This window comes from Heteronotia binoei, chromosome 15 (genome assembly GCF_032191835.1).
Source record: "Heteronotia binoei isolate CCM8104 ecotype False Entrance Well chromosome 15, APGP_CSIRO_Hbin_v1, whole genome shotgun sequence".
Classification (NCBI taxonomy): Eukaryota; Metazoa; Chordata; class Lepidosauria; order Squamata; family Gekkonidae; genus Heteronotia; species Heteronotia binoei.
Window position 1 is genome coordinate 37,421,506 of NC_083237.1, and position 144,179 is coordinate 37,565,684.

Consider the following 144,179-nt stretch of genomic DNA (forward strand, 5'->3'; position numbering starts at 1 on the left):
AAAACTGAAGGCTCTCGAGAAAGTGCAATCTAAATTTCTTCGTAACGTTTTGCAGCTTCCGCCAGGTGTGTCAAATGCCCTTTTGCGTTTAGAAACTGGGCAAATGAGAATTGAGGCCAGAATTATGTTATCTTCGGCATATCAATGGCTAAGGATCCATAAAAACAAAAAAGGCCTCTTCCCTTTAATAACTCAAGACCCCTATAGGCCAAGGTGGCTGCAATTGGTCAGAAGCAACTTAGAAAGTATAGGATTCTCACTTGAAAACCTCTTGGCGCAGAGCTATGCCAAAGCAAAAAGTATTATCAAACAAAGAATCTGCGATATAGAGAGACAAAGGGATCTAGAACAGGCCCCCTCTTTTTTAGCATCTACTGAGACCAAATATGTTATGAGGACGGCCAAGTACTTTTTTTATTTGGAGGTACCAGCCCACAGAAGAGCCTTTACATTGGCTCGATGTGCAGCCATGCCCTCAAAGGTGCTAGAAGGGAAATATAGAAAAGTCCCGTATGAAGACCGAGCTGTCCTTGTGCTATGGGAGAGGTGGAGTCGATGACCCATATGTTTTTTCGATGCCCTTTCCACCAAGTACAGAGGGATAGGTTTGTTTCCCCGTTTGTAGTTAAACCAATGGCAGACGCGGATGAGGCATGTTTGGAGAAACTTTTGGTGGATGCAAGTCCAACTATCTCTAGACAGATAGCCAAATTTTGCCATTATCTTGTGAAGTTCCATACTAAGAAACAAGAAACTGCATGTCTTGTATGACCTCTTGAAATTTTAGTTTATAAATGTTTTTATATACTCTGATTTAAAGGATTTATATAAATTGGAACTGACTTGAATTTTAAAATCGGTTAAATTATATTTTAGTTATCTTGGATTGTATAGGTGGGGAATGTTCAAGTATTTTATGTTTTTTAGGAGGGTATTTTATACTATCTTAGGTATTTTAAGAGGGTTTTATATGATGTGTCGTAGTTTTTATATTGGTCTATGACTGCAATAAAGTTCATTCATTCCCAAATCATCTTGGTTGCCCTCCTCTGTACTGAGATGCCTCTAGACACCTCACCTGGGGTTAGCAAACCTGACCATACATTTACAATATTTGTTTTATTTTCATATCTATACACTGAACCCATAGCTGGCAGTTTGTTGCAATCTATACCTGCCTTTTCTTCTCAGCTGGAAAGGGTCACTTTCTAAAGTTCTGATACTGAACATCTTTGAACAATTAACACATATTAAGAAAAATCACTCTGAGTCATGAACAACCCCAACATTGGGGGTGGAACCTACTTTTAACACCCATCCATGAACAACAAGCATCAGTATTGATGTCAGGTTCCTTAAAGTTCATTTCTGTAGAAAAGTATATTGTCTACAATGGCCCCATAAAAGCTCTGAAGACCCAAACAAAACCAGCAAGCCCATGATTCAAAGGGATGTCTGGTATCTTGAGTGGAGTATCTGAGCTTGCTTTTTTAGGGTGGGGGGCATGCTTCAGGTGCTCTGGCAGGAGAAACAGCTTGTGAGAAGAATCTTTTTCTCTCTCTCTCTAGAGATAATTTGATTGCCACAAGGAACTGCATTCTACAAACAGTCTCTTTGCAGTGATGTTTAGGCTACTTCCTTGTCCTTTTATTCTAAGGAAGAGAAAATAAACATATCTTCTTTTGTTGTGAAGGGAAGGAAGGTATTTGTGTAAAGTATTAAAAATGAAGGGGAGGGTGGAATAAGTAGACTTTAGCAGGAACTCATTTGCACATTAGACCACATCCTTTGTTGCCAAGCCAGCCAGAACTGCGTTCTTGTGTGTTTCTGCTCAAAAAAAGCCCTGGACTTCAGATTCCTTGGCTACTGTCAATAACAGCAGCACATGAACCAACCCAGTTACTGATTAAAATTGCCTTAGTGATCACTCACAAACCTACATCAAGTCTAAATCAACTTGATCACTGCTATCAGAAGGTGTTATTATGGGGTAAGTGTGGAGCTGAGAAGGCAGATGGCCATCACAAGAGGTCCCTAGGCATGCCACATCTCTTGCAACATGCATCTTTGACACTTTAAATCATGCTCCACTTTCCTGTGAATTGGGAATTTCTGTATATATGGAATAAAACTCATCACTCTAGATAATTTATCCTTATCCATAAAGGATAAGATATGTCATTGTTCAAGAAGGTACATAATTGTGGTTGGAATTCAGTGTGGATTTTGAAGAAATATTTCAGGGACAGTGTTTCAGAACCGCACACAGTTTGTGACATATAGTACGCCTTTGGTGTGCATTAGGAATTTTACTGATCAAAATGCAACTGAAGCAGATCCATTCATCCGGGTAGCCATGTTGGTCAGAAGCAGTAGAACAACATATGAATTCAGAGGCACCGTTAAAACCAATGAAGTTTTGTTCAAGGTATGAAATTTCATGTATATGTGCACTTCTTCAGATACTGCGAAGCACTATGCATGCACATGAAAGTCCATACCTTGAATAAAACATTCTGAAACAGACCCATTCTTTAAAAGCAGGAATTCCTCAAGTTTGACTAGAACTCAAACTCATACTCAGCTGCCATTTCATACCATCTCATCCAGTTCTCCAGAAGGTCCCAGATTCAATGCCTTGCATCTCCAGTTGAAAGGACCAGGTTATAAGTAATGTCAAAGACCTCTGCTTGAGACCTGGGAGAGACACTACCAGTCTGACATGGGAGACAATACTGACTTTGATGGATCAACAATCTGAGTCAAGCAGTTTCATGTATCATAGCCTTCACCCCAGGTCCTGGACACACAGCTCCCAGGTTCCCCACCATAACCTTTTGGATCCCTTTCCCCTTTCACCAGGAATTCCAACCCCTGAACTGAAAAAAGAAAAAAAGAAAAAACACTTGACCTCGCTGATGTTCTGGAACCTAACCATTTAATTTCACTTTCCCATGGAAATTTTATTATCCTGCTTGGTTTCCTTTGGAGGAGAGAGTGCTGGAAACGTAAGTCATTTTGTAAGATGTTTATTTTCAAAGTATATATACAATACAAATGGAATCAAAGAAGAAGCATTCTTAGGGGGAAGCAGATCTGCTAGTGCACAGTATCCCAAGGTTATCATCCAATTCCCAGTGGAATTTAAGCTAGAAATGTGATGCACACACACACACACACCCTTTGATCACAGTATTCTGGGATCATGTGATCTGCCTGAACAAACAGTATGTTGGATGGGGGACAGAGTAAGAAGGAGAATTGGGTGACATGGAGTGAAAAGGCTGGCTGGATCCATTTCTACAGCTGCCTCCTTGCTTCAACTAGGAAGGGTCAGTGTCACAATTGTTCGAAGTACTGATGGGCATTTGGACATAGCGATCTGGAAACAACTAAAATAATGAGATATCGCGAGTCATTTAAAAAAAATTCTTTTGTTTGTTCTGTTTCCTCCAAGTAGCCTTCCTCTACCCTAAAGAGGACAACTAGTGTAGTGAAGTGGTGCAGAGTAATACGGTGTCATGGATAAGAGCAGTGGACTCTAATCTGGAGAATGTGGTTGTAATCCTCACTCCTTCACAAGGTGCCTGTTGTGAGGAGTGGAAGGGAGCATGATTGTATGCCACTTTGAGACTCCTTAAAGTAGAGAAAAGTGGGATATAAATAACTATTTTTCTTCTAAGGATTCTTTTTCCAGCTCAAGTGACTCTTCCTCAAATAAAATATCTATTTAAATTAGAGGAAGGCTTCTAACTTGAGCCAAAAGGGAAGGTGAAGTATAAATATTTTAACACACTAACTTGCTCCATGGAGTGTTAGGAAGCATCCACCTCACTATGAAGTCTCAACTATAAAGAATCAAATTATCACTGTACATTGGGTACTTACTGCCTATGCAATCTTATGTTAGTTTTATTGGTGGGGAGAACAAAAATACACTTACAGTTTCCAAGTTGGTCATGTATTTCTATAAAAGGACCTAAAACCTAAAACCTTTGACATTGCTTTTTGTATCTCCTTGTTTCTTATACTGTAAATCACTGGATTCAACATAGGTGGAACCAAGGCATAGATCACAGTAAATATCAGCTCCTGCCACAATGGGGTGTTAGAGACAGGCTTCAGGTAGGCAGCACTTCCAGTAAATAAAAATGTGGAGACGACAATGAGGTGGGGGATGCAAGTGGAGAAAGCCTTCTGCCTCCCCTTTGCAGAAGGCAATCTTAACACCGTAGTGAAAATGTGGACATAAGTTACAAGGATATAGACAAAACAGCCCAGACCGAGGACAACTCCAACCCCAATAGTAGTAATTTCAATTAGATTTGGATCAGAACAAGTTAATTTTATAAGCTGTGGGATTTCACAAAAAAAATGATTGATAATGTTAGAGCAGAAATGGGTTGCAAAAGTCCCTCTAGTGTGCATCCCTGCATACAGAAAACTAGCAAACCATACACCAGCCAGCATTTCCATGCAAGCCGGTGAATTAATTACCATATCATAACGTAATGGATTGCAAATGGCAACATACCGGTCATATGCCATGACTGTTAGGATACACAAATCAGATGTCATAAAGAAAATAAATAAGAAGACTTGAGCAACACACCCTGAATATGAAATGTGCCTGGTATTCATGAGGGAATTGATCATGGATTTGGGGATAATGACTGAAACTTGGCCAAGGTCCTGTACAGCCAAGATCATCAGAAAGAAGTACATGGGGGTGTGCAGGTGATGGTCTAAGGCAACTGAAGAGATGATGAGGAGGTTCCCTATGAGAGTTGCCAAGTACACCATCAGAAACACAGTGAAGTGTAGAAACTGCAGTTCCCAAACCTCTGAGAACTCCAGGAGCAGAAAATCAGACATGGTAGTTCTGTTGAACATTTTTCATTACCATGTTGTAGAATCCTTGAAAAAGGAAACACAAGGAAACTATTAAAATTATAGTCTCTTATAACAGTAGTTTTAATTGCTACAACTGAATTGGATGACAGCGACTTCATTTCCAGTCTCCACACTTAATTTCTGTCTTCAGTGTGTGTGTGTGGGGGGGAATTGCAGCTCAGTAACACTGATGTTAAAAGTGGCACCTGCATGCCAGAAATCCTTCTCCAGCTGCTCTTATTTGAACTATAATTGTAAAAGAACTACTTGAGGAATCATCTTTCATTGAATAATAGTCATCCTTTAGCAACTTTCCCCATTTGAAGCAAACATAAGTTCTTTGTAAGAGATTGTGAGGCAAAGAGAAACCGCTAAAAATCAGTTTCTCTTTGCCATGCAAAAACGGCGACACAAGGTGAAGTCCCGGGGCAGATAGTGGGAAATCGGAAGGGCATCACGCTGAAAAGAGGAACGTCAGAGTGACATAGGATGAGTGTGAAATTGGTCTGAGTTCCTTTGGATCATTAGAGTAACAGAGTTACCAACACTGAGCTGGAAAAAAATTCCTGTAGATTTAGGTGTGGAGCCAGGAGAGGGCAAGGATTGGAGAGGGGAGGGACATCAGTTCACCCTCCACAGCAATATTATTTTCCCCTGTGAATTCAAAGATGAATTCTGAAGGTAAGGTGTAAATCTGGGAGATCAGATCCTTCATGGAAGTTGGCAATTCTACTAACAGTACATTTAAATTATTTGTTTTACTTACAAATCTACATAAATCTGGCTGTTTGTTATAGACTAAATCTATCTTTTCACAGGTGAAAGCAGTCTCCTTCTGCAAAACCTAATGCTACAAATTGCCTACAATTAACATCTGTTATATAAGATCAACTGATTTGTCTGGTGAAAAACTGTAACATTTGGGGGAGAAGCTCCTACTTTGAACACCCTATCCCTGGATGTTGATGTCAGTTCTCCTATCTAAAGTTCATTTCTGTAGCAGATTGTCTACAGAGATTTTTTCCCCATATAAGCCACCCCCCCCCCCCGCCACAAGAACCAGCAAATACTTCTAATTCAATTACCTTACTCATCTTTCCAATGGAATGAGGAGGAGTGGAGCAAATGATGTAATTTCAAGAGCAAAGCTGCTTCAGGTGTTCCAACAGAAGATGATACTTGTGATAGGAATCAATTTCTCAAGACATAATATGACTGCAGCAAGAAACTGGAACTTAATTAATAGCCCTAAACTAAAAGATATAAAATTATAAGAAAACACAGCAGAATACAACAACAATGGTGGCAAACCTACAAATAAACCTCTAAAAAAGGGTTACAAATATCTAAAAATATGTCTATGCACAGAAAACCATACGCTCAAATGTTGATAAAGTTGTAAGGTCTTCAGTCCACTGAATTACCAGAGACAGACATTTATCTTTTCTGTGTTAAAATGTAAATCTTTTAGCAACATTAAGGGCATGGGGGTTCCATTTTTGTTGGCCATCAGTTAGTCTCCAAGAGACAGGCAAATAGTTTCAAAGTACATAAACATCCTCAAAGATGTTATACAAAATTGATCCGAATAATTACTTCCTCTCCAAGAAAGACCAAATAACTAGACAGATTCAAAGCATAGGCTTAAGAGATATAGCTTGTGAACTACCGTACCAACAATTGGATACTTAGGTCCTTTTTATAAAGGCTCAGTGTTTGTTTGTTTTTTAAATTAAAAATAAACTTTATTGAGCTTTAATATTCTAGTTACATCCAAAGCTATGAGATGGAAGTTTTAAACCACTTACACCACATAATTTCAGATCCCCTTAAAGGGAAGATCTTTGTCCGCATACATACATGACAAGCTTACTAATAAAAGTAACCAGCATATTCTAAACATAATTTTCACTGAATAAATTACAGCTTAAATTCCTTAGAGACAACAGGTATAACATCTAGGGCCATATCCCATTGCTTAGGCCAAATAAGGCAGTCTAGCTCTGTATTACATTCATTTCTGATACTTTGTGTATCATTTTTTTTTTTACCAACATCAAATATTTCTAGAGAGATATATCAGGTTTCATTTTCTGGATAAATTTAATCTGAGTTTCCAAGAGGAAGGGAGATTCTGAAACTCCCTTTCAGCATACTCTGTGTGTTCTGTAGATCATTAAAATGCCCTTACATCACTGAAACAATTCATTAGGAGTGCTTTTAAAAATGAAAACAGGTTTGCACATCTGCAACAGGCTGTCTGTACAGTGTTATACAGCAGCTGAAAGTATGAAATTGGTTTTAGAAAATTTTGGATTAAATCCTTGGTTAGCTTCAAAGTTCATGATTCTGGTCAACTCATCATGTTCCAGTTTAGATTACCTAACAGGTCTGGTTTATTGGGTAAGATTAACATTTCTTCCCCAACAGGGCACAAACTGACTTAGAACATTTTTGTTTAGATCACTGACCATTGTTCTTTCCTCATCCATTTAATCTTCAGAACAACAACCCTGTAAGGTACCTTGACCTTGAATAGCCCAAGGTCACCCAGTGGACTTCTGTGACAGAGTGGAGATTCAAATGTGAGACTTCTTGATCCTAATACAGCACTATACCATGCTGGTTCCCTTCCTGGATAATTTCAGGGTAAGAGTAGGAAATAATAATATTCCGTCTACAAGTGTGAAATGAACATCGTTCACAGTAGAAACCATGGGAATGGAGGGCAACACACACTTAAATCTTTGAAGTGATTTCCAACCTGGGCATCTACCTTATATTCCCCATTTCCACTTATGAATCTGAGACGCTTTATTGACAAGCCACCAATATGAGATAACTGGATTCATATCAATGTATTTTCACTAATACCATTACAGGAAAGACTGTGTTACTGAGAAACAGTAGTCACAGAGCCAAAGTAAGAATATTAAAAGAATAAAGTGAGTGGGGAACCTGCTCAGGAGATCTTTAGAATAGACCTAAATGCAACTTACCATTTTTCTTCACATCGTCTTTGAATCTTCAGGTACAAGTTTCTTTGTGCTTCTCTGAAGTCACTCGTTTCACCCTGTTCTTTATAAACTAGCCATTAAGATGATGACAGTACAGTGGAAAAAGGTATTCCCAAATTCTGCAGAATTATTCAAGAGGTTTGCTCTCATGAGTATAGGACAACTAAACTGAAATGTTTCTTCCCCTTCAAAAAGTTTACTGTTCTGCTACTGAAAGCTTCTTTTTTCCCCCCAGATTCTCTAAAGAAACTCAAATGGTTATTTGCAAAGTCTGGATCACTGTAGATGCATGAGAACAGGAGTGCACTAGTATCAGATGTGCCTGCAATTGACACTTCCAGCTTATCTTGGTGAGGAATTCCCATAGCCTATTGCATAGGGGAATTAATATTCCTGTGATAGATGGAGATGTGTACACACTGTGTAATACAGTGTCTATACAGTGTAACTATGTGTAGGCTGAATGCATGTAAAGGGGAACAAGAACAAGAGTGCTGGCCCTGGTCTCTCTCATACATATAGTTATAGTGACTACATGCATACAAGGTATATGCATGTTGTTTCCATGCATCTGTTCTCATGCAACCATGTGTAAGTGGGGACAAGGCCAGTGGCTTCTGAACAGGGCTGCAGTCAGCACGCCATGAGGTAGAGCATCGGCCAAAGTCCAGGGCTTCTGGTGAGGCCCACTGTGGTTGACTCCCCTGGCAGATATGGGAGTTGACAGACATGCTCCCATGATTTCCTCTCCTCTTCTCATTCAACACGCTGGACTATTAGGTTGATTCTATTAGGTTGTGATTCTGATATGTGAGTTAAAAATGCCCTGCATATTGGTCCAGAGGTAGCATGAAGAGGAGTGTAAAGTGTAAAGAGGAGGGGGATTCCAACTTCACCTCCAGAACTGTGTTTCTGCTCCTGGAATTCTCAAACATTCAAGAACTACAGATCCTACATTTATTTGAGTTGAATCCACACAGGCGGATCATTAAAATTTTTCTCTTTTTTTAAAAAAATCCCTCTCTCTGTTGTGTGTTTTGTGCGCTTTTCTGCTTCTAAGTTTTGTGGTTTTTTTTAGTTTTGCACATACGTAAGAACAGACAAAGAAACCAAGATAGGGAAAGATGGAAATTGCTACTTTGGCTGTTACAGCTGCAGCAAGAATCTGTCCTTCAATCTCTGCACAGGCTTTCTTGGAAACCTGTTTTGGCAGCTCTGCTGGCTGGACTGGTGCTTCAGTTTGTTCCTCCCCACCCACACTTCTTGTAGCCACACTGGTAGGTGCTAACGCTGCTTGGATTTCTGAGCGCTTAGATTGTCCAAAACTTCTCACCAGAAAAGCTGTAGAATGGAGGTTTTTGCACCTTTGTACGTCTCTCTCTCTCTCTTTTTTTGAATTTATACTGGTTTGTGCTACGCTGAAATATCTATTGTATCAGCAGATAAACTTTTTTGTGTTAAGCATGTGGAGTATAAGCTGGTTACAATACAAGGCACTGGTTTGTATATAAAGAGATTTGTATTTCTACTTTTATTTTTCTTGTTGACCAGACTAATGCTAGCTAATGCAATCTGAGATGAGGGTCTTCTTTCCCCTTTCCTTAAATGTGTACATGAATTATCTTTATTGTTTAATACCAAAAAAGACTGTAACTCCATCAATAATAGATGTGTGGACCATGTAGTAGACTAGTTGCAGTGTGTAGATCTCATGGAGTGAGATATAAACTAGTAAAATTGGAAAAAAAAATAAAATTGCCTTAATGATCACTCACAAACCTACACCAAGACTAAAATCAACTTGATCACTGCTACTCACAAGGTGTTATGGGATGGGTGTGGAGTTGAGAAAGCAGCTGGCCATCACAAGAGGTCAATGGGCATGCCACAACTCTTGCCACATTCATCTTTGGCCCTTTAAATCATGCTCCACTTTCCTGTGAATTAGGCATTTTCATTTCTGTATATATGGAATTAAACCCATCATTGAGTTAGCATAGTACTTGATGGCAGTGAAGGCCAATCTTATCATCATCATGGCAGTATGTTTTGCTTAAAGCATGTCCATCCCCATGTACTTCTTCTTAATGAACATGGCTGTCCTGGATATTGGCTCAGATTCAGTCTTGGGACTGAAAACTGTGGCCAATTCCCTCATGGACGGCAGGACAATTCCTTATTCTGGATGTGTAGCTCAAGTTTTCCTCATGTTTTTCATTGTAGGATCAGATTTGCTGTCCTAACAGTGATGGTGCATGATCAGTATACATCACTATCTGCAATCCATATGAGGGAATTATGCACAAAGGAAGAAGAAGAAATTAGATTTATCCCACCCTATACTCTGATTCTCAGAGCAGTCAGAATCTTCCTCTACCCCATAACAGACACCCTGTGAGGTAGGTGGGGCTGAGAGAGCTCTTACAGCAGCTGCCCATTCAAGGTCAACTCCTTGGTGAGCTATTGCTGACCCAGCAGCTGCAGGTGGAGGAGTGGGGTATAAAACCCGGTTCTCCCAGAAAAGAGTCTGCACACTTAACCACTACACCAGACTGGCAGGAACATGCAATCAGATGGTATCTAGTGCATAGATCAGTGGTGTCCTTAATTCATCATTAAACACTGGAAGGACTTTTGCAATCACCTTTTGCTCCAATGTGGTCAATCAATTCTTCTGTAAAATCCCACAATTACTCAAACTCTCCTGTTCTGATCTGCACTTTGTTCAAACTGGGGTTATTTTGCTAACACATGGCATAGTGCTGTGATGCTTTATCATCATCATTCTAATTTACACGATTTTTGCAAAAGTGCTGAAAATGTGCAAGGTCAGAAAAAAGCCCTCTCCACTTGCATTCCCCACTTCACCGTAGTTTTCTGCTTGTATTCAGTGAAATCTTTGCCTATGAAAGCTCTGCTATTAATGCTTCATCTGATCTAGATATAGTTTTTACATTTTTTTAAAGCTATACTCCCTCCATAGCTCGATCCATTTATCTATACCATGAGAAACAAAGAGATCAAGACTAGTTATTTAAGTTGCTCATTGTGGTGCTATTCAATCCTGCAGAGTTGTTTCTGAAAATGGATTTGTCCTTCAACTGAATTATTTGCTATTACAATTTTGTAAACTTTGGGTTTCTGAAGAATGTAGCACTGATCTCCAAACTGCTGCAGGTGCGGCAAGTTAGTTTCACACAAAGATATACCCCTATTTTTTAAAAATATATATATAGTTATTAAGAGTATTGATAAGCCTCTTCTTTATTCTGACACAATCAGGACCTAAGGTGGGTAACCACAATAAGTACAATCTTCAAAATAGTCATGGACTCCACCAGATCATAAAAAAAACGCACTAAGTCAGACCCCCTTATATAGTTTCATTGGCATACCCTAAGTGTAGGTTTTTTTCTTGACCTCTCTGTAGTACTGTTTTATGGAAAATGACTTAGTATGGGCCATTAAAATGTCATGTCATTAGATTAAGACAATTGTTAAGAAATCCACTGATGAAGGACAATTTTGTCTTCTTTCCCATGCTATATATATTTGATACCTGTGTTAAACCTCTTACTTTGCTCAGACAATACCATACTGGTCTCAATATTTATTACTGTGCAGTGTTGGAATGAAATCCGTATACTGGGCACCTGTTCACGTGAATGAGACTTACTTAGGTTAGGTAATACTCCCATCTTCAAGGAATAAAAGTTACAAAACTAACTATGGTTTAATTTGTCAAAATTATTTATTTGTTTAATTGTTGCAAACCTCAGCAAATAAAATATAACAACTACAATGATGGCATGTCTATCAATAAGTATCTTTAAAAGTTTTCCAAATATCTAAAAATAAGTCCATATGCAATTGTCATACATATGCTATACATTCAAATAATGATAAGGTTGTGTTTTCAATCCTTTTAATTGTGGGTGATGGGCATTTATTTATCCAGTGTTGTAATGTAAGTCTTTTAGCAGTGGAAAGGACAAAGAGGATTCATTTTTGTTGACCATCCTCGATTTTTTTTAAAAAAGCATATAAGCATCCTAAAATACCATTTGACAAAGGGCGTTTTCTCACTGACCTTACTCCGGAGCAACGTCCCTCTTCACTGCGCAGCGTCTGCGCGGATTTCGCACCAATTGCTCCACAGAACCCAGAAGAGCCGCAAAGTCCCGCGGCTTTTGCGTCGCAAATGTAAACTGGTTTTTGGCAGTTTACATTTGTGACACAAAAGCTGCAGGACTTTGCGGCTCTTCTGGGTTCTGCGGAGCAGTTGGTGCGAAACCCGCGCAGACACTGCGCGGTGAAGAGGGACGTCGCTCCGGAGTAAGGTCAGTGCGAAAACGACCAAAGTAATAAGGTTAATAATCAAGTCCAGAAAGAAGACTAGGAGACTGGATATAGTGACATTGAAGAGAGCTTTTATCAAGGAGAATACTCATATCCTCAAGCAGTCAAGACAATATAAAACATACACCAAATATTAGAATACCCATGGTGCAATGCATGTATTTCAAACATTCACACACATTTGTAAACTGTACACTATCTAAAAGGGAAGGATGGAGCTGATGAGGTAGAACAAGATATGAAATCAGAAGCTTTTAGCTAGTTATCAGTGTAAGATTCCACACCCCTATTCTACCTTGTGGGCTACCCACAAGAATAGCAGCACATAATCCACACAGGCAGATCATTAAAATTGCCTTAATGATCACTCACAAACCTACACCAAGACTAAAATCAACTTGATCACTGCTACTCACAAGGTGTTATGGGGTGGGTGTGGAGTTGAGAAAGCAGCTGGCCATCACAAGAGGTCAATGAGCATGCCACAACTCTTGCCACATTCATCTTTGGCCGTTTAAATCATGCTCCACTTTCCTGTGAATTAGGCATTTTCATTTCTGTATATATGGAATTAAACCCATCATTCTAGATACTTTATCCTTATCCATGAAGGGCAAGATATGGGAATCTTCAAGAAAGTACATAACTTGGGTTGGAATTCAGTGTGGATCTTGTAGAAATAGTTCAGGAAGAGGGATTCAGAACTACACATTTCTAATGATAGCGATGCTGTCACAGTTGTCTCCTGTACAGCTTTGGTGTGCATTGGGAACTTTACTGCTTAAGATTGAACTAAAGCAAACCCATCCAGGTGGGTAGCCATGTTAGCTGGAAGCAATAGAACAAAGTATTAATTCAGTGGCACCGTTAAGACCAACAAAGTTTTGTTCAAGGCATGAGCTTTTGTCTGCATGTGCAGACATACTTTGAATAAAACTTTTCTGAAATAAACCCATTCTTTAATAGCAGGAATTCTTCAAGTTTGACCAGAACTCTTAAACACATACTCAGATGCCATTTCATTCCATCTCATCCAGTTCTCCAGAAGATCACAGGTTCAATGCCCAGCATCTCCAGTTAAATGGACTAGGCAGTAAGTAATATGAAAAACCTCTGCCTGAGACCATGGAGAGCCACTGCCAGTCTGACATGGGAGACAATACTGACTTTGATATATCAACAATCTAATTCAGACTGTTTAATGTACTACAATCTCCACCCCATTTGAATTCTGGATTCAACTCTCATATTCCCCGGAATAATCTTTGAACACCTCCCCCTATTTCACCAGCAAGTCCATCCCCTGAACTGAGGGGGAAAAGAACACTTGATCTTGCTGATGTTCTGGAACCAAACCATTTAATTTCAGTTTTCCAGGAAAATTTTTATATTTCTAATTCTGCTTGGTTTCCTTTGGAAGAGAGAGTGCTGGAAACTTAAGACATTTTGTAAAGTTTTATTTTCAAAGTACATATGTGATCCCATTTGACCACCAAAAACAGTATGCGAGGATCATGTGACCTGCCTGGACACACAAAATGTTGGCTGGGGATAGAGTAAGAAGGAGAATTGGGTGACATGGAGTGAAAAAGCTGGCTGGATCCATCTTGTACAGTTGCCTCCTCCCTCCGGCTAGGAAGGGAGCACTGTCACACTTCCTCCAAGCACTGATGGGCATTATGACATAGCCATTTCCTAATCATTCAAACTCATCAAGGAGATACCAACAATAATTTTAAAAACATCACTATTCCTGTTGTTTGCTCTGTTTCCTCCAAGTAGCTTTCTTCAGCTCAAAGAGGACAACAAGGCTGGGTCCAGACTGGCATTTTGCATTGCCACATGGACGGAATGTGAGTGGACCAAAAAAGCACCACCAAATGCGCATGTCTGCCTCCCATCCACTCCTGCTCCTCACCTGTCCAAGGTCTATCCCACTCATGCCACAAAAAGCTACCACTTCAGAAGTGGTAGCTTTCTGTCACACGAGTGGAACAGCCCAGGGATTGGGAGTGGGATGGAACACATTTGGCTGTAATTTTTTGTCTGCCCACATCCCATCCCTGTGTAGATGCAAAATGCTGGTTTGAACCCAGCCCTAGTGTAGTGAAGTGGTTAAGAGTGTCATGGTTAAGGCAGTGCAATGGACTCTAATCTGGAGAACGGGGTTGGAATCCTCACTCCTTCACAAGCTGCCTGTTTGAAGAGAGGAAGGGAACTTGATTGTATGCTACTATGAGACTCCTTAAAGGCAGGGCTCTTTTTCTATCAGGAGCTCCTCTGCATGTTAGGCCATGCCCCCCCTGATGTAGCTAATGCTCCTGGAGTTTACAGTAGGCCCTGTACTAACAGCCCTGTAAGCTCATGGAGGATTGGCTACATCAGGGGGGCATGGCCTAATATGCATAGGAGCTCCTGCTAGAAAAAGAGCCCTGCTTAAAGTCAAACAAAAGTAGGGTATAAATAACAATTCTTCTCCTAAGGATTCTTCCTCCAACTTAAGTGATTCTTCCTCAAAGGAGTATCCACTTAAGTCAGAGGAAGTCTTCTAACTTGAGCCAAAAGGAAAGGTGGAGTATTTAAAAATATTTTAGCAAACAAACTAACTTCAGTCAGTCAGTCAGTCAGTTTATTGCGGCTCTAGGCCAATCGACAGCAACAACACAACTCATCAATAACAGTACAACACAACACCAAGTTGAAATATAACATAACAATATAAAACTTGTACATCCATCAAAGTGGTAATAAAATTAGCTGACGTAGGCAACACTTAACTAAAAGCATCTTCTTTCAAATACAGACAGCATTAAATTTCTTCCTGTCAAGGTCGGTAACATATAGAAACTTAGCAAGATCCAAAGAAAGTTGATCACTCCCATCCCCTAAGAGGAAGTAAATGGTTTGGGCCTGATTTAAAGATTCAGCTAGCATTAGATGGTTCCGCAAAAGTCTGTACCTTGCCTCTGTATGGAAAAGACAGTTCAGAATAAGGTGGGAAACCGTATCGACCTCCTCCAGGCCGCATGGACAGATCCTGTCTTCTAACGGGATCTTGTGGAAACGGCCCCTCAGTACTGCTGTGTCCAGAATGTTCAGGCGTGCCAAGGACAGCATCCGCCTGATCTTAATTGGCTGTATCTTTTCTAGATACCTGGCACATTTAAGGTCACTTGTAAAAAAGGTTGGGATATACATCCTCCCAACTTTGGCCAGAGATTGTTTTAACTCCAATTCCAGTAATCGGTCTCTGATAATTTCTTTTGCCCCGTTCTTGAACATGAGGGCTAGGGAATCAATATTCAGATCACATTCCTCTAATTTGGAATTTAATTTCCTCAACCAATTGCTGACAAATGAGTCGTAGAAGATTTGGTGTACAATGTCATCCGGATTGGCCAGCACTCTTAAAAGGAGACTCAAACCTCTATTCCACATTACTGTGGAGAGGCTTGGAAGCCCCGTTTCCAGCCTGTTTGCAATAGATGAGGCATATTTTGGCACCTGAAGGATACATCGTACAAACTTCGATTGAACCATCTCCAATTTGGTTATTTTGTTATACAGGAAAATCTCAGCTCCGTACATTAATTGGGGTATAACCTTAGCGTTATAAACCTTAATCGCCGCTAAGGCGTTATAAGCGCCCTTGGAGGTGTAAAACTCCTGCAGAGCGAGCGCCGTGCGTTGGGCGTTACAGTGTACGTTTTCAATGTGCCCTTGGTAAGATCCTGTGTGATGAAAAACAACCCCCAGATATTTGTATGTTTTAACTTGTTTCAGTTTTTCATCATTAAAACGCCAATTCATTTCTCTAAATCTTTTAGTGAAGACTATAATTTTAGACTTGTCCCTGTTAACGACTAGATCTGTGTCCAGACAAAAGAGGGAAAGCATCTTAAGCGACCTGCGTAAACCAACTTGGGTTCTTGACAGTAGTAACACGTCGTCTGCATACATCAAGATGGGCACAGCAATCTTCCCGATCTTAGGGGGATGCAGACCGGGGTCAGTAAAATACCCTACAATGCTATTAATATATAAATTAAAAAGTTGCGGGGCTAGTATACAACCTTGTTTGACACCTTTACTTGTTTGAATTGGATGTGTCAGATGACCTTGAGGTGTGCATTTTACCTGCATACTAGAATTTTCGTACAGTTTCATCATGAGGAATAAAAGTCTACGGTCAATTGATGTACTGTACAGTTGGCGCCACAGCTTGTCCCTTGGAACAGAATCAAAGGCTGCTTTAAAATCTATAAACGCTGCATATAAACGAGAACCCTTTACTGCAGCCTGCTTATCGACTAGGAATTTCAGTATTAGCACGTTGTTCAAGTGAGAACGATTACTTCTAAAGGCTGCTTGTACATTTGCCAGGATGTGATTTTCTTCCATCCAAGTTGTTAATTTCTCCCGTAGGTGCAAGGCATATAGTTTTCCCATAATATTTAAAAGGCTGATTGGCCTATAATTTTCAGGCTTCTCTCTCCCGCCTTTCTTATATATAGGAGACACTATGGCCTTGCTCCATTCCTCTGGCAATTTACCTGTTTCGTCTATAAAGGTAAATAGGGAAGCCAGAACAGGCGTCCACCAGTCCTGGTATGATTTTATCAGTTCTATCCGGACACCATCCGACCCTGGGGCTTTCCCGCTTCTAATCTGCTTTATCAGCAGTTCAATTTCTAAACAGGTAACTGGTTCCCACTTAGGGCAGTCTGTTAACTCTAGCTGTAATGGAGGGGAAACTTTGGAGTCTAGCCCGGCATTATATAGCTTACTAAAGTGGATCTCCCACTCTTTAGGGCTAATAAAATTCTTAGGACAATAGGGACCTTTCCGTTGTAACCGGTTTAATTTGTTCCAAAAACAGGACGGATTTTTATTTTTGGCAGCCGTATATAATTTTAGCCAATTTTCTTTGATATAAGCTCTTTTCTTTTGTTTAATCAAGAGCTTGTATTGTCTTTTTACTAGCTTATATTTAGCTCTAACTAGCCAATTATCGGACAATTTTAACTTCAAAAACAAGTCATTGAGGGATTTCCTGAGAGTTCTACAATCCAAGTCATACCATTCGTTTGGGTGGCCTCGGAATCCAGACCCTAGGTGGAATTTTGCTTCTTGAATCAAATTGGGTTTCAAGATTTTAACTAGCTTGTTGTAACCATTCACTTTATCAGAATCTGCCTCTAGTATTTCCTGCTGCAACTCAACCATTTCCTTGGATTCCAAAATATGCTTCATTTTAACACACACTTGCTGTGACCATGGAATACTCCTTCCATTGCTGTCTAAAAGCTCCGATGAACAGGGGCTTATTGTTAGTCGTTTGACAGTGGAACCAAGGTTTAATTCCAGTTTTAGAGGGAGATGGTCACTTTCTGATCTAATGGGGACACTAAAGTCCTTAATTAGCTCGGCCAGTGAGTTTGATACTAAAAAATAATCAATTAAAGAGGGGCTGCGGGATCCCCAGTATGTTAGCTCTGCTGGTTGGTCATTCCAGGCTCCGTTTAAGATGTTTAAATTTAACCTTTGGCATATCTGAGCCAACCTTAGACCTCTAAGGTTCCACTTACTGTCTTTAGATATCCTGTCGCTAAGGGGGTATATGACTGGCCAATCCACTGGAGCCAATCCGGCTGCACTGAACAAATGCTCGTCTGAGAGCCCTAGCCTTGCATTAAAATCCCCTGCAACAATTGTGTAGTCTGCCATATAGGTTTCGTGCAGCACATCCAAATACTAATGAAAACACTTCATTAGGATTTCTACCTCCTGCTTCAGGGAACGTGGGGGTAAATACACGTTTACCAGCAATAATGATTCAGTGTTGGTACTTAGTTTTAAAGTTAATGCATATTCCCCAAAGGAAGCTAACTGTTCTGAGCAGCAGTTAAGGGCGTTTGATATAAGCGTGATTAGGCCCCCCTTCCTACGTCCCATTCTTTTACTTTCTGAAGCCGGCAATGTATAGGAGGCATACCCATCAACAAACGGTTTATAAGCACACCAACTTTCTTGCAGGCAGATAACATCAAAAGAAGAGATAAAGTCCAGGAAATCACTATGTTCCCTCTTTGAGTGCCAGCCTGCAATGTTCCAGCACAGAAGGTTTAAGGGAGAAGGTTGGGGAGCTTCTCCATTGCTGTTAAAGGTCTTTTTCCTCAGTACCCCCCATCACTTCCAAAGTGTTGCCAGATCCATGCGTTGCACATTGGTCATCTTCCTTAGCAGTGAGAGAGGAAACCTCAATACCTGGAGTGGAGGATGGCCCTGCACTGTGGTCAGCATCCACTGGAAACTCTGTAATCACATTTGGCTCTATCTCTCCTGTGAGCACAATCAGCTCTTGGTTGGAAGGCTGTGTAGGGGTTAACAGCGAGGATATCACCGACGGCTCTTCGACATCCATTAGGCACAGCTGATCTGAGTGAGTGACCTTAGAGACGGATGTCTGATTAATTGCCTCACCTTCCAGCACATCAAAGTTCGTGGGAGTTTCTTTCCAGATAGCCAGCGGAAAACTACAGGCAGAGTTGCATTCCAATGACTTTGCTTGGTCCAAGAATGTCTTTTGTTCAGTTTGTTCAAATTGACCCAGGCAGGCTTGCTGTATTATTTTAGAGAAATTGCTAGACAGCAATGAGTCCGATTCTGTAGGGTAAGATGGATCAAGAGCCTGCACCAGAGCACCACCTGAGTTTCCTTGCAGCTTCTCAAAGTCCTTCACTAGCTCCTTTAGATTTGAAATTACAACCCCCTGGTCTGTCAGAGATAAATCCACAAAGGAGTCCCGTAGTTGCAACTCAAATGCCGGGTCTAGAAGCTGCATGTCTGGGCACTCAGGTTTACAGGAAGGGGTTTCAGGTTTACTAGCATGCTTGATCTTCCGAGTTTGAGTAAAGGAGATTATTGGAGGTTCAAAGTAAACTCTCCTGCATCTTATCCCAAAACTTTGCAAGAGAGGGAGAGACTTGAGTAGCATGCCTGGAATCACATCCTCGCGAAAAGATAGCATTATATTTAACCAGCGAGGGGGGGCACTTAGTCTTGTGACTTCCAGAAGGTCCACCGCATGAAAGGAACATCGCAACAAGCTTGACAAAGATGATTGAGCCCAGTATCTACTGTGCCACCTGCCATGATTCAGTCTGTTTTGAAAAATAGAGAGAAAAATCTTGCATGGTTGAATCTTTCTCTCAGTCTTCCTTGTTGTTTCCGTAGTTATACCGGGGGGCCCCTCCCCACTGGGACGCTTGTCTCTAGCTGATAATGACTGCATATGGGCGCACAGAGCTTCCAATTGCCTGGTTGTTTGTTGTTGCCTATTAAACATCATTGTCAAGGTTTTCGAGACCAGCACACATTGCTTACAAAACAAGTCCTTAAGCTCTAGGAAACTGGCCATTTCCAGAGTGTCAGTGCAAGTTGCTACATTTCGCACTGACCTGGCGTTCGCTGCCTCTCCCGAGTCGCTGGGGGAAGATGGCGTCGTATACTTCTCCCCGGGGAGACAAGCTTTAAGGCACCTCTCCTCAACAGCCACAGTCCTTTCAGAAGTTAATTCCGGGGTCTTACTTACTTTTGTTGGCTGGAGTGGACAGGCAGTTAACAGTAGCTGTTTTGAAGCTTTGTGGCTGCGTGTTTTCTTTGGCACCGACTCCCCAGCAGCTGTTGGGCTCGTTTGCTGGTGTTTAGTCCGTTTACTCATGCTTGCGAGGAGATGTTTGTTTCTGGAACCCAGCAAGGACATTACCGGATAAATTCTCAAGGCCAGATAAATTCTCAAACAATTCGTAATTATCTAAACATAAAGGAATAATGAGGTTTCGGACGGAGCTCTCTTAAAGCGTGTGCTGCCACCACTGCAGCCAAGCTCCGCCCCCCAACAAACTAACTTGCTCAGTGGAGTAATAGGATCCACCTCATTATAAATACTCAACTGTAAAGAATAAAATTAGAGCTCTACATTGGATACTCACTTCCTAAGCAATCTAATGTTAGTTTTATTGCACAAACATACACTTGATCATATATTTCTATAAAGGTACCTAAACCCTAAAACCTTTGACATTGCTTTTTTTAATCTCCTTGTTTCTTATACTGTAAATCACTGGATTTAACATAGGTGGAACCAAGGCATAGATCACAGTGAATATTGACTCCAGCCACAATGGGGTTTTAGAAACAGGGTTCAGGTAAACAACAGATCTAGTAAATATAAATGTGGAACAGACTATGAGATGGGGGATGCATGTGGACAAAGCCTTCTGTCTTCCCTTCGCAGAAGGCAATCTTAACACTGTGGTAAAAATGTGCATGTAAGTTACTAGGATATAGGCAAACAGCCCAGCCCAAGAACAATTCCAATTCCAATAGTAGTCATTTCAATTAGATTTAGGTCAAAACAAGTCAGTTTTATTAATTGTGGGGTATCACAAAAAAAATGATTGACAACAATAGAGCAGAAATGAGTTGCAAAAGTCCCAGTGGTGTGCATCCCTGCATACAGAAAACTAGCAATCCATACACCAGCCAGCATTTCGGTGCAGGTCTGTCCATTAATTACCATCTCATAATGTAATGGATTGCAAATGGCCACGTACCAGTCATATGACATGATTGTCAGGATGCATAAATCAGATGTTATAAAGAAAATAAATAAGAAAACTTGAGCAACACACCCTGAATATGAAATGTGTCTAGTATTCAGGAGGGAATTGATCATGGATTTGGGGACAATGACTGAAGCTTGACCAAGGTCCAGCACAGCCAAGTTCATCAGAAAGAAGTACATGGGGGTGTGCAGGTGATGGTCTAAGGCAACTGAAGAGATTATGAGGAAGTTCCCTGTGAGTGTTGCCAAGTATACCATCAGAAATACAGTGACGTGTAGAAACTGCAATTCCCGAACTTTTGAGAATTCCAGGAGCAGAAAATCAGACTTAGCAGTTCTGTTGAACATTTTTCATTACTATGTTGTATAATCCTTGAAAAAGGAAACAAAAGCAAACAGTAAGAATTACAGTGTCTTATATCAGTAGTTTTAATTGCTGCAACTACAATGGATGACAACAACCTCATTTCCAGTCTCCATACATAGCTTCTGTCTTCAATTTGAAAAAAAGAAATCACAACTCAGTAACACTACTCAAAAGTGGCAGCTGCATCCCAGAAATCCCTTTTCTGGTGCTCTTGTTTGTACTATAATTGCAGAAGAATTGCTCGAGGAACCTTCTCTCTTTGGGGAATTAATACTCATCTTATGTACTTTATTGACTTTCTCCATCTGAGTGGTCTGAATGATACAAGTTCTTTGATTGCTGTGGGACATTTTAAAAGATTAAAGTTAGGCTTTGAGACTTTAAGAGACTGAGTTTGTTTGGAGCAATAGAGTAATAAGTTTGCCAGATCTGGGCTGGAAAATTCCTGTAGATTTGGGTGCGGAGCCTAGGGAGGGCAAGGATTGGAGAGGAGAGGGACATCAGTGTGGAACATATAATAGAAGAAGAGTTTGGATTTATACCCCATCTCTTCACTACTTGAAGGAGTCTCAGAGAGGCTTACAATCTCTTTCTCTTCCCCTCCTCACAACAGACACCCTGTGAGGTAGGTGACACTGAGAGAGCTCTGAGAAAAAGTGGTCTTGAGAGGAACAGCTCTGGGAGAACTTGTGACTGATTCAAGGTTACATCAGCAGGTGCATGTGGAGGAGTGGGTTATCAAACCCAGTTCTTCCAGGTAAGAGTCTGTACATTTAACCACTACACCAAGCTTGCTCTCAGTAGAGTGTACCCTCCAGAGCAGCAATGTTTTCCTGTGGAACTAAGCTTTGTCCTTTGAAGGCCAGTGTAAATTTGGGAGATCTTCTGACCCTACATGGAATTTGACAATTCTACTAACAGTACCTTTAGAAGAATAAGTAGACTGCAGTTTTATACCCCGCCCTTCTCTCTGAATCAGAGACTCAGAGCAGCTTACAATCTCCTATATCTTCTCCTCCCATAAAGACACCCTGTGAGGTGGGTGAGGCGGAGAGAGCTCTCACAGCAGCTGCCCTTTCAAGGACAACTCCTGCGATAGCTGTGGCTAACCAAAGGCCATTCCAGCAACTGCAAGTGGAGGAGTGGGGAATCAAACCCGGTTCTCCCAGATAAGTGTCCAGGCACTTAACCACTACATCAAACTGGCTATTTCTCTCCCGAACCTCCATAAGGCTGAAATCCCCTGCCCCCCTGGCTACTGCAGTTCTGAACACCTTACAATCAACTACCAGAAAACCAAGATCTTGGCTTTGGATAAAAAATTAGACAATTGATGATTTAGGGATATTAGCCTGATCAACTCACCAGTTTTAAATATCTAGGTGTAACCCTGCAAGCCTTGGGTTTCAGAACAGTTCACTATAATTTGGTAGCAGATGTAGGGGAGAAAAAAGCTAACAGTATTTTGAAATTCTATATGGCCTGGTACCGGCCTAGCTTCAGGACCACCTCTCACCACATGTGCCCCAGAGAGCATTCCATTTGGGGTCTCAAAATCTCTGTAAGATTCCCAGACCAAAAGAGGCTTGACTGTCCAGCACTAGAGTCAGAGTGTTCTCAGTAATAGCCCCTGCTTTGTGGAACACCCTCCCTGAAGACAACAGAGCCTTGCGGGACCTGCCACAGTTCTGCAGGGCCTGTAAGACCGAATTATTTAAACTTGCTTTTAACAGGTAGCTTTTACTCCACAGTACTGTCAATCCCACTGAATTTTATACTGAAACAAGAACATCAGAGAAATTAGAAATGTACATCTTGGTTTAAGGACTGTAAATTGTATCAATGATTTTATTATGTATCTTGTTTTTAATGTTTATGTGGTTTAATTTGTTGTTAGCCGCCCTGAGCCCATTAGGGGCGGGCAGGATATAAATTTGATAAAATAAAATAAAATACTGGTCATAAGGAGGGCACTACATTCTGGCTGCTCTCAAATTGTTCAAAGCAAAATCTCTGTCCCAGTTATATGCAACATTTCTGGGGCCATCATCTTCTGGATTCTCTTCAATTGAAAGAGTACAGTCTAAATTTCTTAAAGCCATACTACAAGTGCCAAAATGTGTGTCAAATTCATGGGTTAGGCTAGAAACAGGAATGATTTGGGTGGAATTTGTATTCTATTGATTTTCAAATGGTTGATTGTGAACATAAATCCTCAAGGTTTGCTTCCTCTGGTATTTCAAGATCAGTTTCAATCTAGCTGGCAAAAGGAAGCATTGAAAACTATAAAAAAATTTAGGTTTATCTCCCCAGGCCCTTTTAGACCTTGGGTTAGAGCAGGCTAAATCATTAACCGAACAGAGAGTGATAGATAATGAAAGGCAAATGGAAAAGCTACTGATCTCCAGACTATATTTCATCTATAAACAAAAGATATATTGCTGTGTCTGCCAGATACTTATACTTTCTTGAATCTCATAACACCAGAAGGACATTTTACACAAGCTAAAAGTCTGTCCTTACTGTCGTTTGTGTTAGATGGGAAGAATAAAGCAATTCCTTACTCTAGGAGACTCTGTTCATTCCCATTACAAGAAACTGACACATTAGAACATATATTTTTCAGTTGTCCATATTATAGGAGAATGAGAGCAGAAATCATTAATTCCCTGATAGAAAGATTCCCAGGTAGATCAAACAAAACTGTGTTGGAGTGCTCGCTTTCAGATAACAATCATGTGACAACACACCAGGTTGCGAGATTTACTAACAGGTTTATTAACATTAAACACTACAGGTGGTCATTTGAGCAAAGTCTGTTTCTTAGGTAGACAATTTAGGATTTTGTATTTTATATTTTATTCTATTACTATATATAATTTGTTTAGATTTTAATATTGAAGCTAAGATGTTAAATTTTAATGGATTTCCTAATATGACTTGTCCTGTTTGTTTGGATTGTACTGGTTGTTGACTGTAATAATAAAGTAAAATAAAAACAATATCTATTTTACTTGCAAACCTACATAAATACAGCTATTTCTTGCAAACTAAACGTGCCTCTTCTTAGTTAGAAGGGGTCACTCAGTTGGAGCCTGCATGGTGTACTGGTTAAGAGGGGCAGACTCAAATCTGCAGAATTAGGTTTCATTATCCACTCCTCCACATAAAGGCATTTGGGTGATATTGGGTCAGTCACAGTTCTCTCAGAGCTCTCTCAGCTCCACCTACCTCACAGTGTGTCTATTGTGAGGAAAGGAAGGCAATTGTAAGCTGCTCTGAGACTACTTCAGGTAGTGAAAATTGGTGGTATAGGAACAACTATTATTCTTTTACAAGCCTTGATGCTTCAAATTTCCTACAATTAACATCTGTTAAGGAAGATCAACTGATCCCTCTGGTAAACAATTGCAATATGGGGGAGGGGGATAAACTCCTACTTTTAACACCTTACCTCAGAACAAAAGACATCAATCTTGATGTCAGTTCTCCTACAAAATTTCCTTTCTGTACCAAATTGTCTGCAGATATTTTGGCCCCATAAAAGCCCCCAGGTCCCCCAAAGAACCAGCAAATTCTCCTAATTCAATGACATTATTCATTTTACCAACAGGATGAGGAGTAGAGCAGATGAGGCCGTTTCAAAAGCAAAGTTGTTTCTGGTGCTCCAACAGGAGCTGCTGCTTGTGGTAAGAATCAATTTTTCAACAGATAATTGATCACAGCAAAAAAACTCTGGAAATATATATTTTTAAAAAACACAATACAAGAACAGTGGTGGCAAGTCTACAAATAAACATCAATAAAGGGATTACAAATATCTAAAAATATGTCCATGCCCAATATGCCATATAGTCAAATGCTGATAAAGTTGTAAGGTCCTCAATCCGTTGAATTACTGAAGGCAGGCATTTATATTTTCAGTGTTTTAATGTGATTTTTTTTAGCTAAGGTAAGGACATAGGGGTGTTTATTTTTGGTGACCATCAATTAGTCTCCAGGAGACAGGCAAATACTTTTAAAGTACATAAACATCCTCAAAGACCGATGTTTATTGTAATACAAAATTGATATAAGTAATTACTTCCTCTAAAAAAGACCAATTAACTGGACAGACCCAAAGTTAAAGTGCCAACAACTGGACACCCTGTCCCTTAGCTAAAAAGGCTCACTGGTGTCCAGCATGTTCTAAACACAATTTTCATTGAATAAAATGCAGCTTAAGACTCAGAGACAACAGGTGTAAAATTTAGGGCCATATCTCATTGTCTGGCCAAGTAAGACAATCTAGCTGCTTATTACATTCATTTCTGATACTATGCATACCATATTAGAAGAATAAGGGAGGTACATCTCCTCATCAAAGCCGCATTCCAAAGTGACAGGTGCCCCGCCCCCACACCCGCCCCACCTCCACACCCACAAATAAATGCAAGATATTTCCTATGGGAACTGAGGCAAAATGTCATGATAGGGTCTTGACCTCCTGATCGGTAAATGAATGCCATGTGTTTCCTAATGTAGTGGGATTTGTACTTCTTTGGGGGAGGATGAGCTGATCCACTTTAAGAAAAAACTACTTTTGCTACCCCATTCTAATACATTAATTGTAAACATCCAGCATTTTCTTATGCCCTTTTCCACATTAAATCCTAACATTTACTAGCATCTTCAGTGCCTGTTCTCAGAGGATTAAAAAAGCACCCTTTTGTTCTTTGCCAGCACACACAGCAAGATTGCCCAAAGGACTAGTTATTCCAGCATGCAGGTATGGACAATATGAATCAGCTAACAAAGAAAATTTAGATGTGCAGGAAAAGAGCATAGCAAAAAACTCCTTTTTATGCTTAAGATTTCCTTTGCATCCCTCCTCACACACACACCCCTCATCCACTATTTTGCCTTCCCTTCTGAGAAAAAAGGCTTACTTCTCCCTCCAGTGTGCAGGCAGTCACAAATGTAAAACACCTAACACCATTTTAAATGTGTCTATTTCCCTCACACTTCAATGCAAAAAATGTCGTTGTACACTATATTTGAAATGTTTCAGGCAACTCCTGGTTGTCACAAGGCGTGTCCCATGCGACATTTAAATACACCAATGAGTGCAGGTGGTGCTTTCTCACGGAACTCTTTAAAACAGGCGAGACCCCCCCAGCTCCACTCCATGGCCTGTGTTTGTTGCTTTTGGTTTCCTGACTCTGTTGAACCATCATTTTATGAAGAAATGAATGCTGTGGAGGCCTACGGGGTTCCTGCTTTGGAACAGACTGTTCATGAGAATATGAACCCTGGTGAGGAACCTGTTTATGAGGAGATGATGCATCTTTCACCCAAAAGCTATGGCGAGGAGTCTGGACATGATGAGGGAAAAGATGAAGCCGAGGATGAGGAAGAAGAGGAATGGGCGCAGTGTGTTCAGAATTGGGTAGAGGATGTAAGTAGCACAAAGAGAACAGGGATGCTGTTGATAGCGGGGGTGGGGCTGGAAATATTTAGAATTGTGTTTTTCTCTTGCAGATGGAGGATGAAGGATTGTATTGGAGACTGATTGCTCAAATTATGGAATTGGCGCATAGTAGAGTGGGAGCAAGCTGTTGTAAATTCTGTACAACGATAACACATTGTCAAGAGAGTAGTTGTGTGAAAAATGTGACACAAGAAGACGGGACAGGATGAGGAAGAAGAAGATGAAGAAGAAAGTATAGTGTGTGTCGAATATTACCTAGAGATGGTAAGTAGTGGGGGAACATTGGAAAGATCACAACAGTGCGGGGGCAGCATAAACATCGTTTTTTCTCTTGCAGAACGACTATGACGATGTGAGGTGGGAACAGTTTATACAAATTGTGGAAGTTGCGCATGAGAAAGTGAATCCTTCATGCTGTGATTATTGTGGAGAAATAGCGTGGTATCAAGAACGCAGCTGGGTGAGAAAGAAAATGGAACGCCCACAACCTCCCTGCGTGCGAGATTTATATCCGGGTGTAAGTCTTTTTATTTAAGGGGTGGGGGGATGCTGATGTCTAGAAGGGAAATAGAAAGACTTAGCCACTTTTTCCCTGACAAGGTAGGGAAAACTCGAGCATATTCAGAGGTGGCGGATGTCGTCCCTGTGAAGCCAGAACCAAGTTGCTGCTGGGAATGCATGACCGTATATAACATGCAATCTGTAAAGAAGGATCGTGAGGAAGATTCCCTAGCAGATGCCGAGCACGGTACCGCCGGTGATTCCGGACCGGACATGATGGATACCTCTGGAGATTCCGGAGCAGACACGGAGCATGAAGCCATGAAAAAGGTGAGGGAACCCCCGGTTGATGAAGCGCAAACACCTGAACAGCCAACGGATGCTGATCCAGCCAAGGAGGGGGAAGAAGAAGACACCCGCCCCTGTATTGAGGCTTTATTCCCTGATGTAAGTGTAATAAAACTGCACCAGCTGTGTGAATGTAACAAAGCGCTATTTGAACTAAAAATGTGTTTTCTTCTTTGAACACAGGTGTGGGACAGGCCCGTTGATTTCGCACTACTGGCCAGATGCGTTAGCGAGGAGATAAACCCAGGCTGTTGCTACCGCTGCGGACTGGTCACCCTGTTTCAAAAGGAGGGATACGGTGCCCAAGGCGCATCTGTAGATGTTCCAAAGTTTACGGTGTTTGAAGGGGGCAGACCTGTGTAAATTTCTGCAAAGGAAAGCGATGGAGCGTGCTGAGAAACAGAAACAACTTGGAGAAAAAGATGAGAATCAGAACGAGTCAGAGTGAAGATCGCATTTTTTTTTTCTGTATATACGCAGCCTAATAAAAAAAACTTTCATTGTGGCAAAAGTGAGCAAAGTGTCATGACGCGTCATGGGGATGTGTTAAAAGGGATTTATTATAATCCGCGGGAGGTTGGAAGTTTTGGGGGTATCGAGCCGTTATTTCAGGCAGCCTCTAAGAAGGGGTATAAGTTGAGCAGAAATGAGGTGAAAGAGTGGTTGACGATCAGGACGCATACAGCTTGCATAAACCGATCAGGGTGCGCTTCAAAAGGAACAAGGTAATCGTAGGGAATGTCGACGAGCAGTGGCAGGCAGATTTGGTAGATATGCAGCAATATTTGAATTACAATGGGGGCTATAAATATATTCTGACAGTGATAGACATCCTGTCTAAATACGCGTGGGTGGTGCCTCTGAAAAACATGGGTGGTACTGAGGTTGCAACTGCTTTTAAAAGCATTTTCAGAGGATCAGGGAGGGTCCCTCAGAAGCTGCAAACTGACAGGGGCAAGGAGTTTCTCAATAAAAAAGTGGGTGCTCTGTTAAAGCAACACGGAGTTTGCCATTTTGTCACCAACAACGATGTGAAGGCAGCTGTAGTGGAGAGGTTTAATAGAACTTTAAAGACCAGGATGTGGAGATATTTTACACACAATAACACTTTTAAGTATATGGATGTGTTACAAGATCTAGTCAAAAGTTATAATCATAGTCACCACAGAACTATTCAGATGCGCCCTGTAGATGTCAAAGCCTCTAACGTGCTTACAGTGTGGAGGCACGTGTATGGTGCGGTCCTGGGGTCTCCCAAAAAAGAAACACGAGTCCTGTTTAGAAAAGGGGACCGCGTGAGGGTCTCTAGAACAAAGGGGACATTCAAGAAGGGTTATGAACAGAATTTCACAGATGAAATTTTTATTATAGAAGAGGTGGGGAGGAGGGGCGAGAGGCCCCTGTACCACCTGGTAGATTTTGACGGTGAACTGATCCTCGGGGGGTTTTACACGGAGGAGTTGCAGAAAGTGGCTTGTTGGAAAGACAGAACATACAACATAGAGAAAATTATAAAAACCTGGACAAACAAGAAACAGAAGCAGATCTTAGTGAAGTGGAGGGGGTGGCCACCAAAATTTAACAGTTGGGTCCCGGCTGAAGACATCGTTGAACAGGATGGAAGATGACGGTTTTTACATCACGCTGCCCAGCAACGCTTCTAAGAACGTATTTCCTGAAAAAACCAGTTCGGCTTTCACGGTGCGCTTGTTTAAGCCTCTGGATTTGAGGGGGGAGTGGGAAGTGGGGTTGGCGGAAATTCAGTATCCCCGCACATGGTACACGATCAGTAAGCCACAGATGTTCCAAATCTGTACCGAGACTACTAGAAACGAATTCCAGCTGAAGCAGGGGTATTACGAAGACGTCCGCCATATATTAGACGCCATGTAGACGGCGGTACGGAAACACGCCGACACCCCCCCCCCCCCGATGTGCGTTTCCTTTATGACCAAACAACGGGGAAAACTAGATTTGTCGGTTCGAGCATTACGCACTTCATCGTGGGTGAAGAATTAGCGCTGCTCCTGGGGACTCCCGCTAACGTACCGTTCAAAAACATTCAACACGCAACAGATATTACCAAGGGGTTTAATTCTCTGTACCTATATACAGATATCATAGAACACCAGCTGGTAGGGGACACGGCAGCGCCCCTTCTGCGTTGTGTTCTGATAAGAGGGAAAACTCACGATTTTGTCACAGTCATCTATGATGAGCCCCACTCTCTCTCTCTCTCTCGGCTTGACTTCGCGAACGAAGATTTAAGAAGGGTGCAGTAGTCCACGTCTGCTGCAGGCTCGCTGGTGGCTGACAAGACCAATGCAGGACAGGCAGATCCGGCCACAGTGGCTGCAGGGAAAAGTCTGATTTGGGGTTGGTGCTGTAGGAGTGCGATTCTTCCTCAATCTCCTTTTGTCCTCAAGACCAGCTATGCGTGCGTTCTCAAAGGAAGAGACAGCCTGGTGGATGGTGTGCCTCCATGCTTTGCGATCTGAGGCTAGGTCAGACCACTGGTGATGGTTGATGCGACAGGTGCCAAGGGATTTCTTCAAGGAGTCCTTGTACCTCTTCTTTGGTGCCCCTCTATTTCGATGGCCGGTGGAAAGTTCGCCATACAGAGCAATCTTGGGAAGGCGGTGGTTTTCCATCCTAGAAATATGCCCTGCCCAGCGCAGCTGCGTCTTCAACAGCAGTGCTTCGATGCGTGTAACCTCCGCCCGCTTGAGGACTTCAGTGTTGGTCACAAAGTCACTCCAGTGGATGTTGAGGATGGTGCAAAGGCAGCGCTGATGAAAGCGCTCAAGGAGTCGCAGGTGATGACGGTATAAAACCCACGATTCGGAGCCGTAGATGAGGGTTGTCATCACAACCGCTTTGTAAACATTGATCTTTGTGCCTTTTTTCAGATGCTTGTTGCTCCACACTCTTTTGTGCAGTCGGCCAAATGCACGGTTTGCCTTTGCCAGCCTGTTGTCAATCTCCTTGTCGATCTTGGCATCTGAGGAGATGATGCACCCCAGGTAGCTGAACTGCTGGACTGTCTTCAGAACTGATTCACCCACACTACGTCCCCGTCAACAAACAACACATCGAAGCGATCCGCATATAAATAAAGACGGATCAGAATCAACACGTGTCATTCCTCTACGGCAAGGTCATCATAAGGTTGTACTTACGACCGCGGAAAAAATGGTGATTGTGAAAGATTATGGGGACCCCGCAATGTTTAGGGGCTATTACCGTTCACAGGCCGGTTACGCTCTCCCTGGATTTCACGGTGCGCCCGTTATGTATGGGTCAGGAGTTGGAGGGATTCTTCAGAGGCTTTTCCGAATGGCCGTACTGCTTTTTAAAAAAAGGGGCGGCTATCGTCAAGCCGCACTTGAAAACTGCGGCTCACAATATTGCTCAAGCCGCCCTGAGCCACCTAGTGGGAAGGGCGGGATATAAATCTCAGATAAATAAATAAATTAAAAAGTGAGCCACGTGACACGTTGAGTTATGAATAAACTTGACCCCCACTTGACCACGTCGGGCTGTTTCAGAGGTTCTAAATAACACAGACTGTGGAAATCTTCATCATCATCCAACTTCCCACCGCATTGTCTACAGACCCTCCCACGACACTCTTCAAACAGGTGCGTAACATCCTTGTAAGAACCGCATTTTGTACACCAAGCCCTGGAAGGACATGCTGTTTCATCTTGGAAAGACAGCTCTCCATGCCTCTTAAAACAAAAGTCGCTGCTACAATACATGCAGCAGTTGGGACATTTCTTAGGCATCCCTAGGATCGTTTTACATTCTGCGGTGCAACACATTCTACAAAATTGAGAACAATTATGGTGATGGAAGTGGGACATCTGTTTTGCCCACCAAAAAAGGCTACACTTGAGGATCAAGGGACCTTCAAAGGCAAAAGCTATATGTGATGTGGAGCTGTAGTAAGCAAGGCCCTTTGGTGAAAATGAACAAAAACCTTTCTGGATCCAGTCTTGAATATCCATTTCAGCACCATAGTATAAGGTTGGGTTTTTGTTTTTTTTTTAAAAAAATTGATGCATGGTGACTGCTAAACTTACAAGTGTATTAAAAACTTACTCTTTTTTTCTTTATAGATATTTGGATCTTCTGGTGTATTTTCTTCTACAGCCACTGCCTAGAAGTATGTACTCCTCCAATCAATGGAACTGTGTCTAGTCTAGATACAGTTTTTGCATTTTTATGCTATATACCTCCATTGTTCAGTCCTTATATCTGTACCTTGAGAAACAAAGAGATCAAGACCAACTTATTGAAGTTGTTGTGGGTCTGGAGCTAAGAAAGCAGCTAGCCATCACAAGAGATTGATGGGTGTGCCACATACACCTTTGGCCATTTAAATTATGCTCAACTTTCCTGTGAATTGGGCATTTCTGTATGTGTGTGTGTTTTAAACCCATCATTCTATGTATTTTATCCTTCTCCAAGGAGGATATGTTATCCTTCAAGAATGTACATGCTTTTGGTTGGAATTCAGTGTGCATTTGCAGAAATATTTCAGGGAGAGTGTTTCAGAACTGCACACTTCCATTGATAGTGATGCTGTACACAGTTGTCTCCTGTACACCTGTACACCTTTACTGATCAATATGCAACTGAAGCAGACCAATCCAGATGGATAGCCATGTTCATTTGAAGCCGCAGAATAAAGATTGAATTTAGGGGAAGCTTTAAGACCAACAAAATTTTACTCAAAGTATGAACCTTTGTGTGCACACAGACTTTAGATACTCTGAAGAAGTGTGCATGCACAGGAAAGCTCATACCTTGAATAAAAGTTTTCTGAAGCAGACCTGTTCTTTAATATCAAAAATCCTTTGACCAGTATTCTTAAACTCATATTGTTGGATTCACCTGCCATTTCACTCCACCTCACCCAGTTCTCCAGATGATCCCAGGTTCAATGCCTGGCATCTATACTCAGGGGGTAGCCCATCCACTAGGCAGCCCTAGGTTGCTGCCTGGGGCACAGCCCCAGGAAGGGCACCAGTTAAGGCCCTCCCACCCACACTTGCCTTTGTGGTGAGAGAAGCAGCTGGGCTCAGCCGTGGCACTGTAGGGTGTCTGCACCTCAGAGTGTGCTGCCAGGCTGCTATCACTCTACCTTGTGTGTCAGACATGGGAGGCGGAGCTATAGCAGCCTGGTGGTGTGCACTCTAAGGCACATTCATTGTGCCATGCCACCACTGTGCTCATGCTTGCTGGGGACGGGGGCAGGGCAGGGTGCCTTGCCTAGGGTGCCAACCATGCATTGGCACTCTAGAGCTGCTGCTGTCTCCAGTAGAAAGGACCTCCGCTTGAAACCTTGGAGAGTCTCTGGCAGTGTGACATGGAAGTCAATACTGACTTTGACGCATCAATGATCTGATTCAGGCAGTTTCATGTACTACAGTCACCACCCCACATGGGTTCTGGACGCACATCTCTCAGATTTCCCAGCATAACATTTTGGACATCTCTCCTTTTTTCACCAGCAGGTCCAACCCCTGAACTTACAAAAACACTTGATCTAACTGAAGTTCTGAAATCTAGCCATTTAATTTCAGTTTCCCAGGTAAATCTTATTGTCATTATCCAGCTTGGTTTCCTTTGGAAGAGAGAGTACTGGAAATTTAAGACATTTTGTAAAGTTTTGTTTATTTTCAAAGTTCATATGAAATACAAATGGAAGCAAAGAAAAGTATGCCTATAGGGAAGCAGATCTGCTACTGTACATCAGAGAAAGTAATCCAAGGTATTATCCAATATCTGCTTTTCTATATCTCTCTGCCAGAATCTAAAACCAGTATGTTAGAATCATGTATCATGCTGGGACAAACAATAGTCTGCTTCTGTGGAATGGGCAGGATATAAATCCCAAAAATAAAATAAAAATAATAAAATAATAGAAAGGTTGTATTGGGGATAGAGTAAGAAGAACTGGGTGACATGGAGTGAAAAGGCTACTGGGATTCAAACAATACAGCTGTCTTCTCCCTTCAGCTAGGAAAGGTGCTGTTACACTTCCTGTAAGAACTGATGGGCATTTGGACATAGCCATTTCTTATCAACACTCATACAAACAAAATTATTCCTTTTGTCTGCTCTGTTTCCTCCAAGTAGCCTTCCTCCACCCTAAAGAGAACAATTAGCGTAGTGAGGTGGTGCAGAGTAGTGTGGTGTCATGAATAAGAGCAGCTGATTCTAATCTGGAGAATGGGGTTGGTGTCAGACGTTGGAGGTTCAAAGTAAACGGACTTCCATTTGTTGCAAAAGTTAAGACGTTTATTTGATATCTCAAGGTTCTGAACAGGCAAGTATTGGAACTGATAGCATTTAGTGAAAGAGGCACTGTTTTAAACACTCACATCAAAGGGTTTCTAAACAATACTACATTCTCATACTTCTGAGTTACAAGTAACACTCTCCCTACTTCTTATCGCTTGTGGTTCTTCTTCTCACGGATGAGCCCTGCTGGCTCTCCTTGAGGCCTGCTATCTTTAAAGGGCTGTTGCTTTTGTTAATACTATGCAGAGGAATTCACAGTGGGAATTAGTAATATCTCTAGAGCCGTTTGATATGCAAGGCTTTTGTCTCATGGTTAGTATCTAGTGCTCAAAATGGGGTTAGTCATGTCAAGAGGCAGGTTACAGGTAATATTCAATATAGTATCACATTCAGCATAATATCATATTAATATTCTCCAATGTCTGACAGTTGGATTCCTCACTTCTTCACAAGGTGTCTGTTATGAGGAGTGGAAGGGAACATGTTTATAAGACAGACTGAGACTCATTAAAGGTAGAGAAAAGTGGGGTATAAATACAGTAACTATTCTTCTCTAAGGTTTTTTCCTACATATTAAGTGACGCTTCCTCAGATGGAATATCCACTTAAGTCAGAAGAAGGCTTCCAACTTGAGCCAAAAGCAAAGGTGGAGTATAAATATTGTGGCAAACTAACTTGCTCAGTGGAGTAGTAGGATCCACCTCACCATGAAGTCTCAATGATAAAGAATCAAATTATTGTGGTACATCGTGTCAAGTCTGATGTTTCAATAACGAGACCTTCTTGATAAAAAAGTTTCTAGTTTATTGTAACATGTTGCAAGACTGTAGAAGCAGATTGAGAGACTGGCGAGCATGCACAAAGGGCAAACATTTAAGGTACACATGAAAGGAATTCCTAAGGGTGGGGGCACTCTATGCAGGGCACATTCACACATTGTTACTGTTTTATCGTTCTCAAGCATTGGCTGGCCTTGGGCGCTTTCTTAGCACCGGCTATCTCTGAGAAGGCACCACAATCTTGTTCCCATATTCCCATTTCCAAGCATTGCTACATAACAAAGGAGGGGAGGGGGGGAAGGAGAGTTCAGGCTAGCAGCATCTGAATACAGAGTGGTTTTACCCAGGATCCTTTTCCTGAACCAGAGTTTGTGACTAAACTATCTAGGCATTACAGCAGACTTGACACATCGGCTATTCATTGCCCATGCAATTTTATGTTAGTTTACTGGGAAAACAGAAAAAATGAACAAACATACACTTACACTATCAAACCTGGTGAAGTATTTCTAGGAAAGTCTACACCCTAAAACCTTTGACATGGATTTTTTTATCTCCTTGTTTCTTATACTGTAAATCACTGGATTCAACATAGGTGCAACCAAGGAATAGACCACAGTAAATATTGACTCCAGCCACAATGGGGTGTTAGAGGCAGGCTTCAGGTAAACAGCACATCCTGTAAATAGAAATGTGGAGCAGACAATGAGGTGGGGGATGCAAGTAGAAAAGGCCTTCTGCCTCCCCTTTGCAGAAGGCAATCTTAACACTGTGGTGAAAATGTGAACATAAGTTACAAGGATATAGAGAAAACAGCCCAACCCAAGGACAACTCCAATCCCAATAGTAGTCATTTCAATTAGATTTAGGTCAGAACAAGTCAATTTCATTAGCTGTGGGATGTCACAAAAAAACTGATTGACAATGTTAGAGCAGAAATGGGTTGCAAAAGTCCCAGTGGTGTGCATCCCTGAATATAGAAAACCAGCCATCCATACACCAGCCAGCATTTCAGTGCAGGCCTGCTGATTAATTACCATCTCATAACATAATGGATTGCAAATGGCCACATATCGGTCATATGCCATGACTGTCAGGATGCAGAAATCAGATGTTATAAAGAAGATAAAGAAGAAGACTTGAGCAACACACCCAGAATATGAAATGTGCCTAGTATTCAGAAGGGAATTGAACATGGATTTGGGGACAATGACTGAAACCTGACCAAGGTCCTACACGGCCAAGTTCATCAGAAAGAAGTACATGGGGGTGTGCAGGTGATGGTCTAAGGCAACTGAAGAGATGATGAGAAGGTTCCCTGTGACAGTTGCCAAATATATCATCAGAAATACTGTGAAGTGTAAAAACTGTAATTCCCGAATTTCTGAGAATTCTAGGAGCAGAAAATCAGACACAGCAGTTCTGTTGGACATTTTTCATTGCCGTATTGTATAATCCTTGAAAAAGAAAACACAAACAAACAGTAAGAATTACAAGCTGTTATAGTAGTAGTTTTAACTGCTACAATTGAATCACATGATAATGACAGCATTTCCAGTCTCTACACTTAGTTCCTGCCTTCAGTGTGTGTGTGTGAGGGGGGGGGGGGATGCAGCTCAGTCACACTGAAATCAGAAGTGGCACCTGCATGCCAGAAATCCCTCTCCAGGTGGTCTTGTTTGAATTATAATTGCAGAAGAATTACTTGAAGAATCTTCTCTCTTTGGGGAATTAATAGCCATATTATGTACTTTACCGGCTCTCCCCATTTAAGTGGTCTGAATGAACCATGCAGAAGTTCTTTGATTGCTGTAAGAGATACGATTTTTAAAAAGTATTTATTTATTTAATTTGCAGATTTCTAAACCTGAATGCAGGGCTCAGGGCAGCTCTGAGGTTTAAGAAGATTAGTTCTTTTGAACCATTACATTAACAGGATTGCCAACTCTAGTCTAGAAAATTCCTGTAATCCTGTATATTCGGATGTGAAGCCTGGACAAGGGGCAAGGACTGGAGAGAGGAGGAACATCAGTGTGGTATAATATAAGGGTGCGGTCAGACGAGCACTTTGATCCATTGCTGTTGCTTCTGCCCAACCTATTTAAAGTGCTCATCCAGACATCCACATCTGTCCCCCATTCCCCTCTCATCACTCACCCAGTTCCACCTCCGACTTTCCCTACATGGAAGTTGGCAACTCTACTACCAGAATATTTATTTTACTTGCAGACCTAAACAAATATGGCTTTTTGTTGCTAACTAAAAATGTCTCTTCTCAGTTGGAAGGGGTCACTTAGTTGGAACCAGTTAAGAATAGCAGACTCTAATCTGCAAAATTAGGTTTCATTACCCACTCCTCCACCTGAAGCCAATCGGGTGCCCTTGGATCAATCACAGTTCTCTCAGAGCTCTCTCAGTCCCACCTACCTCACTGGGTATCTGTTGTGGGAAGAGGAAGGGAAGGCAATTGTAAGCTGCTCTGAGACTCCTTCAAGTAGTAAAGAATGGGGTATAAAAACAACTATCCTTCTTTTGCAAGCTCTCAAATCTCCTACAAGTTACATCTGTTAATGAAGATCAACTGATCCAACTGGTGAACAACTGCAACATTTGTGAGGAGAAGCTTCTACTTTTAACACCCTATCCATGAACAAAAAACATCAATCTTGGCATCAGTTTTCCTAACTAAAGTTAAATCTCTGCAGCAGATTGTCTACAGAGATTTTGGCCCAATAAAAGCTCCCCAAAGAACCAGCAAATTCTCCTAATTCAGTGACATTACTTATCTTACCAATAGGATGAGGAGGAATGGAGTAGATGAGGTACTTTCAAAAGCAAAGCTGCTTCAGATGCTCCAACAGGAGATGCTGCTTGTGGTCGGAATCAATTTCTCAAGACATAATTTGATTGCAGCAAAAAAAAAAAAACAACCTGAATTTTTTCAAAGTATTATTAAAAATTGTTTAAAAAATTAATTACCCTAAATAAGAAGAGAATATATATATATATATATATATATATATATATATATATATATATATATATATATATATATATATATATATATATATATATATATATATATATATACTAATAAATATCTATAGAAGGTTTACGAATATCTAAAAATATGCCATATATTTAAATGCTGATAAATTTGTAAGATCCTCAATCCACAGAATTACTAAAAAGGTAAAGGTAGTCCCCTGTGCAAGTACCAGTCATTTTCGATTCTGGGGTGATGTTACTTTCACAATGTTTTCACGGCAGTCTTTTTTACGGGGTGGTTTGCCATTGCCTTCCCCAGTCATCTACACTTTCCGTCCAGCAAGCTGGGTACTCATTTTACCAACCTCGGAAGGATGGAAGGCTGAGTCAGCCTGGAGCCGGCTACCTGAACCAGCTTCCGGTGAGATCAAACTCAGGTCATGAACAGAGGGCTCCGACTGCAGTACTGTGGCTTTACCACTCTGCACCACAGGGCTTGTACAGAATTACTAGAGGCAGACATTTATCTTTTCAGTGCTGCAATGCAAATCTTTTTGCTAAGGTAAGGACATGTGGTGGATCTATTTTTGGTGACCATCAGTTAGTCCCCAAGAGACAAGCAAATAATTTCAAAGTACATAAGCATCTTCAAAGACCAATGTTTACTTGTAATACAAAATTGAAAAGAATAATTTACTTCCTGTCAAAAAGACCAAATAACGGGACAAGCCCAAAGCATAGCCTTAAGAGATAAATCTTGTGCGTTATAGTGCCAATAATTGGATACTTACAGTGCAATCCTAATGACACTTTCCTGGGAGCAAGACCCATTGAATAAACTGTAGTAGAATTCAGAGTAGATCCGCTTAGGATTGCTCTCTCAGTGCCTTAGTAAAAAGGCTCAGTGGTGTCCAGCATATTCTAAGCACAATTTTCACTGAATAAATTGCGGCTTAAGTTATTAGAAAAAACAGATATAAAATTTAGGGCCATATCCCGTTGCTTTTACCTAATAAGGCAATCTAGCACTTTATTACATGCATTTCTGATACTTTGCATATCATATTTATTGACCAACATTTATAGAAAGGTTAGCTAGAAACCTTTTCTTCTCTATAGCATTTAACTACCTTTAATCCAGTTATAATAATTCTAAGTGTATGTATATACACTTTTGTATATATATATATACAGACACACACAAATATATATTGTTTGTTTTAGGAAGGGTGTTTTGTTTTTTGAATTGGTTTTGTAATCATAGCAGTGGGAATAAGGCCGTTGTGGGGGGGGAATACAATGGGGTCTAGAAAGAGGCTCTGAGTGACTGCCTGTCAGAACTTGGACGAACTTCAGACGAGTCCAATACTTGTTACAAGTTAGGATCTTTATTGAAGAACTACAGTACTAGAGCGACTAAATAACAGTAATGCCAATTCCTGGCAGTTGGTTACATTTTATGCCATCAGTAAAGCACAATAAAGCAATCATTCACACGGTTTCAAACAAGCATTTCTTCTTCCCAGACTCCGTTATCAGAAGGGAGGATGCTCCCCTGTTGTGAAGGCCAAACGGCCTGTCTTCAAAGGGCACCTGGGGATGTTAAGCAGAGACTATCTGTCGCCTGCCCTACTGCCCTAAATATCTGGCATAGCACAGGGGCCAGGGTTAATTGCAGTGGTCAGGCACTCTAGGTTATTACTAAGGTACAGCATGGAGTCGGTTTGGCTAAGGCAAATAAAGCAAAAGTTACAAGTTCTGACATACTGCCCCCCCTAAGCTCTTCAGCTTGGGCTTGTGTGGGTACAGTAGGTGAAACCTTTTCAGTAGTTGCGGGGCAGACACATCGCTAGCTTTCACCCATTCATCACAGCTCGGGGGGAAGTATTTCCACCTGATAAGGTAGTACAGCACACCCCGTTGGACTTTGGAGTCCAGAATTTCCTGCACTTCATGGTGACTCTGACCCTTCACTAGTGTCGGAGGCGGCTCCGGGGGGCAAGGATGGAATGACGTAGCCCCAGGATCTTTGCGAAGAAGGCTGCAATGAAAAACAGGGTGGATCTTACTCAAGGATTTGGGTAGCTCTAACTCCACAGTCACTTTGTTGATAACCTTTTTTATTTTGAATGGACCCAGGTACTTCAGAGCGAGTTTGCGACACCCCTGCGGGAGGGGCAGGTTCTTTGTGGACAAGAACACTGTCTCTCCCTCTTTCAATTCCCATTGGGGGGCATGCTTTTTGTCAAAGTGCCTTTTGTACTCCTTTTTTGCCTCCTCCAGGTTTTCTTGAATCACCCTCCACCCTTCCCGTATTCCTTCCCACCATTGTTGGCATGAAGTGGGCTCCGGGGATCCGGATGGCAGAGGGAGATTAGGGAACGGTTTTCCTTCATAGCCATTGACTATTTGGAAGGGGGAGGTTTTGGTGGAACTATGAAGGCTGTTATTGTACCCGTATTCTGCAAAGGGGAGTAGTTCCACCCAATTCGTTTGTTGGTAGTTGATATAGCATCGCAGGTACTGTTTGAGAAGCCCGTTCACTCTCTCCGTCTGTCCGTCCGTCTGCGGATGGTACGCGGAGCTAAGTCCCTGCTCAATTCCTGCTAATTTGCAAAACTCCCGCCAGAAGTTGGCAACGAACTGTGGCCCACGGTCGCTAATGACCTTCTCTGGGAATGAATGTAGGCGGACCACGTGATTAAAAAAAAGCTGGGCCAATTTCTTGGCTGTGGGGAGTTTCTTGCAGGGGATAAAGTGGGCTTGTTTAGAGAACGTATCCACTACTACCAGTATCACTGTCTTCCCTTGCGAAGGAGGGAGCTCCACTATAAAGTCCATTGACACTACGGCCCATGGGCGGCTCACTGTGGGGAGTGGAACTAAGTGGCCCGGTGGTTTCCCCCCCCTCCGTTTAGACATGATGCAAGTGGGGCAGGCGAGCACGAATTCAGAGACGTCCCTTTTTAGCTTGGGCCACCAGAATTGTCGGGTGATTAAATTGAGGGTCTTAACATACCCAAAGTGGCCGGCTAGGCGGCTAGAGTGGCTTCGCTCCAAGACCTTTTTTCTTAAGGATTTAAGCACGTAGATTTTCCCTTTGTGAAACCAAAGCCCTCCTTCCCCCTTTTCGAGCCCCTCTGGTCGTTCTGTCCCCTCTAATTCGGCTTCCGTGGCGAAGCGGTCCTTTTGTGGTAGGTCAGGGGCCCCGGTCTGCTTTCCTGAACGGGTGGTGACCCCCCCCCCCACGATGGCGGAGGGAGGGACGAGTGAATCGATCACTTCCTCCCTCTGACTCTCGTGCTGAGGCATGCGCGATAGCGCGTCAGCCAAAAAGTTTTTTGTGCTGGGGATGTGCTTCAGCACGAAGTCGAATTTAGCAAAGAATCCCGCCCACCAGATTTGTTTTGCAGTCAGTTTGCAGCGGCCGGTGAGGGCCTCCAGGTTTTTATGATCGGTCCAAATTTCGAAAGCGACTCGGGCTCCTTCCAACCAGGATCTCCATGTTTTGAGAGCAAACATTACTGCAAAAGCTTCCTTGTCCCAGACCGACCAGTTCCTCTGTTCGTTTGAGAATTTGTGTGAGATATAGGCACAGGGACGGAGTTCCCCCTCCTCGTTCCTCTGCATCAATATGGCTCCCACGGCGACGTCGGAGGCGTCGCATTGCACCACGAAGGGTTTTAATTCGTTGGGGTGAGCCAATATTGGTTCAGAGGTGAAGAGTTGTTTGAGCTCTTTGAAAGCTCGGTGGCACTCCGGCGTCCATGTTAGGCGCGCACCGGGTTTTTTCGCCTCATCCCCCTTTCCCTTTGTTTTGAGGAGTTCCGTGAGGGGGAGCATTACCCGGGCGAACCCCTTAATGAATCCGCGGTAAAAATTTGCGAACCCGAGAAATGATTGTAGCTGCCGTCGGGTTCGAGGGGGTTCCCAGTCTAGAACCGCTTGAATTTTGGCGGGATCCATTGCTAGTCCCTCCCCAGACACTCGAAACCCCAGGTAGTCTAGTTCTGTCTTATGGAACTCACACTTAGACAGTTTAGCATACAGTTTGTTTTTGCACAAGGTGGTCAACACTTTTCTCACCAGGGGCACATGCGATTCAAGATCATTAGAATAGATAATGATGTCATCAAGGTACACCACCACCTCCTTGTACAGAAATTCTCTCAGTACTTCGTTAATGAAATTCATGAAAACCCCCGGCGCCCCCTGAAGCCTGAAAGGCATCACTAGATACTCGAATTGTCCCAGGGGCATGTTGAATGCCGTTTTCCACTCGTCTCCTTCTTTAATCCGCACGCGAAAGTACGCGTCTCGGAGATCGAGTTTGGTGAATATTTTACCCTCGGCCACAGTGTTCAGTAGATCTTTTATCAGTGGGATCGGATAAGCATTAGACATGGAAATCCCGTTTATCCCGTGAAAATCTGTGCAAAGTCTAAGCCCCCCATCCTTTTTCTTGCGGAATAGGACCGGAGCGGCGTGGGGGGCTGTGGCCGGTCGGATGAAACCCCGCTTCAAATTCTTATCAATGAATTTTCTCAGTTCGGCCTTTTCCGCCCACCCCATGGAATACAGCTTTGCTTTGGGTAGCGCCTGCCCAGGGATCAGTTCGATGGCACAGTCTGTAGGGCGGTGTGGAGGGAGCTCATCTGCTTCCCTCTCACTGAAGGCTTTCCTCAAGTCCCTGTACTCTTTGGGGATCGACCCTATTTCCTCAAGGGTGAGGCAGAGTCTCTCGTTCTGGGGAGGTGCCTTCGGGCCCCATTCAGTTCTCCAGTGGTGGTGTTCGCACTGCCAGTCCGGGAATCGTACAATTTGCTCGGCCCATCGAATGTCCGGTTGGTGCCTGGCCAGCCACCCTGCCCCCACCACCACGTCAAAGGAGGAAGACGGGGCTATGACGAAGGTTTCTATTCCCCAGTGCTCCTCCGTCCCTACGGGGGTAGCTTGGGTTTCTAAGGTACAGGGTTCCCCCCTCATAGTTGACCCGTCCATCTGTTCAAATTGGATGGGGTGGGGAAGGGGGGATGTGGCCAGCCCCAGCGCTTCCACTAGGCACGGGGTGATAATGTCTCGGGTACACCCAGAGTCAATCAGGGCGCGGGCGTGCATAAATCTCTTGAGGTTGGGGTTCAGGAGGGTGACTGCCATGAACAATAACCCCCCGGTAACTCTCACCATTAGTAGTGCCGGCGTTTCGTGGACCTGCTTTGCGGCACCGATTAAAGCAGGTCACTGTCGTTTCCCGCCGACTCCTGGTCCCAGGACTCCTCGCTGGACTCCTCAATGGTGGTAATATCCTCGTCAATCGCCAAGGAAGTGGCGACGGCGCCCCGACTGGGCTCCTTCGAGCGACCGCCTTTTTTCTTCTGTGCGGTGGGCGCCGGCTTGGGTTGAGTCGGGGTCGGCGTTGACCTCACCGGGCAGTTGGCAGCTAGATGATTCGGGTCCCCACATCTGAAGCACTTCCGCGCCGTGGCCGTGGGGGTCGAGGTTGCGGGGGCCCGCTTCCCTTCCGTTTTGCCGGGAGAGGGACTCGGCTTCCCCCCTTTCTTGCCTTGTTGTTGGCGCCGCATCCCGACATGCTGGAGGTCGGTCTCCACTTCCCCCGCCAGTTGGATCCATTCCACCAAGGTGTCCGGTCTTCCTTGGTGGTAACACCGATCTAGGATGTTCGCGTTCAGGCCGTTCTTGAACGCAGTGTACTTCATCACCTCATTCCAACCTCTGGCTGCTGTGCAATGGCCCATGAATTCAGTAGCGTACTCGCGGGTAGTGCGGTTCCCTTGTTCGATCCTTTGAAGGGCCTCGATGGCCTTCTCCTCCCGCAGGGGATCTCCGTACTGTCGGAGCATCGCCTGCAAGAAGTCGGCCACCGTGGCTAGCTCGGGCTTCCTCCCGGTGTAAAGCCCCACATACCACTTCCGCGCTGGCCCTCACAGCTTGGAGGCGATGTGGTCGACCCGACTCGCTTCTGTAGGGTACCCTGCTCCCCAGTGTGTGAAGAATGTGTTGCACTGGATTGTGAAGTACTCCACCTCGTCCCCGTCTCCGTCGAACGTAATCTTTAGTTCTCTGGTCCCCCCTCCGTCTCCCCCGGCCGGGGCGACAGGGGCCGCCGGCGCCGGTACTACCGGGGCGGCCGGCCCTCCGGGTGGCGGTGCCGGAGGACCTACCGGCGGACCGGCCGGGCCTCCCCCCCAGCAGGCCGGCCGGGGGACCTGCTGGCGGCCCGGTCGGGGGACCTGCTGGCTGGCCGGCCGGAGGACCGGCCGGAGGGCCTACCGGAGGGCCCGCCGGGGGGTCCTGCCGGACCGCCGGCCCTGGGGATCTGGCCCGCGGGCGCGGCGCCCTGGAGCGCGCGTATTTGATCGCGGATCGCTCCCAGGTTCTGTTGCATCTCCTCTGCCATCAGGGTTCTGGAGGCATGGACCTCATCGTGGATTTCCTTCACCCAATCGAACAACTCGTTGCGCAGGGTTCGGATCGGGTCCCCTCTGCCATAGGTGCCGAGCCCCTCGTCCCTGGCTGCTTCTCCTTCCTCTCCTTCCCCGCCGCCCGTGGCGAGGATTCGGTATCGTTGCTCCGCGGCCTCCATAGCTGCTGTAGATTTTCTCGGGCTCCAGGTCCGCGGAGCGAAGGCGTTGACCGAGAAGGGTGCGGGGACTTTAAGCTTCCTCCTCGCCCCGGTTACCTTCGGGTCGAGGGGTTCCTCGTCGGGTGGGATGTTGGGCTCTCCGTCGTCTGGAGCCTTTGCCGCCATCGGGCCAGGTTGCCAGTACAGATAAGTCCAAAATAAAGATTACTGTTATAATGTCAGAACTTGGACGAACTTCAGACGAGTCCAATACTTGTTACAAGTTAGGATCTTTATTGAAGAACTACAGTACTAGAGTGACTAAATAACAGTAATGCCAATTCCTGGCAGTTGGTTACATTTTATGCCATCAGTAAAGCACAATAAAGCAATCATTCACTCGGTTTCAAACAAGCATTTCTTCTTCCCAGACTCCGTTATCAGAAGGGAGGATGCTCCCCTGTTGTGAAGGCCAAACGGCCTGTCTTCAAAGGGCACCTGGGGATGTTAAGCAGAGACTATCTGTCGCCTGCCCTACTGCCCTAAATATCTGGCATAGCACAGGGGCCAGGGTTAATTGCAGTGGTCAGGCACTCTAGGTTATTACTAAGGTACAGCATGGAGTCGGTTTGGCTAAGGCAAATAAAGCAAAAGTTACAAGTTCTGACACTGCCCCCCACCCTTGCTGTCTTCTCACCCACTCACCCAAATTAAGGCATTCACTCCCCCCAACCTTGTGACTTCCCACCCACTAAAGGCAGCCATTTTCTGCAGACGAACTGCTCTGGTTGCAGCTTACCATTTCTTCCTCACTCTCTGCAGCATATACCTAGGAAAGTACATTTTTTCTCCACAGTGTAGACCAAACCAGCTTACATCATTCTCCTCCCATTTTTGATCAGCACAACAACTGTATGAGGTAGGTTAGGTTGTAAGTCTGTGACAGGTCTGAAATCACAGTGTGGACTAAAGCAGGAGGGAAGCGACCTCAACAAGGTATAATGACAGAGAGTCCACCCTGCAAAGCAGCCATTAGGAAAACAGTTGTAATTCTGAGTGATCTCCAGCCCTCACCTGGAGAGTGGCAATACTAAGAACATAAGAGAAGCCATGTTGGATCAGGCCAACGGTCCATCCAGTCCAACACTCTGTGTCACACAGTGGCAAAAAATTTTATATATACACACACACTGTGGCTAATAGCCACTGATGGACCTGTGCTCCTTATTTTTATCTAAACCCCTCTTGAAGGTGGCTATACTTGTGGCTGCCACCACCTCCTGTGGCAGTGAATTCCACATGTTAATCACCCTTTGGGTGAAGAAGTACTTCCTTTTATCCGTTTTAACCTGTCTGCTCAGCAATTTCATCGAATGCCCACGAGTTCTTGTATTTTGAGAAATGGAGAAAAGTACTTCTTTCTCTACTTTCTCCATCCCACGCATTATCTTGTAAACCTCTATCATGTCACCCCGCAGTCGACGTTTCTCCAAGCTAGAGTCCCAAGCGTTTCAACCTTTCTTCATAGGGAAAGTGCTCCAACCCTTTAATCATTCTAGTTCCCCTTCTCTGGACTTTCTCCGATGCTATAATATCCTTTTTGAGGTGCGGCGACCAGAACTGCACACAGTACTCCAAATGAGACCGCACCATCGATTTATACAGGGGCATTATGATACTGGCTGATTTGTTTTCAATTCCCTTCCTAATAATTCCCAGCATGGTGTTGGCCTTTTTTATTACAAATGCACACTGTCTTGACATTTTCAGTGAGTTATCTACCAAGACCCCAAGATCTCTCTCTTGGTCAGTTTCTGCCAGTTCACACCCCATCAACTTGTATTTGTAGCTGGGATTCTTGGCCCCAATGTGCATTACTTTGCACTTGGCCACATTGAACCGCATCTGCCACGTTGACGCCCACTCACCCAGCCTCAACAGATCCCTTTGGAGTTCCTCACAATCCTCTCTGGTTCTCACCACCCTGAACAATTTAGTGTCATCCGCAAACTTGGCCACTTCACTGCTCACTCCCAACTCTAAATCATTTATGAACAAGTTAAAGAGCATGGGACCCAGTACCGAGCCCTGCGGCACCCCACTGCTTACCGTCCTCCACTGCGAAGACTGCCCATTTATACTCACTCTCTGCTTCCTATTACTCACCCAGTTTTTGATCCACAAGAGGACCTGGCCTTTTACTCCATGACTCTCAAGCTTTCTAAGGAGCCTTTGATGAGGAACTTTATCAAAAGCTTTCTGGAAGTCAAGGTAAACAACATCTATTGGGTCTCCTTTGTCCACATGTTTGTTCACCTCCTCAAAGAAATGAACAGGTTAGTGAGGCAAGATCTTCCCTTACAGAACCCATGCTGAGTCTTCCTCAATAACCCGTGTTCATCAATGTGCCTACTCATTCTGTCCTTGATAATGGTTTCTACCGACTTTCCCGGTATTGAAGTCAGACTGACTGGCCTGTAATTTCCCGGATCTCCTCAGGAACCATTTTTAAAGATGGGGGTGACATTTGCTACCTTCCAGTCCTCAGGAATGGAGGCAGATTTCAATGAAAGATTACAGATTTTTGTTAGAAGATCCACAAGTTCAACTTTGAGTTCTTTCAGAACTCTCGGATGTATGCCAACCAGACCTGGTGACTTATTAGTTTTTAATTTGTCTATCAGTTGTAGGACCTCCTCTTTTGTCACCTCACTCTGACTCAGGTCTTTCAACACCCCTTCCAAAATTAGTGGTTCTGGGGCGGGCAAAAAGTTCTCATCTTCCACAGTGAAGACGGAGGCAAAAAATTCATTTAGCTTCTCAGCCATTTCCCTATCCTCCTTCAGTAATCCTTTGACCCCATGGTCATCCAAGGGCCCCACTGCCTCCCTGGCTGGTTTTCTACTTCTAATATATTTGAAGAAAGTTTTATTATTGGTCTTTATGTTTTTTGCAATATGCTCCTCATAGTCCCTTTTTGCCTGCCTGATCACAGTTTTGCATTTGATTTGCCACAGCCTGTGTTCCCTTTTACTAATCTCACTTGGACTGGTTTTCCACCGCTTAAAGGAGTCCTTCTTACCTTTTACAGCTTCCATTACTTTGTTTGTTAACAAGGCAGGCCTTTTCTTATGCCTGTTTGTTCCTTTCCTAACTTGTGGTATGTATTTTATCTGAGCTTCTAGGATTATAGTTTTAAATAGCGTCCAAGCTTCCCCAAGGGTTTTGACCGTATGTACCTTTCCTTTCAGTTTCCTCCTCACATGCCTCCTCATCTCAGTGCATTTACCCCTTTTAAAGTTAAACGTGGTTGTGGTGGTCTTTTTGGACAACTCCCTATTTATACAAACGGTGAAATCAATAACATTATGGTCACTGCTCCCAAGTGGCGCAATCACTTTTACATCTCTCACCAAGTCTTGGGCATTACTTAGGACCAAATCCAGGATCGCCCCACCCCTGGTAGGTTCTGAGACCATCTGCTCCATAGCACAGTCATTGAGAGCATCTAGAAACTCAATCTCTTTCTCTCGACCAGAACACATATTGACCCAATCAATCTGCGGGTAGTTAAAATCACCTATTACGACACAGTTTTTACGTTTAGCCGCTATCTTTAAGCCTTCCATCATATTATAATCGTCCTCTCTCTTTCTCTTTACTGTTCCACAGAAGGAAGTGGCTGGTTTGGAGGGTGGAGTCTATGACATTGTACCTGTCTGAGATCCTACCCCTCCTCAAAGCTCACCTTCTGCATGCTCCACACCTGAAATCTTCAGGGATTTCCCAACCTGGAGTTGACAACCCTATCTCCTTCCCTTTATCTGGCCTTCTGACTTCAGTTTTCCATTGCCTCCCCCCCCCTCCCTGCAGCCTCTATGTAGATTTAAAAGATGGAGCCTGGCGAGAGTGGTATTTGAGAAGTAATGGGACCTCAGACAGTTATAATGCCATAGACTGCCTCTCCAAACAAGTAATTTGCAATTAGAGTACTTCTGTTGCCAAGCCCTAGATATGGGCTGGAAATCTCTCAGAATTACAACTGTTCTGTAGGTGGCAGAGATCAGTTCCCCTTGAGGTGAGGAGGAAGTGAATGCCTCCACTTGGGTGGGTAGGATGACAATAAGGGTTGGGAGGCACTCACCCAGAGCCTATGGAAGGTGCAATCCTAATAATTAGTACAATCTAACAAATATGCCTGATGATATAAAATAAGATTAGGAAATCAAATCCTTCTTCATTAAATGGTGGTTTCATCCTCTTGAAAGAAATCCAGAAGCAGTAAAGAAACCCAGTTAAATTTCCAAAATAAAGTAATTCTATAAATATATCTCTGAGGTATATGAAAAGGAATTGAATGTCAAACAGGTATAATTCAAAATACAATGATCATTTTGAGTGTATTTACCTCATAAAGAAATGTCAAGACTGCCTATCTGTCCAAATCCAAGTATATATCAGCAAACAATTTGTTAAAATTCAACATAATCATACAATTTAGTATCATTAGGAATCACTACTTCAAGAGAAGTAAAGATATCTGGGCACCATTGAAAGTGCCCATCAACAAATACACTTAGTGATATATTGTTTCCTAATGGCATGCAGATTTTGTACAGTTATTCAGATGGCCAGACAAAGCACCAAACAATATTAATCATATTCATTAATATAGGAGTGGAAGACAGAGGTTTTGTAATAAACAATAAAAGATCATCTGCATAAAGAATAATTTTAGACCGTTATGAACAAATCCATGAATAGTATTATTTTGCTTGTTTCTGTTACCAAACAGAAATCAAAATTAAGAAGAGAAATAAGAGGGGGAAAGTACCTTATCTGGTACCCCTCCCAAAAGGGAATGGTGCAGGAAACTTCCTAGTAATCACCCTTCTATATCTGGGACACAAATAAAGAATTCTAATCCGGTTCAAAATTTTCTGAGGAGAAAGAAATTTAGTCACTGTAACAAAGATAATCTTCCAATATGTCAAAGCATCAAGAGAAAGGATGGTAACTCGATCAGAATCTGAGAAAACAACATTTAATGTCCCACTGCTGAACAATAGATATCAATCTCGAATACTGATGTCAGTTCTCCTGAAGGTCATTTCTGCGGCAAATTATGTTGTCTACAGTGATTTTGGCCCCATAAAAACCCTGAAGGCTCAAAGAGAACCAGCAAACTCCCAGAATTCAAAGGGATGTCTGGATATAGAATGGAGCAAATGAAGTAGTTTCAAAAGAAATTTGGTTCAGATGCATTGGCAGGAGGAATCTGGTTGTGGGAGGAATCTGTTTTTCAGGAGATAATTTCATTGCAGCAAGAAACTGGGTCCTTCTGCCAGGAGAAGAAGAAGAAGAAGAAGAAGAAGAAGAAGAAGAAGAAGAAGAAGAAGAAGAAGAAGAAGAAGAAGAAGAAGAAGAAGAAGAAGAAGAAGAAGAAGAAGAATCTTCAGATGTTATTCTGTTTGTGTTCTTAATTCTGCATCTCCTTCTTCCTTCCTGGTTCAGTTCAATTTTATTAGTGTCAGCAGCCAGATCCAACTGACAAGAACATTACCAGATATGCAGGTATTAAACTCCAGTTAAAATAGAAATAGAAAATTTAACAGAAATCTAGATAAAACTACATAGTAGAAAGAAATTAAAATATAAAATAACATCACTGATCTGAATATAATAACCAGGGGTCGTTTTGTAGAAAAATAGGTGTTGCAGCTCATTCAGGAATTGTTATGCAGTTGCACCTACTATTCAATGGACAAGGTGGGGAGGAGGGGGGAACCCTCAGAAAGGTTCAGGAGCTCCTGCTGTATCCAAGATCTGATAATAACATTGCTGCTGGTTTGGGGAAACATTGAAGAAGGATCCAGCAGAGCAGATATGAATGATTAAGGAGAAGTAGCTTAAATGGGGGAAAGCATCCCTTTTTGGAACAAAGAAACAAAAACACCACATTTTTGAAGGTTAACATCTCCATTAAGCTTTCTTTAACAAAGATAAATACAGAGGAATTGTAGTCTACAGTGCTGGACTAGACCAGGGGTTGGGAACAGTGGCTCTCCAGATGTTTTTGCCAACAACTCCCATCAGCCTCAGCCATTGGCCATGCTGGCTGGGGCTGATGGAAGTTGTAGGCAAAAACATCTGAAGAGTCATTGTTCCCCACCCCTGGACTAGACCTCCAGTCTTCAATCACTGTCAAGCTCCCTGTGTCAGGGTGACTCTGGGCCAGTCATTATCTTTTGACCTTGCCTTTCTCACAGAGTTGTTGTTGTGAGAATAAAATGCAGAGGGGGGAGGGAGCCTTGTATGTAACTCTAGAACATTTCTTTTTGGGGTGGAAAAGGGATTAAAATGAAGGTCTGGCAAGTGGAAGACTGTTTTGGGGGTGTTTCTCTTTGTGGTTTGGAGGAAGAGAATTGACTATTTTTTAATTTGTTTTGCATACAGAAAACTGAGCTCAAGAGAAATTTGAATTCCCTCCTCCATTAGAAGCAACCTAGAAAACTTCATGATTGAAAAGAAAACCTACTGATGCTCATTACAAAAATTCTGACTCACACAGGAGAATTTAAACAGGGGTGCTAATTTAAAATAACCTACATTGTGCTTCTCTTGCTAAGAGGCTAAGGCCGTATTTCTAAGCACTTTTATATTTACTCAGCAATAAGTACCGCTGTGCTCAATAGGTCTTATAACCTCCATAGAAAACATGTTTAAGAGTCAAGTCTTAACTGAACATTAGTCTGAAATTATTGTGGTATTAAGTTATTATTATTATCCTTTAGAAACAAATATGGATTACATCAAGTGAATTTTCTTTCAGCATAGTTTCTGCTTTCTATAGATCATTAGAATGCCCCTACATAATTGAAATAGTTTTACTGTTCTGAAAAATTTTACTGTTCTTCTAGAGTAACTTCTTTTTCAGATTCTCTAAAGAAACTCAAACAGGTCATTTGCAAAGTCTTGTTCTCTGTCCATGCACAAGAAACAGGAGTCATTTTACAAATGAAATGCAGGCTTACAGCCCTGCAATAGGCTGTCCATACAGTGATGTACAGTAGAAGAAAATGTGGAATCGGGTAAAGCTCTTTTTGCTTATGTGACATGATTCTGATCCAGAGCAGAAACTATGTACATAAAAAGTGAGGACAACTAACAAGACAATTTGACTTGGAAAGTGGTTCCCAACATGTGAGCTCTGTCTCATCTACCCTAACATTCCCCATTTCCATTTTTGAATTTGTGAGGCTTTATTGATGAGCCACCAATATGAGATAACTGGATTTATGGCAGTGCATTTTTGCTAATTCCATTATGGGGAAGAGTGCATAACTGAGAAACAGTAGTCTGAAAGGCAAAATAAGAATACTAAAATAATAAAGTGGGAGGGAGGAGCATTGCTCAGGAGATCTGTAGAGTAGATCTAAATGTAACTTACCATTTTTCTTTAGGTTGCCTTGAATCTTCAGGTGCAGGTTGCTTAGTGCTTCTCTAAAGCCACCCATTTCTCCCTGTTCTTTATAAACTAGCCACTAAGATGCTGACAGCACTGTGGAAAAAGATATTCCCAAGCTCTGCAGGTTAGTCCAATAGATTTGTTCTCAGGAGTATAGCACAACTAAACTGAAGGAGTATCCCTCCCCCCTGAAAAATTTTACTGTTCTTCTAGAGTAACTTCTTTTTCAGATTCTCTAAAGAAACTCAAACAGGACATTTGCAAAGTCTTGATCTCTGTACATGCACAAGAACAGGAGTGCACCTGAAGTCAGATATGCCTGCAATTGCCACTTCCAGCATATGCTGGTGAGGAATTCCCATAGCCTACTGAATATGGGAATTAATATGCCTGTGATAGATGGGGATATGTACATACTGTAAAATGCCCTTGCCATGTAATAACCTTTGCAATGAATTAGTGTTTTGTTATGCTTGCTTGCTGTAGTTCACTGTCTACTCTGTAACAGAAACAAGAATGCTGCATCCCACACTCTGAGGCAGCACAGACTGTCTCTCAAGGTCATCACTATCTTGCTTACCACTTGTACCTAAGTTTTCTGTGAGAGCTGTATTTGCCAAGGAATGTTTTTAGAGGCTGAATTTAGGCAGGACACTGTAACGGACCCAGATAAGGTATATAACCTGTGACATTTACTGAGACCCTAAGTTCTGACAATTTCTTGGGAAGTGTCTGTTTCTGTCTATCAATAAAGGAACTTATCCAGATAACCTGGAGAATATCTTTAATTGAAGAGATCCATAGAGCTGACACATACAGTGTAATGCAATGTACATACAGTACAACTTAACTATGTACAGGGGAACAAGAGCAAGAATGATGGCCCTGGTCTCTTTTATACATATGGTAACAGTGACTGCATGCATACAAGGTATATTCATGTTGTTTCCATGGGCCCATGGCCTCCATGCAGTCAGCATACCCAGAGGTAGAGCAGGTGTCAAAGCCAGGGCTTCTGGTGAGGCCCACTGTGGCTGACTATCCTTCCTATATGCCCTTCCCTGCCATCTCTTCTTGTGATGTGAAAGGAAGGTATTGGTGTGAATAATTAAAGGAGAAGGGGAGGAGGAAAGAAGTAGACCTCATTCTCATTCTGCCTCCTGGGCTACCCCCCATAACAGCATCCCACAATCCAACCCAGTTACTGATTAAAATGATCACTCACAAACCTACACCAAAATTAGAATGAACTGATCACCGTTACTCAAAATGTGTTATGGAATGGGTGTAGAACTATGAAAGCAGTTAGCCATCAAAATAGGTCAATGGTCATGCTGTGGCAGCAAGCCAAGAAGCAGATATTAGGATGCGCCTGGGAGGCTATATCTATATCAAAATAAAGGGCTAATAAAAAGCAGGATCAATAAGGCAGGAGAAAGAAAAGCTTTTTGCATTTTACAGCTGAAGAAAAGAGGAACTAAGTAAGAAAGGCTTGCAACACTATTGTAACTAAGGCAAAACAGACCGATGGACAGGAAGCCATGTACTGGTAAAATAATGCACACAGTAGGGAGAGCGGCACCATGTAGGCTTCAGTAGCTGAATTTATAAAGCTTCAGCAGCAAACCTAGTGGCTTGCGGTTGGGAAAGCACCCAGATTTACTAATAGGAAACTGAAAAGGCTTCAGCCTGAAATACTAACAGTATGGGTGTAGCTTGTAAAACCCACGGGATGTTTTCCTGTGCCGAACTAAAAGGCCCCGCGTTGAATGCAATGGACAAAACCAGATTAAACCAGAAAACACTGATATAGCAGTAGGGCCTTACCACATAGGCACCCATAGCAAACACACCGGCTCTCGAAAGCGAACTGGTGGTTTGTGGCCAATTAAGCAATAAGGAACTGTGTATTCAATGTGTGCAGTTTGTGTAAGTTTTCTGTGCTTAACTGGAAAGCTCCATGCAAAGTAATGTACGGGATCTGGAACTAACCGGAATTAATGTGTTTGTAACCAGTAAAAGTCATGAGTAAAACAAGTTCATAACCTATACATTACCTAAAGTGTACTGATGGCTGGAAATGATATAAAAGGCTTGTGTTTTGCCGTGTTCATTGCTCAGACTCCCACCTTTGTGGCAGATGCCAAGGGGTCTGGCCCATATGTATCTGGCCTATACGTACATATATTAATAAAGAAAGCTGTTTTCCTGACTTCGCCTCAAGCCTCTTCTGTCATTGAACCCGCTTTAACTGGCAAAGCGGGGTTTTCCTGCAACAATGCCACATCACTTGCTACATGCATCTTTGGCCCTTTAAATCATGTTCCACTTTCCTATCAATTAGGCATTTCTGTATATATGGAATCAAAGCCATCACTCTAGATACTTTATCCTTATCCAAGAAGGATAAGATACGTCATTGTTCAAGAAAGTACATGACTTTGTTTGGAATTCAGTGTAGATCTTGCAGAAATACTTTAGGGGAGAGGGTGTCAGACACTGGAAAGCTTTCATGATATGATATGATGCTGTGTTCAAACTGCAATGTATTGCTTGACCTAACCGACTCCATTTTCTAACATTCTGTAACATTTGTTACTAAACCCAAATAGAAGCCTTGCACATCAATGTAGAAGTAAAGCTATTACTAACCCTACTGTAAATTCCTGTCCTTGATACTAACAAAGGCAACAACCCTTTGAAGATAAAATGCCTCAGGGAAAGCCAGCAGAGCTGTTCCTGTGAGAATGGGAACCACAATGAGATAAGAGTGAGTAAACGTGTGAAATGTATCACTCTATTGTGGGAATGTAGATTTGTTTAGAAAACCTTTGATGTGCATTTAGTTAAAGCATCTATGCTCCGTTCCAAGGGCATCAGTTCCAATGTATCCATGCTCAGAAACTATGAACTATCAAATAAAGTCTTAACATTGTAACAAATAGAAGGCTGCTTACTTTGAAATTCCATTGTCTGACAGAGTGTTTCAAAACTGCACACTTCTAATGCTAGAGATGCTGAGCCTGTCACTATTGTCTACACCATGGTGCTCATGAGGAACTTTACTGATCAAGGTGTAACTGAAAAGACCCATTCTTTAGAATCAGGAATTATTCAAGTTTGACCAGAACTCTTAAACGCAAACTGATGGACTCAGCTGGCATTTCACTCCATCTCGGTTTAAAACAATTTTATTTAGTAACATATGGTAACAATATCTATTTCTTGCATCGTTAATAATTTCTTTTTATCTATCCCATATATTACTTTCTTACCACCCATCCCCCCATTACTTGACCCCCGCCGGTGTTATTTATTTAAAATACTAACATTTAAGGGTACCCTTAACTAATAAAAACAAAGATTAATATTCTTCTTCCTTCTAAGACTTAATCATTATCAAAAGTTGTCCAATGTCCTTTTATTTTCCACTCTTTTTCTACATATCTTCTAAACTTTTTCCACTCCATCTTAAACACTTCTAAGTCATAGTCTCTTAAAATTCTTGTTAATTTGTCCATTTCACTCCATGTCATAACTTTTACAATCCAATCCCATTTTTCTGGTATTTTTTCTTGCTTCCACAACTGCGCATACAGTGTCCTAGCATCTGAAAGCAAGTACCAGATTATAGTTTTATCTTCTTTTGGAAATTTTTCCATTTGTAATCCCAACAGAAAAGTCTCTGCAACTTTCTTAAATTTGTATCCCAAGATCCTAGAAATTTCTTGTTGAATCATCTGCCAATACTTTTTTGCTCTTTCACAAGTCCACCACATATGGTAGAAAGAACGTTCATGTTTTTTATGTTTCCAACATCTATCTGGCATCTTATTGTTCATCATTTCACTCCATCTCATCCAGTTCAATGCCTGGCATCTCAAGCTGAAAGGAGTAGATGGTAATTGATGTGAAAGACATCTGCCTGAGACCTTGTAGCACCACTGCCATTAGACAATAGTGACTTTGATGTGACTTTGATCTCATTCAGGAAATTTCATGTACTACAGTCTCTGTTCCATACTGGTTCTGGACACACAGCTCCTATGATCCTCAGCATAAGCTTTTGAACCCCTTTCTCCTTTTCACCAGCAAGTCCAACAGAACTGACTAAAATACTTGATCTAGCTGATGTTCTGGAACTTAACCATTTAATTTCATTTTCCCAGTTAAATCCTGTTACCAGCTTGGTTTATTTTGGAGCATAGAGCACTGAAAACTTAAGACTTTTTGCAATATTTTGTTTATTTTCAAAGTTCATGTACAATAAAGTGGAAGCAAAGAAGAAGCATTCCTACAGTGAACCAGATCTACTACCACACATCAGAGAAAATGACCCTGTATCCCAGTGTATCACCCAATTCCCAATGAAGTCTGTCTCTTTTCTATTTCTCTCTTCCAGAATCTAAAATGGAAAAATGTGACTCCATTTGACCACCAAAACCAGTATGCTGGGATCATGTGACCTGTCTGGACAAACAATATGTTGGATGGGGGATAGAGTAAGAAGGAGAATTGGGTAACATGGAATGAAAAGACTGGCTGGATCCAACTCATACAGCTGCCTCCTCACTTCTGCTAGGAAGGGTGTTGTCACACTTCCAAGTACTGATGGTCATTTAGACATGGCCATATTTCCTAAGAAATTAAAACTAATCACAGGGATATAAACTGTAATTAATAAACATCACTATTCCTTTTGTTATTGGCTCTGTATCCTCCAGGTAGGCTTCATCCAGCCAAAAGAGGAGAACCAGTGTAGTGTAGTGATTCAAAAATCATGTGGCATCATAGTTAAGAGAGGTGGACTCTAATATGGAGAACTGGATTTGAATCCCCACTTCTCCACATGAAGCCTGCTGGGTGACCTTTGACCAATCACAGTTATCTCAGAACACTCTCAGCCCCACATACCACAGAAGGTACCTGTTGTGAGTAGAGGAAGGGAACATGATTGTAAGCCACTTTGAGACTCTTTAAAGTAGATAAAAGTGGGGTATAAATACTTCTTCATTCTCCTCTTCCTCCAACTTAAGTGACTCTTCCTCAAATGGAATATCCACTTAAGTCAGAGGAAGGTTTCTAACTTGAGCCAAAAGAAAAGGTGGACTATAAATGTTTCACCAAACAAATTAACTTGCTCAGTGGAGTAGTAGGATCCACCTCATATGAAAATTCAGCTATAAAGAATAAAATTAGCACTGTACACATTGCATATTTACTGGCTATGCAATTTAAATTTAGTTTTATTGGGAAAACAAACAAATGAACATATCTTTACAGTAGCTAACATGATCATGCATTTCTCGAATAATACCTTAACCCTAAAACCTTTGATATCGATTTTTTTATCTCCTTCTTTGTTATACTGTAAATCACTGGATTCAACATAGGTGGAACCGAGGCATGGATCACAGTGCATATTAACTCCAGCAATGATGGGGTGTTAGAGACAGGCTTCACGTAGGCAATACTTCCAGTAAATACAAATGTGGAGCAGGCAATGAGGTGGAGGAGGCAAGTGGAGAAAGCCTCCTGTCTCCCCTTTGCAGAAGGGAATCTTAATGCTGTGGTGAAGATGTGCACATAAGTTACAAAGATATAGACAAAACAGCCCGGTGCAAGAATAGATCCAATCCCAATAGCAGCCATTTCTATTAGATTTAGGTCAGAACAAGTTAATTTTATTAGCTGTGGGATTTCACAAAAAAAAAACCTGATTGACAATGTTAGAGCAGAACTGGATTCCAAACATCCCAGTGGTGTGCATCCCTGCATACAGAAAACCAGCAATCCATACACCAGCCAGCATTTCAGTGCAGGCCTGTGAATTAATTATCATCTCATAACGTAATGGATTGCAAATGGCCACATATCGGTCATATGCCATAACTGTCAGGATGCAGAAATCAGATGTTACGAAGAAGATAAAGAAGACTTGAGCAACACACCCATAATATGAAATGTGTCTGGTATTCAGGAGGGAATTGATCATGGATTTGGGAACAATTACTGAAACTTGACCAAGGTCCAGCACAGCCAAGTTCATCAGAAAGAAGTACATGGGGGTGTGCAGGTGATGGTCTAAGGCAACTGAAGAAATGATGAAAAGGTTCTCTGTGGCAGTTGCCAAGTATATAAAGAGAAATACAATGAACTGTAGAACTGCAGTTCCTGAACTTCTGAGAATTCCAGGAGCAGAAAATCGAACACAGCAGTTCTGTTGAACATTTTTTCATTACCATGTTGTATAATCCTTGAAAAGGAAACACAAACAAACAGTAAGAATTACAGTCTCTTATAGCAGTAATTTGAATTGCTGCATATGAATTGGATGAAAATGACTCCACAATCGCAGAAGAATTGTGTGCAGAACCTTCTTTCTTTGGGAAATTAACAGGTATATTATGCACTTCACTCACTTTCCTCATCCAGGTGATCTGTATGATGCTATCATAACTTCTTTGATTGTTGTGAGGGATGTGATTTAAAGATTAATTGTATGCTCTGAGGCTTTCAGAGAATGAGTTCGTTTGAAGCAATAGTGCAACCGGGTTTTCAACTCTGAGTTGGATAAATTAATTCCTGTAGATTTTACATGTGAAGCCTGGGGTGGGCAAGGATTGGGGAGTGAGTGGACATCATTCTGGTATCATATAACAGAGTTCACCATCCAGAGCAACAGTGTTTTCCTTTGTTAACTAGGTGTAAATCTGTGAGATCTTCTGACTATAAATTGAAGTTGGTAATCTTACTTACATTTACAATATTTATTTTACTTGCAAATCTACACAAATCTGGATGGCTGTTGCAAACTAAATTTCCCTCTTCTCAGTTGGAAGGGGTCACCTTCTGCAAGCTCTGATGCTTCAAATCTGTTACAATTAACATCTGTTAAGGAAAATCCACTGATTCATCTGCAACCACTGCAACATTTGGGGGTAGAAGCTCCTACTTTTAACACTCTGTCCCTGAACAACTGATATAAATCTTGATGCCAGTTTTCCTACCTAAAGCTCATTTGTCTACAGAGATTTTGGCCCTTCCAACAGGATGAGGAGGAATAGGGTAGATGCGGTAGTTTCAGAAGCAAAGCTGCTTCAGGTGCTCCAACAAGAGAAGCTGCTTGTGAGATGGATCTATTCCACAAGACATAGTTTGATTGCAGCAAGAAATTAGATTTTTTTTAAAAAAAATAAAATTTAATTACTCCAAAGAGAAAGAGATTAAAAAAAGAAAATATAGCAGAATACTGGTGGCAAGTCTATAAATAAGCTGATATAAAAGAATTATGAATATTTAAAAATATTTCCACACACGAAATTCCATATGATCAGATTCTGATAAAGTTGTAAAATTCTCAATCAACTGAATTACTAAGTGCCGGCATTTATCTTTTCAGTGTTGCAATGCAAATATTTTAGCTACAGTAAGGACATCGGTGTGTGGGGGGGTCTATTTTCATTTATCGTAAGTTGGTTTGTAAACAACAGGCAAATAGTAAACAAACTCCCCTTATCTATTCAAGCCTTCCATTAAAATTTCTTTCCCAGTTTTTAGGTCTAGATTGCTCCATTGTGTGAAAATGGGGCAAATTAATACTGCCATGACATTAGTCATGATAATCCTCTAACTGCAAAAATGGAGGTGGAACAAGATCAATTTTAGCATGATTTAGACCAACCTATCTAAATAGGAACACCAGACAAGAAATTGCTGGTTCTGCAAAATAGCCTAAGATGGATAGTCTAACTGACAAGTGCAATTCTAATAATTAGTACAAACTAACAAATATGCCTTATGATATAAACTAAGATCAGTAAAACCAAATCCTCCTTCATTAAATAGTGGTTGATTTCTCTTGAAAGAAATCAAGAAGCAGTAAGAAGCCCAGAAAAATTTCCAAAACAAAGTAATTCTGTAAACATATATATAAAGTATAAGAAGAGAAATTGCATGTAACAGGGCTTTTTTTGTAGAAAAACCCCAGCAATTTATTTGCATATTAGGCCACATTCTTTGATGTCACCATTGTTTCACACAGGGTTTTTAAAAGAAAAGGTCTAGCAGGAACTCATTTGCATATTAGGCCACACACCCTGACAAATGTGTTCCTGTGCATTCCTGATCAAAAAAGGCCCTGGCATGTAAAACATATATAATCCAAGGTGCAATGTTTATTTTGAGTGTATATACTTCCCCACATAAAGAATTTTTTAAGATTGCCCATCTGTCCAAATCCAACTGTATATCAACAATCAACTTGTTATGATTTAACATAATAATATGTTTAATATCTCTAGGAATCAATATTCCAAGAGAAGTAATGATATCTGAGCAATATTGAAAGTGCCCATCAACAAATGAATTCAGTAATATATTCTCTCCTAATGGCAACAGCTCAGATTTTGTCCAGTTAATCAAATAACCAAAAAAGTACCAAAACATTATTAATTAATTCTGTATTAATTAATTCTTTATTAATACAAGAGTGGAAGACTGAGGCTCTGTTATAAACAGATCATCTGCATAAAGAATAATTTTAAATTTTACTTATGTACAAAGCCATTTTGCTTGATAACAGAAGCCATAGTTACCAAACATAAATCAAAATTAAGAGAATAAATAAGGAAAAAAGTACTTTGTCTAGGACCCCTCCCAAAAGGGAATGCTGCAGGAAACATGCTAGTAGTCAGGCCTCTGTATCTGGGACAGAAATAAAGAATACTAATCCACTTAAAAACTTTGTGAGGAAAGAAAGTTAGTCACTGTAACAAGGATTATTTTTCAATATGTCATGTCAAAGCATCAAGCAAAAGGAGGGCAACTAGATCAATATTTGAGAAAACAACATTTAACGTCTCACCCTTGAACAACAGATACCAATCTTGATGTCAGTTTTCCTGAAGTTCATTTCTGTGGCAAACTATATTATCTACAGTTATTTTGGCCCCATAAAAATCCTGAAGGCCCAAAGAGAATTGGCAAACTTCCATGATTCAAAGGGATGTCTGGCCTTACCAACAGGATCTAGAATGGAGCAGATGAGGTAGTTTCTAAAGAAAAGGTTCTTCAGATACTCTGGCAGGAGAAGCTGCTTGTGGGAGAAATCTATTTCTTGAGAGATAATTAGATTGCAGCAAGAAACTGGGTTCCACTGTCAGCCTCATTTCAGCAGATTTCAGGCTATTTGCTGCACTTGTAGTCTGCCAGGGAAAAAAAGAAGAAAAATCTTTAGATGTTATTCTGTGTTCTTAAATCCCTCTTACATTGAAAAAGGGTGCAACAGAGCAGATCTGAATGATTAAGAAGTCACTTGATTGGGGCAGGGAGAAGCATGTCTTTTTGAATTAAAAAAGCCCACATTTTTTGAAGGTTAACATTTTCTTTACGATTTCTTTAAGAAAGAAAAATGAAGAGCAAGTGTGGTCTACAGTGTTAGACAGGGGTCATTTCATAGAAAAAGAAATGCTGGAGCTCATTAGCATAACTCATTAGCATAACTCATTTGCATATGCCATTCACCCCTGGCATCACAAAAATTACTAAATTATATCAGCTCAGCATCTAGCTTAAAATGTTTCTTGAATTATAAATGTCATAAGAAAACCTTACTCCCATCATACTTTTTAAATTACTTTCTTCTATGTAGCCACAGTGGCATGATGAAGTTTTCCATCTTCCTGCTTTATATGCTTTGGTTATTCTCTCATTTTTTGGTGGGGAAAAATATTAGAAAAGTTTGTCAAATCTTAGAGTTCAGCAAAATTCTCACGGGGGGGTTGAACAATGGAACCCAGAAGCAAGTATTTTTGGGGGGGAGGATAAGAAAGAAAGCACAATAATGTCCAAATGAGGACTGGTGTTTGACTAGACCTCCCAATTCCCAGTCAATGTTAAGCTTCCTGCGTGTGGGTAACTCTGGGCCAGTCATTATCTTTTGGCCTTGACTTCCTCACAGAGCCATTGTGAGGATACAATAGAAAAGGAGAGAAACTTGTATGTAGCTCTAGATCTTTTTGGGGGGAGGGGGGGGAGGAAGAGGGTAATGCACAGAGTTCTGACAAGTGGAGGACTGAGTGTTTTGGGGGTATTTCTCTGCTAACCAGTCTTAAAAAACTTTGTAGTTCGGAGGAAGTGAGCTGACTATTTACAAACAGTTTTGATATGTATATCAATTTGTATCTCTGGCACTTTGACCTAGCATACAGTTTGGCCTAAGACATGGCTACTCAGAAGTAAGTAAACTGAACATTACTTCCAACTGTGGGCATAGCAATGGAGCCTGAGTGCTTTAGTTTCTTTCTGCAAATATTTCCACTAACAATTGACTGAGTTGCACAGAGAGGATGTAATATACAAAATAGAGTGATGGTCTACAGAAGAATTACAATGTAACAACACCTGACACTAGGCTTCATAAGAAATAAATAATTCAGTTCCACATAGTGTGTGAGTTCTGCCCACTCGGTCCCAGACGGAGACCCTGGGTTCTTTATTACTCTGTTTTCAATATTATTTCTTCAGTGGTTGTAACGGTCCGACCCTTATGACCGAGACCAGGCGGGCCATTAGAATGGTGGCTCAAACAAAAATCCAAATATCCAGGCCCAAAACCGGATCCTGGGGTAAACTGCCACCAGGCTGGATTACTTTTTTCACTCTGAGATCCCAGCCCAACCTCAGAGTTTTATCCTCTAAAACCAGGGAAAGCCCAACCACAGCAGATGTGGCTGGGAGTTCCCCAGACAAGGTATTTTTTCTTATTTGGTAGATTAGGCGACCTTCGGGGTGGTCGAGTAAGCTTTTGGCATGTTGCTACAACCCCCCACACAAAGCGACAAGAAAGCTCTTTTTTTAAAACCAAAAAAGAGTTTATTTAAAGATAGGCTTAAAAATTATCATTAAGAGCAAAACAAGAGTGAGCCAAAACAATAACGTTGCAAAATATACTTAACTAAAGGCACCATATGGTTCCAAAGAAATCAGGCAACAAAGTCCATTGAATCCACAAACAGAGAGCCCCAGCGTAGAGTCTAGGGTCCCAGAGTCTAGTCCAATCGTCCCGTAGAGGGCCCAGAACAAAGAAAAAGGTAATCTTTTATTCTTAAGGAGCTCTCGTGGGTAGATTCAAAAAACCCAATCAGAACTCAACTCCACAAAATAGCATTAATGAGACCCAGATATGGGTGTCAGCCACAGGTGTCTCCCTTCAGTTCCCTGGGCAACGAATCTGCAGGTGCACCAACTCAAGGCCCTCTCTAATGGGCCTGACCTTTAGGTTCTAGGGCTTTGCCAAAAAAAATAAAAATAAAAATTTATAAGCAGGCCTCCAGCCTGCCCAAACTTAAAATTAAGAGGAACCATATATAATTTTGGTCCACAGCATTACAGTGGTTCAAGCTATAAATAGAACAATAATAATAAAATAATTATGATTTTATATTATTAATTATACATTAATTTCTTAATTATTTTGTATTTTTATAGGCTGACCAATCAATTTTTATCAGATGTGATGCAATCTTATTCAGTCAAAATTGTCAATCTATGCAATAAAATAAAATATTAATTACAAATGTTCATTAATTATATAATATTTAATTAATAAAATAAGATAAGATTACCTTTTAGTATCTAATTCCTATTAGATTAAAGTCTTCCATATCATTTCTGTTGTTCTGGCATTTAATTAAAGAGGCAGTTAAATTCTAATAATCTATCAAAACAAAGAAGAATAAACATGAGCTATCATTTGCCTATGCTGGTTAAATATTTGATGCACCTTTGGTTCCTCTCCATGAACATAAATCTGTTTTCCATATGGAAAACTGAGATCAAAAGAAATTTAAATCCCCTCACTCATTAGAAGCAATTTAGAAAGCATCATCATCATTGTCATCATCGTTGGCATCATCATCATCATCATCATCATCATCATCATCATCATCATCATCATCATTTTGGTATTTTATGTGTGTGTGTGTGTGTGTGCGCACGCATGCCGCTGGAAGTCATGGAGACTTCTGGTGAATCATTCCTACTTGAGATCTGAAGTATATTCAGAGAGGTGGCTGAATAATCCCTGGCCCTGTCCTCCTGACTACTGGTATTCCATGGAGGTTTCCCATCCAAGTACTTGCCAGTGTTGACCCTGCTTAGCTTCCAAGATCTGAGATCAGGCCTGCCTGGGTTATCCAGGTCAAGGCAAAAAGCTTTATTATTAAAAAGAAAAGGTAGCACTCAAATAGGGGTGCTACCTTAAAACAAAATGCTACATTGCTCTTCTCTTGCTAAGTACATATTTTTAAACACTTATATATTTACTCAGAAATAAGTACCACTGCGCTCAATGGAGCTTACTCCATTAAAGAGTAAAGTTTGAATTGAAGATTAGTCTGAAATGATTGTGGCTTTTTAATTATTATTATTCTTTACCATCAAATATTTTGTCACATCAACTGAATTTCCTTTCAGCTTAGTCTCTGGTTTCTGTAGATCATTAGAATGCCCATACAACTTTAAAAACAGGTCCAAGTGGGCAGCCATGTAGGCCTGAAGCAGTTGAACAAAGCAGGAGTCAAGTTGCACCTTTAAGACCAATCAAGTTTTATTTATAACATGTAAGGCCACGCCCCCCCAAGCAACCCCCCAGGTGGTGGTGGGGGACACGGCCCTACACGTTCTAAATAAAACTCGGTTGATCTTAAAGGTGAAACTTGACTCCTGCTTTGTTCAACTTTGAAACAGTTCAACAGGAGTGCTTTTAAAAATGAAAATGGGTACACAGATCTGCAATAGGCTGTCAATACAGTGTGGTACAGTAGCAAAAGGTGTCAAATTGGGTTAGAGAAAATCCTGAATTAAATCCTTGGTTAACTTCAAAGTTCATTTGACAATCCTGGACAATTTATCATGTCTTAATTTAGATTACTTTATAGAACTGATCTATGGGTGAAAATGAACTTTGGCTTAGAACATGGTTCTTTAGACCACTAAACATTGTGCTTTTCCCATCCATTTTACCCTCAGAACAACAACTTAAGTGAGTGGCCCAAGGTTATCCAGTGAGCTTCTGTGGCAGATGGAGATTCAAATTTGAGTCTTCTACATCCCAATACAGCACTATACCATGCTGGCTCCCTTCCTGGACTATTTAATGTCAGGGTAACAGCAAGAAAGAATAAAACTCCTTCTGCATGTGTGACATGATCATGATCCAGAGCAGAAACCATGTACATGGAAATGGAGGACAACAGAAACTTTGAAAGTGTTTTCCAACCTGTGAATTCTCACAGACACCTACCTTAATATTTCCCATTTCCATTTTTGAATCTGCGAGCCTTTAATTTAATTTCACGCCACTGTTATGAGAAAAACTGGAACATTTCGATTTATATCCTTGCATTTTCATTAATTCCATTACAGGGAAGACTGTAACTGAGAGGCAAAGTGAGAATGCTAAAAGCATAATGTGACTGGAGAAACCTGCTAAGGAGTAAATCTAAACATAACTTACCATTTGCATTCATAATGTCTAAAATCTGCAGGTGCAGGTTTCTTTGTGCTTCTCTGAAGTCACCCATTTCACCCTATTATTTATAAACTAGCCATTAAGCTGCTGACAGCACTGTGAAAAAAAAGGTATTCCCAAATTCGGCAGAGTAATCCAAGAGATTTGCTCTCATGAGTATAGCACAACAAAATTCAAGAAGTGTCCTCTACCCTCAAAGAGTTTGCTGTTCTTCTAGTGCAACTTCTTTTTCAGATTATCTAAAGAAACTCAATCAGGTCATTTGGAAAGTCTGGATCACTGTACATGCATGAGAACAGCAGTGTACCTGGTGTCAGATATGCCTACAATTGCCACTTTCAGCCTATTCTGGTGAGGAATTCCCATAGCGTACTGCATAGAGAAATTAATCTGCCTCAGATAGATAGAGATATTTGTTATGGATATGCAGTATCAATGTATAGGGTAAATGCATGTAAAGGGGAAAGAGACCAAGAATGCTGGCCCTGGTTTCTTTTATATGTAAAGTCATGATGACTACATGCATACAAGGTATATGCATGTTGTTTCTATGTGTCCTTTCTCATGCAACCATGCATAAGTGCAGATAAGGCCAGTGGCCTCCGTGCAGGGCTGCAGTCGGTATATCCTGAGGAGGGACAGCTGCTGAAGCAAAGGGCTTCTAGTGACTCTCACCGTGGCTGACTCCCCTCCCCATATGCACTTACCTGCAAGTGCTCCATCACTCATATTTGCAGCTTCCAGGAACTCATAGAAAGGTACATGTGGGTGGCTCGGAATTAAGCATGGGCACAAATGGCAAAAAATGACATTACAACATTATATTTGTTTAATTATCAAAGCATTTGCATCCCATCTTTTCTTTGGGTTCAAGGTGGCTTACAATCATAATTAAAACATCCCCAGCTAAAACAAAACATTAAGTAAAAAGCCCCAAATCCCTCCTCTCTTAAAATACCACTTAAACTCCCTCACCTTCACCATTCTTCATGTCTCTATCCTTCAGTACTCTCAGTGATCACATGTTGGAATCCTCTTTCCATTCTCCTTTGTGCATTAAATGTAACATTCATAAAAGTGTAATTCTCTGATAAATCTGCATTTACAGGACCTTTAGTAATCCAGACAAGACAAGTGCAGGCATGTGAATGAGAGAATGGACAAGTGCAGGCATGTGAATGAGAGATTCCTAAAGGCTATCCAGTCCACAAGATGCCATCCACAAGAGAGCTTCCTTTCTTTCTTAAAAAAAAAACACACACATCCAAAACTCTTTCAGGGCTTTCTTCTGACCTGGAAATGGAAGGTTAATCTGAACAAGGAAGTAGTGGTGATGATTGTGACAGGACCAGTAAGAGTCGGTTCATTACAGAGACCATTTTTAAACTTTGACGTGAGCCAGAGAAATGGTGAGCAGAAGAACAGGCCTAGCAAAATATGACAATACCAAACAGGGGTGTGTGTGGGGAAGCACAAAAAAATCTGATGGCCCCTCGTCATCATCTTTGCAAACACACATTGAGGGTCCATCCATACTATTGATTCCAGTGGCAGTAGAGTCCATTGTACTGATTTTGGATACAGCCAGCTTTTTCAGTCCATCTTGCACAATTTCCCTTCATATTACATACCCCATCACACATAACTTTTGTCCATGCAGATCCCATTCTCCCCAGCATTTCTTTTTGGTGAGGTAAAATGGAATCTCCCCCTTTTCCCCTTAACTTGTGAAAAAGCTGGTTGGACCCAATTACTTATTCAAAAGTGATCACTTTTGTTTGTTTACATAGGAGGAGGAAAAAAATCCCATTGTTACCTAGAAACTGTTGGATAGATTGACAAAACAACAGTACCAGGAAATTCAGTACCATTAAGTTCAATACCATTACTATGTAAGACACATTTTACTTATTTGGTACATTTTAATCTCACCCTTCCTCCAAGAACCTTTTTTATCTCAGAAGAACCCATTAAGGTAGGTAATTTTGAAGCTAAATTAGTGGCCCAAGGCCTTAAATTTCCTGGTAAGCAGGGATTTGACCCTAGGTCTACCTGGTCTTTGTCCCACAGCATAATCATTACACTACACAGCTTTTATTACAATGATTTCAATAAAATTGCATTCATCCAAAAATTTCTGTCATCATAGAGAGTTTCAGAAATCATGGTGCTTTTTTGCTTATTTCCCTACACAGCAACAAATTAAACACACAGATGCAAACTAGATGTACAAATTAGATGTGGGTCAGGAAAAACTAAAATAGCATAGATCAGCATTCATGTGACATGAGAAAAGCAGGCTTGTCAATGTTGTTAAACTGGAGGGACATGATTGTACTCTGTAATACCAAGAGCATTTCACGACTGTTTGTCAGATTAAAGGCAGAAATATTTTCTAGAAGTTCCTGTGTTTGCAATAAACTACATACAGCTTTAAGCCCACCATATCATGTTTTCTTAGAAGCATACTTTACCCTTAATAATTTTTTCACACCAGCTTTGATCTCTTGATTTCTCATGCTGTAGATCAAAGGATTCAGCAAGGGTGAAATCATGGAATATATAACAGATAATGCTAAATTAAGATGGGATGGGGTTTTTGAGGTAGGCATTAGGTAGGCAAAGGATCCAGTGAATACTAATGTGGAAAAGACCATGAGATGAGGAAGACATGTTGAGAAGGCCTTTTTCCTTCCCTGCACAGATGGGATTCTAAGCACCACAATGATGTGTATGTAAGTTACAATAATAAAGATAAAGCACCCGAATAATAGAATAACACTTAATACAAGTGCCCCAAGCTCAATAAGGTATGAATCAGAACAAGCAAGTTTAAGTAATTGTGGTATTTCACAGAAGAATTAATTAACAAAGTTAGAGCAGAAGGAAATTGTGAAGGTACCACTAGTGTGCAATGCTCCATAGAGAAAACCACTAACCCATGTGGTGCCAACCGTCTTAATACAATCTCTCATATTCATTATCATTTCATATTGGAATGGATTGCAAATTGCAACATACCGATCATACGCCATGACTGTGAGGAGGAAAATATCAGATGCCAAAAAGAAAACAAACAAGAACACTTGAGTAACACACCCAGAGTAAGAAATGTGTCTGGTATTCATGAGGGAATTCATCATGGATTTGGGGACAATGACTGAGATTTGGCCAAGGTCCTGCATAGCCAAGTTCATGAGAAAGAAATACATAGGAGTGTGCAGGTGATTATCAAAGGCTATTGTAACGATGATGAGAAGATTCCCAGTAAGAATTGCCACATACAATACTAGGAACACAAGGAAGTGTAGAATCTGTAGTTCCCAAACTTCTGAGAATTCCAGGAGCAGAAAGTCAAATCCTGAAGTGTTGTTGGACATTTTGCACTGACTACAAATTACATTCTGCCTGTGAAAGGAAATGGAATTAAAATTGTAAACTTTACAGTTCCATTGTAAAATGAGTTAAGCTGCATTTCTGAAACTAGTTTGCTCGTTAAAAAAAATACCAAGGCCAAAATCAGCATCCTATTTCAGCAGTAAAGTCACTTATACAGTTATAGCAATCTTTCAGAGATTTTAAATCAAGAGATGAACAGAGATAGTTTGCTCTTTCTTTTTTTGCATAACTTCCTTGGCAGTTTCTCATCCAAATACTAACCAGGACCAATCCTGATTATTTTCTGAGATCTGATGAGATCAAGCTAGCTTGGCCACCCAAGACAGAATCTTCATTGAGTACTCTTTCATTTAAGTGCCCCTTGTGCAGGTTCTAATCTTACTTTAAATTTCCCTCATTTGAATAATTTCATTGTGAACGGAAATTAATTACTAATGACTGGGTCAATGAGACATCCCTCCTAATTGGGGTTGGTTTCAGACATTTGCTCTGTTGGTGCATAAATGAGAAGGGATTGTTTTCAACCTGACAAAAGGCTATGTTGTGGCTCATGGAATCTGCTTGGACAGAACTCATGTGCGAGGGTTATGTAGTGTGGAGGAAAGTGGCAATGGTCTTCTAAATAGAGAAATGTGATGCATGGCGGATGGGATTTCCACAAGACTGAACAAAATAGCTTCCAGGAATCAATCTTTTGTCTTTTAATTTGCCACAATTAACATTGCACAGGATAGTCATGTCCCTGTGCATTTGGTGGAGGTGATCAATTTCAGATTTTGAAAATATACAGGTCTAGAATCAGGTAGCTGTACCAGTTAGCTTCCCTCCATTTATAAAAATTCTGAACTGATTAAAACATTATGAAGAAAAATGGATGCATTTACCATACATTTTCAGCAGACTTATTCTCCACTTGTCTTTTTCCTACTTCTAAATTTTCCCATTGCATAGAAGCAATATTAAGACCTAAGAAGACAAAATAGAAGGAATCCCTTAATTCAAATAAAAATGCTGTCCCTGTGCATCCATTAATCTTTTCATTACTGTAGATTTACTTCCATTAAAGTATACAGACTGACATTTTTAAGGTAAAAATTGCAATTGTTCTTGAAGCCACTTATTGTTTTACTGTTTTGGAGGGAGGAGATTATTATAAAACCTATGAGCACTCATACTCCTAACTTTTATTGGATGTTTGTTGTTTTATTCTTAAACAATGAGTTCAACAATATATGTATTATTCAAAATAATGGGTTGGATTCAACATTCAAACTGGGAAAAAATGAAAGAAAGGTCCAATTTGAACACCAAGAGAGGCTAAGCTTGGAATGAGGGTTTTATGAGGAAAACTGGGTGAGACTGAGGACAAAAACTGGATCCAAGCCAATGAGAACAAATAACACCTATGAAAAAAATATTATAAAAATCTGAAGCTAGTGACTGGATAATGGATGATCTTTGGAACTTAATGATATATACAGATCAGAAGTACTTGTTACAATTCTGTTAAAAAATCCTGCAAGTATGGATGATATCAGTTTACTCAAGCTTGTCGCAATTATTGAAATGCCTCCTTTGGTTTTTCTTCTCTTCTTAGTGAGAATTATTTATGAGCTTTTCACATTTTTGTTAATGCCGAATATAGAGATTTGTCAATGTTATTAGTATCATTAAACAGTGTTATGGCAATTACATGTTTATTACATCCATAAGTGATGTTCATAGCACATATACATACCACATAAATTGGGTGATCATTAGGGTTTGTAGAATCTTTCGGGCTCAAGTGTCGTGTTCTACTGGAGAAAGTTTTTCTTCCAGACGTTTCGTTCTCAGCTGAGGAGAACATCCTCCGGAGAACATGTGGAGGATGTTCTCCGCAGCTGAGAACGAAATGTCTGGAAGAAAAACTTTCTCCAGTAGAACATGGCACTTGAGCCCGAAAGATTCTACAAACTCTAATGATGCTACCAGCCGTGAAAACCTGAAATCTTTGGGTGATCATTGTTTGAAAGATTATTAATAATGTTACTGGATACATAAAATCTATAGAAACAAAAATAAGTATTTGTTTACTCCATTGCCTTCCAAACTTTAACTTTTTCTGGATCATGGTTTTTTTCCTCTTTCATTTGGGTTTGATCCAAGCAATTTTTATGCTGGTGAAAAGGGGAAGAGGACATCCCCTTTACCCACCAAAAAGGCTATCCTTGGAGATCATGGGAACCAACCACACAGGCAAAAGTTATATGGGATGCGGAGCTGAAGTAAGGAAGGCCTTTAGGTGAGTATGAACAAAAAACCCTGCCAGGATCCAATCCTGAATATACACCTCAGCACTATAGCATAGTTTTTCTTGATACATGGTGACTGTACAAGTATAAGCTTACAAGTATATAGCAAACTTACTTTTTTTCTTTATAGGTGTTTGAATTTCCAGGTGTATTTTCTTCTACAGCCGCTGCTCAGAAGGGCTGTATTTTCCAGCCAATGGAACTTTATGGATATTTTTCTGTCTCACACACCTGAAGAAAAAGTCTTCTGTACTAGCAGTGAGAAATTGTTGCCATGAGATGGAAATTTATTAATAGGCATAATTCTGTTTCTGGAGATTAGCTCTCAAGAGACCAAAAGACCTTTTTGGAACAGGAAGAACAGACAAGTTTTCATCCTGGACTGTACTTATTATTAGTGCATGTATGTATGTGAAAATGAAGGTACACTCACAAATCAGTCCTTCTCAGTCATTATTTCACATTCATCTATTCTTCAGTCCTTATTCCCCATTGTTCAGTTTAAGATGTAGGCATTCATCCTATGACTTTGTGCCCCAATAAGATGAGACACACCTAGGGGAGCAAGTCATTGCTATTGTTAGAAGCACTCTGTTGTTGGCCATGCCCTGTGTAGTAGGGCAAAGACTGCTGTGTGGTAGGGGAGTGACTATTACAGTCCTAGCAGTGTAATGAAATAATGCACTGCAGTATTGCCCCCCCCAGTCGGAATGAAGAGGCTGACACAGTGTGTTGGGTATAAAACCGGGCCGCTTTATTGAAACAAACTTGAGCAAACTTATAACTAGCAGGGGTATGGCCTAACAGGACAAGCCCTGGGGTCAAACCCCTTGACCCCGCCTTGTCCTGGGAGGGCGAGCCACCCTGCCCCCAGAACAAGCCCAGTATTCAGGCTGGTGCTGAGTGGCCAGGCCCAAAGCCTGCCTCCACCTGGGCTAGCATCAATCCTCCATGGAAAAGATTCGCCCTGGTGAGGCTTTTCCGTGATCTGCACTCCCTGCGCTGATCTGTACAGCCCATCTGCGGTTCATACAGACCACTCACATGTCTGGTGCTGAGCCATAGGTGCTCCCCTGAAACACTGTGGCCAATACATCCTCCAGCCTGCGACCGAAAACAAAACTCCTGCTGAGCTTCCCAACACTACAAGGCAGTACAAGGTAGGCAAAAAACAACTCCACATGGCCAATTCTGTGAAGATGAAAAAATTACTACCTGGCCCCTAATAAGGTGACCGGTAAACACCCTGTACTGCTGAAGAGGCAGGCGGGCAGAGAGCCGAAAGCCAACTGCGTGCTTCTGGGTGGGGCTGGGGCTTATATAGCCCCGACACCGCACCCAGAACAAGCACCCGGATGCCCAGGCTCATCATCAAGCCCCCTCCTCCTTCTGGGCCGGCAATCAACGGCCCCCAGACTGAACGCTGGCGATGCCAGCTTGGCTGGGAAGGGGCCGAATCTTGCCCCCCCAGTCGGAACAAAGAGGCTGACACAGTGTGTTAGGTATAAAACCGGGCTGCTTTATTGAAATAAACTTGAGCAAACTTATAACTAGCAGGGGCATAGCCCAACAGGACAAGCCCTGGGGTCAAACCCCTTGACCCCACCTTGTCCGGGGAGGGTGAGCCATCATGCCCCCAGCACAAGCCCCGTATTCAGGCTGGTGCTGAACAGCCAGGCCCAAAGCCCGCCTCCACCTGGGCTAGCATCAATCCCCCATGGAAAAGATCTGCCCTGGTGAGGCTTTTCCGTGATCTGCACTCCCCGCACTGAGCTGTACAGCCCATCTGCGGTTCATATAGACCACCCGCACACCTGGTACTGAGCCACAGATGCTCCCCTGAAAACACTGTGGCCAATACATCCTCCAGCCACCACCAATGCCAAGCCTCTGCTTAGGCATTAGCGCCCCACCGGATGGCCCAGAGCCAACCGCAACCCCTGCCGAAGCTCTTCCCAAAAGGCCCGGTTGCCCAACTCAGACAAATGAACCCCATCCAGCCTATACAAGTCAGCATTCTCGACTCGTATGGCCAGATGTGGGAGGAATATCCCTAGGCCCTTCTCCATGGCCTTCTGCAAGGCCCTGTTGGCCTTGCACCTAGTGTGTTCTATCCCCCCGGGGGAAAGGGCGGAACTCCAAAACCTGCGTGGCAATATTGCCGACCACACAATGATAACACCTGGCCATCTTCGCTTAATTGCCCAAAGATCTGCCTGTGCCTGCAACGAAAGGGCTTTCCCTTTCATGAATCCTAAGTCATTACCACCCAAGTGAATGACTAGGATGTGCGGAGGAGGCGCCAACCTCCCCCTAAATAACAATGGCATGATCCCTGGCCAACGCAGGCCCCAGCGACCCAGCCACTCCACTGTTGCCCACTCGCTGAGGCCCAGCTGGGTGCCCACCGGAGACCTCCTGGCGTGATGGGCAGCCTAGAACACCATACTGTGCCCGCAGATGAGGATACGACGCCTCTCCCTACAAGCCACAGCACCTGAAAAACAGAAAAATGTCAACACCCGGAAATATGCCAACAGGCAACAATCAAACTGCACCCACACCCTCCTAAGTGACCAACGGGTGCACATAGGATTTAAAAGCCGCTGACTGCCACCGGCCAATGAGCTGTATGGTGGAGGAGGTGTAACCCATCGCTGCTGCCGTGGAAGTAGCCCCAATCCAGAACGAATGTGTTCCAAACTTGACACCTCCAAGACCCAACTCCGCCAGAGCCTTGCCCATCACAGCCCAAAATTGATATTTTGTAAGGGGGGGGGACCCTCACTATGCCTAAAAACGGGGCCCTCACCCTCCCCCCTGAGCCATACATACTGCTCAATGGCCCTAACCAGGCACAAATCTGGTAAGGCACACTGACCAATTGTAATGATCATCCCTTTCTGATGCTGGTCCATTTTGGACTGCCGAACTGTCAAATGAATTTGCCCTTTAACATCCCTGGCGCAAAGTGCTCGGCCGGAATTGTTAGTGCTGGACTGCACCACCAACTCACTTATGTGCATAGCCCCCAAAAAGGCCACCAAAGAGGCTGCATGAAACAGTGCAGCTTCAAAAGAAGAACATACCCCCGGCCAAATCCTATACAACCCCTTGAGCACCGAAGGGGATATGGGTTCCAGGTATCGATGCGGCTCGCGCTCCCTTGCCCAACCCTCAAGCAGTTTCCGGACTCTGAAATCACCCGTATTCTCAGGGAGCCCCTGCACTTTACTCAGAAAGACAAGTGCCGCCAATTGACCCCTAATTGACTTAAGCCCCAAGCCTCTCTCCTTCTGGTATACGCAAAACTGCATGATATGCGCCACAGGAACCGGCCAACTATCAGGCAATCCAGCAGCACTCCTAAACGCCCAAAATTGTGATCCTGCCCTATCATAGGCTCTTTTAGTACTCGGTGCCAATGCTAAATCAATAGCCCTACCGGCTTCAGCTTCCCAAGCTGCCAAAGTTCCTGAGGCATTCGAGCTGGCTGCAGGCCTTCTCTGTAACAGCTCCTTTCTGGTGGAACCAACTGCCGGAAGAGGTGAGGGCCATGCGGGACCTTGCCCAGTTCCGCAGGGCCTGTAAGACAGCCCTCTTCCAGCTGGCTTATAATTAACTGACACTGGAAGCTGAGTGTAGTTTCGATAGACCGCCGCTATATGTTTTATTATTTTATTGTTTTAACTGTGTAAGATGTTTTAAATTCAAATTATGTTAGATTTTTATGTGTTGTGAACCACCCTGAGCCACCTCGGTGGGAAGGGCGGGATATAAATTTAAATAAACTTGAAACTTGAAACGAAGCGAGTTGGCGAAAACACTCAATCTGTTGGCAAGATACAGTGTCTGCCACCCCATTGCACACTCCCGGCACATGCCTTGCCAGGAATAAAATGTTCAACCGGAGGCATCATAGTGTGAATGCCCTCACCAGATTCATTACCAGTACCAATTTGAAGGACAAGGAGTTGATGATATGTACTACAGCCATGTTATCACACCAAAAATGAACAGCATGGTTGGCCAGCTGCTCTTCCCAAAGCCATACGGCTACTAGAATGGGAAAAAATTCCAAAAAGGTGAAGTCCTTGCAGAGCCTGCTGTCCAACTATTCTGTGGGCCATTGTTCCACACACCAATGGCCCCGAAAGTATACCCTGAATCCAGCAGATCCAGCTGCATCCGAAGATATCTGGAGCTCTGCTTCAATCTTTAAGTCCTCCTGCCAAAATGAAATTCCATTAAACAATTCCAGAAATTCCTCCCAAACCTCGAGGTCCCTTCGCATGCTTGCAGTCACTTGGACCCGATGGTGAGGGAGCCACAACTGCCTCATGGCGTCACAAAGACGTCTCAAAAAGGCCCTACCTGGTACCACCATTTTGCATGCAAAGTTGAGGTGACCCACCACCTGCTGGAGTTCAAGCAGCGACAACTTGTGCTGCCTTCTAAGCGAGGCTAACCATACCTTGAGATCAGCCACTTTATTCCCAGGCAGCCATGAAGCTTGCTGATTGGTATCAAGCTCAATACCTAAAAACATAAGTACAGAACTGGGCATTTCGGTTTTCTCATGCTCCAATGGTACCCCCAGCTCCTGCGCCAGCTCCTGAAATAACTGCAATAACCTGGCATATTGCCCGGTCCCTGCCGGGCCCACAAAAAGGTTGTCGTCCAGGTAATGCACCATGTCACCGAGCCCTGACCTATCCCATAGCACCCATTCCAAAAAGGAACTGAAATGCTCAAATGCGGCACAGGATACCGAACAACCCATAGGTAAGGCCCTGTCCATGTAAAACTTTCCTTCAAAGCTGAAACCCAGAAGCTCGAAATCTTCCGGGTGAACTGGCAAGAGACGAAATGCATACTTAATGTCGCATTTTGCCATCTCGGCCCCAACACCACACCCCCTAACTACTTTGACCACTTGGTCAAAGGAAGTGTACCGTACCGAAGATAATTAGTCGGGAATGGCATCGTTCACCGATGCCCCTTTTCGGGTAGGACAAATGGTGTATCAAGTGGTATTCCCCTGGTGCCTTCTTGGGCACCACCCCCAAGGGGGATACTCGCAAAGCGGGCACTGGCGGAGCCTTGAAGGGTCCTAAGACCCTCCCCTCCTGACACTCCTTGGCTATTTTAGCCCTAACAACATGCTCCATACCCACCACCGAACGGAGATTGGGAACCAAACAAGGTACCCTAGGTCCCGTGTATGGAATCCGGAACCTGAAAGAAAACCCACCCCATAAATACTCTCTATTGGCTTTATGGGGATAACTGCTAAGCAACCTACTGAGTACCTTCAGACGAATGGGGCTGGGCCCCTTTACCAGGTGGCTGCTGGTTGCCCCCCCTGCCGGGGCGTTTAACGCCCGCCCTGGGTTTTGACCAGCTGCAAGCAGAGAAGGCATGTGACCCACCACAGAGTGGGCACTCGTGCTTGAATTTACAGGGCTTCCTGGAGCACACGCCCTTTGACGTGAACTCCCAACACAACAGCCGGGGTTGAACCAACTGGCCTGCCGTACCGTGGGCCCCTGCAGCAAGCTGTTGCTTATGCACCAAATGTCCACTACTTGACCTATCACCTAAATTCGGCTTTGCCAGGGACATCAACTGCAGCCAAAGCTGCTGATTAATCTGGTCCCAAGGCATCCCCAGGTTGACGACGGCCCTCATCCTAAAGGCCTTGTCGTATTGCAACCAAGCTGCACCGATGAAATCCGTGTATGCCCGGTACACAATGTCACAGTACTGGAAAAGCGCGGCCGCACGAGATGGATGCGCCCTTGCTATGACACCCGCGTAGATAAGGAAGCCGGGTAGCCAATTGGCCCAAGTTCTGTCCACTTTCCTCCACTTCAGTTTTTCCTTCTCCTTATCGTCCAGCTCCTCCTTATCCTTCTTCTCTAATTCCCTAAAGAGGAGACTGAAAACATTTACGTATTTCCCCTTAAAATCTTATTGCACATAGCCACTGACAGATGGTCCCCCAATGGCAATGCCGTGTCGCCATATGGGAGCACCTGAAAAGGTATGGACCCATAAGGATTTGGTGGATAATATCACATACCCCTCTGATAACCCGGCCACCCGCCATACATCTTGAGCTGCTGCTGCCCACCCCAAGGCAGCACCCTGGGCGGGGCCTGCTGTGCTGGGGTGCACTGCGACACTGCCGGGGCAGCCACCTATCCAGAGGCCTGTGGAACAGAACCCCCCACACCTTGACCCTGTGGCAATATGCCATGGGTACCCCAAACCCATGACAGCCCAGACACACACTGGGTGACCGAAGGTCCACTCTGCCCTGAGATCCACGGCGCTCCCGCCACTGTGGTTGGGGGAGACAGGAATTGTGTTGGGCCTCAAGGCCACGCCTGGGGCTGTTGTTGCAACGAGTGCTTACCAACATCACCCAGGGGGTTAACCACTAATACAACCGCTGGAGACTGCTGCACGGCCTCTCCCGACGCCCCACCATCCAAAGGCTCCTTGACCAGATGCTCGCCTGGGTCAGGGCCTTCCTCCTGGTCTGGCTCCTGTTGTGGGTCAACCCCAGGTGCTCCACCCTGTAATGCAGAAAGACGAGCCAGTACCTCCTTCTCAAAAGTCAATCGTGATGAACGTCCCGTTGCTCTGTGATGCCCTTCCCATATGGGAGCTCCTGCAGCCGCTCTCTGCTGCTCCAGCGCCTCCAATTGACCCATAATAGCTTGCCTTACCTGAGCCTCCTGACCCGCATCCTCAGCGGGGCCAGGTTGTTGACCCTGCCCCCGGGCAGGTCTGGCAGGTTGCTTACCTTTAGAGGTGCCCTGACCCTTCCTCGGTGCCATACTGGCGGACCCCAAAAAACCACATGGGCCCCAAGCCCACCAGCCCCAAGCCCACCAAAGGCAATCTCAATACCGCAGACCCTAAGGTATTAATATTTCACCCACTTGCCCACTGACCCCACCACTGTGCAACCAACTAGGCTAGGACTGTGGTGGGAGGGAAGGGATGGGGGGAGGATAAGAGTAAAGGTGCAGGAAATCAAGCACCCTAACCAACAACCCTCCCTTGAATCCAAATATTATGACCCAAGGGGTGGGTCAAAACCCTTTTACAGCTCCTTTTCCTGCTCCCTTTTCTGGGAAATTGGGGGGGGGGGAGAACCTGCTTCTAATCGTGTCCCGGTAATTGATGGGAGGAAGGAGGGGGGTCTATAAATGCCCGCCCCGAACTCCCCCCCGATATCGCCGTCGAGGGGCCTCCAGACACAGGAGCTTCGTGCTGCCGAGGACCCAAACAGCAAAATAGCTGCCACTTGCGCTGCTCGGAAAAAAGCCACGCCTACAGACGCCCGACATGCCGGTGAGGCCCTCCGCAAGCGCTACCCCTTGCGCACGCACAGTCGGCTCCAGCCGAAAGCCAACTGCATGCTTCTGGGCGGGGCCAGGGCTTATATAGCCCTGATGCTGTGCCCAGAAAAAGCACCCGGATGCCCGGGCTCTTCATCAAGCCCTCTCCTCCTTCCAGGCCGGCAATCAACGGCCCCCAGCCTGAATGCTGGCGATGCCAGCTTGGCTGGGAAGAGGCCAAATCTGGTCCAGTATGTCATAGTTCTATAGATACCCTAAAGTTGGTGTGTGTGTGTTTGTGTGTGCACACTACTTTTTGTCTAGAATAGATGGATATCAACGTAAAAAAAAATGTCTTGATTTTCTGTTTACTGGAAGCTTTGAATATTAGGGCAACATTCCAAACTGTGAGGAATTGATTTTGCCTCCACCGTCCTTCCACTGATCATTCTGTATTCTATACAAAACATGGGCTAAGAGAATGAATTATTTTATGAATTAAAACTTGTTAAATTACAAGAAACAAGATTAGGGCTAAATGAAACGTTCTCACTATGGAGGAAGTAAGCAGTAGCCTCCCACAAGAATCGGTACTGGGGTCAGGACTAGTTAATTTATTCATAAATGATCTGGAACTAGGGATGAATAGTACTGTGGCCAAGTTTACAGATGATACAATATTATTCAGCATGATGAAAACCAAGGCTGACTGTGAAGAACTTCAAGCAGATCTCCACAAATTGGGCAAGTGGGCAACAATGTGGCTAATGAAGTTCAATCTGGGTAAATGTAAATTAGAGATGTGTGTGTGCAGACTGACCCAAACTGAAAATATAGCCAAAGAATACTTCATCAGTATTTTTAGTTATATCTCAGCATCCCAAATGTATCTGGGTTTTCTCGGGAAAACAAAACAAAACAAAAAATCCTGAAAAAAATCTTAGATTTATTCTGGTAATACTGGTAGATCAGAAAACAGTGGAGTGGCAGTAACAGATTGCTTCTCCCTTTCAGCTGTTGGACTTCTATTGAAGTCTATTTAAAATGACTTCAGAAGACAGTTTGAGGGTCAGCTGTCAGGGTGGGGCGCAGACTGTGCCCACCAGCTTAGCTTGGAGCTGTCTTATTAGGAAAGGAATCAAACATAGAACAGTTGATATTATAATGCCCCTGTATAGATCTATGGTATAGCCTCTGCATAGATCTATGGTGCAGCCTCATTGAAATACTATGTACAGTTCTAGTCACTGTTTTCTAAAAACAACAACAACAAAAAGACATCACAGGGATGGGAAAAGTACAGAGGAGGGCAACCAGGATGATTAGGGGGTTGGAGTAACTTCCTTATGAGGACTTTTCAGTTTATTTATTTTTATTTATTTTATTTTAGTAAATTTCTATTCCACCCATTCCCTGTAGGGCTCAGGGCGGAGTACAATATATGATAAAGCAAGAAAATACAATAAAAACATTTTATAAACAGACAACTCAACAGCAGTCAGAAAACTACCATATTATCACATATTGCCCTGCCTGGCTGTCTCAAATCATGATATATCATAGAGATGGCAAATATTATTCCATTTTATAGCACAGATGACAGTGCCAATAGGGGAGGCCAACCAGATCAAGCCTCAACTAAAAGCCTGGTGGATCAGTAGGGCTGCCGATCCCCAGGTGGGTGTCAAGTCGGCTGAATTCAATAACGAGTCTCTTGATAAAGTAGCAAGTTTATTGTAATCAGAACTGTGGACCATGGCAGAGATTGAAGGACTGAAACACATATGCACTAATCCAGTATTTAAAGTATGAATCTAAAGGATTCCTACGGGGGGCAATCTATGCAACACATCTTCACACTAGGATGCTACTTCTTTCGTTCCCAGACCGAAGTCTTGACACCCCATACTCCCCACAGAGAACAAGGCTGGGAAGGCGCCACTATCTTGTTCACAGGTTAGCATTTCAAAGCAGGTTACACAACAAAGGCATTTCTAGAGAGGGGGCAGGGGAGTGAGCTAGCAGCCCCCGGTGTACACTGTAAAGTACCCAGACTCCTTCACTTCAGAACCAACCTTAATACAGATATTGAGTAACCCATAGCAGACTTGACATACTGCCCCCCCTAGGATCCCCCTCCTGCCGGGCGGCCTTGCAAGGAGGGCGAGTCACATTTATGGCTCCGGAACTCGGGCCCCGAGAGGCTCCGGCACTCCCCCTTCGAGGGGAGGGTTGGTGAATCTTGTGAATGCCATTTGGACGGCCCCGGAGATCTGCGCAGTAGGCTGCAATGAAAAACAGGGTGGACTTTACCAAGAGCAGGGGGGAGGTCTAACTCTACTGTCACCGGGTTGATTACCCGCTTGATTTTGAATGGCCCTAAGAACTTAAAAGCCAATTTCCTAGACGGTTGTGCCAGAGGCAGGTTTTTTGTTGACAGGTACACGGAGTCCCCCACCTTCAAGTCCCAGACTGGCACATGGCTTTTATCGTACTGTTTCTTATACGCCTCCTTGGCCAGCTTCAGGTTTTCTTGAATGGCTGGCCAACATTGGCTGGGACCTTGCCACCATTGCTCGAAACTTGAGCCCGTCAATCCCTCCCCCCCTGGCAGCATGGGAATCGGCTTTCCCTCATACCCGAACACTGTTGCAAAGGGAGATGCTTTTGTGGAACTGTGAGCGCTGTTGTTGTAAGCGTATTCAGCGAAGGGGAGGAGGTCCACCCAGTCCGACTGGCGTAGGCTCACAAAGCACCGTAGGTACTGCTCTAGCACCCCGTTCACTCTCTCAGTCTGTCCGTCCGTCTGGGGGTGATAGGCAGAACTTAGCCCCTGTTCCATCCCTAGTAACTTACAAAACTCCCGCCAGAAGGTGGCAACGAACTGAGGCCCCCTGTCACTTATGACCTTGTCAGGGATGGAGTGATGTTTGGCCACGTGGTCGAAAAATAAAGTCGCTAGTTTCTTGGCCGTGGGTAATTGGCTGCAGGGGATGAAGTGGGCTTGTTTTGAAAACGTGTCCACCACCACCAGTATGACTGTTTTCCCCCGGGAGGGGGGTAGCTCGACTATGAAGTCCATGGACACCATGGCCCATGGCCGTTTTGCTGTTTCCAGAGGCTGTAGGAGTCCCGGGGGTTTCCCCCCCCTCCTTTTTGCCATCACACACACCGGGCAACCAGCTACAAAGTCCGACACATCCTTCTTTAGGGACGGCCACCAGAACTGCCGGTGCACCAAGTGCAAGGTTTTTACATAGCCGAAGTGCCCAGCTAATTTGGAGCAGTGACATAGTTGGAGAATTTCTTTCCTTAATATTTCCGGGATGTACAGTTTCTCCCCCTTGTACCAAAGAGCGTCTTTTCTTTTCTGCAACCCCTCCGGCCGCCCACCTCCCTCCCGTTCGGCCTCTAGGGTGATTCGTTCTTTGCTTAGCCCGCTCAATTCCTTTTTCCTCTGCGAGCGGGTAGTGACCATAGCCGCCACTTGTGTGGGGGGGATCAGGGAATCTACCACTTCCTCTCTCTGGCTCTCATGCTGTGGGAGCCTGGACAGGGCGTCTGCTAGGAAATTGCGGGTCCCCGGGATGTGTTTCAGGGTGAAGTCGAATCTGGAGAAGAAGCCCGCCCACCTGATTTGCTTTTCACTCAATTTTTTTTTCCCTGTTAGTGCCTCTAGATTTTTGTGGTCCGTCCATATCTCAAAGGGCACCCTGGCTCCCTCCAACCAGGACCTCCAAGTTTTCAGTGCAAACATGACAGCGAAAGCCTCTTTGTCCCACACTGACCAGTTCCTCTGCTCCTCCGAGAACTTTCGCGAAATGTAAGCGCAGGGTCTCAGCTTCCCCTCCTCATCCCTCTGCATGAGAATGGCTCCTACGGCGACGTCGGAGGCGTCGCATTGGACCACAAACCCCTTCCGCTCATCTGGGTGGCTTAAGACCGGCTCGCTTGTGAACAGTTGTTTAAGCCGGTCGAAAGCCGCCTGACAAGTCGGTGTCCAATTCAGCCTGGCCCCTGGTCGCTTTGCCTCCTCCCCCTTCCCCTTCGTCTTCAGGAGGTCTGTTAGGGGCAGAGCGATCTGGGCGAACCCCTCAATGAATGTCCTATAGAAATTGGAGAATCCGAGGAAACTTTGGAGCTGTCTACGTGTCCTCGGGGGGGCCCACTCTAGAACTGCCTGAACTTTGGCTGGATCCATGGCCAGCCCGTCCCCAGACACCCGGAAGCCCAAATAGTCTAGTTCCGTGCGGTGGAACTCGCATTTAGACAGCTTGGCGTAGAGCTGGTGCTTCAGCAGGGTGGCCAGCACTTCCCTCACTAGTTTCACATGGGATTGTTCGTCTTGCGAATAAATAATGATGTCATCAAGGTACACCACCACCCCCTTGTACAGAAATTCCCGCAATACATCATTTATGAAATTCATGAACACCCCCGGTGCCCCTTGCAATCCAAACGGCATGACTAAATATTCAAATTGCCCCATCGGGGTGTTGAACGCCGTTTTCCACTCATCCCCCTCCTTGATGCGCACTCGGAAGTACGCGTCCCGCAGGTCAAGCTTTGTGAAAATCTTCCCCCCCGCCACCGTGCTTAGCAAATCTTTGATGAGGGGGATGGGGTAGGCGTTTGACATGGAAATCGCGTTAATCCCACGAAAATCCGTGCAAAGCCTAAGACTGTGGTCCTTTTTCTTTCTAAACAACACGGGGGCCGCGTGGGGGGCCGTCGCGGGTCTGATGAACCCCCTTTTCAAGTTCAAGTCTAGGAATTTTCGCAGCTCCTTCTTCTCAGCCCACCCCATTTGGTAGAGCTTGGCCCTGGGAAGGCTTTCCCCGGGGATTAGTTCTATCGCACAGTCTGTGCTCCTGTGGGGGGGTAGCTGGTTGGCCTCCCGCTCACTAAATACCTCCATCAGGTCGCGGTAGGCGTCCGGGACATGGTGCACCTCTTCCACCAGGACGCACGCCCTCTCCCGAGCGGCTGGCGCTCGTGGCCCCAATGCTGCCTGCCAAAGGTGCTGGTTGCAACTTGGGTCGGGAAATCTGATGGTCTGGGCTCTCCAGCGGATGAGGGGCTCGTGCTTTTCCAACCACCCCACTCCCAGGACCACGGGGTAGCCGCAGGCGGGCGCGATCACAAACGTCTCTGAGTCCCAGTGATCCTCAATCCCCAGGGGGCACGGCTCAGTCTCTTGCGTGCAGGGTTCCCCCCCCATTACTGACTCATCCATCTGTTCAAAGTGCATGGGGTGGGGCAGTTGTAAGCGTTTCAATCCCAGAGCCTCCACCACCTTGGGGGAAATCAGCTCTCTATTACAGCCCGAGTCTATGAGGGCCCGGATCTGTAGGAACCTTTTTAGCTTTGGGTTCAACAATTTGACCACTATAAAGTACAACCTTCCCGTGGGTCTCACCGTGAGCGGTGCCTCCTCTCGGTCGACCTGCTGGTTGGCACCGTTCAAAGCAGGTCGGCGTCGTTTCCCGCCGGCTCCTCTTCCCACGCCAGCTCGGCCAGCTCCTCTGACAGACGCACCTCCTCCTCTTGTAGGTCGTCTTGCACCAGGAGCGCGCTGCTCTTCGCCGCGTCCTTAGGGCGGCCGGTGGTTTTCTTGGGGCCGGGGGTGCCCGGGCGGGTGGCTCCCTGCGGTGGGGCGGCCCCGGTGGCTGATTGGGGGCAGCCGGAGGCTAGATGGTTGGGGTCCCCACACCGAAAACAACGTTGGGGCCCCCCCGGGGCAGCCACCGCCTGCTTCTTGACTTTAGGTGGCTCAGCCTTCCCGGGGCTTGCTTTCGGCGTTCCCCTGCCGGCGGCCAGTGCTTGGCGCAGCATCGCCACTCGTTTCAGGTTGGTCTCCACCTCCCCCGCCAGCTGAATCCACCCCACCAGGGTATCGGGGCGGGCTTGCGTGAGCGCTCTATCCAGGATGCTCGGGTTCAGCCCATTGGTGAAGTGCTCGATCTTCATCACCTCGTTCCAGTTCCGAGCCCGGGCGGCGTTGGCCTGGAAGTCGGCCGCGTACTCCCGGATGGATCGGGCCCCTTGCTTCATGTTCCGCAGCGCCGCCAGCGCTCGGGTTTCTTGCAGGGGGTCCTCGTACTGGGTCAGCAGGGCCTGCACGAAAGTGTTTACGAAATGGAGGACCGGGCTGTTGGCTTCGCATAGGCTCACATACCACTTCTTCGCTGCACCCCGTAGCTTCGACCCGAGGTAGTCCACGCGGCTCATCTCATCGGGGAATGAGTCCCCCCAGTAGTGCATGTAGCTGTTTGCTTGGATCGCGAAGTAGTTCACTTCCTCCGGGTCGCCGTCGAACGTGGCGTCCAGCTCCCGGCCCCCCCCAGGTCTCTTTGTCTGACCGGGGCAGGGGGGGGCGCCGCTGGGGCTTGCGGGGCCGCTCCGGGTGGGGCTGGCTGTTGCTGGCGAGCCCCGGTCACCCCCAGCACTCTGCCCAGCTGCGCGGTCAGGGTCTGCATCTGGTCCTTTAGGTCTCTCACCGCCCCGTCGATCTCCCTGCGGACCATCGCGCGAAACGTCTCGTACTCCTCATCGGTCTGGTCCTTGGGGCTCGCCCCTCCGTCCTCCGCTCCGCACTCGGCCCCTTCGCTTCCACTCTCGAGGTCCTGCGCCCCCGCGGCGCTGGCGCCTTTGCTCGCCTCGCCCGGGTGGACGGCGGCGGCCTCGGCCAGTTGGACCCGCTTGGTGTGGCGGGTCATGATCGCCTCCCGACGGACCGGGGCTTGATCCATCAGCGTAGTGGAGGTTCTTGGCTGGTATTGCCGTGGGGTCGCCACCAGCTGAAACTGTGGAGGGGAGGCCGCGGTCCTTCTGGCAGTATGGATGTGCCAGGGTGTCTCGGCCCCCTCCACTCTGGTTGGGAATCCTCCATTCTCCGGAGACTGTTCGGACATCGCCTTTTCAGTTGCCGGAAAGGTTGAACTCCAAGATAGGGAGTCCTTCAAAATGTCAAGTCGGCTGAATTCAATAACGAGTCTCTTGATAAAGTAGCAAGTTTATTGTAATCAGAACTGTGGACCATGGCAGAGATTGAAGGACTGAAACACATATGCACTAATCCAGTATTTAAAGTATGAATCTAAAGGATTCCTACGGGGGGCAATCTATGCAACACATCTTCACACTAGGATGCTACTTCTTTCGTTCCCAGACCGAAGTCTTGACACCCCATACTCCCCACAGAGAACAAGGCTGGGAAGGCGCCACTATCTTGTTCACAGGTTAGCATTTCAAAGCAGGTTACACAACAAAGGCATTTCTAGAGAGGGGGCAGGGGAGTGAGCTAGCAGCCCCCGGTGTACACTGTAAAGTACCCAGACTCCTTCACTTCAGAACCAACCTTAATACAGATATTGAGTAACCCATAGCAGACTTGACAGTGGGGGCAGGGGATCCCCTGGTTTGGAGGCCCTCCCCCCGCTTCAAGATCATCAGAAAGCAGGGGAGGGGAAGGAAATGTCTGCTGGGCACTCAATTATTCCCTATGAAGACCGATTTCCAAAGGGATAGTGGAGAATTGATCCATGGGTATCTGAAGCTCTGGAAGGGCTGTCTTTTGTGATAGATGCACCAAACTTTCAGCATAACATCCAGTGCCTCTTCCCAAAATACCCTCCAAGTTTCAAAAATATTGGACCATGGGGTCCAATTCTATGAGCCCCAAACAAAGGTGCCCCTATCTTTCATTATTTCCAATGGAAAGAAGGCATTTAAAAGATGTGCAGTCCCTTTAAAATTGATTGCCAGAACTCCTTTGGGAGTTCAATTATGCTTGTCACAACCTTGCTCCTGGCTCCACCCCCAAGGTTCGGCCCCTCCCCAGCCAGGCCGGCTTGCCGGCGCTCAGGCTGGGGGGCCGTCTTTGCCCCCTCGGAAGGAGGGAGGAGCGGCATCACCTGACATACGGGTGTTTGCTTGGGCACGGAGTCGGGGCTATATAAGCCCCGGCTCCCCGCCCTCTGCACGCAGTTTCTTTTGGCTCTCTGTGCGAGAGCCACGTGCGGGTCGTGCGGACGAGGCCTGTAGGCGAGGGATCTGCACGGCGAAGACTGCGGCGAGCACGGCCTTGGGCGCAGCGAGGACGCGTGCAGCGGCTGTCGGCGCTGGCGAGGCTGAGCTTTTGTTATCGGCTTGTTTTTAGCTGCGCAGCTTGGGCGGTTATCGGCTGGGGGGCCGGTGCGGGCAGCTAGCGCGGCGGCCTTTGGCCTCCCCCAGCCCCTTGGGCATTTAGGGGCCGGATTGGGGTGGCAATTACTGGTGGCTGTGAGTGGCAGCCACTCTCTCTTTCCCCTCGGTGTGAGGGAAGTGCACAGCGGCTCCCTTTAGGGGCGGTTCGCAAGCGGCTGGCCAGTTCAAGGCAGTTGCCTTGCCTTTGAGTGAGGGCGTCGTTGGTGGGGCTGCAGCGGTTTTGGGCCCTTAGGAGCTGAACTGCTCCCCCCCCATTGTGAGGGTTTTGCTGCAGGCCCCCGGTGGGGGCAGATAATTGCCTAACCCCCCCCCCTCTGGCAGGACAGCCTGAGACCCTTTTCTGATTGCCTAGGGCTTGTTTTTCCAGTCACCCCCCCTTTTTTCCCTTCCCTTTTGGGTGTAGGGAGCCAGTGGTCCATAGAGCGGCTGTTTGGGGCTGGGCTGGGCCTCTGGCCTTCTGGTTGGGTGTCTGGGGGATGCCCCCTGCCTGTAATTTTCCTATCACCACCCCACTTGGCAGTGGGTGAGCGCAGAGGTAACCTTTGAGTGACTGTGGGTGTGCAGACACTGCATTTTGTGGCCTGTGCTTATAGAAGCACATAGGATGGCACCAAAAAAAGGGCAGGGCAAGTCCAAGGGCAAGCAGCCCGCCCGCCCACCCCATGGGCAGGGTCAGCAGTGTACTCTAGTTGAGGAACCTGGGCAGGGTGAGCAGGTGAGCCAGCTGGATGTCTTGGAACAGGATAGTCGCCAGGGGCGCTCCTATTTGGGAGGGGCGTCGCCGTGCCTCCGGCCGGTCGGCACGGCTGACTTTTGAGTCAGAAGTGCTCGCACGTCTATCTGCTTTGCAGGGTGGGCCATCTGAGCCTGAATCACCACTGGAACCAGACCAGGAGGAGGATCCAGAGGAGGGCCCATCGGGTGCGGCAATGGGTGGCGGCGCATCTGGTAGCGGTGTTCAGCAGACTCCTGGAGGTGCTGGTGTTTTCCCGGGTGACGGTGGTAAGCCCCCTTTCCCACCAGTTCAAGGGTGGCCATGGGGTCCCATTCAACTTCCTCCCTCCCTCGCCGGCGGCGGGTGGGGTGGCATGGGGTGCAGGGCAGCTGGGAGTTGTGGAGCAGTTGGGCCCTGTCCAGCCATGGGCTTGGGGTTTTCATGGAACAAGCCCTCTGCCCAGTTCGGTTTTTTCCCCAGTTGGTCAGCCGGCGTGTGCTGTGGCACCGCCTGCTGCTCCTGCCTCTCCGTCCACCCCTGGCATTTTGCCATGGGGCGGTCAGCAGTTTGCTCAATTTCAGGGGGCGTGGCCAGCGGCCCAGGGTAGTGGGTGATTCTACCCCCCGAACCCTTATGCCAGCATTCCTTTCCACATCCTCCCTTATGGCGATACCTCTTTGCCTTTGGGGGATCATTTGACAGCCGCTACATGGGAAAAAATCCTCCGCGGGGAGTATGTGGACGTGTTTAGTCTCCTTTTTAGAGAGCTCGAAAAGAAAAGTAAGGACGAGCTCGATGACAAGGAGAAGGAGAAATTGAAGTGTAGGAAGGTTGATAGGTCCTGGGCAAATTGGTTGCCAGGATTCCTGATCTACGCCGGGGTCATTGCGAGAGCGCAGCCGGCTCGGGCGGCGTCCCTTTTCCAGTATATAGACATTGTCTATCGGGCGTATATGGACTTTGTCGGTGCAGCATGGCTGCAGTACGATGAGGCCTTCCGTATGAGGGCCGCCGTCAACCCTGGGATGCCCTGGGACCAAATAAACCAGCAGCTGTGGCTGCAGTTGATGTTCCCAGCAAAACCGAACACTGGGGACAGGTCCGACAGTGGCCACTTAGTGCAGAGGGTGCAGCAACAACAGTCTTCTACAGGGGCCCGCGTTACCGCGGGCCAGCCGGTTCAAACCTGGCTGTTATGTTGGGAGTTCGCATCTAAGGGTGTGTGCCCCAGGAAGCCCTGTAAATTCTGGCATGAGTGCCCAATCTGTAGCGGGGCCCACGCACTTTCTGCCTGCAGCAGAGCAAAGTCCAGAGCGGGAGGTAAGCGTCCCGGTGGCAGCGGTGGCAGTCAGCAGCCCCCTGGAAAAGGGGCCCAGCCCCATCCGCCTGACGGCACTTAATAGGTTGTTGAGTGCATACCCTTGTAAGGCGGACGCCCGATACTTACAGGACGGGTTTACCTTGGGCTTTCGAATTCCATACCAGGGGCCTAGGGCCCCCTTCTTAGCTCCTAATTTACGTTCGGTTGTTGGGCTTGAGCATGTGGTCTGGGCAAAAATAGCTAAAGAATGTCAGGAAGGTAGGGTCCTTGGACCTTTTGATGTACCACCGGTTCCCACGTTGAGGGTGTCCCCTTTGGGGGTGGTACCCAAGAAGTCTGCGGGTGAATATCGGATTATTCACCACCTGTCGTACCCCAAGGGAGCGTCGGTGAACGACGCCATCCCTGAGGAGCTATGATCGGTGCGCTATACTTCCTTTGACCAGGCGGTCAAAGTAGTACGGGGTTGCGGGGTTGGGGATGAGATGGCAAAATGCGACATTAAGTCTGCATTTCGCCTCTTGCCAGTCCACCCTGAGGATTTTGAGTTATTGGGTTTTTCCTTTGAAGGGAAATACTATATGGATCGGGCGTTGCCAATGGGTTGTTCGATATCCTGTGCTGCATTTGAGCTCTTCAGTTCCTTTTTGGAATGGGCGCTCAGGAACAGGACTGGGGTTAGTGATACGGCGCATTACCTGGACAACTTTTTGTCGGTCCAGCGGGGTCAGAGCAATGCGCTAGGTTGTTGACCTCCTTTCAGGAGTTAGCCCTCGAACTCGGGGTGCCGTTGGCACACGAAAAAACCGAGGGACCCAGCACGGTTCTCACCTTTTTGGGCATCGAGCTGGACACTCTGCAGCAGACGTCATGTTTGCCGGAGAGCAAGGTCGTCGACCTTAAGGTCTGTTTAGCCACCTTGAGGGGACAGCGTAATGTTTCGCTGCTGGAATTGCAGCAGGTGGTGGGCCACCTTAACTTTGCTTGCAAAGTGGTGGCCCCGGGCAGGGCATTTTTGAGGCGCCTGTGTGACGCCATGGGCCGGTTGCGTCTCCCCCACCACCGGGTCCACATTACCGCTGGAATGCGAGCGGACTTGGAGGTCTGGGAAGAGTTTTTGGAGTTCTTCAATGGTGTTTCCTTCTGGAGGGAGGACCTGAAGATTGAAGCAGAGCTCCAGATCTCTTCAGATGCGTCCGGTGCCAGTGGGTTCGGTGTATATTTTAGAGGACATTGGTGTGCGGTGCAATGGCCTGCAGAATGGTTGGATAGTGGGCTCTGTAGAGACCTGACATTTCTGGAATTTTTTCCCATTTTAGTGGCCTTTTGGCTTTGGGGGGAGTAGCTTGCCAACCATTCTATCCTTTTTTGGTGCGATAACATGGTGGTAGTACATGTTATCAATTCTCTGACTTCTAAGTCAGTGTTAGTTATGAATTTGGTTAGGTCCTTTACCCTGCGTTGCCTTCGGTTGAATATTTTATTCCTGGCAAGGCACGTACCAGGTGTATGCAACGGGGTGGCGGATGCTCTATCTCGCCAACAGATGGAGCGTTTTTGGCAACTGGCCCCAGAAGCAAATCCTTGGCCGGCGAAAATGCCTGCGGACTATGGCGTCTTGGGAAAAGGAAGCCGGTAGAGCCATTCAGCTGGCGCTAGCTCCTAGTACCAGAAGGGCGTACGACAGAGCTGTCACCCAATTTAGGGATTTTAGGAGTGCTGTTGCACTGCCGGATTTATTTATTTATTTGGGATTTATATCCCGCCCTTCCCACAAATGGCTCAGGGCGGATTGTTGGCCGATCCCAGTGGCGCACATCATGCAGTTCAGCGTACACCAGAAGGAGAGAGGCTTGGGGCTGAAGACCATCAGGGGCCAGCTAGCGGCATTGGCTTTTGTTAGCAAAGCCCGCGGTTTCCCTGAATACACGGGTGATTTTAGGGTTAGGAAGATGCTGGAGGGCTGGGCCCGGGAGCGGGTCCAGCGTGTTGATGACAGACAACCCATATCCCCGTCTGTCTTTAAGGGGTTGTTTGGGGGTTGGCCCAGTGTTTGTTCTTCCCCTTTTGAGGCTGCCTTGTTTCATACTGCCTCGCTTCTGGCCTTTTTGGGGGCCTTGCGGGTGAGTGAGCTGGTAGTACAGTCCAAGACTGATACTTCTGGGAGGGCGCTCCAGTCTGGGGACGTTAAAATTACGCAGAGTCAGCTTGTTCTGACAATTCGGCAGTCCAAGACTGATCAGCGGCAGAGGGGAACTGTCATCACAATTGGTATGTGCTCTTTGCAGGAATTATGTCCGGTTAGGGCCGTTCACCACTACGCTCAGCTCCGGGGAGAAGCTGGGGGTCCTTTTCTTCGGCATGATGATGGCTCCCCTCTCACCAAATATCAGTTCTGGTCAGTAACAAGTAGGGCCCTAGCTAGGCTGGGTTTGAAGGGCGTCAAATTTGGGACGCATTCCTTGCGGATTGGGGCGGCCTCCACAGCTGCTATAATGGGTTACACGCCCTCCGCCATCCGGCACATTGGCCGATGGTGGTCGGCAGCCTATAAAACTTATGTGCGTCCACTGGTCACCTAACGGCAAGTGGTGGGCATTGTTGGTTTGCTATGTTGCTATTATCTGCTGACAGTTGTTTGTCTTTTCAGGTGCTGTGGCTCATGGCGAGAGACGTCGGGTTCTCATCTGCGGGCACAGCATGGTTTTCTGGGCTGCCCATTTCGCCAGACGGTCTCCAGTGGGCACCCAGCTTGGCCTCAGTGCGTGGGCTACGGTGGAGTGGCTCGGTCGTCGGGGGCTGCGTTGGCCTGGGATTATGCCCCTGTTGTTCAGGGAGTGGAAGGCACCACCTCCACACATTCTTGTCGTCCATTTGGGTGGGAACGACTTGGGGCTGCTGCGGGGGAAAGCTCTCTCCCAGCAGGCGTTGGCGGACCTCCGCGATATTCGGCGGATGTGGCCTGGGGTTATTCTGGTATGGTCGGCAATTCTGCCGCGTAGGGTGTGGAGGCATGCCATTTTGCCGGGCGGTGTGGAGCGCGCTAGGCGCAAGGCCAATAGGGCCATTCAGAAAGCTATGGAAGGGGGATTGGGAATCTTTCTCCCTCATCTGGCCATACGGGTGGAGCAAGCTGACCTGTATCAGCCGGATGGTGTTCACCTTTCGGAGTTGGGCAACCGGGCCTTTTTAGATGAGATTCGGCAGGGTTTGCGGTTGGCTCTGGGCCACCCGGTGGGGCGCTAATGCCTAAGCAGAGGCTTGGCATTGGCGGTGGCTGGAGGAGGTTTGGCCATAGGGTTTTTAGGGGAGCACCTATGACCTAGCACCGTTGGTGCAGTGGTCTGTATGAACCGTAGATGGGCTACACGGCTCAGTGCGGGGAATGCAGATCGCAGGGAGCCTCACCTGGGGCAGATCTTTCCATGGGGATTTATGCTTGCCCAGGTGGTGAATGGCTGGAGGCCTGGCCGCTCAGCTACAACCCAAATACGGCGGGCTTGTGCTGGGGGCAGGGTGGCTCGCCCTTTGGACAAGGCGGGGTCCTGGGTTGACCCCAGGGCTTGTCTGGTTTAGGTTTTCACTCCTGCCAGTTACAGTAATTAATTGTTAATAAAGCGGCCCGGTTTAAAACCCAACACTTGTGTCTGCTTCTTCATTCCGACTGGGGGGGCAAAGTCCCCAGTTATTTCTTGAATTGGCCTTGGCAACAGTTTTACAGGCCCTACAGAAGGCTAATAAGCCTGGTAGGGCCTGAATCTCTGTAGGGAGCTGATTCCACCAGGTCAGGGCCAGGACTGAAAAAGCCCTGGCCCTAGTTGAGGCAAGGCAGGCCTGAAATGGCCAACAGATGTTGGGAGGCCGAATGTAACGACCTCCTGGGCATATATAGAAGGAAATGGTCCCGCAGGTATGTTGGTCCCAGGCTGCATAAATCTTTAAACGTTAAAACTAAAACCTCGAAGTGGATCTGGTACTCAATGGGCAACCAGTGCAGAAAAGAGATAACTAAAGAAAGACATGTTAGAGGCTTATAAAATTATGCATGGGGTGGAAATAATTGACAGAACTTTTTCCTCCCTCTTTCCAAATTCTAGAACTCAATGACATCCAATGAAGCTAAAGGGAAGTAGATTCAGGATAAACAAAAGGAAATACTTCTTTAAAAGGTGATTCAAATGTGTAATTTTCAGTCAGAGAATGTAGTGATGGGCACTGGAATGTAGATTCAGGTGGGTAGCCATGTTGGTCTGCAACGACAGAAGAAAATTTGATACCAACAAAGTTTACTCCTTGTTACAAACTTTTGTGTGCATGCACAATATATCTGAATAAGTGTGCATGCACATGAAAGCTTATACCCATTAAACTCTGTAAGTCTTAAAGGTGCCACTGGACTCACTTTGTCCACAGGAATAAACAGGATTACGGAGATTTAAGGAGAATAAGTCTAACAATGACCAATAGCCATGGTGACTGAGGGGAACCTCCATGTAAAGGAGCTCTAAATCTCTGAATCCCATGGCCAGGAGGCAACATCAGGGAATGCCTCGGCCTCTATGCCCTGTTGTTGGCCCTCTAGAGGAACTGGTTGGCCATTGCGTGAGACAGGTTGCTGGACTAGATAGACTATTTGTCTGATTCAGTTGGGCTCTTCTTATGTTCTTAAATAAATAAATAAGTAGGGAATAGTTTGAGGTGTGCTGCATCATACTGAAGCATACATATGGTCAGTAATGGAACACAACTATCAATTATGATTACATGTGGAAGTGCTGGATTTTGGAACTGTTGTTGGTTAGCTTGTGTTTGGTCAACACATCAGGATTCCTCATGTAGGTCATATGAAAATTTCATTAGAAGAATCCTTGGAGAATGTAAGTAACCATTGCATTTTTTTTAATTCAATGGGGGATGAGGAAACAGTATCACCAGCAGGACAACGCCCCACTTCCCTATTTTTTGCATCATGCAACAATGAAGCCAAATGTATGATGGTGGAATGAACAGCCTATGAATGGCAAAAGTCATGAAGGTCATGACGAACTTGAAGTTTTATAATCTTAACTTTTTCATAGTGTTGCATTTGAGAAAGGAATTATAAGTCAATACTATGAGAAGAGTTACATAAATTGTAACAACAATTGGAAGACCGGTGTTGACCTATGGAGCAGGTGCCAGCATTTCCCCCACACACACACACACCTCCTCAGATGGAATCATGAGAGTGGGGGACCATATTTAGGCTCAGTGCAGGAGTGCTTTCCAATCGGGAGATGAATGGCTGGCCAGGTCTGGCAGTGACTTCCATTCCCCAATCATTCTGTCCAACATAAGCTCTCCACCAACCTACCTTCTCTTTAAAGACCATGTGCGATCAGCTAATTGCTGGTTAAAGGAATGAAAAGGAACATTTTGGGCTGAAAGGCTTTAGGGGCTGTGTTGCGGCAGCGGGATTGTTGCTGTCTGGGGTTCCTTGAGTCAGCATTGCAGCATTGCAGTTTAGGTAAATTTGTTGAAGTTCCTTGCTCCCTCCCATCCCCTCTTTCTTTCTTTCTTTCTTTCTTTCTTTCTTTCTTTCTTTCTTTCTTTCTTTCTTTCTTTCTTTCTTTCTTTCTTTCTTTCTTTCTTTCTTTCTTTCTTTCTTTCTTTCTTTCTCTCTTTCTCTTTCTTTCTCTCTCTCCTTCTTTCCTTCCTTCCTAACTCTCTCTCTCTCTCTCTATATATATATATATATAGCTATATATTTCTGGACTTTTTACAATGCTAGAATATCTTTTTTGAGGTGTGGTGACCAGAATTGTACACAGTACACAGTACAATTCTGGTTACCACACCTCAAAAAAGATATTATAACACTTTTGGTGATGTCAGAGGTGTGGCCTCACATACTAATGAGTTTATGCTGGGCATTTTCTACAAAAAAAAAGCCCTGATCTTTGTGCTATAGCACTCATTCTCAACTGGATTGCCTTGTCCATTTAGGAAAATCCAGTTGCAAATGATTGTTGTGGGGCAATGATAGTGGGAGATAGTGCATTCAAACACAGCCAGCATGCGCTAATTATCTTTTTAAATTTGTGACATAATAAACATAACAATGCAGCTGAGGGAAAAGAATTTCCTCAGATTTTTCTGATTAGGGATGCCAGACCCTTGGGAGCAATTTGCAAAGACTGTACAGGCTTTAAATGAATCTCCTTTCCATGCTCAGAGAGTTTTTTCTTTCCTTCATTCATCTAGTTAGAATGAGAAATCAGCTGCATACATTATGGGAAGCTCCATGACAAGATTCAGTGATGTAGATGAATTGAAGTATGGACTAAAGCATCTAGTGGAAAAATTAAACCTAATGTAGACATTATCCCCCAAAGTGTTTAATCTGTCATAGAAAGTAGTATTTTTAAAAGCATATTTGCAGCATTCCAGGAAAAGATTGTCAATCTTTTTAACTTCTTCTAATTTTCCTGTCTACTACTATATCTATTTGTTATCCATTTTATCTAATACTGAGTTTTGTAAATAGAGGAAACCTTGTGCCCTTCTACTTGTGTCCTTCCACTACCATCAGAAGACTGGAGAAAGGCTTCAAACTTGGCTGAGTGGTATGGCATCATACAAACGTTTATGGAGGAAAATTGATTAATGAACGTTCCCATTTAGCTTCTGAAGAGATATCCATTGTCTGAAAAATATTTTTTGCAATATTGGCATTACATCATTTAGTAAAGTTTAACTATTTTGCTATCTATGAAAGTCTCTATTCCATTATGATTACATTTTGTATAACCTTCTAATGGATAGCCCTCTTTGTAAAGACAAGGGTAGTCTCCAAGGGAAGGGGATAGAAAATGTATTATTTGAATTTACCCTAAAAATCCCAGACAAGCAGTTAGATCCAGCCAGATACCATTCCCACAATCTTGTGCAAGTTATCTTGTCCATTATTATACACCTGTCCCAAATGTATTTTGTCCATGCATGTGCTAAGATCCTCATCATTTTGGGTGGTTAAATAAGAATCTGTGGTCATGTGGTCATCTAGTGATCCATTTTCCCACTTTTTGTAATATGATAGATTATAAAAATTAATCATATTCATTTGTCGCATGATACAGACTTGAAGAAGAAGAAGAGTGCAATTCATACTCTGCTCGTCACTCAGAGTCTCAGAGCAGCTTACAAATCTCCTTCTCTTCCTCTTCCTACAGCCGATACCTTGTGACTTAAGGTGGGCTAAGAGAGCTCTAAGAGAACTTCTTTTGGGAGAACAGCTCTGAGAGAACTGTGATTGATCCAAGGTAACTCAGTTGGCTGCATGGAAAGGAGTAGGGAATTAAACCTATTTCCCTAGATTATAATCCACTACTCTTAACCACTACACCAAATTGGGTCTCACCCTGGGATTTTACTCTTACATTAGCAATCATTCCTTCACCCCTCCTGATTTCAGACTGGTCAGATTCTATCTCAATCTTATCTTTATCATGAACTATCTTTATCATGAACTTTGTTGATGTATCTGCCTCTTATACCTTTGCTTCACCTTCATAAGCAAAGGGAATGAGTTGCTTGGAGGCACAATGAATTATGAGATTTCCCACATACACTCTGAAGCAATACAAGTAGAGTTCCCTTGTCCTGTGGCCTTGTCTGAAGATTTAGGTCCACAGGTTACCTTTCTCTCTGCCTCTGAGCAAACTGTTTGAATCTTCAGGACTGCAGAAGCACACTACTATGGATAGGGCTGAGTTCAAGGTCTTAGAACCTAGGGGTATGCAATTTATAAAATTTTCTATCTATATAGTAGACCTATGTATATGTTTATGTTTAATTTCATTTATACTCCACCCTCCCCACCAAAGATGGGGACAGAGTAAGCTAATGAGATCTTTAGCCCCCTCCACTTTCTCTTTATTTAAAATGTCTTAATTTTAAAAATCTATCTATCTATCTATCTATCTATCTATCTATCTATCTATCTATCTATCTATCTATCTATCTATCTATCTATCTCTATCTATCATCTATCTATCATCTATCTATCATCTTTTCTTTCTATTGGGGACCCAAACATGCTTACGAGAAAAAAAAACACAGAGATATAATTACAGAAATAAAGAACCAGGGTGGTTTGAGATCCAATTGGGTTGGCTAACTAAAGGCTACAGGCCTTGCAAATATATTAGAACCTAGAGCCCTACGGCAAATATATTAGAACCTCATGCCCTCACCCTTCCATAGCTTTTAAATATATAAAAAAGGTAACAGAGGTTAAGCCTTGATCATTTACAGATGGAAGACATGTTCTGAAGAGTCCCCCCTCTGCTTAAAGAGCCTTTGGTCACATTCAGCCTTTTCTACCTGAAACAGAAAAAGGGAAACAGAAACTCAGCTTAGATCATTTCAGGCTGACAGACTTGCTCCCATGATTTCCCTTTCCTCTCCTCATTCAACACTCAGTTATTAAGTTGATTCTGATTTATGTGAGTAGAGTTAAAAATCTCTTGTGCTTTGTTCTACTGGTAGCATGAAGATGGACATAGAGGACAAAAATTCCAGCCTTGTCTCCACAACTGAATTTCTGCTCCTCAAATTTTCTAATTTTCAAAGACTACAGACCTTACATTTCTTTGGATTCCTGACATTGTACTTGATAGCAGTGATGGCCAATCTTCTCATCATTATGGCAGTATTATTTGACTGCCATCTGCATACGCCCATGTACTTTTTCTTAATGAACTTGGCTGTCCTGGACATTGGCTCAATTTCAGTCTTGGTACCTAAAGCTATGGCAAATTCTCTCATGGATAGCAGGACAATTTCTTATTTTGGATGTGTAGCCCAAGTTTTCCTTCTGCTCTTCTTTGTAGGGTCAGATTTTGCCCTCCTAACAGTGATGGCACATGATAGGTATGTTGCTATCTGCAATCCATTACAGTATGAAAAAATTATGCACAAAAGAGCATGCATTAAGATGGTAGTCAGTGCATGGATCAGTGGTGTCCTTAATTCATCATTAAACACAGGAAGCACTTTTGCAATCACCTTCTGCTCCAATGTGGTCCATCAATTCTTCTGTGAAATCCCACAATTACTCAAACTCTCCTGTTCTGGCCTGGACTTTGTTCAAATTGGAGTTATTGTACTTACTTGTGGCATAGTGCAAGGATGCTTTATCTTCATCATTCTAACTTATGTGAAGATTTTTGCAACAGTGCTCAAAATCCCATCTGTGCAAAGTCAGAAGAAAGCCCTCTCCACTTGCATTCCCCACCTCACTGTGGTTTTTCTGCTTGTATTCAGTGGCATCTTTGCCTATGGAAGTTCTATGATTGATACTTCATCTGTTCTAAATATAGTCTTTGCATTTTTTTATGCTATACTGCCTCCATTTCTCAATCCATTCATCTATACCATGAGAAACAAAGAGATCAAAACTGCCTTATTGAAGTTGTTCACTATGGCAAATTTTTCTAAAATCATCTCTAGCAGAGTTGTTTTGTGAAAATGGATTTGTTTTGCAACTGAATGATTCAGCATTAAAATTGTTTAAATTTTAGGTTTCTGAAGAATGCAGCACTAATCCCCAAACTCCTGTAGATGTGGCAAGTTAATTTCACATAAAGTTATGCACTCATTATTTCAATTGCACTTATTTATTAAGAGTATTGGTACGCCTGTTCTTTTCTTCTGATACATTTGGGACCCAAAGTGGGAATTTCCCTTTAAGTATAGTCCCTAAAATTATCATGGACTCAACCAGATCAATAAAACAAGTAAGTCAGATCCCTTTTAAAGCTCTCCATATATATATATATATATATATATATATATATATATATATATATATATATATATATATATATATATATATATATATTTAAGTTCACTTCTACAGCCTTGTTGGAATATCCCAAGGGTAGGTTTTTGCCTGTCCTCTCTAAGATAATATTCAATGGAAAAGGTCTTGATCTGGACCATTGTGAGATCATGTCTTAGAATGAGGCAACCATTAACAAACCTTTTGATGAAGGACAACTCTTATTTTTTGTACTGGTTAACCCATTCCAAGTTTCTTGGGCCCTCTGATAAGGAATGCTACAACATTTCTTGTTCTTTTCCAAAATCACTTCTACTGTATCTTTATTGATGCTTTTTTAAAATGCTGAGTTCTGTTTTTCTTACCTTTCAAAAATTTTTCAAGTGAAAAATAAATGACAGAAATTTCTTAAATAAACCATAACTACCAGCTCTTTTAAGTATGGTTTTCCTCCTATGCATATATTTGATACCTGCATTAACCATTTTATTTGCTTTGCTAGGACAATACTATAATGTTCTTGATACTGATTATTGCGCAGTATTGAAATGAAACCCATATACAGAGTATCTGTCCATGTGGATGAGACTTACTTAGGTTAAGTGATACTCCATCTTCTAGGGATGAAACATACACAACTAGCTATGGCCTCATTTGACAACATAATGTATTTATTTTTAATTGTTACAAACCTCAGACTATGTAGAAATAAAATGTAACTACAATGGTGGCAAGTCTATCCATAGCCATCCAAATTTTTCCAAGATTTCCAAATATTTAAAAGAATTAATAAATCCATGTGAAATTGTTATGTATACATGTATACATATATTCAATGATGGTAAGGTTGTAAACCCATTTTACTATGGGTGATGGGCTTTTATCTCTCCAGTGTTGTAATATAAGTCTTTTAGCAGCAGTAAAAACAAACATGATCCAATTTTGTTAATCATCTTCCAGAAGACAGGGAAATATTTTAAAAGTATATCATCCTCAAAGATCATTTGACAAAGTAATTATGCATCAAGTCCAAGAAGTCTACTAAGTGGCTGGATATACTGATATTGAAGAAAGCTTTTATCAATGAGAATAATAAAACTCACAGTCAAGAGGACATAAAACCAAATTTGATATAGCACCAAATACTAGGATGCCCGTGGTGAAATCCATGTATTGCAAACATCCACACATATATGTAAAATTTGTGCTAACTATGAGAGCAGGATGGTGCTGATGAGGTAGAACATGGTATGAAAGCAGAAGCTTCTAGTGTAATATTCCAGGTTAAAGTTTAAAATCCTAATAAAGGATAATGCAAGATCTTGGCAGTCAGTACTATATAGCTGTCAAGCATCAGATCTCAAAATAACCAAGCATTGATTTTGAAACAAAGTCTTAGTTTATTGATAATCCATTGTGCTCGGGTAGGCACCAGATTGGAAGTGATACAATGTAACTCTAGAACACTAACTTTAAGGGGGCACATCAAAGGTATTTTAGGAATTCTAACACAGGCGTGTGAAACTAACACTCTGGCTACTTTATCTAGTCTTGCAATTTAGCAACATCCTGGGTCCAGGTTTAACCCTGGGAAAGTATCCCAGGAGACCTTATCTTCAAAGAGGACATACCTGCATTTGCTACTAGTGAGAACTAAGGAATAGGTTATATGGGTTTGATGTGCAGTACATTAGAACAACAGTCGAAAATACAGTTATACCAAGAAAGAAACAACATGCTTGACAATAGCCCCTGTTTGTCTGTGCAAAACACAATGAAAATATGCTCCACATAAATGGGTTAGTGAGTTGTCCTGATTTTTCTTATTCTAATTTCTTTAAAGAAAAAAAAAATCAATGACAGTTGTTTATTTTATGGCTGGATTAAAATTGCTTAAATTCTCAATGGCAAATTCACTTTCAGCTTCCCATACATCATCATTCTCTAAAGATGTCATTATGCATAAACTCCAGGGCTAATGTAGTTTTTAGTTTAGCAGTTCCTAAATTTCAAGATATACTTTTCAGTTTTATAACTCTGGGTTGGCAAATTCCTGGAGATTTGGGAGTCAACACTGGGGGAGGGCTGGATTTGAGAAATAGGGTACCTCAGCAGGGTATAGTGTAAGAGAGTTCACATTACAAAGCTGCTATTTTTCCCTGGGGGAATTGATCTCTGTAACCTGAAGATCAATTGTAAATAAGAATATAAGAAGAGTCCTGCTGGATCAGACCAATGGTACATCTAGTCCAGCATTCTGTCCCACACAACTTCCAACTGGTTCCTCCATTGGTTCCCCCTAATTGGGGTGGTCTTACATTCATTTGCAATGTTTTATGTGACAGGGAACAGGAACCATAAAGATACTTTGTATATAAACATATGCATAGGGGTGTGAATCTTTTCAAGGCTATTAGCCTCATACCAGACCCTCTGGTGCCAGGAGTATAGGCATCAAAATTGAGTGATTTGGTTCTCCCCTGGACCAGAGAATTGCCATAAATTCAGCAAGTGGTATATCAAAAAGGGATAGGAGGCTAGAGACCTCCTTTGCCCCTATACAAACATCCTTTCGTGTTAATTCTTTAATTAGCATTGCTAGTAGGCCTTGATCAGTCTATTTCTCATACCTGTGTCACTGGCCAGAGCTATTTTCTAACAAGGTCATCCAGATAAGAAAGGAACTCTCTGTGTGTCCATATGTGTGCTTGCATAGCTTTCAATAAACCAGAAAGGACAGGAGCTAAATATATAATATCTTACTATTCAAATATAATGTTTCCTTATGTTATTTAAAGCAAAGATAAAAATCATTTATAGCCAGGCATCCTACAGAGGCCAAGGCCTTTCCCTATATCCCTTCTGGCTCTGGGATTCAGAGGTTTAGTGCCTCTGAATGTGGAGGTTCCTTTCAGTCCCCATGGCTAGTAGCAACTGATAGATTTATCCTCCTTAAATCTACCTAATCCCCTTTGAAAGTCTTTTGGAAGCAGACAAGCCGGCATGTGGGCACTGGAAGGGTTTGCACCGATGTATGACTTATGCAGCCAGAGCGGAGGGGAGGTATGTGGGGGGGGGGCTGCCCGAGCGGCACCCCGCCCAAGGGCAACGGCGCTGGAGGGCTGTGTCCAAGCATGGGCAGAAGTGAGGCGGAGTGTGGTGTTCAGAGGGGGGGTAGAGTTGGGAGCACAGCCAGGCTTAGACAGCTTCCTGAGCAGTTTGGCCCATGATACACCCCCTCCAAGAGGTGCAACTTTACGCTTGCAAAAACAGCGCCATGCCCCATAGGCACTCGTTGAAACCAAACACAAAAGTCACTGCTGCCGCTGCTGTGGAAGCTCGCAAACCCCTTAGGGAGTGGCATGATTGCCCCGCCAATCCCCTTGCACCTCAGGCTGACAAGCCCCCTCCCCAGTACCCAATCGTGGTCTCCCCCCTCTTAGAAATACTTCCACTCTGGCCTCGCACAACTCAGCTGTTAGGGAAAGGAGTGCATGGTGGGAAGTTCTGCCGGCGAGCTCCCGGCCATACAGACTTAGAGTGAGGGACAGGCAGGCACGTTGGTGACGGGTTTTGCACCTCGCGGTTGCTTTGACAGTATCTTTGCCTTGCAAGGGGGCTAACTGCTCTTGTTTCCAGGTCTCCACAGGTTCCGGGCTCCCAGAAATACTGCATGCGAGTACTACCACCCATGGCTGGGTAAGTTCCGCTACCCTCCTCAGCCTCCCCCTCCCCTTGCTCTCAACTGCTCGGTGTGAGAGCATCTCTGGCACTTGAACCATGCAGTGAGCTCCGGCAGGGAGCATTTGCTGACCCCAATCCCCTGTGCTGCCGCCTGCTCCCTTCCCTTTGTATGCCCTTGGCCATGTTCCCAACCCCTGGCAGGGCATGGGATGTGTGTGTGTGGCAGCTGCCCCGTTGCAGGGAGGTAGGTCAGAGACTGTCCTTTTAAGAGAGTGCCCAGCTGAAATGCAGCCCAGTCTTCCAGCTGCCGCCTCTGCAGGTGCTCTTGATCTCTATCTCCATTTTGCAGGTGGGACTCCAACACAGAGGCTTCTTCATGTGCCACTCCACTGCCCCCCCACTCCCTCAACTGTTTCTGCTCATCGCTCAGAATGGAGCCCCACCCATGGTGAGACTGCCCAGCATGCGCCAGGGAGACTGTTGCACTCTGTTCTGGAAAAATAAAGTCTGAGCTGTGCCCTGTGTTGTCTCTCCCACTTGGCATCTGCTGCCCGTTCCCTGGGAACACCCCACCCTGTCAGTGGCCTCTCCGAGGGAATGTCTGGGAGGGTGGGCAGACTTAGTTTGGGGGGGTACAGTCTATGAGCCACCACGCTGCCTCCCACATGGCTAGACAGGGGAGGAAAGTGCCACCCCTCAGCCTGCCCGGGCTGACAGCCTACCCGAACCCACAGGGCTGTTGTGTGCAGGGCACTAAGGGGGGGCTGATGAGGTGGACTCAGAGTTCTGCGGCTGAGGCACTCGCACTCTGAGTACTGCGGCCCCCGGGGGAGGTGTTCCATACACATGGCAGGGGGTGTCAGGGCAGCACAGGGGGTCTCTGGGTGAGGGAGTGTCTGTTGCTGGGCTGCTCACTCCCAGACACACATTCCAGCCACTGTCTATGACAGCGAACTCCTGCACTTGGCACTTCCTGCTTGTCTGCCTGCCATTGGCAGAGTCTGACAGCGGGAGGGTGTGAGGGGATTGACGGCTTCTCCGTGGTCCCATGCGGGCCTGTCTCACCTCCACCCCCGCCTCCCCACCAAGCCAGGCTTCTCGTGCGTGCATGCCCAGCCTCACTCCTGTTCCCTCCCATGTTCATGGGATGTCTCTCTCCTTTGCCTGTGATGGTCTGCCCATCATTGGCTCCGTTCTCTGTTTGGGGTCGGGTTGGGGATGGCTATCAGCCTCTCTGGGGCAGCCTCTCCCCATCCCTGACTGTCATGAGCTGCGGTGCATGTGCCAGGACTGGCCAATGGGGGGAGGTGGGCTGGCCCTCCCCTCCGGCTGCCTCTGCCTCCCTAACGTGCCTCCGACAGTGGGGTTGCCATGGCAACCGTCTCCCTCATGGCAAGCTACGCCTCTCCCCTTCCCATGCTCCAGCGTGCCAAAGTCCTCAGGAAGTCTACTAGCGGTGTGGCAGCTACACAATGGCCGGCTGCTCCTTATCTCTGGATTGGGCTGCCCAAGAGGGAGCAAAAGTTCTTTTTGTCAGCTCTGTCCACCCCATGCATCATAGATATAATAAAAGCTGAATGTGTTGGATTGATCCTCAATTTTTATTGGAAGTTGTGGCTAACACAGGAGTGGCCTTGTACTCTGTCACTACTCTCTCCTGTCATTTGGAAGCCTTGCTGTGACCTGCCTACTGCTGGTCCTGTCAAGGCCAGAATCCCATCAGAAGATCACAGATCTTTGAGAAAGACAGTTCTCTGCTGAGAGGTTCTCCTGGAGCCTTACTGATTACTACTGCTTCTCCTCAGGGGCTGTTGTAAGAAGTCTGGGATAGTCTGTCTACCCACCCACCCCCACCCCCCACACACAAACAATGCTGCTGCAAAGCAAACAGTGAAGCAAACAGTAAACTGTGAGAGACATGTTCCTTAGCCCCTGTGAGAGACATGTTACTCAGGCCCGGGAATGTTAACAGTCTTACCTCAGAGACATCATAAATTCATACTGTTGGACTCCGCAGCCATTTCACTCCATCTCATGCAGTTCTTCAGAAGATCTCAGGTTCAATGTCTGTCATCTTCAGTCGAATGGACAGGGTTGTGAAAGACCTCTGCCAGAGATCTTGGAGAGTCTCTACCAGTATGACATGGAAGACAATTCTGACTTTGATAGATTAATGATCTGATTCAGGCAGTTTTGTGTACTACAGCATCAGCCCCACATAGGTTCTGGACACAGAGCTCTCAGGTTCTCCGGCATAACATTTTGGACCTCTCCCCCATTTTCACCAGCAAGTCCAACCCCCGGATTGACAAAAAACAAAACAAAACACCCTTTGATCTAGATGATATTCTGGAACTTAACCATTTAATTTCATTTTCCCAAATAAAACCTATGTATATTATCCAAATTGGTTTCCTTTGAAAGAAAGAGCATTGGAAACATAAGATATTTTGTTTATTTTCAAAGTACACAGACAACACAAATGGAGGCAAAGCAGAAGTGTTTATGGAAATATAAGTATTCCCAGTACTTTCTGTCTGCTTTTCTATTTCTCTCTTCCAGAATCTAAAATGGAAAATATGATCTCCTTTAAACACCAAAACTAGTATGCTGGGATCATGTGACCAGCCTGGACAATCAATATCTGGGTGTGGGATAGAGTAAGAAGGAGAATTGGGTGACATGGAGTGAAAAGGCTGGCTGGATCCAACCTATACAGCTGCCTCCTTCCTTCTGCACTGTCACACTACCACCAAGTACTGATGGGCATTTGGACATACCCATGTAGTAACAATTTAAACTCATCAAGGAGATATCAACAGTCATTTAAAAACATCTCTATTCTTTTCATTATTGCTGTTTCCTTCAAGTAGGCTTCCTCCAGCCTAAATAGGAAAACCACTGTAGTTTAGTGACTAAAAATGGTGTGATGTCATGGTTAAGAGCAGTGGACTGATCTGGAGAACAGGTTTTGATCCCCCCAACCCTCCACATGAAGCCTGCTGAGTGACCTTGGGCCAGTCACGGTTCTCTTAGAAATCTCTCGACTCCACCTAATCCACAAGATGCCTGTTGTGAGGAAAAGAAGGAACATTATTGTAAGACACTTTGGAAGTCCTTAAGTTAGAGACAATAAGAATATAAATACCTATTCTTCTTCTAAGGATTTTTTTTCCAACTGAAGTGATTTTTCCTCAAATGGAATATTCAGAGGAAGGCTTCTAATTTGAGCCAAAATAATGGAGTATGAATATTTCAGCAAACAAACGAATCTGCACAGTGGAATGGTGTGATTCACTTCGCTATGACCCAACTATAAAGAATAAAATTTGCACTGTGCATTGATGCCCCTTTGGCTATACAATTTAAAGTTAATTTTATTGGGAAAACAGAATATTGAACAAACATAAAAAGTAGCAAACTTGATTATGTATTTCTTAAAACGTAGCTAAACCCTAAAACTTTTGACATCACTTTTTTGATCTCCTTGTTTCTTATACTGTAAACCACTGGATTCAACATTGGTGGAACCATGGTATAGATCACAGTACATATCAAGTCCAGCCATGATGGGGTGTTAGAGACAGGCTTCAAGTAGGCAGCACTCCCAGTAAATATAAATGTGGAGCAAACAGTAAGGTGGGGGATGCAAGTGGAGAAAGCCTTTTGCCTCCCCTTGGCAGAATGCAGTCTTAACACCGTGGTGAAAATGTGAACATAAGTTACAAGGATATAGACAAAGCAGCCCAGGGCAAGGACAACTCCAATCCCAATAGTAGTCATTTCAATTAGATTTTGGTCGGAACAAGTCAATTTTATTAATTGTGGGATATCACAAAAAAATTGATTTACAACGTTAGAGCAGAAATGGGTTGCAAACGTCCCTGTGGTATGCATCCCGGAATATAGAAAACCAGCAATCCATACACCAGCCAGCATTTCAGTGCAGGCCTGCCTATTAATTATCATTTCATAACGTAATGGATTGCAAATAGCCACATATCGATCATATGCCATGACTGTCAGGATGCAGAAATCAGAAGTTATAAAGAAGAAAAAGAAGAAGACTTGAGCAACACACCCTGAATATGAAATATGCCTGGTATTTAGGAGGGAATTGATCATGGATTTGGGGACAATGACTGAAGCTTGGCCAAGGTCCAGCACAGCCAAGTTCATCAGAAAGAAGTACATGGGGGTGTGCAGGTGATGGTCTAAGGCAACTGAAGAGATGATGAGGAGGTTCCCTGTAATAGTTGCCAAGTATATCATCAGAAATACAGCAAAGTGGAGAAATTGCAGTTCCCGAACCTCTGAGATTTCCAGGAGCAGAAAATCAGACATGGTAGTGTTATTGAACATTTTTCATTACCATGTTGTAAAATCCTTGGAAAAGGAAACACAAGTAAGAATTACAGTTTCTTATAATATTAATCTAAATTGCTGCAACAGAATTGGGTGACAACGACTGCATTTCAAGTCTCCACACAGTTCCTGTCATCAGTGTGTGTGGGGGGTGGGAATGTAGTTCAGTAACATTGAAGTCAAAAGTGGCACCTGCATTCCAGAAATCCCTCTCCAGGTGCTCTTGACTTAGCTATAAATGCGGAAGAATTGTTTGAGGAACCTTTATTCTTTGGAAATAAATAGCCATAGCGGCACAGAGTATTAAAAGCTGCAGTGCTGCAGTCCTAAGCTCTGTTCACGACCTGAGTTCGATCCCCAGTGGAAGCTGAGTTTTCAGGTAGCCAACTCGAGGTTAACTCAGCCTTCCATACTTCCGAGGTCGGTAAAATGAGTACCCAGCTTGCTGGGGGGAAAGTGTAGATGACTGGGGAAGGCAATGGCAAACGACCCCATAAAAAGTCTGTCATGAAAACATTGCGAAAGCAACGTCACCCCAGAGTCAGAAACAACTGGTGCTTGCACAGGGGACCTTTCCTTTCCTATGTATGGTAATTGCTTTCCCCATTTATGTGGTATGAATGAAGCATGCATAAATTCTTTGATTGCTTAGACAAATGTGGTTAAAAAGATTAAATTGCTTTGATGTTTTAAGACAAGTTCTTTTGGAGCAGTAGAGTAACAGGGTTGCCAACTCTTAGCTGTAAAAGCCCTGTAGATTTTGGTGTGAGCCTGGATAGGGCAAAGATTGGAGAGGAGTAGTATTACATCATAGCGTTCACCTCCCAGAGCACCGATGTATTTCTGTGGAAAAGATTTTTGGAAGATAGTTGTAAATCTGGGAGGTCTTCTGACCCTACAAAGAAGTTGGAAGTTCTACTAACAGTACCTTTACAATATTGATTTTACTTCCAAACCTATACAAATATGGCTGTTGTTGCAAACTAAACCTGCCTCTTCTCAGTTAGAAGTGGTCATCTTCTGCAAGATCTGACACTTCAACTCTCCTACAATTAACATCTGTTAAGGAAAATCAACTGATCACTCTGGTGAAGGACAACAACTATTTTTTTTTGGGGGGGGGGGAGCCCCTACTTTTAACAACCCATCCCTGAACAACAGACATCAGTCTTGATCAGTGTTCCCTCTAAGTTGAGTGAGTGCGAGTTAGCTCACAGTTTTTTTAGCCTCTGTCACTCATTTTTGTCTTAGCCCAGGAAAAATAGCTTCAGAGCAAACTAATTCATTCAGTAGCTCACAACTTTAATACCTCTAGCTCACAAAGTAGATTTTTTGCTCACAAGACTCCACAGCTTAGACGGAGTATTGGTTTTTATGTCAGTTTTCCTACCTAAACTTCATTTATGTAGCAGGTTGTCTACAGAAATTTTGGTCACAAAAAAGCCCCCAAAGCCCCCAAAGAACCTGCAAATTCTCTCAATTCAATGACATTACTCAGCTTACCAACAGGATGAGGAGTGGAGCAAATGAGGTAGTTTCAAAAGCAAAGCTGATTCAGGTGCTTCAGCAGGAGATGCTGCTTGTGGTAGGAATCAATTGCTCAAGAGATGATTTGATTGCGGAAAAAAACCTTTTTTAAAATTAATTTTAATTACCCCAAAAAGAAAGAGAGAAAAAATATAAAAAATAACACAATATAGCAACAATGGTGGGAAGTCTACTAATAAGCCTCTATAAAAGTATTGCAAACAGGGGTTTTGTAAGATCTTGGAGGATCGGCTACATCAGGTGTGTGTGGCCTAATATGCAAAGGAGCTCCAGCAAGAATTCTACCCCTGACTACAAATATCTACAACTATGTCCACACATACTTTCAAATGCTGATAAAGTTGTCCCCAGTCCTCTGAATTACTAGAGGCAGGGAATTATCTTTTCTATGTTATAATGTAAATCTTTTAGCAACACTAAGAGCATAGAGGGTCCATTTTCATTGACCATAAGTTAGGCTCTAAGGTTATAAGTTAGGCTTTTTGCAATCAAATCATCTCTTGAGCAATTGATTCCTACCACAAGCAGCATCTCCTGCTGGAGCACCTGAATCAGCTTTGCTTTTGAAATAATAATTTCAAATAATTTCAAAGTAACACAAGCATCCTCAAAGACCAATTGATATGAGTAATTGCTTCCTCCCAAAAAGACCAAATAACTGAACAGGCTCAAAACATAAGTTTAAGAGAGAGACAGAGCTGTTCTGCCAGGCCTTTGATGAGGTAGTGGACATTTGAAGATCTTGGCCTCCCCTGCCCTCATTGTCTGGATTAATGGTCCTAAAGAACTATCTGGGCATCTGTTCAATGGCCTTTACTATTGGTTTGTTATGCCTCGCCTAGTGAGAGACATTGGTAGGTGCCAGAGACAGTTATGTGCTGTTTGTTTTAAATTTTAATATGTTATTAATTGCAATGATTGTTGTTATTCCTTTTGTTGTGAGTCACCCTGAGCCTGCTTATGGGGAGGGCAGGATATAAATCCAAAGATAAATAAAACACATCTTGTAAGTTAGTGCCAACAATTGGATACAAAATCCTGTACTAAGGAGGCTCAGTGGCATAAAATTTAGATATAAAAGTTAGGGTCATATCTCCTTGCTTTGGCCAAATAAGGCAATCTAACTCCTTATTACATTCATTTCTGAGACTTTGCATACCATATTTATTGACCAACATCAGAAATTTCTAAAGAGATATATCAGGTTTCATTTTCTGGTTTTAAACAATTTTATTAGTAACATATGGTAACAATAGCCATTAATAACTTCTTTTATCTATCCCATATGCTAATTTCTAATTCCCCCTCCCCCCGTTACTTGACTCCCGCCGAAGTTATAAACTTAAAATGCTAACACTTAAAGGTACCCTTAAACCCTCAGGTTTCATTTTCTGGATAAATTTAATCTGAGTTGCCAAGAGGAAGGGAGATTCTGAAACAATTATTCACAGACATGCTGAGATACCTAGAGATGTAGCAGCTGTAAATATTGCCATTCATCAGAGTTTGAAATGTGATATCCAGACTTGAACAGAGAAAATAATAAAAAACTAATTGTTGGATAGTCTATTAATTGGTCCAAAATAAACCTCCCTCCCCTATCTGTCCAAGCCTTCCATTAAAAAATCTTCCCAGTTGTTAGATCTAGATTGTCCCATAGTGTTAGTTTAAGATGTGAAAATGGGTTAAATTGATAATGTCTTCACATTATTTAAGTGGCCCCATGGTGCAGAGTGGTAAAGCAGTAGTACTGCAGTACTGTGGTTCAGGTAGCCGGCCCAAGGTTGACTCAGCCTTCCATCCTTCTGAGGTCACTAAAATGAGTACCCAGCTTGCTAGGGGGAAAGTGTAAAAGACTGGGGAAGGCAATGACAAACCACCCTGTAAAAAGTCTGCCGTGAAAACGTGAAAGCAACATCACCCCAGAGTCATAAACAACTGGTGCTTGCACAGGGGACTTTTCCTTTCCTTACATTATTTGTTGGGGAAAATCTTCCAGATTCTTTCAGTTCCATTCCATAATATACACTTTATACATGAATGGTACTGAAAGAATCTAAAAGATTCCCTTGACAAAGTTCCACATGAAATGTGTACAGGTTATACAATCATTAAAGATTCTTTCCTTTGCATCACTGGTCTTTTCTTCTTCGTTGTGCCTTGGTGAAGTCGCCTCTTTTCATCATGACATTATTCACCATAATCCTCTAACCAGGCCTCGGATTCAGTGGGAGCTCAGAGGAGCACAGCTCCTGAACTTTTCTGAGAGTTCCACCTCCTCCTTCTGAGAGTTCCACATCCTAGTCCATTGAATAGTATGTGTAGCTGCATAACAATCCCTGGATGAGCTCCACCACCTGTTTTTCCCACAAAATGACCCCTGTCTCTAACTGCAGAAATCTTAGGAAGAATGGGATCAGTTTTACCATTACTAGATTATTCCATTTAAAGAGGGGCACCAGGCAAGAGGCCTGCAAAATAGCCTAAAATGGATAGTCCAACTGGGAGGTACAGTCCTAATAACTTTAAGAATTACAATTGTAGTTACAATTACAAGAATTACAAACTAACGAAAATGCCTGATGACATAAACTAAGATCAGGAAAACAACTCCTTCATTAAATAGTGGTTGCATCCTCTTGAGGAACCCAAAGTGGTGACTCATAAATTTCTAAGATTAAATAATTCTGTAAATATATCTAAAAAGTATATGTTGCATAATGAGGAATCAGATAAGTGTAAGTAGGAAAATGACAGCTCATGTTTATGCCTCTGTTTTTAAAGATTATTAGAATTATTAATTATATACCAGAACAATGTAAAACATTTCACATAGAAGCATTTGATATGTTTTGCATATGGAAGACTGAAGTCAAGAGAAATTGAAATCCTCTTATCCGTTAGAAACAACCTAGAAAGTTTCATCATTGAAAAGAAAACCTAGCACTAAAATAGGGGTGCTGACATAAATCAAAATGCTACACTATGCTTCTCTTACTAAGGGGCAAAAAACATAATTCTAAGTGTTTATGTACTTAGAAATAAGTACCACTGTGCTCAGTAAGGCTTATAAGATCTATACTAAGCTTCTTTAAGAGTGAAGTCTTAACTGAAGATTGCTTTGAGATTATTGTGGCTTTTAAAATTACTATTATTCTTTAGAATCAAATATACCACATCAACTGAATTTCCTTTCAGCGTAGTCTCTGTTTTGTGTAGATCATTAGAACGTCCATACATCATTGAAATAGTTAAACAGGAGTGCTTTTAAAAATTAAAATGGGTTTATACATCTGCAACAGGCTGTCTGTACAGTGGTATATAGTAGCTGAAAATGTGAAATAGGGTTTTAGAAAATCCTGGATTAAATCCTTAGTTAGCATCAAAGTTCACTAGGTAATCCTGAACAATTTCTCATGTCTCAGTTTAGATTACTTTACAGGGCTGATTTATGGATAAAAATTAACTTTTCTTCCCAACAGGGCACACAGTGACTTAGAATATTTTTGTTTAGAGCACTGAATATTGTTCTTTCCCCATCCATTTTATCCTCAGAACAACAACCCTGTAAAGATACCTTAGGCTGAGTGAGCGGCTCAAGGTCACCTAGTGAGCTTCTGTGGCAGAGTGGAGGTTCAAATGCGAGTCTTCTAGATCCTAATACCACATTATACCATGCTGGCTCTCTATTGCACTTTAGGGTATGAGCAGAAAGGAATAAAGCTCCTTCTGCATGTGTGACATGATCATGATGCAGAGCAGAAATTATGTACATGGGAATGGAGGATGACAGACATAACAATTATGACTTTGAAAGTGGTTCCCAAGCTGTGAGCTGTATCTCATGGACATCTACTCTAACATTCTCCATTTACATTTCTGAATCTCTGAGCCTTGTCATGTCACTAGTATGAGAAAACTAGAATATTTAAATTTATGTCAGAGTATTTGGATTAATTCTATTACAGAGAAGACTGGGGAACTGAGAAACAATAGCCTGAGAGGCAAAGTAACAATAATGAAAAAAATAAAGTGTGTGCGCGAGGGGGTAGGTTTGCTCAAAATACCTATAGAGTAGACCTAAATATAACTCACCATTTTTCTTCATGTTGTCTTGAATCTTCTGGCGCAGATTTCTTTGTGATTCTCTGAAGTCACCCATTTTACCCTATCCTAACCATTAAGATGCTGACAGCATTGTGGAAAAAGGTATTAATTGCCAAACTCTGCACAGGAGTCTGAAAGATTTGTTCTCATGAGTAGAGCACAACAAAACTGAAGAAGTGTCCCTCTCTCCTTAGAAAGTTTACTGTTCTTCTAGTGTAACCTCTTTTTCAGATTCTCTAAAGAAATGTCATTTGCAAAGTCTGGATTGCTGTACATACATGAGAACAGATGTGCACCTGGTGTCAGATATGCCTACAATTGCCACTTTCACCTTATGCTGGTGAGGAATGTCCATAGCCTGCTTCATGGGACAATTAATAAAGTATATATTATTGTTGAAAGTATTAATTAAAAACAAGTGTATAAAGAACTTACTCTTTTTCTTTATAGATGTTTGAATTTCCAGATGTATTTTCTTCTACAGCCACTGCTCAGAAGGATGTGCTTCTCCATTCAATGGAACTTTATGGGTGTCTCACACACTAACGGTGAGAAGTTGTTGCCATGGGATGGAAGAATATTAATATGCATAATTCTGTTTCTGGAGATTTGCTCTCAGGAGACCAAAAAAACTTTTTGGAGCAGGAATGACAAGTTTTCATTTTGGACAGTATTTATTATAAGCCATTTTTTTTCTTTTTTAAATATATTATTGTTTTATTTAAAATTCCAACATGCTACATCATTAACATAGAAAAAAAAGTAAACAAAACTAAAAAAAAACACCCAAAAAACTAATAAGCCAATTTTCAAAATACTCTTTGCGGCTTTTACAACTCTGGGTTGGTAAATTCCTGGAGATTTGGGAAGGGGGTCAAGACTGGGGGAGGGCAAGATTTGACAAGTAGGGAACCTCAGCAGGATATAGTGTAATAGAATTCACCCACCAGAGCCTGGAGATCAATTGTAAATAAGTACATAAGAAGAACCCTGCTGGATCAGACCTTCTAGTCCAGCATTCTGTATCACACAGTGGCCAACCAGCTCCTTCAAATGGTCAACAACAGGGCATAGAGGCCAAGACCTTCCCCTGAGGTTGCCTCCTGGCTCTGTGATTCAGCTTTACAAGACAGCCTTTATTGGCATATATCAGAATATAAGATAAAGGGACAGCCAGGTTACATATTAAAAGAATACAAAATCCATAAAGAATAAAATTAGAATTACACAATAAAAACAAAGTAGCAACACAGTAAAACCTGATACATAGTACTACTTATCAGGATGAGTAACCATAGCTCTCTCTCTCTCTCTATATATATATATGTATAAAAACTTTGCTACTAATTCAGTTATTTCCAGATCAGAATTATCAAGCAAATAAAGCACCTTAAAATAATCAGAGGTCTCTAAAATTTGGGCCAATATGGGGTATAAAAGATCCTGGCAGGACACTAAATAGAGAGGACACTGGAGAAGAACATGGGCTACAATCTCAACACAATCCATTTTACAGGGATAGCACCTACTTGAATAGGGAGTCCCTTGGAATCTGCCAAATAAAATAGCAGATGGAAGGGCATTGAATCTGGCCAAGGAAAAGGCTCTGTGTAAATTTGGAGCTAGAAGTTGGTAGAGGTACACAGCTGGAATATTTGAATTTGGAACAATCCCTAAATTTAGGGGAGAACAGGTTCTGTTGGCAAGACTATAAAGAGTTGGTAGCTCTGAGCTCAGTAGACTAGATTTTATTTTAAGAAATGTCTCAGAAAGCAAGGATAAGAAATCTAAAGATAGATCCAAGGAACTTATTTTAGCTTCAATGTAAAATAGCCAGCTAGGGGTGTTTTTTACACTGGCAGTTTGTGACTCTCTAGCTCCGCATTGTAAACTCACCTTTTACATTACATAACGCTCTCAAAACTGTTTCACATGCTTGCTTCCCAAGGCATTTACATTTGTTTCAGTGAGATGGGTTTCGACGCCATCGCAAAAGCGTTTTTCTCGAGATTTGTTTTGGTCTGGTCTTTTTTCTATGGGTGTTTTAAACTTGTATTGTAAAAGCTTTACTGCGTTTTTTTCAGACTCCTCCCCTCTCCCTCAGAAATCCATGATCTGCGGTAACCATTGCAGTACTGCAGGTGGCGTTTTGACATTTACAAGCTTGAACAAATCTGCTGCCTGTTTTATCTTTTTCTTACAAATGTCCTGTTTGTTCTAGAGTTTCCACCACAACATTTCAGTAACTAAAGATTTGGTTCTCCAATTCTAATTACAAGAATCCTTCATTGGCATAGCAGTTGTGTTCTCTAGAATTTTGTTATGGAAAATCTTTTTTGGTGTCAGATCAGACTGTGCTGTTGTTCGGCAACAGTGATTTGAATGAGAACTGACAGCACGTGGCATTTTTACATTTTGTGACTTGCCTCATCTTCAATTTTTCAATTTGTATTGTTATTGCAGTATTGATACAATTTCCAAGCAATCATATACCTTAAATAATCACTGGTAATCTGGCTGCCGTGATCAGAGACACCCCCCCCCCCCATACACACACATATGGACACGGCAGAGAAAATTCCCTCCTTATGTTCTTCCTTTACAGCCAGTTGTGCGATTCAGTTTTTATGCAGCATTTTGGTTTCTGGAAAATGTTTATGCTAAGAATCAGCACTAAACTTCACTGCAGAGCTTTGCAATGGAGAAGAGAACCACAAAAGTCTTCCTGAAGAGAAGGATTGGAGACTGGGGTTACACCCTTGCAATCACTCTTCTGTGTCTTCTCTCTATCTCCCTCTCTCCCCGCCCCCGCCCCCCCGGCTCCACAATGGTGCTGAGGGCGGCAAGAATTTAACACAGCAGACATTATAGGCAGCTGTACAATGATGGAAACTGGTGGGGCGTTATGAGTTGCACAACCTCAGCCTCTGCTACATCGCAGGGTTGTTGTGAGGAGAAACCTTGCTTGGATTTAAAGAAAGGGTTGCTTCTATCTCAGTCAGTCCACCGACCACCAACCTCATTCCCTTCCCTCCTCCTCACCCTGTCCCCTTCTGTTAATTCCTCAAATCAAGCTGTCGCTTCTTGAGTCCTGGCGCTAATCCCACCCCCACCTTTCAAGATGCTCCCGAATGCAATGACTCTGCTCTGTGGAAATAGGCAGATTTACATTTGAATAAAATTGATTGCTGTAATTGATGCCCCATTGTGAAGGTGGTAGCCACAGCAGAAGCATGCAAATATTTGAAATCACCCAAGGAAAATGCCTCCTCATATACATTCTTTTTTCCATTCTGGTTTTAAGTCTTATTTTTTACCATGGTTGTTGCAGTGATGGATTTGTGGCAAGCTCAGCACTTCACCCTTTGCATGGTTTTAGCTAGCTTGAAAAATGCCATCATGATTTGCTCCCACTTTTTCTTTGCACTGTGTTTCAAAAGATATATAAAATGAATTGTTGGAGGAAATCAGATCATTCATAGTAATAACTCCAGCACTACTCACACTGCGCGTAGCAGTGCTCAACTGCACACATGGGTTATTATTTAGAAAACTAGGTGGTGGAGATAATCCGGGAATTGTTATACAGCCGCAACCATTATCCAATGCTCAAGTTGAGGAGGAAAAAAGTGACCCTTCAGAAAGATACATGAGCTGCGCTACTGTGGTCTCCTTCTGAATCCAAGGCCTGAGTACAAAGTTAGCATTGCGTGAGCGAAACCTCATCAACTTTGGCAAAGCATCCCTTATACCAGGTTGGCAATTCTGGTATCAACATGTGAATAAGTAGTTTGTTGTATCATTCAATACTTACACATTAAGAACATAAGAGAAGCCATGTTGGGTCAGGCCAATGGCCCATCCAGTCCAACACTCTGTGTCACACAGTGGCCAAAAAAATTAAATACAAACACACACACACACACTGTGGCTAATAGCCACTGATGGACCTCTGCTCCATATTTTTATCTAACCCCCTCTTGAAGCTGTCTATGCTTGTAGCCGCCGCCACCTCCTGTGGCAGTGAATTCCACATGTTAATCACCCTTTGAGTGAAAAAGTACTTCCTTTTATCCATTTTAACCCGACTGCTGAGCAATTTCACCGAATGCCCATGAGTTCTTGTATTGTTAGAAAGGGAGAAAAGTACTTCTTTCTCTACTTTCTCCATCACATGCATTATCTTGTAAACCTCTATCATGTCACCCTACAGTCGACGTTTCTCCAAGCTAAAGAGCCCCAAGCATTTTAACCTTTCTTCATAGGGAAAGTGTTCCAAACCTTTAATCATTCTAGTGCCCTTTTCTGGACTTTTTCCAATGCTATAATATCCTTTTTGAGGTGCGGTGACCAGAATTGCACACAGTATTCCAAATGAGACCGCACCATCGATTTATACAGGGGCGTTATGATACTGGCTGATTTGTTTTCAATTCCCTTCCTAATAATTCCCAGCATGGTGTTGGCCTTTTTTATTGCAATCGCACACTGTCTTGACATTTTCAGTGAGTTATCTACCACGAACCCAAGATCTCTCTCTTGGTCAGTCTCTGCCAGTTCACACCCCATCAACTTGTATTTGTAGCTGGGATTCTTGGCCCCAATGTGCATTACTTTGCATTTGGCCACATTGAACCTCATCTGCCACGTTGACGCCCACTCACCCAGCCTCAACAGATCCCTTTGGAGTGCCTCACAATCCTCTCTGGTTCTCACCACCCTGAACAATTTAGTGTCATCTGCAAACTTGGCCACTTCACTGCTTACTCTCAACTCTAAATCATTTATGAACAAGTTAAAGAGCATGGGACCCAGTACTGAGCCCTGTGGCACTCCACTGCTTACCTTCCTCCACTGCGAAGACTGTCCATTTATACTCACTCTCTGCTTCCTATTAATTAGCCAGTTTTTGATCCACAAGAGGACCTGTCCTTTTACTCCATGACTCTCGAGCTTACTAAGGAGCCTTTGATGAGGAACTTTATCAAAAGCTTTCTGGAACTCAAGGTAAACAATATCTATCGGGTCTCCTTTGTCCACATGTTTGTTCACCCCCTCAAAGAAATGCAACAGGTTAGTGAGGCAAGATCTTCCCCTACAGAACCCATGCTGAGTCTTCCTGAATAACCCGTGTTCATCAATGTGCCTACTCATTCTGTCCTTGATAATGGTTTCTACCAAATTTCCCGGTATTGAGATCAGACTGACTGGCCTGTAATTTCCCGGATCTCCTCTGGAACCCTTTTTAAAGATGGGGGTGGCATTTGCTACATTCCACTCTTCAGGAACGGAGGCAGATTTCAATGAAAGATTACATATTTTTGTCAAAAGATCCACAAGTTCAACTTTGAGGTCTTTCAGAACTCTTGGATGTATGGCATCCGGACCTGGTGACTTATTAGTTTTTAATTTGTCTATCAGTTGTAGGATCTCCTCTCTTGTCACATCAATCTGACTCTGGTCTTTCAATACCCCTTCCAAAATTAGTGGTTCTGGGGCGGGCAAACACTTCTCATCTTCCACAGTGAAGACGAAAGAAAAAAATGCATTCAGCTTCTCAGCCATTTCCTTATCCTCCTTCAGTAATCCTTTTACCCCTTGGTCATCCAAGGGCCCCACTTCCTCCCTGGCTGTTTTCCTGCTTCTAATATATTTGAAGAAATTTTTATTGTTGGTCTTTATGTTTTTTGCAATATGCTCCTCATAGTCCCTTTTTGCCTCCCTGATCACAGTCTTACATTTGATTTGCCACAGCCTGTGCTCCCTTTTATTAATCTCACTTGGACTAGCTTTCCACTGCTTAAAGAAGTCCTTCTTACCTTTCATATCTTCCATTACTTTGTTTGTTAACCATGCAGGCCTTTTCGAATACCTGTTTGTGCCTTTCCTAACTTGTGGTATATATTTTATCTGAGCTTCTAGGATTGTAGTTTTAAATAGCCTCCAAGCTTCCCCAAGGGTTTTGACTGTATTTACCTTTCCTTTCAGTTTCCTCTTTACATGCCTCCTCATCTCAGAGAATTTTTCCCCTTTTAAAGTTAAATGTGGTTGTGCTGGTCTTTTGGGGCAACTCTCTATTTATACAAATGGTGAAATCAATAATGTTATGGTCTCTGCTCCCAATCGGTGCGATCACTTTTACATCTCTCAACAAGTCTTGGGCATTACTTAGGACCAAATCCAGGATCGCCCCACCCCTGGTAGTTTCTGAGACCATCTGCTCCATACCACAGTCATTGAGAGCATCAAGAAAGTCAATCTCTTTCTCTTGACCAGAACACATATTGACCCAATCAATCTGTGGGTAGTTAAAATCACCTATTACAACACAGTTTTTATGTTTAGCCACTATCTTTAATCCTTCCATCATATTATAATCATCCTCTATCTTTTGATTTGGTGGGTGATAACAAACTCCCATAGTTAAATTTCCTTTTTGACCTCTCTATTTCAACCCAAAGCATTTCTAGAAGGAAATCTAATTCTCTGACCTCAGTCTTACTGGACCGTATACCCTCTCTGACATACAGAGCCACCCCACCTCCAACCCTTCCCTCCCTATCCTTCCAAAATAACTTATATCCAGGAATCACCGTGTCTCACTGATTCTCCTCATTCCACCAAGTTTCTGAAATTCCCACAATGTCTATGTTTTCTCCCAATACTAAACATTCCAACCAATTTTACTTCAAACACTTCTAGCATTTGCATACAAACATCTATAATTTCCCAAGCAAGCTAGGCCCGCAACCTTCCTCCTGCCGCCTCAAGACTTTGGCAGACAGTCCACACTGTTTGTCACCATCTCAGTGGACAACTCTGATCCATTACCCGGTAGAAAAGTAACAACTAACCCTTCATCTCTTTGAGATGTGTCCTCCCGAACCAGAGACATTTCATCTCCTGTCGGTTTTCCCCCAAGATTTAGTTTAAAAGCTAAATCCCCCAAGATTTAGTTTAAAAAAATCAAAAACTTTTTGATTTTAAGCAGCAGCAGCCTGGTTCCATCGGGGGACAAGTGGAGACCATCTCTTTTGTACAGTTCCCGCTTGTTCCAGAAAGCATCCCAGTGCCTAACAAACTTAAACCCTTCCTCCCTACACCATCGCCTCATCTACAGATTGAGACTTCTAATTTGTGCCTGTCTCTCCAGCCCAGCACGTGGAACAGGTAGCACTTCTGAGAAGGCTACCTTGGAGATCCTGGCCTTAAGTCTCCTGCCTAGCAGCCTTATTTTTTCCTCCAGGACCTCATGACTACATTTCCCCACATCGTTGATGCCAACACACACCACGACCACTGGCTCCTCCCCAGCACTGTCTATCAGCCTATCCACTACACATGTAATGTCCACTACCTTTGCACCAGGCAGGCAAGTCACCATATGGTCAGTACTCGGCTTTGCCACCCAGCTATCTACTTGCCTAAGGATCGAATCACCAACTACCAAGACCCCCCTCCCAGGGATGGTTCCTTGGTGTGAAAGGATACCTGCTCACCAACTGAAGAAGAGGTCCCTTCGGAGGGTGCATTCCCCTCATCTTCAGCACAGTGCCCTGTTCCCTCTCAACCCTCATGCTCCCTGGAAGCAATGGGGCTGCCACGTTCAGAGCGGGGCTTATCTAATACTTCCTCAAGAGTCTTCTCCGAGAGCCTAACTGACTGTGTCTGCTTCTCCAGGTCAGTCACCTTGGCCTCAAGAGTACTAACTCATTCCCTGAGGACCAGGAGCTCCTTGCATTGAGAACACACCCAAGACTTCTGTCTGTGGGCAGATAGTCATACATGTGACAGTGCAAAACTCTGGAAAGCCCCCACCCCCCTGCTGGCATTCTACCTTCAGGATAGCTTTTAAAAAAATATACAGTCCCCTTTTAAATCCTGTTTGTTTATGTGACTCCCTTTCTGGAGGATCAATTTACCTTATTGGGAACTCAAGGAAATTAGGGATCTGGGTTCCTGGTCCTACAGAACAACAATCACCTTCAATCACCTTCAGCCCACTCAAACCAAACAGACAGCAGTTCCCCAGAAACCACAAACTCAGAATTTTCAGCAGTCACACAAACTCAGAAATTCTCAGCAACTTCCTCAGCTGCTCACCCTTATATCAGTTATTTTCTGCTCTATCTCAGAGCTTCTCTGCTCTCTCTCAGAACTCTCTGAAATGTGCTCAGCCTCTGGCAAGGCGCAGCTTAACAATGCAAAGAGGGTGGGGAACACAGCCACTCTGATCTCAGAGCTTCTCTGCTCTCTCTCAGAACTCAATACTCATTACTCAGAACTCATTACTTCCTTCCCTCCCTCCTTTTCTCCTTCAACCCTTCCCCCCCTCCATCTTGCAGCTCTCAAACATCTGACAAAAAAGGTTTATGGCTATCAAACATCTGATGTTTATGTGACTCTTATTTTAATCAAGGTTGGCCACCCTCAATTTATAGATTTCAGAGCTACTACACAGTGAGCTCCTGTCCAAGAAGAGGCCTGCTCCCTTGGATGTTCACAAAATTCCTTATTTGAATTCTTCATAGGGTTCCCAAATCCCCCGCTAGGCCTGGAGACTCCAGATTTGGAGCCTCCTCCCCCCGCTGGCCATAAAAGGGAAAGCGGGGGGAGGGGAGGGAGGAGAACGGCAGCCAGAGCTCTTCCGTTTTCTCAGGCTGCTTCCCGCCCCCAGTCAGCTGGCCGGTGAAGGGAGGGGAGCCCAGCCACGCCCCCAAAGGACCATGTGCCTTTGCACCTCCGGAGGTGAGTGAGTTCTGTCCCCTGCATCAGATTTCCCAGAAACGGGGGGGGGGGGGTGGGGGGGTGGAGGGGGGGGTGGAGAGGGAAACGTCTTCTCATAGGGTATAATGGGGAATTGATCTGCAGGTTTCGGGGGCTCTGGGGGAGCTGTTTTTTGAGGTAGAGGCACCAAATTTTCAATATAGTATCTAGTGCCTCTCCCCAAAGTATCCCCCAAATTTCAAAACGATTGGACCAGGGGGTCCAATTCTATGAGCCCCAAAAGAAGGTGCCCTTATCCTTCATTATTTCCTATGGAAGGAAGACATTTAAAAAGGTGTGCTGTCCCTTTAAATGTGATGGCCAGAACTCTCTTGGAGTTCAGTTATGCTTGTCACACTCTTGTTCCTGGCTCCGCCCCAATGTCTCCTGGTCCACCCCCAAAGTCTCCTGGCTCCACCCCCAAAGTCCCCAAATATTTCTTGAATTGGACTTGGCAACCCTAATTCTTCATAGCAAACCTTCATTCCCCTTATCACCCACCCACCCACCCTTCACCTTGGGAACTGTTGTGTTCTCCTATGAGGATGTAAATTACAGAGTTGAGATGAGTCATGGAGGAAAATCTTCAAGTTCCATCCCTCAGGCTTCTCCAAAACTGGAGAACATAGGAACACAATGGAAGGCCTGTTGAACTATGCCAATGTCCCAGCAAAATCAGCACTATGTCACACAGCTGCCAAAAGAGGCAGTACTAATTAATATAATTATTGGGGCAAGGTTGTCTGCATGGCTGGGTAATTTAATATGCTTGGTCCTGAACACTGTTCCCTCTATGATGATTTTGTGTGAGCTAGCTAACATATTTGAACCTCCTGTTCACACATTTCTGCCTTAGCTCAGGATGGATGACCCCAAAGCGCAACAATTTGTGCAACAGCTAACAACGTTAATGCCAGGTCACAAAGTATATTTTTTTGCTAACTGGACTCTCCTGCTTAGAAGTTGAGCTCAAATACTAACTGCAACCTGATGGAAGCTATCAGGGTGACCTTTGGGCCACTTCAAATCTCTGAGCCTCCCCCCCACGCCCAATTGAAGCCCTCCAGCAGTAATCCTATCAACAGACTTAACCCATTGTCTGACCTTGATTGTTCCCAAGGAAAAGAAAGGCTTGCATTTGGTCTTGTTCTGATGCTAATGGCCCATCCAAAACAGCACTCTGTTTCAAAAAGAGGCAAAAAATCCTGGCGCCATATGGAAGTTCACCAGTGTGGCCAGTGTGGCAAAAAATCCTGGCGCCATATGGAAGTTCACCAGTGTGGCCAGTGTGCTAGAAGCCCTCACACTGTTGCCACAACTTAGCAACAAGAATAAAGAGCTTCACTGCTGCAGAGAGTTCCAACAGTACCCTGTTGCTAATAGCCACTGATGGACCTCAGCTCCGCATGCCCATCCAATCCCCTCTTGAAGATCCCCATGTTCGCAACAACCACCACCTCCTGCGGTGTTGAACTCCATGTGTTAATCACCTACCAGATGACCAGATGTTGATGATGTATCATCTAAAACTAAGAATTCATGACCAGTCTTTATCTATGCACTGTTGCCTGGCTGGTGAAGAATGATCACAGCGAAAATCAATATATAGCAGTCTGGATAGGAGATGCAAGTCAATCAGGTGATCAGCAGTAACAAGGAGTGTGGCATCACATGGATGAATGGAGATGCAGACAGATCGATGTTGCCTGGTGTAAGTGCATGGGTGCCAGATGCATGAAGCCACATTCCTTTAAAGCGTTAGGGATGGGGACCTCACTGGGATTTAATTGTCAGAGTAGAAATTCAAAGGAATACATTATCTCCAGCGGCAGCAAGCAATGTAATTTCTGTACGTTTGAAATGTTTGATAGACAAAAGTAGGGGTCGTTTTGCAAAAAGGGGAAGCAAGATAACCAATTTTGTGTTCTGTGTCACCTCCAAGTCTGCCTGCTCTCCCCTCCAAGTCTCCTGGCACTCAATCCTCTACGCCAAGGGCAATGTTCCCTCTAAGCTACAGAGTATTGTTAGCAAACATCACACTTTGTGAGCGACTCGCATTACAGTTGTGAGCAACTGCATAAATTAGTGTGCTCTAGGGTCATCCTTCCTGAGCTAAGACAAATATGTGTGAGGTAGGTCATGCTAACTCAGTTAGTACACTGGCCAAGGGTAATCATCGTTTGTCTTTGCTGAGGAAGAATGTCCATTGAAAATATTGAATCATGTAGTGGCCGAAACTGTTAATGAGAGTCTATCAAAATGGTGAGTCCAGGCAAACTAGTTTCCATCACAGTATTCAAACACCTTTGATGGTGTTGAGCAAGCATATTTTTAACACCGCAACCTTGCAAAGCATTTCTCTCAAGGATAAACGATATATGCAGTATGGAGATAACATGAAATTCTGGTAAGTATGAATCAGCCTGAATTTGGAATCCCAAATTAACTGTGATCTCATTCAAGTGTGCACTTAACCACAGCCCTTTCTTCCAACTGCAAAATGGGGGTTTATAATATCTTCGACCTTACAGGGTTGTTGTGGGGAGTTAAACGTGACAGTGTCAGTGAACACTTTGAAAGCTCTGTGCAGATTCTAAAATTATCACTATTTAAAAGCCAAAGGAAGTGATAATTCCTTTGGTTAAATATATACTTGGAAAATCTAATTAACCTATAATATGTTAACAGCTGTTTAAAATAAATCTTTGCAGTTGCAAGGTGTGAAACAGCAGGCTGTTCAACTGTGCAGTTGGAATTCAAACACAAGCATTTTGTGCCATGCCTCAGTGGTAGGGTGGCTTCTTGGCATGCAGCAAGTCCGAGGTTCACTCCCCAGTTAAAAGGATCAGAGAGAAGGTGATGTGAAAGACCTCTGCCTGAGACCCTGGATAACCACTGCCATTCTGAGGAGACAAGACTATAACTGGAGAGAGCCAGCTTGGTATAGTAGTTAAGAGCAGCAGACTCTAATCTGGAGAACCGGGTTATATTTCCCACTCCCCTTCCACATAAGGGAGAGTGTAAGCAGCTCCAAAACTTCTTTGCGTAGTGAAAGGCAGGGAACGAAGCCAACTCTTCTTCTTCTTGATGGATTGATGGTCTGATTCAGTATAAGGCAGTTTTCTTTGCCACCTTTGTCCACCCTCTGAATAATTTTATAAACCTTTATCATGTTACCACACCTTAGTCATCTCTTTTCTAAATGGAAAAAGCCATAGACTCTTCAGTCTTTCTTCATAGGGAAGGTGCTCCAGCCCCCAAATCATCTTGTTTACCCTCCTCTTTACTGGGAGGTCTATAGGCCCCAACTGGAGGTTAGGAAACCTGACTGTACATTTACAATATTTATTTTACTTGCAAATCTATACATTGAACCCAACTCATAGTTGGCAGATTATTGCAATTTATACCTGCCTTCGCTTCTCAGTTGGAATGGGTCACCTTCTTCAAGTTCTAGTACTGAAAATCTCCTAACAATGTACACATATTAAGGAAAATCAGCTTATTACTCCGAGTCATGAACAACCACAGCATTCAGTGGAGGAAGAAAGCCTACTTTTAACATCCATTCCTGAACAACAGATATCAATATTGATGTCAGCTTTCCCAAATATCATTTTGGGAAAGTAGCAAAGTATATTGTTTGTAATGGTCCCATAAAAGCCCTGAAGGCTCAAAGAGAACCAGCAAATGCCCATAATTCAAAGGGATGTCTGATCTTACCAACAAGATCTGGAAAGGAGTGGATGAGCTAGTTTTTGTTGTTGTTTTTTTGTTAAAGTTACTTCAGCTGTCCAGGGGGAAAAAAAAGTTACTCCAGGTGCTCTGGCAGGAGAAACACTTTGTGAGCAGAATCTTTTTTTTTCTCTAGAGATAATTAGATCGCCTCAAGAAATTGCATTCTGCTAGTAGACTCTTTACAGCTCTGTTCAGGATCTAAAGAGTTCCTTTGAGTTGTATTCTAACAAAGAGAATATAAACCTCTTCCTGTGTTGTGAAAGGAAGGTATTTGTGTGAATCATTAAAGGAGAAAGGTAGACCTCAGATTCTCAATCTGCCTTCTTAACTACCCTCAATAACAGCAGCAGTACATAATCCAACCCAGTTACTGATTAAACCTAGTTTCATTTAGTTTCAGTTTCCAAGGTATATCACATCTATATTAAACAGCTTGGTTGCTTTTTGAAGAGAGAGCACTGGAAACTTAAGACATTTTGTAAATTTTTGTTTATTTGCGATGTACAACACAAATAGAAGAAAAGAAGCAACATTCCTAGAGGGAAGCAGATCTGCCACCTCGCATTAAAGAAACTGATCCTGTATCCCAGGGTATCATACAGTTTCCAGTGGTTTCCATCTGCTTTTCTATTTCTCTCTTTCACAACCCCTTTGCCCACCAAAAAAACCACTACGCTGAGATCATGTGACCTGCCTGGACAAACTGTATGTTGGATGCGAGACAGAGTAAGAATGAGAATTGGGTGACATGGAGTGAAAAGTCTGGTGGGAGTCAACCTATACAGCTCCCTTCTTCCATCTGCTAGGAAGGGCGCACTGTCACACTTCCACCAAGTACATTTGATTTCCTCAAAATGTCAGAGGAGGACTTCTAACTTGAGCTAAAAAGAAAGGTGGTGTATAAATATTTTAAAAAACTAACTTTCTCAGTGGAATGGTAGGATCCACCTCACTATGAAGACTCAACCATAAAGAATCAAATTAGCACTGTACATTGGATATCCACTGCCTATGCAATTTAATGTTAGTTGCATTGAGAAAACAGAAAGAAAATGAATAAACATACACTTACTGTGTTACCGGAACTCCTCTTTTAGATGGGGAAATTAGCAAGAGGGAGACTCAGGTAGAGCAAATCAGGAGCTGAGATCTTATTCACCAATGGTACAGAGGTCCAGTTTCATAAAGAAAGACTCCAGATTGAATATATTTTATAATGTTTACTAGACAATTATGTAAAAAGTTGCAATCACACACAGAGACAATACAATATATGCAATTAAGAGGCTATGAAAATAGAGCTGAGCTATAGGAGCTTTTAGGGTTTCTATCTGTCCAGATGTGCAGAGGTCCATTTAGAAAGTAAAGATGGAGACATGCACTACCATCGAGCCATGTCTGAGGGTCCCCTTTCTTAGAGTAATGGGGGAACAATCTGTCTACATGTGCTCAGACTTAAACAGGAGGTACGGCTTGCTCTCATGTTTTATACGGTTTGGAGGGTTGAAGATCCTCCCAGAGCTCTGATTGCTCCTTAATAGGTAATGATGTGTCTTTCTTGGGTGTCTGAATGGATTTCCAGGTTGAAAACAATAGGTGAGACTGACTCAGTATGGGTCAGGCTGAGTCTTAATGGTTTAATCAATTTAGCTGAGATATCCTGAGGAGGAGTAAGCACAGAAAACAAAGGATTTGTCCAGGTGGCAGACATTACCATATAAATAAACAAAAGAGATGCTCAGTTGCAGGAAGAAGAAGAAGAAGATATTGGATTTATATCCCGCCCTCCACTCCAAATCTCAGAGTGGTCACAATCTCCTTTACCTTCTTCCCCCACAACAGACACCCTGTGAGGTGGGTGGGGCTGAGAGGGCTCTCACAATAGCTGCCCTTTCAAGGACAAGCTCTGCCAGAGCTATGGCTAACCCAATACCATTCCAGCAGGTGCAAGTGGAGGAGTGGGGAATCAAACCTCGTTCTTCCAGATAAGAGTCCGCACACTTAACCACTACACCAAACTGGTAAGGAGGCAGAGAGATGGCCAATTAATCAATTGGCCAAATAATTGCAACAGAAAAATACCTACCTGTTGAATCCTTAATGATTTCATCATTCCAATGGGAGGGGAAGAGAGCCGGACCAGGAGGAAGCCTATGTTGTAATCAGAGCCAGGCCCAAGCATGTTTCTCTGCTGTTTTCCAAAGAGAGTGTTTCTTTGGCCTGTTTCTGACAAGAATCATTTTTTCCCCTTAGCTTGGGGTCCCCTTGTTTAGTTGAGGTACCCCTATAGAGATAGTCAGCGTCTCCAGGCCACTACAGTAGCAATCTTGATCATATAATTCTAGGAATGTACCTAAATCTTAAAACCCTTGACATTGCATTTTTTATCTCTTTGTTTCTTATACTGTAAATCACTGGATTCAACATAGGTGGAACCAAGGAATAGATCACAGTAAAAATCAACTCCAGCCATGATGGGGTGTTAGAGACAGGCTTCAGGTAGGCAACACACCCAGTAAATATAAATGTGGAGCAGACAATGAGGTGAGGAAGGCAAGTGGACAAAGCTTTCTGTCTTCCCTTTGCGGAAGGCAGTCTTAACACTGTGGTGAAAATGTGAACATAAGTTACAAGGATATAGACGAAACAGCCTAGCAGAAGGATAATTCCAATCACAACAGCAGCCATTTCAATTAGATTTATGTCTGAACAAGTCAATTTTATTAGTTGTGGGATTTCACAAAAAAATTGATTGACAACATTAGAGCAGAAATGGGTTGCAAAAGTCCCAGTGGTGTGCATCCCTGAATATAGAAAACCAGCAACCCATACACCAGTCAGCATTTCAATGCAGGCCTGCCTATTAATTACCATTTCATAACGTAATGGATTGCAAATAGCCACATACCGATCATATGCCATGACTGTCAAGATGCAGAAATCAGATGTTATAAAGAACAGAAACAAAAAGAGTTGAGCAACACACCCTGAATATGAAATGTGCCTGGTATTCAGGAGGGAATTGGTCATGGATTTGGGGACAATGACTGAAACTTGGCCAAGATCCAGCACAGCCAAGTTCATCAGAAAGAAGTACATGGGGGTGTGCAGGTGATGGTCTAAGGCAACTGAAGAGATGATGAGGAGGTTCCCTGTGACAGTTACCAAGTACACCATCAGAAACACAGTGAAGTGTAGAAACTGCAGTTCCCGAACCTCTGAGAATTCCAGGAGCAGAAAATCAGACATGGCAGTTCTGTTGAACATTTTTAATTACCATGTTATAGAATCCTTTAAAAAGGGGAATCACAAGGAAACAGCAAGAATTATAATCTCTTATAATAGTAAATTGAACTGTTGCAACAGAATTGGGTGACAATGACTACATTTTCAGTCTCCACACTTAGTTCCCACCGTCAGTGTGGGGGAAAACATTGCAGTTAAGTAACACTGAAGGCAAAAGTCGCACATACATTCATTTCATTTCATTTTATTTTCATTTTATTTGATTTATATCCCGCCCTACCCCACCAAAGTGGGCCCAGAAATCCCTCTCCAGGTGCTCTTGATTGAGCTATAATTGCAGAATAATTGCTGGAGGAACCTCCTCTCCTTGGAAATAGTCTTATGTACTTTACCCCACTTTTCCCATTTGTGTGATCTGAATGAAGCATGCATAAGGTCTTTGATTGCTGTAACAGATGTGATTTAAAAGACTCAAATGCTTCAAGGCTTTAGGAAGGAAACTCATGGGGCTTTTTCGCACTCACCTTCAGCCGGCGCGACCCCCCTCTTCACCGCGCAGGATCTGCGCGGATTTCGCACTAAACGCCGCGGAGCAGCCGGAAGAGCCGGAAACTCCCGGCGCTTTTGCGGCACAAACGGAAACCGCCAAAAAGCAGTTTCCGTTTGCGTGGCTTTTGCGCCGGGAGTTTCCGGCTCTTCCAGCTGCTCCGCGGCGTTTAGTGCGAAATCCGCGCAGATCCTGCGCGGTGAAGAGGGGGGTCGCACCGGCTGAAGGTGAGTGCGAAAACGCCCATGGGGTCCTGTGTTTGAGCTTGAGGCTTTAAGAGACTGAGTTCCTTTGGAGCATTAAATTAATAGAGTTGCCAACTCAGGGTAGGAAAATTCATGTAGATTTGGGGAGAGCAAGATTTGGATGGGGGGGGACATCAGTGTGGTATCTTATAATACAGTTCACACTCGATAGCAGCGATGAATTCCTGTGGAACAGATCTTTGTACTCTGGAAGCCAGGTGTAACTCTGGGTTATCTGATCCTACCAGGAAGTTGGGTATCTAACAGCACATTTACAATATTTATTTTATTTGCAAATCTACACAAATATATGTAATGACGTCTGGCCACTATTACAAGCATAGACAGCTTCAAGTGGGGATTGGATAAACATATGTAGCAGAGAGCCACAGGTGACTATTAGCCATAAGGAATAGATGAAACATGATGTCCAGGGCAACAGTGGGAGGATTTCTGGTGTTCTGCCCCTGCTGATAGACTTTCTATGGCACCTGGGTTTTGGACACTGTGTGACACAGATTGCTGGACTGGCAGGGCCATTGGCCTCATCCAACATGGCTTCTCATTGAAAGTGTCCAACAACAAATATACACAGTGGTGTATTGTCTCCCAATGATATCATCTCAGATTTTGTTCAGTTAATTAAATAACCAGGCAAAGACTAAAAGTATTAATCATATTCATTAATACAGGAGTGGAAGACAGTTCCTTAAAAAATGATAAAAGATCACCTACGTGAAAATAATTTTAAATTCTAGACAGTTCTGTACAAAGCCATGAATGTTCTTATTTTGTCTGATAGCACACACCAAAGTTTCTAATTATAAATAAAAAATAAGGAGAAATAAGAGGAAGAAATGTACCAGAACTAGTACCCCTCTCAAGATGGAATGGTGTGGGACACATGCTGTTAGTCAGGCCTCTAGACAAATAATGAATTCTCATCCACTTCAAAATTTTGTGAGGAAAGCCAAATTTAATCAACATAACAAAGATAAATTCCAATATATTCTGTCAAAGTATCAGATAAAAAGATGGCAACTTGGTCAGTATTTTGGGGATGGAACAAAACACAACACTAACATCCCACTCCTGAACAGTAGATATCAATCTTGACATCAGTTTTCCTGAAGTTCATTTCTGTGGCAAATTATTATCAGCTACACTGATTTGGGCCCATAAAAACCCTGAAGGTCCAAACTCCCATGATTCAAAGAAATTTCTGGTCTTACCAACAGATCTTGAATGGAGTAGATATAGGTGGTTTCAAAATAAGAGTTTCTGCAGATGCTCTGGAAGGAGAAGCTGTTGTGGGGAGGAATCTGTTTCTCAAGAGATAATTTGACTGCACTAAGAACTGGATTCTAAAAAAACAGCCTAATTTCAGCTGATTCAGGCCACTTCTTTGCACTTGTATTCTGCAGGGGACAAGGTGGAGGAGCAGGAAGAATATTCAAATATTATTCTGTTTGTGTTCTCAGTTCTTGTGACCTGCGTAATTTGTTTTGCTAGTTCAGGGGAAACACCAAGAAGGGCAGATTCGAACCATTAAATAGAAGTCACTTTGATTGTGTGTGTGTGTGAGGAAGAAGTATGCCTTTTTGAAACAAAGAAACAAAATACTACATTTTTAAAAGGCTAGTATTTCCTTTAAGCGTTCTTTAACAAAGATAAATAAAGAACAAGTGTTGTCTACAGTGTCAGACTAGACCTTCCAATCTTCAATCAGTGTCAAGCTCCCTGCATATGGGTTACTCTGGGCAAGTCATTTTTGGCCTTGCCTTCTTCACAGCATTGTTATGAGGATAAAATGGAAAATGGGATAACCTTGTATGTAGATCTAGCCCTTTGGGAAAAAAGGAAGGATTGAAAAAATAACAAATAAAGGTTTGGCAAGTGGAGGACAGTGAATATTTTGGGCGGGTTTCTCTGCTAAACAGTCTTGAAAAGTGTTGTGGTTTGGGAGAATGAGATTAACTATTTGCAAATCTGTGATTTTTATGTAAATCAATGTGTTTCTCCTGGTTCTTTGCTCTTTTAACTTACAGTAGGGCCTGAAACTTGTTTACTCAGAAGTAAATAAATGGAGCAAGATTTACTTTTAACTACATATGCATAGCAATAAAGCCTGCAATTTTTTCTTCAAATATTTCCACTAACAAATTTAGTAAGTTGGATAGAGAGGAATCAACTGCAGATAAAGTATCTTTCCAGTATAGACAAATGATCTCCCATTTATTCCTCTTTATTTTTAAAGATTATTAGAAATTAAATGCCTTTTAATTATAAACTAGCATTAGTGATATAGAAGCCTTTGATCTGGTTTGCATATGGAAGAGATAAGTCAAGAGAAGTTTAAATTCCATCATCAATTAGAAGCAACCCAGAAGGCTTCATGATTGCAAAGAAAACCTAACAATGCCCATTACAGAAATTCTCACTCAGGAGTATTAAAATAGGGCTGCTAACTTAAAACAAAATGCTACATTGTGCTTCTCTTCCTAAGAGGCTAGGCCCATATTTCTAAATATGTACTCAGTGATAAATTCCACTGTGCTCAATGGGTCTTACTTTATAGTACATGTGTCTAAGACTGTCTTAATTGGACATTAGTCTGAAATTATTGTGGCTTTTTATTATTATTACTATTAACAAAATTATTGATTATTATTAGAAACAAATATGGCATACATCAAATGAACTTTCTTTCAGCACAGTCTCTGGTTTCTGTAGATCATTAGAACGCCCATACATCATTGAAACAGTTAAGCAGGAGTCTTTTTTAATTAATTAATTTATTATTTATTACTTTAAATTTATATCCCACCCTCTCTGCAAGCGGACTCAGGGCAGCTAAAAATCAATTATGTAAAACAATTTAAAACCAATAAAATACATTTAAAACATTATCTGGTGCTATACATTTTGATATGGCGGGATCTTTCTTTTTCTGTTGATGATCCCATGATATTCATTTTTAAAATGAAAACAGTTTAAAGATCTGCATCAGGTTGTCCATACAGTGTTGCATAGTAGCAGAAAGTGTGGAATTGAATTTTTAAAAATTCTGTATTAAATCCTTGGTTAGCTTCAAAGTTTACTCATCTTGTCTCAGTTTAGATTACGTATTTTTCGCACCATAAGGCGCTCCGGACCATAGGACACACCTTCCTCCTGGGGGGCGATTCGCTGCCTCTGCCTCCGATCCCGGCGCTTTCTCCGCGCCTGCCTACCTGGCTCCAGCTTCTTCCAGCAAGCACTGGGATTGCTCCACGCTGCCCCCACCACAAAACCAGTGCTTTGCGAGCGCCGGCTGCGGAGGGGGCAGCGTGCTTCCTCCATGCCTGTCTGCCTGGCTCCAGCTCTGACGCTTACAGCGAGAGGATCGCTCCCTCTGCCCTCCGATCCCAGCGCTTGCTGTAAGCATCAGAGCTGGAGCCAGGTAGACAGGCACAGAGGAAGCACGCTGCCCTCTCCACAGCCAGTGCTTGCAAAGCGCTGGGTTTGCGGAGGGGGCGGGTGCTTCCTCTGTGCCTGTCTGCCTGGCTCCAGCTCTGATGCTTACAGCAAGCACCGGGATCGGAGGGCAGAGGGAGTGATCCTGGCGCTTGCTATAAGCGTCAGAGCTGGAGCCAGGCAGACAGGCATGGAGGAAGCACGCTGCCCCCTCCGCAGCTGGCGCTCGTGAAGCACTCGGTTTGCGGTGGGGGCAGTGAGGAGCAATCCCAGTGCTTGCTGGAAAAAGCTGGAGCCAGGCAGTCAGGCGCGGGGAAAGCGCCGGGATCAGAGGCGGTGGATCCCCCCCCCAGGAAGGTACCTTCGCTCCATAAGATGCACACACTTCCCCCCCCCACCACTTTTTTGGGAGGAAAAAGTGCGTCTTATGGTGCGAAAAATACGGTACCTTACAGGGCTGGTTTGTGGGTAAAAATTCTTCCCAACAGAGCACAAAGTAACATAAAACATTGTTATTTCCCTGTGCATTTTATTCTTAGAACAATAACCCTGTAAGGTCTCTTAGGCTGAATGAGTGGCCCAAGGTCAACCAGTGAGTTTCTGTAACAGAAAGAAAATTCAAATGTGAGACTTCTAAATCTTAATACAACACTTTGTGATGCTAGTTCCCTTCCCTGACTACTTCATTTCACGGTAACAGCCAGGAAGAATAAAGCTCCTTCTGCACATGTGACTTGATCATGATCCAGAGCATAAACCATGTACATGAAAATTGATGACAACAGACAAGACAAATATGACTTTGAGAAAGGTTCCCAACCTGTGAGCTCTATTTCATGGGCATCTGCTCTAACATTCCCTATTCCCATTTTTGAATCTGTGAGCCTTTATTGTCATGCTACCAATATGAGAAACCTGGAACATTTAGATTGATGTCAGTGTATTCTCATTAATCCCATTTCAGGGAAGTCTGCAAAACTGAGAAACAGTAGTTTGAGAGGAAAAGCACCAATACTAAAAGGATAAAGGGGGTGGGGAACCTGCTCAAGAGATCAATAGAGTAGACATAAATGTAACTTACCATTTTTCTTCATGTTGTCTTCAATTCTTAGGTGTAGGTTTATTGCTGCTTCTCTAAAGTCACTCAGTTTGCCCTGTTCTTTATACACTAACCATTAAGATGCTGACAGCACTGTAGAAAAAGGTATTCCCAAACTCTGCAGAATAGTCCAAGAGATTTGCTCCCAAGAGTATAGCACAAGAAAACTGAAGAAGTGCTACTCCCTCAAAAAATTTACTGTTCTTCTAGTGCAACTTTTTTTTTTCAGATTGTCTAAAGAAACTCAAACAGATCATTTGAAGATTCTGGACCACTGTACATGCATGAGAACAGGGGTGCACCGGGTGTCAGATATGCCTACAATTGCCACTTCCAGCTTATGCTCATGAGGTATTCCTATAGCCTACCACATAGAGGAGTTGTTATGCCTGTGATAGATGGAGATACTGGTTAAGTACACCCAGACTGCAATCACACATGCTAAATAATTTTTTTTTATTTTTTATTTATTTAGAATTTATATCCCGCCCTTCCCACAAGTGGCTCAGGGCGGCTTCCAGCATTAGATCCAACATAAATTAAACAATATTTAAACATGTAAGGGAATAACTTTAAAACAGATATAATCCACTTTCAATGCACTTTCCAACTGAATTTTAATGTGTGAGCTGGCAAAATCCAATTTGAAAGTGCATTGAAAGTGGTTTGAAACTGCATTATTTAGCATGTGTGATCAGAGCTACATTGCAGCTACGTGTAGGGTAAATGCATGTACAGAAGAACAAGAACAAGACTGCTGGCCCTCATCCCTCTCATACATATAGAGAGTGACAGTGATGGCATGCATGCATATGTGACTGCAGCTACATTGCAACTATGTGTAAGGTAAATGCATGTACAGAGGAACAAGATCAAGACTACTAGCCCTGATCTCTCATACAGATAGTAACAGTGACTGCACGCATACAAGGTATATGCATGTTGTTTCTATATGCTCATGCAACCCTGTGGGGCAAGGCCAGTGGCCTCCATGTAGGGTTGGGCTCAGTATCCCCTGAGGTGGGTGAGCTGCCGAGGCCCAGGGCTTCTGGTGGGGCCCACTGTGGCCCTTCCCTGCCATATTGACTTGCAAGTTCAGCACTCCAGGAATTCATAAAGAAGTACTTTGCGTGGTTCAGAATTAGGAATAGGCATAAAGAGTGAAAATGACATTGCTACATAATTTATTTATATTTGTTTAATTATTAAAACCTTTATATCCCATATTTTTTTTGTTCAAGGCAGTTTAGAATCATAATTAAAACACCCCAACTAAAAAAGTAGTACATATAATGTCTGCTATCTCTTAAAGGAAAAATCTCAAGTGTTTTACAAGCTCAAGGAATATATAGTGATGCTGTCCAACAGATTTGGAATAAAGCTAGAGGTCCTATTCTCAGACAATGGGGGAAAATACATGTCCAATGGGCTCCCAGGCATCGTTCATCAAAGGACTGATCCCATATGTACAGGACAGAATGGTGCAGCTGAGAGGAAGAATCGCTACCTCCTGGATGCAGTAAAGTGCATGATTAAAAGTTCACACCTACTATATACATTTTGGGGTGAAGCAGCCCTTACAGCAAACTACCCACAAAGGCAACAGGTGTTACACCATACTGTCAACTTCTGCACAGTCCTCATCAATGCACACCTCTCTGGATTTAGCAGAATAGATTTATTGCATGATAATAAACAGGTACAGTAAGCAAGACTCCTCCTGCTGAAACTGAGGCTCGTGGCCTCAGTCCCTCCAGATATAGGTTATACATTATACATTCAAACTGCCAAGTGCCAAAATTTACCAATTGCAGACTCCTCTCCTCCCCCCAAGAGCATCCCAAGCATTAACTGCAAGAAGAAATGAAAGTACATTCCTTGAGAGTAAGATAACACTGGATGACCTTGTTACCATTGTGTGTACTTTCTCATGACAGAAATGAATACCTCGTAAGCCACAGTCATAACAGACAAAAATATGCATGAGCAGAATAATAAGCCAAGCTTGGACCCTTAGTATTTACAGCAATCATATAACACTGATTATTGAACTAATGGCAAGAGGCAACCTTGACACATACCAAATTTGATTTGGCTAAAGGGAAAGGTTGTCCCCTGTGCAAGCACCAGTCATTTTCGACTCTGAGGTGATGTCACTTTCATGATGTTTTCATGACAGACTTTTACGGGGTGTTTTGCCATTGCCTACCCCAGTCATTTACACATGACGCCCAGTAAGCTGGGTACTCATTTTACCAACCTCGGAAGGATGGAAGGATGAGTCAACCTTGAGTCAGCTACCTGAACCCAGCTTCTGCAGGGATTGAACTCAGGTCATGAGAAGAACTTGGACTGCAAGGCTGCAGCTTACTACTCTGCATCATGGGGCTCCTTTGATCAATTGAACATTAAGAGTTTTTGGATGCAGAGCCTATGAACATGTCCCAAAAGAAAATAGGTACAAATTTGATGACAGAACAATGGTTGGCATATTTATAGGTTATGCTACCAGCTGCAAAGGTTACAAAATCCTGAATCCTCAAACTAAAGTAGTAATCATGAGCAGATCAGTTCATTTAAAGAATGCAAAACCTCCAGGCTCAGAGGGGGCAAACCCAGATTACGCTGAGAAGCAGCTTCAATACTCTGACATTTTTAAAATCCCAGACATCAGAGAAGAGAGAGAAACAGTAAATCCAGATATAGTTCTGACAGATGAAGCTGCCCAACAAGCAATGCCTGAACCAGAGGGGTAAATAGGAGACCAAATATGTGAACAGTGCCTGAAGAACAGAGGGAACCCACAGAGGTAACACAACCAGTGCTGAGATGATCAGAATGCTCAAATAAAGGTATTCCAGCTCCAAAGTTAAATGTAATGGTCAAGGCAGAAGAAGAACTAGAGGCCAGATTTGGGACAGACATCTCTAACCTGCCACCTGCTGAAGCAGAACAGTAGGAAAAGACTGCAAGAACAGAGCTAAAAGCCATTTGCCCCCCCAAGTCGGGGGGAGGGGCAAAATCTCCCCTGCAGCCACGCTGTGATGCGACGGGCCACAGGAGGCTCTGTTGCCCCCCCAAGTCAGAATAAAGAGACGGACACAATTAGATTGGTGAAACTATGGGCCACTTTATTAAATAACACGGCAAGGGCAACCGAACTGTGGCCAGGTCAGGGCCAGGGGTCTCATCAGACCGCTCCCCTGCCTTTTCCAGTGGGCGAGAGACCCGCCTCCCCAGCCAGAGCTGTGAGCCACAGCTCCCGTTAGGCAGGCCCAGCAGGGAGGCTCGCACCGGAGGGTCCAGACACCAGATGCAAGTCTCAGCGAAAGGCACCCATCTAATCAAGTCTCCAGGACAGTCTGCATTCACACACCTCGAGCCACACCCAAAGGATGATCCTGCCAGACCCCTAACTCCCCAAAAGGGGGCGGCTAACTGGTCCACCCCAGGCCGCATGGTGCCATAAACCCTGTAAAACCTGCCACAACTAAGGCTAAGTCTCTACTTAGGGCTTAGCACCACCGAAAGGCCCAAACCCAACACAAGCCCTTGCCACAAATCCCTCAGGAAAATCATATTACCCTTTTTCGAGAGATGCATATTACCCTATGTAGAGGTCAGGACATTCCCTAGAAATATCTGGATGAGGCAAATAGTGGCCCAAACCACCCTCCAAAATCTTGCGAATCTCCTTATTCGCACTGTAACGAGCCTTCCCTATCCCAGCTGGATTTCAAGCACTGCGCTACACCAAGCATGGAATCATGGCCGACCAAACTATAATGGTACCAGGCCAACTGTTCCTTATGTTCTTGAAATCATCTCGGGCTTGCAAGATCAACGCCTTGTCTTTAATCATCCTGAGATCATTCCCTCCCAGGTGAACAATTAATACCTGCGGAAGAGGGCCCACACACCCGTGAAACAAAAGGGGGAGCAAGCCAGGCCACTGAAGACCCTGGCGCCACTGCCATTCAACCGTAACATATTTGCTAAGCCCCAGCTGAGAGCCAACAGCAGTTCTCCGAGCTTGATGTGCCACCCAAATCACATAACTGTGCCCGCAGATGAGAACTCTGCTCCTCCGGCCAGGAACAACAGCATCTAAAAGGAAAAAACAGACAAGTTATAAAACCCAAACCTTAAATTACCCCAGCTCCTAATCACAAACTACTAGCGGAGCAAAGGGCGAATATAACCTTTGTAAACCTGAGACCGCCAACAGACAAGGCACTGAATGGACGAAGTAGGATAACCCAAGGCAGCAGCCGTAGAGGCTGTGCCGATTCTAAAGGAATGGGTACCAAATCTCACTCCAGACAACCCCAACAAGGCTAAAGCCCTGGATGTCACGACCCAAAATTGATGTTTTGTCAGAGGGCTGTCAAGTCGGCTGATTCAATAACGAGACCTTTTTGATAAAAAGTTTCTAGTTTATTGATATCATTGTTTCCAACAGCTAAAAGATTGAGAGACTGAGGAACATACAGTAAAAGGTAATCATATAAGGTATCCTTCAAAGGAATTCTTTAGGGAGGGGGTACTATGCAGGGCACATTCACACATTGATGTTACAAATCGTTCTCCGGCTGATTGGCCTTGGGCAAGGCGCCTCTCCCCTGGTGCCCAGTCTGAGAAGGCTGGGCACCTTCTGCAGATGATGAATATGCAACTCATCTCCAAAGACCCCTCAAAGCCTCAAAGGAGCCCCCCCCCCCCGGGACTCTCTTTTAACCAAGGTAAATCTCCTCAGAGTTTCCTGTGCATATCTTGGACTGATCTCTGACTGAGAAAAGTAGACAGTAGGCATTAAATTGCCCCCCACTACCCCGAACAGAAGCCCCGCCCTGCTCCCCTTCTGAGAAGCAATTCAGCTCGGCATTTTCCAACCCCGGAAGTCTAAAAAAAAAAAAAGCTGAATATATCTAAGCAGTATTAAGCTGCAGAGAAATCCAGTGGCTACTCACCAAAGACCCAGGTCTAAACATACCAACACTAGGGGTTTGCATTTGCTATGGCCAAACTGAATACACCCCCAAAAACCAGCTGATTCAGCTGTATTCAGGCTGTATAGAGTTGAATCAGATTCTCTGATCTGAATCAGGATCCGTATACAGCAGCCGCAAAATTCGGTGGCCATTCAGTCCCATAATACCCTATGGGCCATTGAAGTAAATGGCAAAATAGCGTATAATGAAGTGCAGCTGAGGGGTAGGGGGTTTGAGGTAGAGGCTCCAAATTTGCAGGGCTGCTGCAGGTATCTCTCCCATAGAACCTCCAAGTTTCAAAAAGATTGGACCAGGGAATCCAATTCTAGGGGCACCCAAATAGGGCTCTTTCCCCCTATGATGGGGGAAAAAACAATCAGTCACTTTCCCCACTGTGACTCAGGGGCGGGGGAGCGTTGAGTGAGAGACACCAAATTTGCAGGGCTGCTTCTAGTGCCTCTCTCACACAGGACCCCCAGCATCCAAAAGGATTGGACCAGGGGATTCAACTTTAGGAGTGGCATCTATGATGGGGAAACCTATCCCAGGTAACAGTCAGATTATTCTAGAGAATCTCTGCAATCAACTGTGCTGAGGGTGCTAACTTGCAAGGAACATAGTTGCCCAGCAGAACAAGTGCTATTGTAGCAATGGTAGTGCAATGCACAGGACCTTAATTCAAATTAGAGAATCTCTCAGATTTAAAAATTGGGATGGGAGCTTTCTGTAAGGACTGCAGCACAGACCAGTGCACTAAACACAAAACTGCCAAGCAACAGAGATGGGGCATGCAAAGGAGTTGCATACTAAACCATAGTCCAACATAAGAAATACCTTTGGGGAATCCTGTAACACTGCACTGTAAGAAAGAAAATTTTGGAAACTAGGACAGAACACTTGAGTTTTAAAATAAATTTCTGAGAAGTCAAGACTGCTCAAGCGGAATCTTAATTTATGTTGTAATAAGTTGCATGAATATCACCTCTAATCTTCTTTCAAAAGCAAATAACTTGGGAACCTGTCACTGCACTGTACTTATTCTAGTTCTTGGCTCTGGCATGGCACACACCTGAAGAAAAAAGCATTCCTATCTATGATAACAAAGCTGAGGGACCAGTCACTGCAAAAATACTCGACTCAGGAACCCCCAGGACTCCATAAAGATATTGGCTTCCTATCTCAGTGGACATAATAACTTGCTCAGCTCTTAATTTCCCCCAGAATTCAAACTCTGTTGGTTTTAAAAGAGCAACTGGCCTCTTTTTATAAATTATCCCTGTTTAAGGTGAGTGCCTGCTTGGGGTGGATTAGGGTTTTCTTTTGGGGTGGGGGTTGGTCAAGATTTTAGAAGTTAAAGTTTTGTGCAGGGTTTTAAAGTTTGTTGTAGAAATATTTCAATACTTTCATTCAAGATATTACTGTATTATTGCTGCTATCATTTTTGTTGCTGGATGGCAGCAGGGTGTTTTGTTCACTGTTGTTAATTGTTTGGTTAAATTTCGGATCACAAGTTGTGTTAGTGGTTGCTTGCAGATTTAACTATTGTTACTGTTTTGTGGACATAGATGTTTTTAAGGAGTTTACTGGTGTTTCCTTTGTTGCTTGGGGGTAGATGGGCAGCTGCCATTGTGAGGTTGTGGCTTGTGGTTTGGTTCTCCTGGATATTGTTGTTGCTTTTTTACTTTTTTTTTTTTTGCTGCACAGTGTGATTTGTTGTGATCCTAGGATTGTTTTTTAAAGTTCCTTCCCCCTTCCCATTCTGGTTGCTGAGGAGGGGACTAGTGGTAGGTGTTGGTGGGTTGTTGTATTTCTCTGTGTTGTTTTGTCTTATATAGACTTGTGGTTTTGCCCTTTTTCCTGGGTGGGCCTCGCAGCTGATGCTACCAATACAGTCTTGTGTTACTCTTTGTGACTTGCTTCCTCTGGTTGCCTGATCATTCTTTCTATCTTTGTTGCAGTTTGAAATCAGGTTTGGGTTCAGTTGATTTTGGCCTTATGGGGGAGGACATTGTTGCTGTTCTGTTCTTCAATTGTTTAGCCTTAGGGAAAGATTAATTTAGATTTGTATGACCTCTCTCAGTGATCTTGTTCTGCCCCTGTGTTAGTTTGGTTTTCTTTCACTGTGTTTTATACGACTGCAGTAGCATCTGAGGGTGTTTTTGGTTTGACTAGGGCCAGTAGAAAGGCTGCTCCAGTAATGTGTGCTTTGAGGAATTGTTTTTTTTCTTCTTTTAAACAAGTTTAAGAAATCCAGGTTAGGGCTGATGTTGTGTATGAGGACTCAACTGAAGACTTATGTGGGTGTTCCCGCCCAGCTCATTGGAGCTATTAGAACAGAGTTTGGGGACTTGGGAACAATGGGCAGCAGGATCCAAATCCCTGCTGCCCTGTTCCAATCATTGGCCCTCTGTTGGTTTGAATGATCCAATAACATGCTTGCGCGGGAACCCTGACTTGTATATAGTTGGCCTCTTTGGCCCAGTTCTCCAGTCTTGTAGTGCAGCCCTCTACTATGCTGTATCTAATAAAGAGCGGATAATCACTACTACCTTGCCCCTTCAATGCGTTGAACCCACTATATCATAGCTTCAGTTTCTCATTCTCAACTGACCAGGCCAGATAGGGGATACTTTCAAAGGAGAGTAGGTTTCTCCAAAAAGTAGTGCAACTAGGCCAAAACAGGTTCCATTTAAAACAGAACAGGGTGTGTGTGCATCTGACCTTCAATTACCGAAGGCTAGTGCATTTTTACATTCCATAGGTTGAACAACAGCTTTTCTCTAGTCATAGGGGACACCTGATTTCTAGCTTAGAAATCAGTACTTCCAAAAAGGTTTGTCTTATTTCAAGGTAGCTTTAAAAAAACTGTAGCCAGGAAGAGGCAGGTTCACCTAGTTTCTTTAACCAGACTAAAACAGCACAAAAAACCCCCCAGTTTAGGGACATATAAAAACCAAAGTTTTGATGGGAGGGTTTTTAAAAAGGAGTCAGGCTCTGTTTGGTTCAGAGTACAATTGGAGTGCAACCCTACCTTGCCGCCACATGATGCACCCTGGGTAACACCAAAGAGCTAAGTCACCATCACAAGTAAGAACAAATTTAGAGTCCATTGTAACATTTAAGATAAGCAAAGTTTTATTTAGTATTCAGCCATAACCAGGGCTTTTTCTGTAGCATGACCTGTTTGCATATTAGACCTCACCCCCCTGATGTAGCCAATCCTCCTGGAGCTTACAGTTTGCCCGGTACTAAGAACCCTGTAAGCTCTTGGAGCTTAGCTACATCAGGGGTGTGTGGCCTAATATGCAAAGGAGTTCCTGTTACAAAAAAAGCCCTGGCCATAACACATAGGTTGTAGGGTGGGGGTTGGCTGATGGTCAGGAAGAACTGGTTAGAGTCAAGATGCATAAGACCTAGGTGTTCACCAGGTGTAAGTAAGAATGGAGAAAGGAAAGAATACAGCAGCATACAACTACAAACCTGAACACCTAAATGTGAGAGAATGACATTTAGAAGTGTGCCAGTGGCACTTCAAGACAAGCAAAGGTCAATGCTAGGTGGTATAAGCAACAACAGTGCTTCATGAGGTTCAATGAAAAGGGTGTCCCCTTGTATTACATATGGGGGGGTGGGATTTGTTGCCAGGAAGCACCATTAGAATCTAGATGCCCAAAAGACAGAGTGGTAACTGCAGCTAAAAATGGATAAACATATTAAACAAGAGCAAAACCCCCTGCAATTTTGGATTCAGAACAGGTACTGATGGGGTAAATAACATGCCTAAGAACTAAGTTTGATGAAGTGGCACCCTTAAAACTAACATAGTCTGTTTTCTGTGAAAAGCTGAGAACTAAACAACTTAGTTACTATGTCTACCGAGATAGGAAGCCAATATCTCTGTAATGTCCTGGGGGTTCCATTCTGTTAACTGTTTTTATGATGACGGGTCTCTCGGCTTTGTTGTGATAGAAAAAAGAATGCTTCTTTGTTTGGAAATGTGCCATGAGAGAACCAAGATGTAGGATAAGTATGGTGCAATGACAGGTTCCCCCAGAATTCTTGCTTTTGAAAAAAGAACAGATGTGATATTTGCATGCCACTTGGCTTGTCAGTCAAGGTTCCCCTTGAGCGGCCTTGATTTTTTATCAGTTTCTTTTAAAATCCAAGTGCCCTAGTTTCCAAGGTTTTCTTTCCGTAACAAACAACAAATGGAGTGTTGAGGGATTCCACACAGATATTTTCTTTCTGTGGGGCTGTGGTTCAGTGGGCAGATGCTTGGCATGAAGGACGTCCATGCTCCATCTCTGCTGCATGGCAGTAGTGCATTCAACACACTGGTTCAGTGCAGCAGTCCTTGCAGAGAGCCACCACCCCAATTTTGAATGAGAGATATTCTCTAGTTTGATCTAATATACTGTTTGTGCCAATGACAGTAGCATGGTGGCACTGGTTCTGCTCAGGGACATGGCACTGCCTGTGGGGGGAAAGCCACTGCAGCTGCCCTGAAAATTTGGGGGCTCGCCCTCAAAGCCTCTGCTCCTCTGAATCAATTTTCCCACTGTTATGAAAATGGATTGTTTTTTTCCTACCATTGTGAGAAATGAGTATTTTGGGGGCCTCTAGAATAAGAACCCCTGGTCCAATCTTTTTGGAACTTGGAGGTTCTGTAGGGGAGAGGCCCTTCCACCCCCCTAAAAATTTGGGGCCTCTAACTCATACCACCTCCCTCCAGCTGCCTTTCATTATACCCTATTTTGCCAATGATTTCAATGGTCCATAGCATATAATGGGGCCATATATTCAGGAATAGCCAAATATCTCCCGAATCAGATTCTGTAACCAAATCTGCTATTAGGAGATATATGGCCTCCCAAATGTTTTAGCCCCAAACACCCCAAATCTGATTTTTTTAAGTTTTTCTTCTTCTGCACAACTTTAGGATCCACCTCATTAGGAAGACTCAACTATAAAGAATCAAATTAGCACAACACATTGGGCACTCATGGCCTATGCAATTTAATATTAGTTTTATTGGCAAAACAGGAAAAAAATGAATAAACATACACTTACAGTAGCAAACTTGATCATATTAGAGGAAAGTAGCTGAATCGCAAAACCTTTGACATTGCTTTTTTAATCTCTTTGTTTCTTATATTGTAAATTACTGGATTCAACATAGGTGGAACCAAGGAATAGATCACAGTAAATATCAACTCCAACTGTGTTGGGGTGTTAGAGACAGGCTTCATGTAGGCAAAACATGCAGCAAATATAAATGTAGAACAGACAATGAGGTGGGGGAGGCAAGTGGACAAAGCCTTCTGTCTTCCCTTTGCAGAAGGCAGTCTTAACACTGTGGTAAAAATGTGAACATAAGTTACAGGGATATAGACAAAACAGGCCACCCCAAGGAGAAGTCCAATCCCAACAGCAGTCATTTCAATTAGATTTAGGTCAGAACAAGTCAATTTTATTAGTTGTGGGATTTCACAGAAAAATTGATTGACAATGTTAGAGCAGAAATGGATTGCAAAAGTCCCAGTGGTGTGCATCCCTGCATACAGAAAACCAGCAATCCATGCACCAGCTAGCATTTCAGTGCAGGCCTGCTGATTAATTACCATTGCATAATGTAATGGATTGCAAATAGCCACGTACCGGTCATATGCCATGACTGTCAAGATGCATAAATCAGATGTTACGAAGAACAGAAACAGGAAGACTTGAGCAACACAGCCTGAATATGAAATGTGTCTGGTATTCAGGAGGGAATTGGTCATGGATTTGGGTACAATGACTGAAGCTTGGCCAAGGTCCAGCACAGCCAAGTTCATCAGAAAGAAGTACATGGGGGTGTGTAGATGATGGTCTAAGGCAACTGAAGTGATGATGAGGAGGTTCCCTGCAACAGTTGCCAAGTATATCATCAGAAATACAGTGAAGTGTAGAAACTGTAGTTCCCGAACCTCTGAGAATTCCAGGAGCAGAAAATCAGACATGGTAGTTCTGTTGAACATTTCTTAA

At 43.5% G+C, this 144,179-nt stretch overlaps 6 protein-coding genes and 3 pseudogenes across 6 annotated transcripts; 1 reads left to right on the top strand and 8 right to left on the bottom strand.

Moving 5' to 3' along the window:
- Window positions 1-3,957: 3,957 nt before the first annotated feature.
- On the bottom strand, window positions 3,958-107,973 carry LOC132583420 (olfactory receptor 14C36-like). Its single transcript, XM_060255059.1, has 2 exons — window positions 107,916-107,973; window positions 3,958-4,917 (listed from the first exon to the last, which is right to left on the bottom strand). Exon 2 carries the CDS (start codon window positions 4,891-4,893, stop codon window positions 3,958-3,960), a length of 936 nt encoding a protein of 311 aa, XP_060111042.1. The 5' UTR covers window positions 4,894-4,917; window positions 107,916-107,973.
- On the bottom strand, window positions 20,333-20,901 carry LOC132583421 (olfactory receptor 14A2-like; annotated as a pseudogene).
- LOC132583423 (olfactory receptor 14C36-like) lies at window positions 35,185-36,007 on the bottom strand. Its single transcript, XM_060255060.1, has one exon. The coding sequence runs from the start codon at window positions 35,869-35,871 to the stop codon at window positions 35,185-35,187; it is 687 nt and encodes a 228-aa protein (XP_060111043.1). The 5' UTR covers window positions 35,872-36,007.
- LOC132583424 (olfactory receptor 14C36-like) lies at window positions 57,010-57,945 on the bottom strand (annotated as a pseudogene).
- Window positions 67,696-68,628, bottom strand: LOC132583980 (olfactory receptor 14A16-like; annotated as a pseudogene).
- Window positions 97,086-98,048, top strand: LOC132584578 (olfactory receptor 14C36-like). The gene has a single exon (XM_060256480.1). It carries the CDS (start codon window positions 97,206-97,208, stop codon window positions 98,046-98,048), a length of 843 nt encoding a protein of 280 aa, XP_060112463.1. The 5' UTR covers window positions 97,086-97,205.
- Window positions 105,474-106,420, bottom strand: LOC132583425 (olfactory receptor 14A16-like). The gene has a single exon (XM_060255061.1). It carries the CDS (start codon window positions 106,407-106,409, stop codon window positions 105,474-105,476), a length of 936 nt encoding a protein of 311 aa, XP_060111044.1. The 5' UTR covers window positions 106,410-106,420.
- Window positions 107,974-126,902: 18,929 nt separating the features above from the next.
- On the bottom strand, window positions 126,903-127,860 carry LOC132583426 (olfactory receptor 14A16-like). The gene has a single exon (XM_060255064.1). The coding sequence runs from the start codon at window positions 127,836-127,838 to the stop codon at window positions 126,903-126,905; it is 936 nt and encodes a 311-aa protein (XP_060111047.1). The 5' UTR covers window positions 127,839-127,860.
- A 15,379-nt stretch (window positions 127,861-143,239) lies between these two features.
- On the bottom strand, window positions 143,240-144,172 carry LOC132583427 (olfactory receptor 14C36-like). The gene has a single exon (XM_060255065.1). The coding sequence runs from the start codon at window positions 144,170-144,172 to the stop codon at window positions 143,240-143,242; it is 933 nt and encodes a 310-aa protein (XP_060111048.1).
- Between the last annotated feature and the right edge of the window lie 7 nt (window positions 144,173-144,179).

Coding starts and splice junctions, on each gene's coding strand:
- LOC132583420 (XM_060255059.1), bottom strand. CDS start 4,893: ATGTTCAACAGAACTACCATGTCTGATTTTCTGCTCCTGGAGTTCTCA.
- LOC132583423 (XM_060255060.1), bottom strand. CDS start 35,871: ATGTTCAATTCCCTTCTGAATACTAGGCACATTTCATATTCTGGGTGT.
- LOC132584578 (XM_060256480.1), top strand. CDS start 97,206: ATGGCCAATCTTCTCATCATTATGGCAGTATTATTTGACTGCCATCTG.
- LOC132583425 (XM_060255061.1), bottom strand. CDS start 106,409: ATGTTCAATAACACTACCATGTCTGATTTTCTGCTCCTGGAAATCTCA.
- LOC132583426 (XM_060255064.1), bottom strand. CDS start 127,838: ATGTTCAACAGAACTGCCATGTCTGATTTTCTGCTCCTGGAATTCTCA.
- LOC132583427 (XM_060255065.1), bottom strand. CDS start 144,172: ATGTTCAACAGAACTACCATGTCTGATTTTCTGCTCCTGGAATTCTCA.